Source organism: Panthera tigris, chromosome B2 (assembly GCF_018350195.1).
Source record: "Panthera tigris isolate Pti1 chromosome B2, P.tigris_Pti1_mat1.1, whole genome shotgun sequence".
In the NCBI taxonomy this organism is placed as follows: domain Eukaryota; kingdom Metazoa; phylum Chordata; class Mammalia; order Carnivora; family Felidae; genus Panthera; species Panthera tigris.
Window position 1 is genome coordinate 116,837,734 of NC_056664.1, and position 144,179 is coordinate 116,981,912.

Consider the following 144,179-nt stretch of genomic DNA (forward strand, 5'->3'; position numbering starts at 1 on the left):
AACCTCATGTCCTAAAGCAAAACCCTGAGTGGGATGCAGACACATAAAAAAAACACCCCCCAAAACACCACACACACACACACACGTACACAAATACACACACACAAACCACAAAAAAAAATCGACAGTAAGAATAGGGTATCCATGGTTTCTCTATTCTTATATTAGAGAATAATATTCTCCCAGAATTTCCTAGCATGCCTATCCATTTGAGTCACTGATTCCATTTTGATGTGTTTCAATTGTTTCAAAGAATGTAAAACATCATCACCATAATTGCCTCTGTATCTTCATAAATATTGCAGTATCAGTAGGATAAATGTCATCTTAGACAATCTTAGATTGTCTTTTGAGAATACTTCATTTCGCATCTAAAGTTTTAGAACGCTTCATGGGTAGAATTTATATTAATAGAAATACTTTGTGTATTTTATTTCTTCATTGACCAAAGAAATGAATTGCTTTCCAAGGTTAATTATCTCTGTCTTCTAAAAATACTTTTTGTTAATGAAAATACCTAAATTCCTTTTCTTTAAAAAGCAAGGCACAAGATACCATGTTATAACAAAATTTCAATACACTATGCATATATATAGCTCTGGTTATGAGCTAGGGAACACAATTTCCTTGAATGTTATAGTTTTTCTATTCTATTTTAATGCTATAATTTTTCCTGGCAATAAATAATGTACTTCTATTGAATTCAAAATTACAGTAAATGTGCTCTGTGCAGATAATTTAACACCTGTAAATTCCCAAGCCCTACGATTATAGATTGCATATCTTAGAGACTTAAGGCTCTGAATTATATTGCAAAAATAATGAGCTGAAGACTGATTGCAAATGTGTATCTATTAACATAGCCATGATTTTTTTTCTGCTGCATTGAATGGATAGATCCAAGTGTGAGGCATTCAATAACCACAGCAATATGCTGGATTTAGCAGATTTAGATCTTCAAAAAATTAACTAAAATCATAACTAATATTCTTCCCCTGGGGGTTGAGAAGGGAGAGTCCATCAGTGGTAAACCCAAAGCTCGGTATTAGCCAAGCATACCTTGGATATTTGACCCCAGGCTGAGCAGCTCTGGAGGAGTGAGTAATGACTGAAGTAGATCCAGGGAGCCCTGACAAAGAACCACAGTTCTGTGCATCATCTCACTTCTCCCACCAAATCATGTAGCTAACAGAGAGGAGCTCCATTTAAAAAGGAAAACTGATCTGGGGCACCTGGGTAGCTCAGTCGGTTAAGCATCTGACTTCAGCTTCATGGTCTTTCCATTTGTGAGTTTGAGACCCATATTGGGCTATGTGCTGACAGCCCAGAGCCTGGGGCCTGCTTCAAATTCTGTGTCTCCCTCTCTCTCCCTGCCCCTCTCCCACTTGTGCTCTCTCTGTCTCTCTCTCTCTCAAAAAAAAAAAAAAAAAAAAATGAATAAACACTTTTAAAAAATTTAAAAAACGATAAAAAGGAAACTGATCAAAGAAGCAAACAGGATTGACCTCCTACCCATTTTTGCATTTTCCATACTTTCAGAAGTGATGTTAGAATTATTTGACTTGAACCTTTTATTATAAATGAGGTTTTTCTACTGTGAATATCACCTTTATTCATCCAGCTACCAAAAATAGTGTTTTATTTATATGGCCAGAATTACAACATGTTAGGGCTGGAAGGTTGTTTAGAGATCATCTAAATTGTATTGAAGATGCATTTTAAGAGCGATGAGGGAACTGGGGCCCAGAGAAGTTACGTGCCCAGCCAAGGGCCAAGGCAAGAGCAGGCCCCACAGCCCTCTGTCCTGCCCAGGATGTTCCTGCAGCCACTCTCATGGTATTGTATGCCCACAGACCAGTATTTTGAGCCTTCCCAAAACAGAACAAAACAAAACACTGACAGGAGAGTCTTCCCCAAGCTGGTGATCCTACACTTTTTTTTTTAAGTTGGCTGAGATTTAGAGCAAGGGGAGTACTGAAGTATTGAAAATAAAATTTGTAAAGATGGCCATAGTACTACTGCTTTCTCTTAGCCTTTTTTTTTTTTTTCTGATTCATCTCTTACGTTCTGAATTGGAAATATCCCATTGAATGGGGTCAAATATTCATAAAAGGAAATGCTTCGCTGAATATAAATTTCTTATCCTAAGATCTGGATTTGGTCACGGATTGGCTGTGCTGATTCAGTTTTATGGGGCATCCAGCCTTAGGTCCTTTTTCTCTGCCCATCGTGACTGAGTTTTTATAAGAGGAAACTACTCAGTCTTTAGCCAAGGAAAATGGCGGAAGTTATGACCCAGAGTTGCAGGAGGGGATTATTTCATTTATTTTGGGGTGCTGGCTTACCATATACATCTTTGCTCGAGCTCCCCATTTTCTCCTATATGTATAATGGTATGAGTAGGTTTGTCCTGCATTCATTTTCAACCATCAATACAATAGATGTCAGACATCAGAATGACTGAGGCAAATCTTTATGTGCAGAACTATCCAAGGAAATACTTGAGAACTGATTCGACATTTTTAAACTTCTTTGCCACCTTAACATGTAAAAGAGTTGGGAGCAGGAAGAAAAAGGGGTATCTATAAGAAATTTTTAGAGGGATAGAGTTATTATACTGTGAGTCCCCATCCCTACCAAAACACACAGGGATGATGGGGGCTGACCTCTAACCCCACACTTACTGAGCAAGGGGACGGCTCAGAGAGCTCTGTTTGGTGTTGAATCAACCTGAGAAAGTTTAAGAAATCTGTGCAGCAGAATGGAGCTGACTGCTTTGAGGTAGTCCAGTGCACCTGAGTTTATCAGGACAAAGGATATGTAAGGGTTTTCTGTGGCCAGATGACAGCCATGTTGGAAAGGGACAGGGAAGAAGAGCCAAGGTGAGCCAGAAAAGCATAAAATCCTGTCCTTGAGGAACTTCCAAAGGCTGGGGCTTCTCTTTGGACAACTGGAGAACCAGGAACCAAGAGTAGTGTGGTAAGTGGAGGAACAGATTCTATCCCCATTAGGAGAGGGGCCTCTAATGAACGTGAGGAAGTACCCAAGGAGGAAGGAGCCTGCTTAAAACCTCCATCGAGCCCAGGGAATGTTCTTTCTCTTCATTCCTCCCCACTCCCCAGACTGAAGGACTAAAACCAGAGTTAGGATGGATGGCAGAAGCAGAGCCAGAAAGAGAGAAGCCATAACTAACACCACCAGTTACTAATGAGTGTCTGGGACCAACCCAGTCCTTAGATAGAAGAGAGCGAAGTAATGTTACTCTGTTCACTCTGGGACCCAGTGTCAAGTTATTCTTGATGCAGTTTGGGTCCTAATTTTGAGTCCTCTGCTCTGATTCTGTGCCTTGTTTTTGAAACCCACCTTATTTTGTCGGAGACATTAATTATAGGACTTCGGTATATGTATGTGCATGTGTACACATACACACACATGTATATCATTTGCTTGTTTTGATTTCTAATTTTCTTAATCACCTGGTGACTTATCTGGCTGTTGGTTCTTTTTTAAGAGTAAGGCACTAACAAGCTGATGGTACTCTCACGGGTGGGAACTGGGTTTACACGTGATGAGAATACTGAGGCTGTGACAAACTTCTGCCTTGGAGGATCAACAGCACTCAGCATCTCTAGGACTTTTCCCTTGGGTTGCAGTTTTCTTAGAATGGTAGTTCTCACACTACAGCTGCATCTGAATCACTTGGAAGCCTTAAAACAGAGAGCTGAGCCTCACCGCACCCCCCCCCCCAACTCCAAGTTTGTGATTCAGTAGGTCTGGAGAGAGACCTGGGAGAATTTGTATTTTTATCAGGTTTCCAGGTGACGCAGATGCCGTTGGTCTGGGGACCACACCTAAAATCAGTGCCTGAGCACACTTTCTCCGCCTTGGCACTCTTGACATTTTGTGCCAGATAATTCTTTGTTGTGTGGGGCTGCTCTGTGCGATTGTAGGATCCCTGGCTTCTACCCACTAGATGCCAGCACCAAACATGTCTCAAAACATTGCCAAACCACTGACTACCCTAAGGAATCCTTCTGTCTCTTGCCTGGAAAAATAAAAGCCCAGCTGTAAGCAATCTGGGAGGCAAATTAGGCCCTCGAGAGTCTGACCATTCAGCTGGGAGATTCTATTTAACTCTTTTATTTTCGGCATTGCCACTCACTGGTATGAACCCACTCTACGTTTTCACCTGTATATCTCTCTAAAGATAAATCTCTTCAACAGGGGAGAGGTGAGCCAGGTTTCTGGTGGCGGGGGAGGCGCCTGCAGGGGGAACCGACCCTCACATGGACTTTCAACCTATCCTGCCATTTGCAGCCTTACTCTGAAGCTCCGTTTTCAGAAATGTCTACTGTCCCTAAGAGTTGAGTCTTTCTGAGGTTTGGCAGACTAAGCAGCTGTCTCCCGCAAGCTCGCGGTTCGTTGTCTCTGATCTGCTGAATCGATTACTGTTCACCCATCTGCTTTCCTGAGTCCAAGGTTCTGTTGACATCTTTCGTCGGCTGTTATCTGTTCTCCCATTCTCTTTGTTCTTGGAGTTCTGGGCCCTTTTCTCTATCTATTTTCATTCTGGAGTGTTACAGAGGAGCAACAATAAACGTGTGTTTAATCTGCTGTGTATAACCAGAATTCCCAGCTGCTTCTTTGAAATTAGCCTTTGGTAAAAGGGAGAGTAGAAAGGGCATAACAGTATGTTAAGATTTTGGTTAAAAATGAAGAAATCGGAAGGTATAAAATACATTCTATTCATATTTCAAAAAAATATATATTTTTTTGCCTAAAGCCCCGATTGTTACACTTTGTTTTTACCTGTTCAATAAAAACAACATTTAAGGTGGAAAATATAGGCCTTAAGAGACTCTGAAATATTGAGCAAGACACTATTTATTAAGACCTTTTACAAATGCCAAGTATATACCACGTTAGGTTATGATTCCTCACTTAAAAATAACAAGATCGTAAGCCTTTATTTTACCCACAAAATCAAAGTAATATATGCTTACAGTAGACTTGCTCTCTATTTTGAAAATAACGTTGGCAATGAACCAAATAGCTTAGAAGATTTAAACCCCTTGAAGCATTTAGAGATTTTTTTTTTTGTTTATTGTTGTTATTAATATTCTAGTCAGAGGACCCGCTTGGCTGCTTCCCCAAATATTAACAATCTGAAATCGGAACGCAATCTGAAAGTGTGATTTAGGTAATAGTCAGACTTGCTCTTGTGTAACTTTTCTTATTGTTGAGAGAAAGCCCAGCTCGTGACTTTTGGGGATCAGGTGGGATTTAGCCATAAGTAACCAAAAAAGGATATTGAATTTAAATACAATAATTAAGAAAATGACAAGTGAAAATTCTTCACAAATAAATATTTGGCTCTGGGAAAATTACCAGATCCCTCAGGAGTAAATCTTTCTCAGTAGAGGAATTGTACAAACATCATAGCTGAAATGAACTACATGTCTAATGAGTCAAATTTTCATTTGGCATTTGACTTCTTTTTAGCTTTCTACAGGTATAGCCACATGTGACAAAATGCTCTCCAGTTACTTCTAGAAATGATCAGTGCTTTTTGGGTACTAGCACTTTGAAAAATTTTGGTCAGCACATGTTCCTTAAATATAAATTCATATTTCCATTGCGTTATGACTTATTTGAAGCCCAATATATGACAGACCACAAGATTTCTGCTAAAATTAGATAGTATATGGTGCTTTCAAGCTAACAAACATTGAGCAATAATATGGCGTTCTTGCCCTTGATTTTCACAACACCTGTTGGCTTATGATAGCGTATTGTGCAACCTGAATGTGCTAAGATGGAAAGTCAATGGAAGATGTGGGAGGAGGAAGAAAACGTCATAGATACATGATAGTATGCCAAAACTATATATCCAGATCTAGATGTAGATGTATTAGAATACATAGAACCTATATTTTCTATAAATATATATATTACAATAATGTAAAAATAATACACAAACCACACACACACACACACATATATGTATATGTATATATATATATATATATATATATATATATACACACATATATATATAAAGTAAAGTGCAAATGTAGTTTACAATGTCAATGAAAACTTAGAGATGAAGAAGATATACATGAGAATTATTGCCATAAGAACCAGTGAAATAGATTAGACATTTGGAGATCCAGTTATGTGACCTCAAATATAAATCATCTGGCTCTTCTGAAATCACTTCTGTAAAGTGAAAATAACATCTGTCTTAACTTTCAAGGGGCTTATGAGGATTTGTTGAGATAACATATGTGAAATCACTTTAAAAGTTGTATGTATCAGATGAATGTACGTTGTTAATAGAAGCAGAATCCTAGAAAAATAGAACTAGTAATGTCCACAAGAAGTTGATTGGTTCATTTACCTGCCTATGCCATACTGGGGAGTAACTTACCTGTATATGCTTTTTACTTATTTTGTGGTATTTCAATTCCTGCAAACACTTAAAAATTGTATTTATGAAAATAAGGCATAGTATTATTTTGTAGTATAAAATAGTTTGGAAAATAATTTTAAATTATTCGAAAGTAACAATCTATTATGCAAATGGATTCTCATTACACAGATGATATTACTTAATTCCACAGATGAGCTCTTTGGGAGCTCATCTGACGTCCCCTGATAGACTTTGGGGGCCTTTGTGGCTCCCCTGAAAGTGAGTGTGAAAGTGTGTGTATGTGTGCCAAGGGGCAGTTTTCTGGGAAGAATATACATTGCTGGGAAGAGAGTGCATTAGTTGTTTGTGTCCATCCAGAAAGACTTTTCCGGGACGGGGGAAGAAGTCAAAATTTAGAAGTAATAGCTTACCTTCACTGAGGGCTTAATACATCCAGGCACTATGAGAACATTCATTAACTACACCTACCAACTACAATGACTTCATGAGAGAGGAAAAGATCCATAGCACCTTTTAGGAAATGCTTGAGTCCAAGTATAGGTCCTATTAAAGTGTGTAAACTGGGGCCAGATTTTGGAATTCAGAATTTTTAAGTTTTTAGAAAGATAAGCTGATGCCTTTACCATACATTAAACAATACATCCAAGTGGTTCTTGGAGATGGCCTCATAATCCTAGAGGCATAAATAAAAGTTTTAAAAAGATTCATATTAGTTCATTCCATACAGATCAGATTCTGATGCAAAAAAAAAACAGCTAGGAAAAAGCATTTTATTTTCATAGTTTTTAGGGTTTTGGAATTGCAGCTTCCAATACAGGTTATAAACCTGTATTATTATCATCCTCAGTTAATAAATAAGAAAATGGCTTCAGGAAGTTAGTAGTAGCCCCGGTTTGCACAGCCAGCAGATGACCAAGCAGCCTACACATTTGAGTCTTCTGAGTCCTGGTCTGTGATATTTTAAGAATTCAATGCATAGGGGCGCCTGGGTGGCTCAGTCGGTTAAGCGTCCGACTTCAGCTCAGGTCACGATCTCGCGGTCCGTGAGTTCGAGCCCCGCGTCGGGCTCTGGGCTGATGGCTCAGAGCCTGGAGCCTGCTTCCGATTCTGTGTCTCCCTCTCTCTCTGCCCCTCCCCCATTCATGCTCTGTCTCTCTCTGTCTCAAAAATAAATAAAGGTTAAAAAAAAAAAAGAATTCAATGCATATGGACTAATGAAAAATCCTAAGAGACACTATTTGGTTTCAGTTCACAGCTACCACCAGCCATCCACCTTGCTGTTCTTGCTGTTTCTACGGGTTGTCATTTTCCCTAGCAACCATAAGCAACTAGGTGACAAGAAAGTGGGAGAAGGAAGACAGTGGCAGAGTCCAACCCTTTCCTAGAATCCTGAAATGCTGATGGGAAAGCTGACTGTCCAGAGTTAGATGCGTTGATGGCCAGTCCATGAGATCTCCCCAAGAAGAATTAGAAGGAGTCTACGGAACATTCTTAAAAGTATTTCTTGAAGACCTACTGTGTTTTAGGTACTATTCCAGGCACTGGCAATGCAATGAAGTATATGAAAGTTTCTACTGTGGTAATATATGAGTATATACTTAGAATACACGTGGCACCTTCATATAGAATTTGGAAAAAAGTTCCGACTGTAACATGGGTTCTCCTTAGCTTATGATAGTCTCATAGACATATATAAATCTCAATTCAAGGAGAGACGCTTTCACAGGAAACCAGAAGAATGAGAAATTCGTTAAGCTGCTGTGTTCCATTCTTCCTATGATCAGGCAACCAAGGTATTAATTCCTCATGCCCTTAAAATATTTGGAAAAGATAAATAAGTAGGGAAGAACACTTCTTCGGTCAAGAGGTGCCACAAGAGCAGGATAAGGATCACTGACAGGAACCCATCAACAAGGATTCAACTGAGTCATCAGCAAGGCAAAGCCAGAGAAGGGACCCAAGTGGGTCAGCAAGGGCAGAAGTGGTGGAGATACACAGAGGGCCACCCCAAGCTGGGGGCAGGGGACAGAGGCTGGGCCCTTCTGAAGGTTGAGTCACAGCTTCAGCAATCAGCAGCAGGCTAAGAAAAAGAGAATGACCTCCCATGAGGTTCCTTTTCTGCCTAAGGCCAGACTATACGTTGAGACAGCGTGGCTGGAGTGGAGGACTGGGCGCCAGGCATCTCCTCATGGATTTATCAGAACAGTAAAAGCAGAAAGAAGATGTAACATGATACAAGAAGATTCCATGAAACTGTGACTACAGATGGATCAACTCAACTGGAAAGTATTCAAAGTACATTATGGGATGACGGTTTTGTGAACAAGCTGGAAGCCTAACACCTACTCATAATATCATTTATATATTAAAATGAGTTGTGTATTCCAAGCAACCAATGTAAAAACAGAAATTTTAAAGAATTCTGGCCTGGAGATACGTAAATTACAAGTTCTGTCAATCGCAGAGGCTGCTGCTAAGAGCCACTAGGTGGCAGTGTGGTAGTGATTTGCTGATAAACAAAAACCGGAATAGAGTTGAATCTCAAGCTATTACTTTTTTCTGACATTTAAAAGTTCATAGTAGAAAATGTTCGTGGAATAACAGATGGAAAGTCAAACAATGACTACCATGTGAACAACCATTGTCATATAAAATAAAACTCTTTTACAAGTAGTTAACAGTGGAGCATTTTATAAAAAGTCAAAATAGAGTGTCGTCGGCTATGTTCTTAAATGATTCTTCTGATAGGTGGATGTTAGAGGTATCTAAAACATAGAAAGGTGATGGAATAAGACAATGGATACTTCTCTCCCAGCCCTTCCAAAAGTGAGACTCCCTAGCTGTACCTCGCAAGCTTCAAGGGCTTTTTGTCCCCAGGCCTCACTTCTCACCAATCCTCAGTCCCTGTTTCCTTTTGAGATGCTATTGGAGGGAGACCAATCCCTGACAAGACACTTCACATGACTATCTTCTGCCATTCTTTTCATTTGTATTTGCCCCAATAGTGTACAAAGACACACTAACATTTTGCGTTGTAAAATTTCCGTGTTCTTCTTTCTTGGACCATCACTTACTTGCTGTGTGATGTAGGACAAATTACTTAATCTCTCTGTGTTTCGTCTTTATCTGTAACATGGAATGACAATAGTATTAAGCTCTTAGGGTTACTGCAGTACTTAACACGAGTCCACTTAAGAAGTGCTCAGACTGATAGGTCACGTGGTAAACACCATGTCATAGTTGGCTCCCAACCAGAGTATAAGGCAAAAAGGAAGAAACTGCATTCTGTTTCCCTTTTATTAGCGTCTTTTAAGTGCTGGATATATAGCACATATGCTCAATAGATATTTAAATGAATGAATGAATGAATGAATGAATAAGTGAATGGCTAAAATATTATGGTGCACATGAGATGTGGGATGACTTAATAAATACAATGTGACTCAACATTTGGAACATTTTTTTTCTTAAAGGTTTTATTTTTAACTAATCTCTACACCCAATGTGGGGCTTGAACTCATAACCCCGAGATCAGGAGTCACATGCGTCACTGACTGAGCCAACCAGGCACCCCTGGGACATTTTTTTATGAACATAGTCTTGCATGATTAAAGACAGAACACTTCAACTATAAATGGATCTTTAAAATATTTCTTTATCCTTTAGATTGACCAAGCGTTATTAAATATCAGAATAATAGTTAAGGAAGATTAGTTGAATTCCAAAATATTGATTTACAATAGTAGACAGCTTCAGTTAGAAGTTACCTTTGAGATAAATAGGTTGACCCTCTTATTTTTAGATTAGAAACCAGGCCTTTATATTTAGTGTTTTGTTTTTAGTATTTTGCTTCCCCAATTTGGCAAAAGCCACTAGTATGAGTATGTTAAGTGTAGCTAATTTTGCTGTTAAAAATGTATGTGAGGAATACTCTTGACATTCTATATTTTTGTATGGCTGTATCCATTTATATAATATTTAAGAATAATTTTTGGAACTGGCTTCTTTACCATCAAAATATAAACATTTATTCTTAGATCTGTTCTTAGCCTTTTTCGAATTATGAAGCACTAACTTAACTGCACCAATTTATTGTGTGCTTTCTTCCCCTTTGATACCATCCCTCATTCCTTGAAGAAAGTAAGTTAAAACTCAACTAATCAGAAACATTAGGCTCAGAGTCGAACAAACGATCTTTGAAATATATCAAGTAAAATTTTAAACTCAAAAGATCTGAGCATTATTCTTGAAAATAGCTGGAACTAAAATGACATATATTACATTTTGGAGCAAATTTTTTGGAACAGGAAGATGTTAATTCATGCACAAAACGTGCCCAGATGCAAACTCACCTAGTGTTTCTGGGTGCAGCCTGCACACAAAAAACAAATTCTCTCCTTTTGCTACAGTGGGACCTTACCAGGTGAGTTTGCCAAGGAGTCAGGGGGTCCTGTTTGTTTGTTATTGTTTTAAATGATGATCTTGCCATTTTTTTAATTAAAAAACCCATTTTTAATGTTTAATGTTTAATAAACATGTTTAATGTTTATTTATTTTTGAGAGAGAAAGAGAGAGAGCGTGTGAGTGGGAGAGGGGCATAGTGAGAGGTAGACACAGAATCTGAAGCAGGCTCCAGGCTCCGAGCTGTCAGCACAGAGATTGATGTGGGGCTCGAACCCACGAACTGCGAGATTATGACAGGAGCTGAAGTCGGAAGCTTAATCTACGGAGCCGCCAGCCAGCCAATGATCTTGCCATTTTTAAGTTCAATATTAATTTTTTTATCGCCATAAATATCACTGTCACCTTAAATGAAATCACAGGTACCGTTCAGACACGAAAACTTGTATGCATTCACGAACAAGAGCGGTGCAAGCCTTTTAGTTTAGCAGAAATCTCATTGCTGTTCAATTTAGGATCTATGTATTTCTTTGCACTTTTGGCACAGTCCAGGACTGAGATTATGCTTTAAATATCATGGCGTGAGTGGGTTTGACAGCATGAGAACATGTCTGATCTTGGCATGAGTAGATTGAGTGGAGATTTGGAGCCAAGTATGCTGACAAGGAACTGGAGGATAAGAAAATGTAGGCTGTGAGGATGGACAGGTTTTTAGAAAGAAGTTTTGTGGGGGAGGGGAAGGAGAAATAGCTGAGGGGGACCTGAGGTCACGGGAGGCTGTTAGTGGTTGATTTAGGTGGGGAGAGGTACTACAGCATGGTTGCAAACTGAGATAGGGGAGAGATCTTGGTGTGCTGGAGGGGAAAGGCTTCAGATACAGAGAGACGCTACAATTTTCCAACTGAGGCAAAAGAGAGGGAAGGAAGTGAAGGTCAGACGCAAGCAGCTGGTAGATTTAGTGAACTGGAATATAATCGCTGTGTTTATTTTCTCAGTAAAGTCCAAGACAGCCACAGGTGATGTGTTAGGTTTATAACCTGGATCCTGCTAGAGGTTTTCAGCTTTTAAAAATATTTTAATGTATATTTGATACATTCCAAAGAGTGTTTGTCATGCATGTGTAAGTTATGAAGTTTGTATGGTAAAGGAAAGGCCTGTGCCCCTACCTCCCGCCCGAGAGCTAGACATTGGAACTTGACCACAACAGGGGTGCCTGGGTGGCTCATTCAGTTAAGCGTCCGACTCTTGACTTCAGCTCAGGTCGTGATCTCATGGTTCATGGGTTTGAGCCCCGTGTCTGGCTCTGCGCTGACAGTGTGGAGCCTGCTTGGGATTCTCTCTCTATCCCTCTCTCTCTGCTTCTCCCCTGCTCTCTCTCTCAACATAAATAAACTTTAAAAACAACAACAACAACTTGACCACAACCATCCACATGCCTGTGACATGTTCCTTCCCGATCTGGTTGTTCTGTCTCTTCTTCAGAAGCAACCGAGATGTTGAAATGTGCATAGAAAGACATAAGCATAAACTAACGATCTAGTGCATCCTAAAGCCTTCCTGCATGATTGTTTCATGAGTGACTACTAGCAGTTATATTGTTAAATAGACCTGGATCAGTTAGCAATTCTGGTGGATGCTGAGTATAATTTAATACAGAATTTTGAGTAGCTCAAATTTAATTCCTTTAAAATTACACCATGAAAAAGAGGACTTATGAAGGATTAGAAACAAAAGGAAGATGGGTTTGAATAAAGTTTGCATGCACACTTGACTCATGTCTGAGTCACAACCAATGCTGTAGAGCAGGTGTGATTCAGTCTATAAACTCTGCTGGCAGGAAATATCCCATTTGTTTATTATTTTAAATCCATAGAAAATCTGCTTTCAGCTCCTATACTGTCAGACAGGTGAGAAGCACAGCCTTAGTCATCAAGGCTGCAGAAGAATCCAGGAAGTGTATGTGGTGCCGACAAAGTGGAGGAAGGCTTCATCTCTAGTTCATCGTGGTCAGCTTATCCTCAAGCTTTAAGCCCATGTACCCTGTGCTTTAAGCCCTCGGTACATGTGTACCGAGCCACATGGAGGCTCGGAAGCCTGTGCTTGAGACCCAGCCTCAGTGGAACCAGAAAACAACCAGACCCCTGTACAGAACTACCATTTCTTTGGGGCCCTGCCCTGGCACCGTGCTCAGAATCCTGCACAGAGAACTCCATTCTCTTCCTTCTCTGTTGAAATCTTTCCACCTCCCTCTGTTGACTTCACAGGCACTGCTTCCTCTTTCCTCTGCCCCTGCTGCGCTTATCCTAATGACATCAAGGAGGTGAGGCTTTCACAAAAACGAGGAAAATTCTGTTATTTCAAGTGGCTTCTGCTTTTCATTCGGCCACAATTATCCTGTGAGTCGAAGGAGCACAGCCCTGAGCTCTGCTTAAAATTGGCAGTGGGAAGAGAGAGGAGGAGGGAGACACATTTAAACTCATTGCTATCTCAGTGAATAATCCTGCAACCTTTCTATATAGTATATGGACTTTTTATTAAAGAAAATGTTTCTAAAAAAAAAAAAGAAAGAGAAAAGGAAAGGCTGTGATCTCTGTGGCATTGGATTTTTCTTAGGTTTATTTATTTTTGAGAGATAGAGTGTGTGAGCAAGTGGGGAAGGGGCAGAGAGAGGGAGAGAGAGAATACCAAACAGTCTCTGCACTGTCAACACAGAGCCCGATGCAGGGCTCCAACCCATGAGTCATGAAATCCTGACCTGAGCCCAAGTCGAGAGTCAGATGTTTGAGCCATCCAGGTGCCCTTATGTGTCATTGGATCTTGATCTTGTGTGACTTTCTGTTGGGAAAATGTGGATGCCTACCACCTAATTCATGTCCTTTTTGGTGGATAAGATGACTGAGTTCCAGAGACAACACAGTAAAGTAGGCTTTGCAATTAGCAGCATTAAGAACCAAATCTGTTCCTATTCAGCTATATAGTCTCTCTGAGATTCAATTTCTTCATCTGTAAAAGGAAGATCATTACACCTACCTTACAGGGTTGTCAGGAGGTTTAAAGAGTTTACTTGCATGCATGGCATCTTACACAACGACTGGTACCTGGAAGGTGTTCAACAATGCTAGTCTCTTCCTCCTTGCTCAAAGCCACCTGGGCAGTATGTGCAGATCCAGAATGAAATCCCAGGTTCCCCTCCTTCCCGTGCAGTTCCTCTCAGATCGCACCATTAGTGTGGTCCTCTGAGAAAGGCAGTGGAAGATGGACGACCAAGCCCTATTAACAGTAGGCAAATGTGTTACCAGCGGACAGGTGGTCTGCATGCTCAGTGTGAAGAGGACATGGCATTTATCAATCAATCCTTTTCGTTTAAAAGATTCATAATATTTGCAAAAACACTTGGTAGCACCAATCGCCTTTGTCTCTGAGCTGCAGAGGATGGGCCAAGGCCTGACAGTAACAAAGGGTCGGGCTCCCAGCTGCCATTTTTCTCAAGCTGGCTTTCTGTTCCCAAAGATAAGCCAAGTGGTCAGCAGGCAGTTGACGAGCGGCATTTGTCATGCTCCAGGGTGAATGGAAATGAGGCCAAGGTTGTGAGTTCTCTCCCCTTATGGGTAGGTACGTTCCAGAGAGGGACAACAATGTGCCAAGACTGATGAGTCCAGTCCGGACCCTGACCGAGCAACTCTCTGATGTGTATGACCTGTCACCAGAACAAACACATCAGGGAATGTGATGGCTCAGCTCAAGCCAATCACCACCAAGGAGACAATTCCATTAGTGAATCTTCCCGACAGTGCACTGCTTGTATGCTGCTAAATGAAGAACAATGTACTCATTCTTACTACATGCCATAGACTTAAGCAAATCGGATACGTAATTATTAATTCATTTATTCACTTAACCAACATTATTAAATCTGGGGTTGTCTAAACTAACATAAACACATTCTCTGTCAGTAGATTTCTTTGCATTAGCTATTAAAATGAAAGTGAACATTTATTAATACAATGCATCAAGCACTTTATATGAGTTATCTCTTTAATTATCAAGAAAATACTTGTGAGAGATTTTCTAGTATCCTGCTTTACAGGTGAAGTTCAGATTGCTAGGGTCACACACAGCGGTAGAGCTGGGATTTGAATCCTGATTTGCCCGTATTTAATCACTTTATAATACTACATTCTAGAGTCCAACTTAGTGCATGCCAGTATGTCTAAAAGAGGAAGAAGGAATACTAATTACAGTTAGTAGAGGAAATACCAGGGAAGTGGAAGTAAAACTTTTGATAACTGATTCTGTTTGAGTATTTGCCATAGGTAAAATGGGCATCTCATAATGATTTTTATTCAGAAACATTCAGAGGAGAAATTCACCGTATTTTCACATGCTACGGGTAGTAGTCCTAAGCAAGTACTTATGATAATGTAGTCATTTCCTACCTGAAAATGTGGTAATCAATCTTGCTACAGTAGGTAGTGTTCTATAAATGCTTTAAAATGCACATATATTGACTCTTAAGCTGGAAAACTCATGTTCTAAAATGCTGGTCATAGCACATAAAAACTCAGCTACCCACACTAATATTGGGAGAGCACCTGCCATCACTTTTCCTCACATCTGTATATTGTGCCCAAACACCTGACAAATTCTTTGATGATTCTTTGGTTCTGTGTGCCAGAAGGGAAAGATAGTTGCTATAAAACTGTGACCCTTTGAGAGGGAGAAGCACATCCTTGTACTTATGTCAGAATCTGGATATGTAATATGCTCTTCTTTCAAATCTCAACCCCTCCATGCAAGATGGGGAATTTTCACCTTGCTGCACAATCCTGTGATGGACTTTGTACAGGACCGGTTTCCAGCCACTTCATAAGTGCACCTCGGGCAGTGTTTGTACTTACATGCGCTTGTGTAAAGTGTTGTTACTCAACTATACAGTCTTGAATGTAAGTTATAATCAGAGGTTTACTAGCCATGAGATGCTTACCAGCACCAGCAAAGAGTGGATGACCAGCCTGAAGAAAACCAGGAGTTGGGGAGTGGTGACTGTCAGTGCCACCACCATTCACCATCTGCCGCTTGCATTGAGTCCACGTGGACTTATAAATCCACAATCACACTTCCTCCTTTCCAAACTCCTCTTTGAGAAAATAGGACTTGTAAGAATTATTTCTCATTGTTAGCTTCTGAAACAGGTGGTTGGGTATAGAAGAAGGAATGTCAGTAGTCCAGACATTAGTTCTGATTCAACATAAGGTATTGGTCTTTCCAATTCAAATATTCTCTATAAATTTCTAACTCTATTTCTCTCAGTTTATATGATGAAGTTTATCCTCCTCAGGTAGCCCCTTCAAAGTCAGAGGATTCTTAATATTGTAAAAGTTTTCCCATGGAACTCACCCCATGATATGCAGAGGAGACATTTTGTATGTGTAATCTTACCTCCACAAAACTTATTGACAGACCATGACTTATGCCTCAATATGTACCCCATCTATAATGCAGAGGTGGTTACATACTATGCATTCAGTAACACTATGTTTGTTTTCTATTACTGCTCTATTAGTGGTTTAAACAATATAAATTTATTATCTTAGAATTCTGGAGGTCAGAAGTCCAAAGTGAGTCTCCCTGGGATGACATCAAGATGTCATCAGGGCAGTTCCTTCTGGATACTCTAGAGGAAATTCAGTTTCCTTGCCTTTTCCAACATGTCTTGACTTCGGAGCCCCTTTCCTCCATTTTAAAGCCAGTAACATAGCATCCTCAAATTTCTCCCTGACTCGGAGTCTCTTGCCTTTCTCTTTCACTTAAAAGAACTCTGGTGATCATATTAAGCCCACATGGATAATCCAGGATAATCTCCCCATGTCAAGGTCAGCTGATTAGCAACCTTAATTCCATCTACAATTTAATTCCTCATTGCTATGTAACACAATATATTCACCATTTCTGGGGGTTTGGGGCATGGACATCTTTGGGGAGCCATTATTCTGCCTACCACAAACGCTAATCAATTAAGTAAACACAAAAAGGATTGAAGTAAAATCAGGATGGATTCTCAAAATCTCATCTTTTAATTCCCTAAAAGTTTTTTGGAAACGCTTAAGGAAGAAATTATTAGATCTGATCCAATTTGATATTCTGATCATATTTATATTTATATCATTTTGAGACTTTCTTTTTTTGTTTTTTGTTTTTTTGTTTTTAGCAAATACCTTTGTGTAAGGTTTTCTGCTATTGAATTCAGCTGTCTGGCATCCTTTATGATAAAGTTCAAGGTTATACTGCTTCAAGTTGTGTGTCTTGTTGAACCTTTTTTTTTTTTTTCTTGATGTTTAATTTCCCTGATGGAGTCAGACCGCCAGACAAGGTGTGTCATCTTTGAGTGACATCTGTCTGGAAGCAAAATATGATGTCGGAAGCTTTAAAATGTTTCCAATACACTTGGGCCATATAAGATTTTAGGTGCCTCTAATGATTGAGCCTTATTGACATTAGGGTCCATAACCTCTCAGCGTTAATGTTTATTATTTGACAAATGATATCACTTGACATTTTCTGGAAAGAAAGAAAGAAAGAAAGAAAGAAAGAAAGAAAGAAAGAAGAAAGAAAGAAGAAAAAGAAAGGAGGGAAGGAAGGAAGGAAGGAAAGAAGGAAGGAAGGAAGGAAGGAAGATGCATGATAATAACCAATATGGTCTATTACTTTATCTTGCTTTTAACACAATACATGACATCAGAATTCTTTAGCTAATTGACAACTGAGACTATTCTATGGACAATGCAAAATGGTCAAACATGAATGACTTTTAAATAAAGACACAGTAGGAAGGCCCAGTTTTACTTATTGTTTTCAGTTCAGGTTTTAGTGGTTGGTTGGTTTGTTGTTTTCTCTCATTTAAGAACCTACAGAGATTTGTTGAATGAGAAATGGAGCATAATTAGGCTTAACTTGCCTCAAAATTAAATGAAGCCCACTCCGACTTAAACATCCCAATAACATTTAAATTATATACAAGTGAATGAGGATATTCCAGTGCAGTACGTTCCATTGCATAGGCGATAGAGTGATGTTTGTAGTGAATATACATTCTGTGTATATTTGTGACATTTGTCCATGAGCAAAGACCTGGAGGATGTCTTGGAATTGATGCAGTATGACATCAGGGCATCATGGCAGCCCTTGTGAGTGGGAAGTTTGTTGTTAAGGTAACAGGCTGTTAGGCACATTGAAACATGCTCTTTGAAAGCTTTCCAGAAAATAAATGGCCACAGGATGATATTTCACTATGTCTTCTCTACTTTCTCTAACCCTGCTAACTGGATGAAATAAATACTAAAAGGTGTAATTACGTGCTTTCTACACCCTGACACATTTGTAAATTTAGTTCAATAAGTTTCAGATATTCATAAATTGTTCCTGTTATTCTATCAGTAGACTAAACTTGGCAGGGAAATAAAGAGTTCCCACAAAGCAAAAGCACAGACATGTCTCTTGACCTTAACATGAAACATTGACCTGGTCTTTGGACAGGGATGCTTAACCTCAGGCTTATGAATAATTGGGTAGTCTGAAAGGATACCAGGCCAATAGTGAATTCTCTACAAGCACAGGAAAAAATTGTAGATGTGATGGCATTAGTATTTTTCTATAATTTTTTAATGTTTATTTTTGAGAGAGAGAGACAGAGCACAAGCAGGGGAGGAGCAGAGAGAGAGGGAGACCCAGAATCTGAAGCAGATTCCAGGCTCTCAGTTGTCAGCCCAGGACCCGATTCAGGGCTCAAACTCACAAGCTGTGAGGTCTTGACCTGAGCCAAAATTGGAAGCTTAACCAACTGAGCCACCCAGGCACCCTGGTGTTAGTCTTTTTTTTTGGGATGAGGAGCTATAGTTTTGTTTAGTTTTGTTTTGTTTTGTTTTGTTTTGTTTTTTACCAGATTCTCAAATGACCTGTGTCTAATAAATAACAACAAAGAAAATAAAATGGCTATGGACCAGAGATTTAGAGTCTTATTTTTCCCCACCAAGATGTTGCTTACAAACCGCAGAAAAAAATGTTTTGAGTTCATAATGAGCTGTTTTTTGGCTACCACGAATAAGCTGAGCAGTAGCTTTGGAAAATTAGTGTAAAAACATAGAAATGTAATTGCTAAACAACCTGTGCATTAAGCATCAGTTTCAATTAATTTTAGCTAAGAATTGGGCTATTAATTTTAATATCTTACAATCACATTTATAATTAAAGTTAATAGCTTTAAAACTCACTTCAGAGGCTCTGCAAACCATAGTGTGTTCTTGTTTATTCAAGGATTTCTCTTTTTTTTTTTTAAATATGAAACACCATATTGTCTTGATGGACTTCCAGAATATTGGAAATGTACACATTTTTTTTTCTTTAACGATAGCATAAAAAGTGAGATTCTATTGTTAAAAGAAACAAAGGAAAATTATTTAACCCAATATTCCATTGGATAGTAAGTTTCATATAGAACTCAATATTCTAATCGGTTTTTGACTGCTTTGGACCTACAATAAGAAGCTAAATAGCTTTCTTGAAAAGTAGCAGTAACAAATATCATTAAAATTTTATAAAATTATCAGAGGCTTTATCTATAATGTATAAAAGAAAATGTTGACTGTGTTTTGGTAAGCACATAGCTGGCGAATCTAGAAAATCCAGACCATACTGGGTGGCCTTGATTCAAAACTACTAGGAACAAAACATGACTCTTCTAGAATGGAGTCAAATCAGTAATTTTAAGAAACTTCTAGAAAATGGCTTAACTTTGTGGAGATGATGATAGAATTTAATTACTTCTGTGATTATTTTCATTGATTTTTTAATGTACTTTTGGGTTTTTGGCATAATTTTATATTGGATCTGGTATAGAATGCAATTTCAGGGATGCATTATCTTAGAATCGTTTTCAAATAGCCTTTTAACTTACAAAAGATTTCATTTCACTGAAAGCTCAGACCTTCTCCCTGAGGTCCCTCAGGTCAGCCCCAAATCTCCACAACTCAGGATCTTAAGTGAACTACCCATATTGTAAGTCATCGCCAAGAGAATGGAAAGGATGTTTTCCAGTCACACGGGACTTTTGTCTGAAGCTACTGGTCAGCATAAAAATAACACACAGATGTATGGGTGAAGAAATGATTAAATAATAAAAGGCATGTCTGTAATTCTGTAGCAAAGCTAAATGTATCGTACAGCCCCAGTTCTCCAGGATTGTCCAGATTCTTACACTGCTCCCATCTTCTCTCCTTGGGGTTAGACTATGAGTGCTTAGTCCCAAGGGCAAAGGATAGGGTGCACGGTGTGAGCTGGGTGGGCTAGAGGCTACAAATACTGACAAGTGGCTGTGAACAAGAAATGACAGAACAGAGGTGCCACTGGAGGAGAAATCACTGACACAGAGACAGGGGCACCTCTTTTACCCCAATAAGTCCCCTGAAAGAGGTTCCTGCTGGACCCCCCCCCCCCCCCCCCCCCGCCCAAGGCAGCAGGCAACCCTCAGCATGGAAAATATTTCTGGGTTTTGTTTCTTACTAACAATTTATTTTTCTCATTACAGAGTAACAAATGTTCACTGTACAAAACTTGGTAATACACAGGAAACAAGATTCCCCCCCTAACCACTCCAACCAGTAAGGACAATGGCTAACATTTGGTTATTTTCTTCCCAGCACCTTTCCTATACATATATCTCTATCCACCTGTCTCTTTGCACACCGCCCAAACCCTGGAATCTAATTATTTTTTTGTTATTTTTTACATTTATTTACCTATTTATTTTTGAGAGAGAAAAAGAAAGAGAGAGAGAAAAAGCAAGTATGAGTGAGGGAGGGGCAGAGAGAAAGGGAGAGAGAGAATCCCAAGCCTGTGCTGTCAGCACAGAGCCCAATGCGGGGCTTGAACCCATGAACCATGAGATCATGCCCTGAGTCGAGATCAAGAGTCAGATGCTTAACCAGTTGAGCCACCCAGGCACCCCTGGAATCTAATTTGTAATCTAACTTTATTCTCTTAATGTTTTATGCTTAAACATTTTTTCCAGAGACACTGGCTTCTAACTTCCCCTGGGCCTGATGGGCAATCCGTTCCTCCTGATGTCACCCCTTCCCCATTATACAGATTCTTCAAAGAACGAAGGAAGGAAGGAAGGAAGGAAGGAAGGAAGGAAGGAAAGAAGGAAGGAAGGAAGGAAGGAAGGAAGGAAGGAAGAAAGGAAGGAAGGAAGGAAAGAAGGAAGGAAGGAAGGAAGGAAGGAAGGAAGGAAGGAAGAAAGGAAGGAAGGAAAGAAAGAAAGATTTACTTTGGCCTGGGACATTTTCCTCTGCTATTTCAGGATACTGGCCCTCACTGTGCCTAACTCACCCCCTCTATCTCGCCTATCAAAATTTCAACACAACTTGTTTATACTGGAAGCACAGAATTGTATAAAAATGGAGGAAGAAAGGATGTTTCATTGACCTAAATCTGGGATGTGAATAGTTTTCCATACAATTAATCAGTTAATTTGCTCTAAACGTCTTAAGGTGGGGCAATGATCGAGTGGCCCAATAGTTATTAAGTACTTAATTAAAAAAATGCTGAATTGAATTGGATTTTGTTGTGTGTGTGTGGGGGGATTTGAAAGAAGTCTGAAGAGAACAGGGAGGCAATTAGCTGCCTGCATGGAGGTGGAGGCAGCGTGCCAGAGGGCTCCCCTCAAGGGAGAGAAGTGTTAGGAGAAGGGGCCTAGGCATGAAAAAGGAAGTATCAAAAACTTGTAATCTCTTTTTGTCTTCAATCAAGCAGATGCTTCCATCCAGCGAGGCATTTCCTGTCAGAGAGCTGTGGAAACAACTCCTCAGCTTCTCCTGTCCAGGAAGGTGTTCCTCATGCTAAGCTGAATGGTTTGGATAAAACAGGAAGAGTTGGGTTAGTCCAGATAGAACTGTATTGTGTTGGCAAATAAGAATTCCTTAGGCTAGGGCAGCCTTAGGCAAAACTATGGATGAGATTGGTCTGGGGGAGGTGGGGATAGAGAGAGCATCCACATCTCCTGAAGCCCCCTCAGAGACAGGGGCATTCAGAATGCTTGCGAGTCCTTCGTGCCTGACACGCAGCAGGCCCATGGCACATGTTTACTGAAGGGGGAAACATAGAAACTGACCTTCGAAGCCCCTCCTCACAGTGAGGAAGTGAAAATATGTCAGCTGTCCCCAAGTGGTACAAAAGAAGTCAGGCTGCCTGGTTTCATATATGAACATAGGGAGCTCAAGAAGGAAAAACAGAAAAACAGGTTCTCCTGTTTGGAACTAGAAAACTCTCAACGTCTATCAAGGGTCAAGGATTTTGTCCTACTCCCCAGTTGAATGTTAGGACATCCAGATAAAGCAGTTTCTATTCGTGCCACGAGAGGGGTTATAGATAAGTCTAGAGAGGTCAGAAACAAACCAGGCTGTTAAGACAAGCTGAATAGTTTGCATTTATCTTGTTGTGATGGGCAGCCATTGAAGTTTTTAGGCAAGAAAATTCCTTCATTAAAAATTAATATGGTGGTTTTATGAAAGAAAGAGGGGGTCATTTCAAGTCAAGGAGCTATTTTTTTTTAAGGAGCTATGTTAATGAATAAAGATATTAAGGCTTGATGAGTAAAAAGCCCATTAAAATGATTTCAGCTGACGGTTTTACTTATCATATCTTAAAACTCAAGTGTGACTCACAATTTAAATGGTTTTGAATTGAAACCTCTTCACTTTATGACTTTTCTTACTATAAATAAAATTTCACCTCTGCCACTAGGAACCACCAGTTCTCATATTTAGGATTGCAAATTACCTCCAATCAAAAGGGCTCTCAATACCAGTGCTAATGCCAACTCAAGAAAAGGACAGTCTAGCTACAGTTAGAGTGACGGTCGTTGCAGACTGAAATTTTGGGGGCACCTGGGTGGCTCCGTCAGTTAAGCACCCAACTTTGGCTCAGGTCATGATCTCGAGGTCCTTGAGTTCGGGCCCCGCATGGGGCTCTGCGCTGACAGCTCAGAGCCTGAAGCCTGCTTCTAATTCTGTCTCCCTCTCTCTCTGCCCCTCCCTGCTCACACTCTCTCTGTCTCTCAAAAATAAATAAATGTTAAAAAAAATTTTTTTTAAAGACTATGAAATTTTCTCTTTTTCAGAACTTATCATTCTGGTGTGTCTGAGGTCTTCATGCTTACTGAGCTAGAATTTAAACATTTTGAGGAGTTGATCTTTATGTTGAATGAAATCCACGGTTTCTGTAAGCAGTAGAGAAAGCATATGCTACTCTAGGGAGACTCGCCTGGAACAGACGTGTCTTTGTTCTGAAAGTCGTAGAGCATTTTTTTTTTTTTTTTTAATTAAGGAGCCTCAGCAAAAAGGATTATTATGATAAAGCTTAACTATTTTTGGTTTATAATTGTTTAAAAACTATGATGTTAGAGGAAGTCAAAACATCTTTCATTTTTCCCGTGTTTCTTTGCTGTTTGCTTTTTTTGAGGTATAACTGAATAATATAACATTGCATTAGTTTCAGGTGGACAACATAATGATTCGAATTGGTATCTCAGAATGATCACCACCGTAAATCTAAACACTCACCACCACACATACTTACAAGCTTTTCTTCTTGTGGTGAGAATTTTAAAGTTCTACTTTTAGTAACTTTCAAATACGTGATACGGTATTATTAACTACAGTCCCATGACTTATTTTCTCCATAACTGGGAGTTTGTACCTTTTGACCCCCTGTACCCATTTGTCCCAAACCCCATCCCCTGCTTCCACAACCACCAGTCTGTTCTCTATATCCATGAGGTTGTTTTTTTGTTTTTCCTAGCTTCCACATGTAAGTGTGATCACGTGTGTTCCCATCTCCTAGCATTTCTGTGGGCAAAAAGCCAAGAGGAAAGTGTTGGAGTACATACTTCTTGACTCTCTCCCGACTCCCTTTGGGATCTCTGTGTTAAAGAGATCTCTGGATCACCGGTCTACATCCCTTCATCTTTGAAATGTTTGACTCCTTCTCAGTTAAAAAGGCCAGTGCTGTGCTCTAGCTCAACTGCCTGACACAGAGGGCCCAGTGATGAAGAGAGAGGGAGTAGAATGACTCAGCCTATAGCAGTGTTTCCAATTCACCTTTCATTAGACAGCTCTTCATTTTGGAATTTGCTTAACGTATTTGCATAGCCATTGTAAAGCTGATACTGGGCTCCCTGCTTGGCTACCAGTTTTTTCTGTGTAGGTGCAATTGCTCAAACCGAGCGGAAGACAAGAACCCGCTAGAACCTAAGCACCTGCACGTGTGTTTTTGTTTTATTTATTAATTTTGGCATTTTAATAGTTTGAAATGGGTGTCCAGAAATAAAATTTCGATTTCTCTTTTTAATTATATATATATATATATATATATATATATATATATATATATTTATTTATTTATTTTTTAGTAGGCTCCACACCCAACATGGGACTTGAACTCATGACCCTGAGATCAAGAGTCACATGCTCCACTGACTGAGCCAGTCAAGAGCCCCTCAAGTCACAATTTCTATCGTTGTTCTTGTTATAGGAGATAAGGGTACAACTTTAAATGGTGTGATTTGCAGCTGAAGCTTGAGTCCTACAGAGCCCTGGACACTCAGTCCCAGACTCCTCTCCTCTCTCATCTGTCACCATTCACCCTCTCCCTCATCTGCCTGGCCATCCTGGCCTCTGGTTGGTCCCCAAACACACCCAAAATATTCCACCTCAGAGTTTTCCTGCATTTGCTGCCCCCTCAACCTGGTCTCCTCTGCTGCACATATTGTCAAGGCTCTGCCTTATCCCCTTTATATATTCCCCTCAAGTATCTGCTCCCAGAGAGGACTTCACTGACACCTCTACATAAAGCCACGGTCCTCCGCTGGATCACTCTCAGCCTCTTCCCCTGCTTTATGTTCTTTACAGCACTTACCATTTCCTGTTGCTATTCTTTGTCTGCAGTGACTTTCTGCCCCCTGTGGGATTCAAATCATTAATGGTACAGATGGTTGGCCCAGAACAAAGCCTGGCTCCTAGTAGTAGGAACTCATGAGAAATATATTGAATAAGAGAACAAACAGTTGTTATCACAAATTTATAGTTTCCGACCTTCCCATAGATGATATCAGAGGTCCTAACAGCCTTCTTGGTGTTCTTCTTTTTTTCCCGAAGGGTACAATTCATCAGAATGTGCTCTACTGTCAATCCTTTGCCCTTTCTGGATCTAGTAGGTTCCTTTGCCTGTGAAACTGTAGGGAAGAAATAAGAGGACAACCAGATACCTACTGGTTTTCGGTAATTAATTCATATTTCATATGTTCTCAAACCTGAGTGGCTCCTCCCAATATTGGTTAGCTTCTGAGAGAGAGAGAAAGAGAGAGAGTGCTAGAGGAGAGGGGCAGAGAGAGAATCCCGAGCAGGCTCCACACTGACCGGGCAGAACCTGACATGGAGCCCGATCTCACGAACTGTGAGGTCATTACCTGAGCTGAAATCAAAAGTCTGTGGCTTACCCACCTGAGCCACCCAGGAGCCCCTCAATGTTCTTAATTTTGCAAGGGATTCAGAAACAATTTCATCAAAATATTCCTTTTGCTGAGGAAAGTGGGTTTTTACCTTTGTATCTACTGTGCCACGAACTGGGGCATGAGTCAAATCATTAGGTGGGAGGTCAGAATTTCTTTGCTATATTGTATTTTGTCTTTAAAGTCCCTGCGATTTTTCACATTTTCCTACAGGCCATCTTTACATTTCAATAAAGCATCTTTCCTCAATCATCCAGTAACATCGCAGGTCCAGTAGGCTGGCCTTCATTAATCTCTTGATTTGCAAAAGTCCCTGGCAAAGCACCTGTATCCTCACTGTAACCATTTACCAGAAGAGAATATTTTTACATAGGAGGGTAGTGAGCAACAAGACAGGAGACCTGTCCTTGTCCTAGACCTAATAATATTTGTTGGGTCAGTTCCTGGGCAAGTTAAACTCTTTGAACTCCAACATTCCAAGTGTATCTTTTCTTTCAAGGGTAAAAAAGTAATTTCAAATCTTCTATTGGGTAACTGGTCAATCTGTGAAGGAAAATCTACTAGTACACTCTACACTTTATAAAACCTTGTAAAAGAGGTTCATGGGTATATTTGGGTAAACATTGTGAAAGCTTTGTTCTCAGATCTTTTGGTTGGCCCATGTCAACCTTTGTTTAAATAATTAATGAAGAAGCCCACAGGAAAACAAAAGAGCTGATTTGACATGCATTTGAGGAATGAGGATTTATTTTGTCAATAAGAAAAGAATGCTGAATTAAGCAGAAGTCCATTTAATAAGGTTAATTTCTCTACTAGCAATAACGTATCACTTTCTATTTTTAAAATCATTTAAGAGTTGCTCAGTGGGGGCCTTGGTTAAGATTCTCTCTCTCTCTCTCTCTCTTCATCTGCCCTTCTCCCCCACTAGTGCTTACGCATGCTCTCTCTCTCTCAAAAAATTGCACATCTCCAGTAAAGATTCGAAAAATTCTGTATTTTAGCTGACAAATTATAAGGTCAAATCTGGTATTTAAATCTAAATTTGCTGTGTGTATATGCCAAGTTTGAAGAAAAGTCTGAAAATATGAACGTGAACTTCCTAAGTCTGTAATTTATCAGTAAGATCCATCTGTTGCTAGGTCTATGGTTACAGAGAAAAGTCTTCAAGATTGTTATTGTTAGTTTTTAAATGTTACTATAAAAATTCATACAATGTCATTATTAAAAAAATAAACGAACGAAATTGTATAAAATAAAAATGTGCATCCCTTCTTGTCTTACACACACATACACACACACACACACACACACACACACACACACACTTTCACAAAGATGGGATCACACTATACAAGATGGTCTACACCTTCTTTTTTCATTTAACAGTATCTCTTTGAAATCTACCCATATCACTGGATATGGATCTTTTCTGTTTAGCGCTGCATGGTATTCCGTTGCGTGACCATATCATAATTTGACTGCTCCTACTGATGAGCCCAGAGGTGCTTTCCAGTTTTTATTGAAAAGCAGCTAACAGTTCTTGAGAGCTCAGATTCTGGCATCAGCTTGCATGGCTCATAAGCCCAGTGGCTCTGCTTACTAACTTGTGTAAATCACTTCACTTCCATCAGAATGCTTAGAATTATGCCTACTTCATAGTGAGTACTATATGAAGGTTCGCTATGGTATTGTTGCTATGGATAATAATGCAAACCATTGCTTTTATATATACCTGATTTTTTTTAATGTTTATATTTTTTGAGAGAGAGAGAGACAGAATGAGAGAAGGAGACACAGAATCTGAAGTAGGCTCCAGTCTCTGAACTGTCAGCATAGAGCCTGACGTGGGGCTCGAATTCACAAGCCGGGAGATCATGACCTGAGTTGAAGTCAGACACTTAACTGATGAGCCACCCAGGTGCTCCAATATATACCTGAATTTTAACTCTTTAGTGGATCAGATATTTTTGAGGACACAGAATTATACCATGGTGGAAACTGCCGATGAACCCTTAGTCTTCATTTCTTATTTAGCAGGAGAAGAATTAATAGAAAAGTATGCATTGCTCTGCTCATTGAATACCAGTGCTAGAGAGTGTAAATAAAAATATGTGTTTTCTGAATTTTTCCAATTCATCATTACTTCCAATGTCCTAATTCAGCCCATCATCTTCCCTCACCTGGGCTATTACAAAAATCTTCTAACATTTTTGCCTGTCTGCTTCTGAGTTTCTCACCCCTTACATGTAACCTCTGCCACTTCTGCCAAAGGAATATTCTAACGTTCCCTAATTTTTCCAGGATAAAATCTGAACTCCTTAACCTGGAATGCAAGGCCCTCTGTGAGCTGGTCCCTATCTCTCTCTCCAAATTACTTTCTATAGCTCTGGCTTATTTCCACACTCCTGCCATATTGGCTTTACCTACACTCCTCTGAATGTACCACACTGTTTTCTCCTCTGGAAATTGCACACACAGAAATTCTGTTTCTTTGAATTCTGTTTCCCCTGTCCACCTTTGAAGCTTCTTCCTCTTTTAAGACCAAGATCTGGCCTCCCCATGTCTTTGAAATCTCCTTTGAGCTATAGCTCTCCAAAGGATTTCTGACAACCCTACTTTATATCATTTTGTACCCCTATTAGGGCACTTTTCATATGGCAATTGTATTCGTATGAAAGTTCAAAAACACACCAGACCACAATAAATATGAGGGAAAGGGCTCTGACTCATTCATTTTTATATGGCTTTAAATGAATATAATGTCCAATACATTATGTGAATGCTTTCTGAATTAATGAATGAACAATCTGAAACTGAATTTCTATTCACATTTTATTATAAGCCTGTTTTCTTAGGTGTGGACATGTGGTAAAGCTGGGGAAATGCATTTACTTCCAGGGATATGCTAAAATCTTTCAAACAATCACTTTAAAGTTGACTTTAAGGCAGCCCAACATGAATCATGTTTTATGTGAGTGAATATTGAATAGACTCTGAAGTAGGAATAAAATGACCCAAGTTCTAGTCATGCCCTTACCACTCTCTAGTTATATGATCCTGAGACAGGCACTTGTGTTCATAAAGTAAAAAATGGAGCCAAAAGGAATGATATGTCAAGTATTTCAAAGCCTTTTCTTTCCAATAAGTTAAAGAAATGAAGATCATGCCTAAAAGAAGATTTGGCCTGCTCAAGTTCATTATAGCTCATTCCCTTATAGAAGAAACACCTTATAGGTGTTTTCAGATCAGCAGTGGCACAATGAGCAGTGATTCCAAGTGTCAAAACTCATTAAATGACTATTGTAACAGAACAGATTATCAGATTTGACATTTCTTTTGAAAAATGAATGTGTCAACATTTTCTCATGTTTTAAAATAAGTGTGTGAAAGGGTATTCCCAGGGATCCTAAATAGCACAATTTAAACTGCATTCCAGGGGCGCCTGGGTGGTTCAGTCAGTTGAGCGACCGACTTCAGCTCGTCATGATCTCACGGTTTGTGAGTTCGAGCCCTCTGTCAGACTCTGTGCTGACAGCCCAGAGTCTGGAGCCTGCTTTGGATTCTGTGTTTCCATCTCTCTCCGCCCCTCCCCCACTCGTGCTCTGTCTCTCTCTGTCTCAGAAATAAATAAACATTTAAAAAAGATCTTAGGGGCGCCTGGGTGGCTCGGTCGGTTAAGCGTCCGACTTGGCTCAGGTCATGATCTCGCAGTCCGTGAGTTTGAGCCCCGCGTCGGGCTCTGTGCTGACAGCTCAGAGCCTGGAGCCTGTTTCAGATTCTGTGTCTCTCTCTCTCTGACCCTCCCCCGTTCATGCTCTGTCTCTCTCTGTCTCTCTCTGTCTCAAAAACAAATAAACGTTAAAAAAAATTTTAAAAAAAAAGATCTTAAACTGCATTCCATTTTTTTAAACCAACATTGTGGCTTAATTAGAGACTATACATAAGTGTAAATGGTTACTGTTTACAATGTCAGCTGTACACGTGTATGGATTTTTGTTGGTAGTAGAATTAAGGCATCCAGATATTTATAAACATTTTTACAATTCAAAATAACAAGTCATCTTGCTTTAATTTAATAAGAACAGGCTCACATAATTGTCAAGAAAGAACATATCCTTCTTTCCTCTAGGTCATAATTATGGGTGGAGACACAGAATACCAAAAGAAGATTTGTTAGGTATTAAAATCGTACCTTATTAACTAATTTAATGTGGTTGTACTGTGATTTGATTGAGCAGAAATTAAAGATTAAATTGTTTTACAATAAATTTTCACCATGTCCAAGAGTGTGATACTGAGAGGGCACCCCTGTTTGGTAAAGGATGTAGAACTCACAAGGTGATTGAGAGACTTGTTGAACATTTGCTACCTGCCAGGCTAAGTGCTTTACAAATACTATTTTATTATCATTGAATTCTTAAAATGGCATTATAAGGACATACTATAATGGTTGACAGTTCATGAATGAGGACAATGAAGCTCAGAGTGGTCAGTACAAGTTGAGATTTTAACCTAGTTGCTTGATTCCAAAGCTATGATGTCTGTGTAATACCACACTCCCATCACCAAATAAAACATAGCTTAAAAGGCAGCATTTGGGCTGTGCCTCAGGAAGGGACTGAAATGAGGGGTGATATAAGCAAAGGACCAGGATAGTTACAAGATAATGTGAACTGTGTCCTAGTGCAGCACTTCTCAAATTTTCATAAGCCGATCGATCATTTAAGGATGTTGTTAATTGCAGAGTATGGTTCAGTAGGTTTGGACTGGAGCCCGAGATCCTGCTATTCTAACAACCTCCAGTGATGCCAATGTTCCCATCCTCAGACCACACTTTGAGTAGCCAGGCACTGAGGCCCAAATGGTTCAGTACCATGGACAGTGGAACAGGTAGGTTACCATTACCATCTTTTCCACTATTTCAGCAAAATCTACCATCTTCTGTGGGAAGATTCTTGTAACAAAACACACAGTCAGAAACTTTTTTGAGAAAGTGCTTCCTGGATTGCCAGCAGTCATAAAGTGATCCTTCCCCACATTTGGTACAAATCTGTACAAAGGAAAGAATTGGGACTTTAGAAGAAAGACATTTTGAATCTATATGCTGTTAGTGTTCCTCAGGGAAAAATAATCTAATCAGATTATCATCAGATAAGGGGCTTAATACAGAATTTATAAAATATTTAAGTAATAGTGTCTGCTGTAAAGTTATGAAACCTCTATTTGAGAGGAGTTAGTACTCTCACTTGCATGTTTAATGAAATTAGCAGCATCTTTCTCCTGCTAAATATGCTGAACTATCAGCCAATTGCCCATAATGAGAAAGAAAAATTAAAAAAATGTGCTAGAGTGGTATTCAAAATCATGGTGAAATAAAAATGACCTTAAAGATTTATTTGTAAATGTATTCCTGCTACCTTTTTCTTTCCCCTGTATTCCTTCTGCCTAATTCCAAATTTTAAAGATAAAATCAGATAGCTCATTTTCTTTAATTGACTTTGTCCTTTTTTTACCCCTTACTTTGAAACAGCAACTATGGCTTCCAGCAGAGATACCTTGGGGGCTTTGAGACTATCAATCTATTTCACAGCTGGAGTGAAATAATTCAGATGAGAATCTAGCAAACAATTGCATTTGTTTTCCATTGAAGATTTAAAAAAAAGTTTTTTTTGATTGAGGACCTCTTCTCAAGTCTGGAGATGCTATGGGTTACATTTACGGAAAAATAAAATGGGTATATCACACAAACTTTCCAACACTCCATTTCTTAGCCTTGTTACATGATCTACTTAAAATACTTACTCTTTTTATTCCAGTGTATATTTTCAAAATGAATTTACTAAAAATTTGTTGCCATCCATTGGACTTCCATTTATAGTATACCAGCAATGAAAATGTAGATCTTCATATTTCAAAAATTTTCTCAAGTTAATTCTTGATTCCAAAGGAAGAGTCTTCTTTTTTACTATGTTAAATAACATTAAAACAAGTTTGGGGTGTGTGTGTGTGTGTGTGTGTGTGTGTGTGTTTAAACATGTATTGAGAATCTATGTCACAGCTGTGAAGAGTCTTATATGTGTTGTTTCATTCAATTTGCACAAAAACTTTGTTCCTACTTAAGGAATGGGAGAAATGAGGTTCAAAATTCCTCTGTTAGTAGTGTTTGTAGGTAGTTGAACTTGAATTACAGAGATGAGTGCTCTCTTCCTGCTGCGCACTCTTTCTTATAAGATGGGCTTATTTTAGTGGAAATTTACGAATCTCATAAGGACAGGGCAAAAATATTATGTGTGAAGTGCAATGCAGCCTGATGGTGAGAAGTCCCATCCATTACTTCAAAGGCAGATATGGAGCTAAATTCAAAATCCATTATCAGCATGTTATACTTACTGGACTTTTTTTTTTTCCCCCCAGATGGAGAGACACTGGCCATTAGCAAAGATTAAATAATTTACCTGAGCTTGCCCTGAGCACTCAATGCCAGGAAAGGATTTATAACTATTATCTTGGGAGTTGCTTAGTCTACTGAATTGTAGATAACTATTTATAAAACATTTAATCTCAGTCTTATCTGAGACAGATAATAATTATTTTTAGAAGAAATGTAAATAATTCTTTTTTGGTGGTCTCATGTAGTCCATCTCTGCTTCTTCTTCTTTTTTGGCTGAATCACTGAAATCTAACTTCAGGAATGAGGGATCATCAATACCTGTGGCCATAAGAATGGGATTATTTTTTCTTTCATAGCCCTTATCACTTCCTCTTTGAGGAAGGAAGGCTCAGGTACCCAATGTGTAAAATGGTTAGATGACCATTTTAAATGTTTCACCACTTGTATTACACACAACGTCATGTTTGATGATTCTATAGACACTATGAACCTGATATTCATTCTCCAGAAAGCTAGTGAACATGACCAAGAGATGTCTACTCTCAAGAGCTCTATAGTAAAATGTGGTTTCATAAATATATAGAGACTACAACTAGAAGAAAGTCCCAGTGAAATCACACTCCTTTAGCGGGTGCCTTGAAAAATGTGTAAGAAAACCAAGAGAATCGAGCAAGGGGCTGTGGGCTAAAGACTACTAGTTGCAGGTGGGGTAAAAATGAAACCTGTGGAGGTGGTTTATTGGTGTGACTTATTTCTTCACCTCTCTGCCTACTCCTTCAGTTTTTGTTTTTGTTTTTTTAACATGTTGGTTGTGAAATTTTTACTAAAAGTGCCAAATCTCCAAACTCTTTAAGACAGGAAGATTGAACCACAAATCTCCAATTTCTATAGTTTCTCTCCTCATTGCTATGTCTGAATTCCGAAATTTGGAGTTGTTACACGGAATCCCTCTCCCCACTCCCCCTTTCCTCCCATGTCAAATACACAAATATACTTCCTGGGAACCCCATACTTGCTTTCTAGTCCGTCCCCTAAAACATATTCAGGATGCACACAGGCGTATCTCACTCCCAGTGCTGCAGCTGATGTGCTCAGCACATGCCAGTGTCATGGCTGGAATATCTAGTAACCCAGAGTTTTACATGAACCTTTATTTACTGAATTGACCTGCATATAATAAAATCACCACTCTGCCACTGCCAGATTGGAGGTAATTACCATATCGTTTTACTCTATGAATAGGGCAGTCTCCACTCACTGGACGTTTGGGAGCAAGGAGGAGTAACCTGTACCCCTCACTGACTTTGATGTTTGCAGTTCAACGTCAGCACCTTTCATCAAAGCTTTCAGCCATCTGGTTCGCCCTTATCAAGGCTTCCTGCCCATAACCCTCACCCCCTAGCCATCTCTCAGAGCCCTTTCGGAGGCCGACCTGCGACTGACCTGTTAGACGCCCTAGGGCGGTGTAGACAGAGGGGGCGTCCGCAGTGTCAGGTGGGAGCAGTTTGGCTCCGCTCGCGCAGCGCCCGAGCAGCCCGCCAGGGGGACCCCGACCCGCCCAGGCGGCGTCTGATAGGAAAGAGTCTGAGGGGCGTGGGGCCATAGTGCCTGCTCCAGGAAAACCGGGAATCCGCAAGGGCTCCCCTATTGCTCCAGAGGACTGGCGGGGCGCCGACCTCGGTTCTGGGACCCGGGGCTCCACCACAGCAAGAGGCGCGCCCCACTGGTGGGTGTGTCCGTTTCCACCTTCTGGCCTTCCAGCCCAGAAAAGAGCTCCTGAAAGCGGGTATTTTGCTCCCACAGATAGGTTTTGTCTGTGGTAATCCCGGCTCCAGAAGTGCAACTTTGCGGCCGGGTCACCCGTTGGGGGACTGGGGACCTGGGAGGGGGAAGAGCGGATCTTGTCTGCATCATCAAGGAGGAGGCGGGCTGCGAAAGCGGGGGCAGCAGGGCGGGGGGAGTTCCCACGGGTGGTGGGCGGCGGCGAGCTTGGCTCGGACCCGGGTCCGGATCGTGCTGTGACGCGCCTGGAAGCCAGCCCCGCCCCCCCGCCCCAGCCCCCAACCCCCAGCTCCCAGCCCCCAGCCCCCAGCCCCCAGCCCCCCAGCCCGCCTCTTCCGCGCTTGGAGCGTGAGGTTTGGTGGGGATCTGTCTGGAGCCGAGCAGAAAACTTTTCCCCTCCCAGCCCCCGGGTCCCTTTTGTCTTTCTTGGAGGCGGCGACGACGCCTGAGCCGCGAGTCGCGCGCCGCACCCGGTGACCTCCGAGGGCTGGAGCGCTCAGGCTCCTGCGCTCGATGGCGGCGGCCGGCGGCCCCGCGACCCGCGGCGGGCACAAGCAGCGGCACGTCCCCCGCCCCGAGGCCGCCGCCGCCCCCCCGGCTCGGGGGTAGGGGAGCCCCCCACCCTCCCCCGCCCGCCCCCTCGCCTGACTCAGCCGCACTCGGTGGCCGCGCCGCGTCCGCTGCCCGAGCCCCGCCGGGATGGGGAGGGAGCCCGAGGCTGCCCGCGGCTGCCGAGATTCCCGCTGACGCCCCCGAGCCCGCCGCCGCCTCCTTCGCTGGTTCCGGAGGCGCCCGACGTCCCAACTGCTCCTGCAGTGCGAGTCCCGAGAGGCGACTGGACCCCTGAGGCCCCGCGCTCAGGACAGGTGAGGGGGAAGGGAAGAGTGCTGCCGGGCGGCGGGGAGGTGGGTGGACAGCCACAGCAGCCTTAGCGGGGCGCTTCTTCACCCCCACGCCCCCTGCTTCAGCCACCAGAGTTAGGGTAAACACCGTCTCCCGAAGTTTGGGAAAGGAACCAAGTCCGCCATCAGTTTCGGACTCCCCAGCGCCGAGAGCGCAAGAGAAGCTTTGCGGGGCAGCAGCCTCCCGTAGCCCAGAGCCTTGGAGCGCCTGGCTAGGTTTCCCCGAGCTACACCCTCCTTTGTCTCCGTTCCAGAGAGTCAGCATTCTCTGTGAAGACGTCCACAGCGGCAATTTATAGTAGTCCTTGGCAGGAGCAAAGTGTAGTCAAGGTTTCCTAAAGCAGTATGTGGTAGTATCTACCTGGGCGAAATGGGGAGGCGAAGCAATTATTTGCCAAATTCAGCATTACTTTTCTCCCCATGCAGTCATTTGGTCTGCCCTCAGGAAAAAGAGCTTGGGGTTTGCAAGATTTGCTTCAGTAATCATTCTTTTGCTGTAATTAATTGTCCAAGCCAGCCTTTCACATTGTGTAGGTGCAAGCTCTCTGTGTCTATGTACTGTCCTTAGATTTTGATTGAGAAGTGTATGTGTGTGATAATTGGAAAAAAAAAAAAAAAAAGATTCATTATTCAGTACCAGGCACTGGTAATGCCAGGAAGTCACATGCTTCACATGTATGTAATTTACTAATTGGAGTCATCCCAGTCCACCTTAGCCTGGTGTATTTCAGAACTAAATGTTGCACTAAAGTGTCTCTTCACCTTGTTCTTTCTTCTGAAGACCTTCAGAAGTACTTGTGGACAACTGTATATAGAGAATACATGTAAGGAATCGACAACTATTCTTATTTGTCAGTAAGAATATTCAACTCTTCTGGATTTGCAGTGAAACCAACTTCTGAGGTACACTTTCTGAGGGGCATTATACGTAAATATTCCCAGGTCCTGTGAAAGCTACTCACTATGATGGTTTGTCATGACTTGCATTATAGAAATACTTACTATCAAATGACCTTCAGTTTGTTACTTGGCTACTGACTCTAGAATATATTACCATTTTGTGAAAAGTAGGCTCAGTTTTGAAACTTTTTAAACCTTTTTCTGCTGTTTATATAGAAGCAACTGCTTGTAGTTTCCTGCTTTTCAAACAGCATAAGTGAAGAAGAGGAGTCCTTCTAAACAAAATAATATTTAAGTGGAAACTATAGGGAAGTGTTTTAGCAATTTAATATTATGAGATTTTTTTTTTTACTCTTACAAATGTATACTGAAGTGTTAGGAATGATTTTTTCTAACCAAGTCCTAGTAGAGAGCTCATAATTACAGGATGATTTAGCTGTAATTTGTAACCCTGGTTATAATTAGCTTTGTATCCTAGGCTGGGAAAGCCTTCAGTGAAGGAGGGAGTTGTTGCCTGGGAAGTCTCTGTGTGTGATTTCCAGGCAGTTGGCACAGAAAGTCTTTACCTGTTGCTCCTGAGTCTGGTCCAGGTAAAGGTATGGGGTATCCCAAGGGCACCCATAATCAGAAGGGATTTTTCAGGAAAGATCACTGTTTGGAAGGATGACTGTACTTGTTATTTTAACTTGGAGGAATTTTTAGTGAAGCTTTTGAGTGCTCCAAGGGCTAGATTGCTATAGTCAGACTTGGGTGGTTTCAGCAATAGCTTATTGGCAGAAGAAGAGAACTACTCATACATAGGGGGGAGTGAGGCTGAACTGATTGTTTAAATCCATTCATTCTCGTAAAGATTCTCAGCGTAAAGGAAACAAAAATACATATTTAGCTTAGGAAAATAGATAAGAACAAAGATAAAAGCAGATGTCACCTTTTACATTTCTTGAGCAAAATTAGAAGATAAATTAATAAGTCCTCCTAATAATGCACTTTACTTACTAAACACAATGTAGAGTCTAAAAGGGAAGGCAGCTTTAAAATAAATTTTGTTGACTGTTAACTCTTCCTTGATAGGAGACAGCACAGAAAGTCTTCCTCAAGCAAAACACATTTGGGAAAAAACCAAACATGTAGAGACCAAAAAACAATTCTGCAGTGAGATGGACCCCTCATTTTATTAAGGAGTATATGATGTGTATCCATTCCATTTCACGACTTAAGACAGGTTTTGTCTGCTAAGGTCTGTTATGTGCGCAAACACTCAGAGAACACGGAGGGACAGCTGTTGTGTCCTGCTAGCCGATGGACTCCTCTGGGAGCCAAAGACGGGTGAGGAGAGGGCTGGAAAGCATGTCACAGATCCCTGAGCACCTGGGATGGTCCTTGAGCACTGGGGGTCTGGTGCATACTGGGAGCAGTGCGGTGGGTTGCAAAGAACCCTGGATGAGGAGTTGGAAAACCCAAGTTGTCCTGACCAGGCTGCTGAATACGTGGCCATGTATATGTTCCTTGGCCTTTCTGGGCTTCTGTGTGTGCCCTTGTCCCCACATTCCCTTATCCGCAGATCGAGGGCTTTGGACCATGATCTTCTGTCCTCTTTTTAAAATGTTGTATGATGGGTTCCGGTGGAAATGAGAGGGATAAATCAGAATGTAGTGTGCGAAGGGTGCAGTGAGTAGAGTTTGGGTCAGGGGAGGACAAGCTGGAGACCACGCTGGGCACAGGGAAGGGGAAATAATGATGCTAATACCAAGTAAAGGGGCACCTGGCATCTGGCCCATCATTGATTATCTTCGCTATTTATAATATGTAATAAAATAATAAATACCAACTTTTGCTTAGTTGGCTTAGTTGCTTAGATGGCTTTTCATGAGTTTTTGCAAATAATGGCAATTGATTTTTCACAACATCCCCAGGAGGTAATTAGAGCGTAAAGGTGCCGAGGCCAGGACTAATACTGCAAAGCATGCTTGCACCAGTGCACCTCATTGCCTTTCTGCAGAATTGTAGAGATGGGAGAAGTTAGAACGTGCTTTGGAAACCCTGTGTTAATGGGACAGAGTGATAAGGTTGGTGTCAGATTTTAGTGGAGGTGCAAATTTCTGAATAAAAATTTAGGTTGCCTTCTGGAAGATAAGTCTGCGATTATGGGATCTCGAGACCTCCTGAAATGTCTTGAATCTTATTGTTGATGTTTAGTCTGATTATTTCTGTATGCTTCCTCCCCACCTAACCTTCCCCAGCAGGAATTCTGGGGATTTGATTACAGGGTCATCGATAAGACTCTTCCAAGAGCTTTGAGTGCCGATGGGAAAAGGAAATTCTCATAGAAAGGTGGGGATTTGGGGACCATTGCACTGCTAATAGGATACGTTCTAGTAGCAAGTTGTGCTCTGGAAACTTTGTCACTGGGGGTAAAATTACATAGAGTCATAAGAATGTGAGCAAGGTGTGAAGATGTGAAGATGTGTGTCTATACATTCCCTCCTGCTGCACACTCATTTCTGCCCTAAGCATTAAGTGCACCGCCAAGGGTGAGCAAGTTCCCCCCAACCCCGCCCCATTCTGTGTTCCTGGTGAAGGGAGTTCATCAGGATTCATCTGATTATTTGTGTGAGGAGCCTATATTTCACTAGCTTAAGGAAAAAAGGATTTATTGGCTCATGTGACTGGAAAGTCCAAAGATGGACCTTGCTTCACTCATGGTGAGAACCCAAAGACTCACGCGGCTTTGTCAGGGTCCTTTCTCTCTCCCCCCATTTCTCAGCTCCGCTTGTCTCCGGATCAGCTCCATTCCAAGGCCCCTTTCTATGTACTAGAAAGCTGACTCTCAGTAGTTCCCAGCCTATATTCTTGGGCTTTTGAGACATAGAAAAGAGAGGTCTTATTTCTTAGAGGTCCCATTCATAGAAATTTCCTGGAAGAGCTCTGATTGGCCCTGCTTTGGTGGTCACTGAATCAGTCCACATCCACCAGAGAGTGCAATATGTTAGGTCATGTGCCCCATGCTGTGTATGTGGTGCTGGTGGTGGGGTGGAGGCTGATAAGGGCACCATGATGGACAGTTCCCCCATGATCACATACAGTTGTGCCTCTCTAAAGCTGATGATGCTGTTAATCAAAAAACAACATTATTGTGGAGAATTGCCCTCTCCTTTTGTGGGACAGACCCCCTAAACAATGATGTGAAGATTACATGTGGAGGCAACTCAGAGGTCCAGGACCATGCAAATTCCAGAAATGGGACCTTCCTCCCAGCCAAGACAAAATCCAGTGATGAACTAACACTCTCCATGTCCAGACTTTGCTGAAAGGTTGTGGTTGCCAGATGAGGAGCCTGCCATTTATCCATTTCTATATACTTTTAGTTAATATCCTTGTGCTTTATTTCCAGCCTGGTGATTTCATTATCAGAAGTCCCAGTCATCTAGAGATCATGGGATTGGAGACCCCCTACTTTGGTCACTATAAATCTAGCAAAAGTTTGAACAGGACAGTGAAGTGATGAACACAGAACTGTTGTTCATGGAAATTCACTGAGGTTGTGGGAGATGGGCCAAGGGGAGGCAGCAGGCATAGAATAGAGTTATCACTTAGGAGGCATAAAATTATATATTGGCATGTGTTAGTGACATTATGAGAGTATGGTAAGGGTGTATGTCAGGATAAAGGAGCATCTGTGTGGACAGAGCATTTGTGGGATGAAATGGATCAAGAGGGACCAGACCAGGATGATCAGCTGGGCCAGCAGGTGAAAAGGCTGAGTATTGTGGGTAGGTTCATGGCAACTGGACTATGTAGAAAAGAGGCCAATGGTCACTGTGAGTCCGGTGGTCGAAATCTTTACATGTGTAGCACTGACATTTATTGAGGACCTACCTGTATGCCAGATCCTGTGTTACATGCCTTAAAATCATTATATGATTTAAATCTCATAAAATCCCTCCATGGTGAGAAAACTGAAAGTTAGGGATGTAATAACTTGCTCAAGGTTATGTGGTCATTAAGTGGTAGCACTGGATTTTCAAACCCTGGCTGTCCAAAACAAATATCCGTGCTTTAATAAACCGTGTGATACTACCTCTCAAGCCCATGGTCAGAATCCTGTAGATGAGGTTAAATTGAAGGTCGAGTCTTCTAACAGGCAACCACAGTGACAGAAGTTCCAGAGGGGATGGAATAGAGGTTATCCAGGCGAAGGTGGGGAACATCCATGCTTAGCAGCAAAATGGACAGGAATCCCAAAGCAAGAGTAGGACATACATAGGTTCTTGGTTTGGGAATTGGGGTGTAGCAAGGGAAGTGGATGGGAGTGGTATCAGGAAGTTGAACAGGTGGGCAGATCAATACAACAACCGGAGTTTGAATGTTGATCTGAGAACAGGAACTCTGCCATCTGTTCTGCTTTAAATACCCTTCCTGATGTAAGGCAGTAAGAACATATATTGGGTGGGTCCTCAGAGGGAAACAGGATTCTATTAGTTGTCAGGGACCATTAGGAAAAAAAAAAAAAAAAAAGAGCTAACATTTGTAGAGTATTTGACATGTGTCTTAGATACATAATCTCACCAAATCTTCATTGTAGTCCTTGGCAGGTAAATATTATGGCTTTTTATTTTTTTTCTTTTGAGCCAGGAGCTAGAGCCTTAGAAAGGTTAAATGATCTGCCTGAGCTCCTGGAGCCACACTGGGGATGAGGTTGCTGTCATGGAAACCCAGTTCTGTCTGAATCTAGACCTGATTCTGGATCTTCAGGGAGTCATCCCCGCCCTGGCAGGCAAGGTCAATGTCAAGTCTGGGTGATAGAAATGGGGAAGTCAGCAAGGCTGACTTTGTGAAAGGTTGTGAAAGGAGATCAGGAGTGAACTTTGAGTCATCAGAATGTGAGCGGGGTACAGGTCATCTGAAGGGAGTTGTCCAGCAGGATTATATCCGGCTTTAGCAGAGAATTTAATAATCCAGTAGGTTTGTCCCCTTGGTGCAGGATCTCTATCCTTATGCAGGACAGATACGTCAGCAAGTCAGATGTTTGGAAGGCTTAATTTTAGTCACTGATTTCTGTTGAAGGGAAGGAACCTTTGCCAGCTGCCATGGCCTGAATTTACCTTTATATGTACAGGTACTTTGCCCTGAAATATGATACACACACACGCACACACACACACACACACACACGCAGAGATGGGGGGGCAAGAGAGAGAGCACTAGCACATACTGAATATAGTAAGTATGTGGAGCACATACCAGCTATACAGGTCTCTACTTGAAGATACTCTAAATGAAACTGCTTACTAATAGAATATGAGTGACATCATGTCATTTCCCAACAAATCCAAGATCAAACTTATAACTGCTTAAACACGTGACTGTAGATCTTAAGTGCAGTGGACTTTGTGTGTGTCTATCTATCTATCTATCTATCTGTCTATCTATCTATGATAACTGGAAAGGGAATGTGAAGGTATATAAAAATACATGTTTTAGGCCCATATGTGAGAACTGCAGAGGTAAAACAACCATGCATAAAACTTTTAAAGCAACACAATAGAATAATATGATTTTAGAGTTAGAAGGATTTTTTCAGAAAGCAATCAAGACCACAGTGTTAGCTAGTATTTTGAAATACAAACTTAATAGTAGCAGTTAAACACAAATGTTATGGAGACTAAAGGGAATGGAACCATCTAAAACCTAGAAGGCCAATCCAGGGAGGCGTCTGGGAGGAAGTGAGTTCTGATGACTATGTATGAACAGAGAGATGAGAGGAGAGTATTGCAGGTAAGATTAAGAATTTGTCAGTGCTCTCCAGCCAGAGGCCACCAGGAATTACCCGTGGTTGAACAGGTTGGGTTTGCAACTCGTTTCAGCAAGGGAGAAGGTATACCATAGGGAGATACGGGGCGTCTCAGTAAGAGGGTGTTAGAAATTAATTATAAGATTTTAAGATTTGAGTTTGTGTTATGTGATTTGGGAGAAGGTTTAAAGAAGCAGGGCTTTGCTCTGGATTGAAGTAGGGATAATCCTGTGACTTTGTATCTTAATAAATCTTATCTAGAAGGAGACAAGACGAGAGAGGCTAATACTATTATTGGCAAGGAAGTAGCAGTTACTGATTAGCCAGATTAGAGGGATATTGGTCATTTTGGGCAATATCCATGTTTTTGTTTGTGTTCAGATATGATTACAGAATGGCCTTGTTCCTGTCCTGCACCGTCATGGTCACAGACTGGCCTGTCTGGTGTTGACGTTCTGTGAAATTGTTTCTATCGACAGGAGCACATCGGGGCCTGGTTGTGAGCGCCAGGCCAGCTCCTGGATGTCGGGGGTGGCTCCGCTCTTTCATAAACTGGAAATTATATCCCAATGTGTTTCTGATTCCATACACCAACCAAGATTTCCCTTACAAGAGGGTCCTGTTAGGGAATGTTTCTCTTGGGGGTTATTGAGTGGACTTTCTTCCTATATTGTAATGGTTTGTTTAACAACATTGATTAAATGCCACTGTTTACTAGGGGCTCAGCTAGATTCTGTGGGTGTCAGGATGACAAGGGTCTCAAGAATTTCATAATCTAGTGGAGCCAGAAGTAAATGAGTGATTACAGGACATTGAAATAAAGCTGGCGGAGATACCAGAGTCAGTAAAGAATATTAGAGGCTCCTGCGATGAAGGGAATGCTGAGAAGGAGCAGGCTGTTTTGCAAATAGTAAGCTAATTACAGAGGTGCCGATAGGTTGGCAGCTGCTAAGGAATATTTTCCTTTTTGAGAATCAGCATCTTTGGGCTGAAGTGCAGGGTGAATCCAAGGAATCTCAGTGTTCTCTCTCTGAGATTTAGGTACAGGAGAGGCACAAATTTGGGCTCACTTGGCAAGTCACATATCGGATCCGCTGTGTGAACACACCTGTGCCAGTATTTGTAATACGGTCGAGTTACTTAGCATTTCTTAAGAGATGTTATTATTTCTAATCATAAAAGCAACAGATGCTCCCAACGAAAACTTTGGAAAATGCATTAAGTATAAAAAAATCAGGGAGAAAATTTGCCTATGACCCCAAAGCACCATCATATTTTGGCATTTTCTTCTTCATTTTTAATGAATTGTTTCCATAGTTAATAACATGTCACAACCTGCTCTCTTTGCTTAACCTTATGTCCAAGACATTTGCCGACTTCTAGGCAAGCTTAATTCATGTCTGCATAATATTTGATTGTGTGGACACACCACAATTTATTAACTGCTCTTAAAATTGGACCTTTAGGTGATTTCCAAATATCTGGCATTATAAATGGCATTTTGATGAAATCTTTGTTCACATTTCAGATTACTTCTCTAAGCGAGATCTGTGGAAGAGATTAATTCCTGGGTCAAAAGGTACGAATGTCTTAAGACTCCTGATACTAAATGCAAAACTGATTTTCAGAATAGGTGAGCTTGTGACTGACAGTGGATGGAAATACCACCTGTTCATGCCTGTACTAGGGTTCTATGTATTTATTTTTAAATAAGAAAAGCTACCATTTCGAAATGAGTAACAGTGTTTTTTTAACTGCAGACTTTGTTTCTTTGTTTTCAAAACCACTCTTGGATCATGTAACCTGTTAAACTATTGCGATCAACCATTCAAGTTTTAAAACTTTATTTACCCGTGTTCCTGATTATACAGATTGAGGCACAAGACAGAGAGAAGATTAGCCGGTGAATAATTTTTTAAAATCAGTAATATGCACACCCTGCGAGGGTGCTTTTCAGACCACACTGTTGAGAACATGCAATGCCAGAGCCCCACTTTGCAGAGTGAACCTGGTTGTCCTCTGCCTCCATAGTTCCGTGGCCAGGTCCTCATAGCCGGGGGGTGTTGTAACTATTATGTTCCCGGTCCCTACACTGTTCAGAGGGAGTGTAAGCCAAGTGAGGGCAAGCTTGTGCCTATTTTGTTTATGGCCGTGTTCCCAGCAGGTGACCCTGGACCGGGTTGAGCCAGTACGCAGTATGTGAAGTCCCAGCTAGAATATGAAAACGCTTGAGATATCCCCCCTGGAGAACATCTGCTCTGTTAAACACCGATTCCTCTCGAATAAGCCAAAGATCTTGAATTCGGAACCTTCTGACTTTGCTCCCTTTTCAAAAACAGAACAAAACAAAAACAAAAACCCAGCCCAATCATTGTATCTAGTTCTCGCAGTTGTGAACATTGACTCCGTCCGTAAGAAGGAGGAACTTGCATCCTCGTTAGACCTCGGTACAGGGTTTTGTTCAAAAACATTGCCTGAGACTGCAAGAGAACTGTTAAGCTTACTAGAGTAGTCAATTTGAGGTGGGTGTTGAGTACCATTTTCAACCTTTCCACAACTGCTATTTTTCTATGAAAATAATACACAATTAAAATAAAAGTAATTTTGGTTTTCTTCTAAAAGTCGAAGGAGAACATTATAGCATTATAACTCCATTTTCTTTGACGGATCTCAGTCAGTTATTTTGAACATAATTATTTTCATTCATTTACTCACCAAGCCATGATTTAGTGAGCTTCATTCAGGAGTTGCTGCTAAATTATACTTATGACCCATTTTGCCAAACGTGAGGCGCATCGTATACAATGATAATGTAAAAAACCACATGGGAAATCATGACCCATACTTTTATTGTTTGCTTCCTGATAAGACATGGATGGATAGGACAGTCAACTCAAGCTCTGTAATAATTAATTAATAATTAATAATTAATTCCATAAATACGTGCTGGCAGCTGGGGATAGGGGAGGGATCAAAACCAAGGATGTGGTGAGGGTACATTCTAGATGGGGGGAGACAAACAAGGCAGGTTCAGATGTGGAAAGTGCTATGGAGTCTGATGTAACAGAGTGCCTGGGTTTTGCAGATCAGATGATCAGGAAAGACACCTCTGTGAGGCTTTTGGGCTGAGACCCGCAAGATAATAAGAGCCAGCCTTGCATACTGCGGGGAGGGAAGGCTTTATCCTCAGGGTACTTGGAAGCTATTGGAAGGTTTTTCTTTTGGAGCATGATGTTTGAGATCGTTTATTAAAAGTAAGGGGTTGGGAGCAAAAACAACATTCATGTTAGAAACTCAAGATGTACCATACATCATTGCATGGCTGAAGACATTCCGTATATAGTATATCCACCTTCAAAGAGTGTTTAATATAAATAAAATATTAAGTACTAATATAAATATAGCTTTCTCGGTAGAACATAAACACCTTAGTCCACTGCACATTTTTTTTGTTATGTGAAACTTGTATTTTTTAACTGTGTGTGGCATAGTGACTTATATATTGTATGCATTCAGGAAATGTTGGCTGAGTTAATTATATTCCCTCTTCTCTGATGTCAGGGAGAAATATCACTGTGAGATATAAAATCACATTGAAGACACAGACTTTTTAGGAAAAGACTAAATCATTCCTTTGGAAATATTTAAAGTGCACGGGGCGTCTGGGTGGCTCAGTCGGATAAGCATCCTCTGTCTCCTCTGTCTGTTCCTCCCCTGCTCATGCTCTCTCTCTCAAAATAAATAAACTTAAAAAGAAAAGAAAATATGTAAAGTGTTAATTTTACTCTGAATATTGATAATATTTAAAAATTATATTCAGTGCTAAAATGCAATATTGAAAATAAAAATATAATACACAGATATAATTATCTTCTTTACATACTTTCCCGCCTGTGGTGTATATGCAGAAATTTCTGCAAAGTCCGCACGGTGGTCTTATCACACCTTACTTGACACGTGGCAATTCCTTATTTATTTTGTGAGTCTTCCAATTCTCAAACTAATCTCTGTCCACAACTAACTCTGTTCAATGCCTGCATAGTTGAATAGAAGACAATAATAGCATGTAATTAGTGATGTTTGTTAGTGTTTAGCTCAGTGTCTTTGGGGAGATCTAGTTCAAAATATACTTACTGAGTCATCTGACGTTTTTTGAGAGCAGGCTAAGTGCCAGTCACCATGGAGCACACGGGCTCTTCTGGAGGAGTTCACAGTCTAGAGGTTGCCAGTAAGGCTGAGTACTAGAGGGCGCGGAACAGCTTTGGAAGATAATATACGGGTCTCCCTGAGTCCAAGTTTGCGGGAAAGGGGTGATCGTGAGACTGTGCACTAATTCACAGATGCCTTAAATTCAGAATTTGGTTAAGTGATTTTTAAAAGACAAATTACAAAAAGATGACAAAGATAACACATGCCATCCATCTCTGGGTAACAAGGCCACCTGCAGGCTAACTCTCACTTCCACTGGTACTGCCCTGGGGATTGCTGTTCTCCTGCCACAGCTGTCAGAAGTTCATTGCTCATTTGGCAGGAGACCTGCTGACTGGCAGCCCCTGGGACTCACCTCCACCTGCCACCCCATGAACCAAGCTCTTTCTTCTTCAGTGGGGGGTGGGTAACAATTTGGGGGGAGGTGCCTATTGGCTCTCCTGCCTCAGGGTCCAGCAGCCTAAGCTCTTTCTCATCACACTGCTCCTTTCTGACCTTCACAGACCCCTGTAGCTGTAGATGGGAGACCTTCAGTCCCGCTGTCCTCTTGATTTCTTGTAGAGCGCCGCTCATTCATTCCTTTATTCATTCATTCAGTACCTATTTTCTGAGTGCGTACAATGTACTGTTTTAGGCCCTGGATATCTAACAGGAAACAAAGCTCCTCTCCTTAGGACTCCTACGTTCCAGTTGGAGGAGACAGACAATAACCTATAATTTATTGTAACAGATAATAAGAAAAATTAAGCAGGGCCCACAGACAGAGAGCAGTTGGGATGGGGACTCGTGTAGCATCGTCATGGAGAAGTCCTCTGGCATTTGAAGCAGACACCTGAATGAAGGAAGGAAAGTAGTCATTTGAATGTCTGGGGGAGGAGAGCGCCAGGCAGGGGAACGGGAAGCACAAGGCGATGCAGAGGCAGCCTCCCAAGTGGGAGCTGCTTTGGAGTGTTTGAATAGCAAGGAGGCCAGCACGAGGAAAACAAAGCAGAGGATACTGGAGGGCCGTGGGACCACAAAGAAACTTTGGATTTCAATCTGAGTGACTTGGGAAGCATCTGCCAGTCCTAACCTGCAGCGGGGGCTTTGCTGGGCCCAGCCCTCACCATCATTACTAGTCCCCAAAGGAAATATGCAGTGAGTGGAGGCCTAGGTGTCTGCGTTCACCATCTAGAGACCCTGCTTGATGGTTCTGAATTGTAATTCAAGGTCCTCAGAAATCATGGGATCAAAAGAAAGTGAGATTGATAAAGACCTTGAAGCAAGAATAACCAGAGGATTCTAAAGCCCATAGGAGATGTTTTATTTTGGATGTGTACAGAATTTTATTGTGGATTGAAAACACTGTGTATTCACAGATTGAGAGTGTGAGAGCTGTGAGGAGTTTTTTTCATACAACAGTGAGAAATCTGAGGTCTGGAAAAGCAGTTCACTTTTTTATAAGTCTGCCTACTAAGCACAGGTGCAGAGACCAGATTAAAATCCAGGTCTGTCTCCTCCTAATCTTGGCCCCTGGGTGACACATGCATGTTAAGGAGCAGAAAATCTGTGAAATTTGGACTGAAATTAGCCATCTAATATTTACTAGGGCTGTCAGGGTCGGAGAGTTGGGGCATACCCAGAAAACTTTCTTAAATATCAGCATTGTTTGGTCAACAGATACTCACAGAGCACCTACTATGTTCTAGCCACTGACTATATCTTGTGCGGGAGAAAATCTGGACAGGGAGCTTATCGTCATCTGGTAGTGGGGCACAAAAAATTACATCCTAAATAATGATGTGCTGATAAGTGTGAGTAGTGTCACAAAAACATACAGGGAGCTAGGAGGAGAGGGTCATGAGTCAGTGGGTTTCCTGGGAAACATTCACCTTGTAAGATGGGACTAGAGACAAGAGGAACTTGTCCAGAGAAGCCTTGCCAGAGAGAGAAACAGTGCATGAAGGTGGAGGAGAGAAAGAATTTGATGTTTTTAAGGAACAGAAAGAAAGCCCTGTTCCTGGACCACAGCAGGGGAGAGAAGGTGGAAGGAGAGGTTATAAGCTGGGCAAAAGCCATCATGAAGTGCTGTATGGAAAATGATAAGGGCTGGATACTTGGCTTCCAAAGAGCAGGCTTTGAAAGAAAGAGGAAATGCGTGAACTGCTTTATGTTTAGACACCATTTGGGCTGTTTTGTGGTGAAGGTGTTGGAGGAGGCAAGAATGTATGGAGGAAGAAACAACAAAGCCTTAGACTGGGTGGCGGAAGTGATGTTGGAGATTTCTGGACAGAGTGAGGACAGGTTCTGAAGATAGCATCAGCCAACACTGGTAACTGACAGGACGTGGGAAGTTGTGGTCCAGGAAATGTCAGGATTTTAGCATGACTGAGTAGATGGATGGTGGTATCGTTTCATAGGTGAGGAAGACTTTTCCTAACTTTGGTTCATGAGTTCAATTTTGGACTCATTACAGTTGAGACACCCATGAGGCATCCCAGGGAGAAGAGCAAGTGGACATTTGGACTGATGGGTCTGGAGCTCACATGTGAAATTTAGAATGGAAGCATAAATTTGAGAGTTAATGAGGATGTCATTGGTAATAAGTCATGGAGTGAATAGAGTCTGAGCTTCAAAGAAAGTGACTTAGGATCATGCTTTGGGGATTTCTACGTTTAGAGGTGGTTAGAGAACATACCAAGAAGTAGTGGCCCTAGAGGTAGAAGGAAAGCCAGGGCTGTGATATCAGTGATGAAAGGTACATTATATTAGCAGTAAAGCTTTGCTTGCAAATGTCCCTTAGTGAACACTTTCTGAAGATCTGGGTTCAATTTCTTTCTCCAATTTAATCTCCCAGATGTAGCATAGCCTTCAAACTTTTGGGTGAAATGGGATTAGAAATTACTGAGCGTTTTCCTTTTGAATTTCATGTCATAGTTGTTGGTATTGAATTAGAACAGAATAGATGCACGAGTTAATTTCTTCACAATAAAATAAGGATTGAGTAGCACATCTGAAGGTCAGTTTCATTATTGCGCTGACTACCAATCTATTCTCTTATCAACTCCACTGCTGCCTTCTATTTGACTAGGTCTTTATTCCTTTTAAAGCATTTGCATATACTTCTAAATTAATAAAGCATATATTTTAAAGCCTGTCATATATTAATTTTGCGATAGATGTTTTTGAAACCACAAATAGGAGCTTAAGCTATTTTATGTTCCAGGACACTATAAAAAATTATGTAATTCAAGATAGTTGCTTGAACATCTAGCTGAAGACTCAGGATTATGCTGGCTCTTATTACTAATGCATTTTTAGCTCATTAAAATGGAAGAGAAAAGACACCTGTTATTAGAGGTTACTTTTAGCCTCTCCATCTGGGAGCTTAGTTTAGTCCATTCAGTATCTGGTGGTGGACCCTGAGGGAGCATCACGTCCTTGTTCGTATTTTCCTAAAGGAAAAAACAGTGGAGAGTCACCAGCAGTATGTGACACTAATGTGCAGAAATCGAAAATCATCTTTGTCAAATTAGAGGTTGATTAACTACGTTTCCTTTACATTTTCTCAAGTCTTCTAATGCAGTCTTCTCATTTTTTATATTTGTCGTTATATGAAAATATCTAAGATTCAGGAATAGTCTTATGTATAAGATGAAGTTATCAGAGCACTTACTAATGCTTATTATGTCTCCAGTACTTTCTTAGGTTATAACTGAAAAGTATGAAACGACAACTCTCTGGACTTTGAGTCCTTTGGAAGCTAGCACCGTGCTGCTCAGCGTCTCTGGTGACAGCGAGAGCCTTTAGTATCTCCTTTGGTACTTTTCCACGTCTTATTTGAATGCTTAGAAGGGGGATGTTGGCAATGGTTTTATCCATTCCGGCCTAAGTGTCCATCGGTTATGTAAGACCTTCATCAATGACGCAGTGCCAGGTACCCCTTGCTGTGTTCGCTGATCCATCCATCTTCTTTCTTGCCCCTAACAAAAAAAAAAAAAAAAAAAAAGAAAAAAGATGGAAGAAAAGAATCTGCCTTTTAGTGAACGATCTCTGAAGATAACCTTTGAAGAGAGGAGCTGAGCTGTCTCCCATTTTCGGAGAGGACTTTTATGAGTATTGGTGGAAGTCGACCTGCCCTTGGACCAGTGTGGCTGGTCACTGAGGTTGCGTGAAGAACCGCTCTCTAACTTTTCCCCAGGCACAGTGCTCTCAGGATGTTAGCCGTCTTCCTGTGGTAACTGCTGCCCATTGAGTGGCAGTCACAAAGCTGCCAAACATCATCACGCGATATTACACCTAGATAACGGGAGGTAGCCTTTTCCTTCTGTTGAGGTGCGCACCTGAAAGGCAGCTTGTGGAAAGAGTCAGAGTGTCTTTGTAAAATTTAAGTAGGGGCCAGGAGGGTTTATTTGGTTTTTATTCTTTAGTTTTCTGTGGTTTACCTGATAGGATTTGGGGAATTGCTAACTAACGGTTATCGTTTGAAAGGCTGGCTAGCTGACCTGCCTGGAGTTTCTCTGGGTGGGATTCCCTCTCTGATCTGTGCTCTCTCTGAACATTCATTCTGGAAACCACTGGCGTCTGGCTCCCTGGCCCAAGTGACTCTGCTTCAGAGATATTTTTAAAATATATAGCCAGCTTTTGATTATCTGAGCTATTTATGATATAAGTGAGATTTGGGGGTGGGGGAAGAATCCCACTGCTAGGGATAACTTGAAAATCACTGGAAAATTTCAGCTTTACCACCTAAAAGCTATGTGACCTTGGTTAAATCGCTCAACCTTGCCGAGCCCCACATTGCTTATCTATAGCATGTGACATGATCTCCTTAGAAGGGTTATTTGGGTTGTAAAAGGTCATGTAAGTTAAAGATCCTGCAGAGTGTGTGACTCTAAGTGGACACTGCCCAGTGCGGTCTTTTCTCTCCTTTGACTTCCACCAGGATGACCTTGCTTTGTACACCAGCTCTGGGTGAGGCAACTGTTAGCTCTGCCTGAATGTGATATTCTTGTAGGGGCTGGGGGAGCGAGGAGGGAAGCACTCTTCATTCTTCTAATGCACCTCGAATGCACCTCTTCTGTGGACTCTTTCTGTGCCTCTCTCGGGAGAGTTGGATGCATTTTCCAGAACTTCCAAGGTGCTTTGCACATGCCAGCAGCTCGGGCCAGTGCCCTGAGAATGACTTGTCCCCCTTCTGTCTCTCCAAACCACAGGGGTGTAAGTAGTAAAAACGGATCTAATGTCTCTTTCAGGACAACAGAAAGAATCAAATGGAGATTGGAAGGGGATTTTTTTTTTTTCTATTAGTGGTGTTACCACTAGTGATGTCACCAAAAAACAGAGCCTACTTCAGTTGTATTGTTGGAGAGCTGTGCACTTGCCTTTGGGAGACCAGTGGATTGAAGAAAGGCTGTCTCCGCACAAGAAGTACCCCCGTCCCTGTGCCCAGGCAACGTCCCCCACCACTTGCCTGGGGCAGGGGCGAGGAGTATGCACCAAGCAGGAACGTTTCTGCTATTCAGGCTGCTGAGTTTGCGCTATCATATTTCTACTGTTAAGTTCTTCGTCCGTGGCCAGGCTCCTCAAGGCACTTGACCTCAGACAGGAAGCAGACCCTCTCACCTGATGAATTGTGTGCACCCCATAAGGCCAGGTGTGATGTCCTATTGTGTTTATGACTCCTCTCAGGAGATTGTGGAATTGTCAAATTAAGTTGAATTAGGACAGTAGTTTTGGGAGGGGGAGTGGTTTATTAGGTGCCTGAAGGTGCTCTTTGATCGGAGGGTCTTATCAAGCCGAAGGTATTAACTAATTCAGAGGAAGAGCCACTGTATACTTAGACATTTTCTTCTTTATGATTGCTAAGAAGTCAGCAGTGCCATCCTGAGGAGAGTGAGACACTGAGGCGGTGAGTCTGGGCATGCTGGCATTCTAAAACATAGCCAGATGGGAATATTGCATGACAATAGATAATCCAGTCTTTTCTTGGCCTTATTCATTTTGATGTTTTGAAACATCCATGAAGCCATCTTAATAAAATTGACAGCTGAACACTTGAACGCCTGGCAGTGGCTAATAATCTGGTCCCCGTAGCCATCAGAACTCATCAGAACTAGACAGTGTTTTCCGCGTCTCTCTGAGGATACTGATCGATAAATTCTGAGCTGTCGTGCTCGAAACTCACTAAGCGTCCTCAGTTTTATTTTTTAGCATTTTAGTAAATCACATTTGGTTGGGATAGAGATAAAAATGAATATCAAAAAGTGCTGAGTAATGTCTTTATTATGAGTACAAATGATTATTTTTCCCTTTTTAAATTTTTCTGAATAGTTCTGATAAATAGTAAAACTTTGCAAGAGCCAACGGACCCAAGGTAGTTTGATTCAAATAATCGAAAAAAAGAAGAAATCACTTCTTAAGTACTTTCTGAACATTATTAATTTTTTTAAATCAGTGCTTTATATAAAATAACTTTACCCTTTATGAATGTATTTCTTTTTGTTTATTAACATTTGCCATGTTACTAAAGATTTTGTTAACATACTTTTCAAAAAGCTGCATGATATTGTTACCTATGTTTTTATAGTTTTTAATTAATAAAAAAAGAAATAATAACTCTTGTGACATTTAGGGTTTTCCTTTGCAATTTTCTTGATTTAGGAAAGAAAAGCATGTCTCCCAGATGTATCTTCGGGTATTTTGGCATTTCCTATCAAGCTTAACACTTGAAGTGATGATCAAATCACACTGAAGTGAACTTGCCAGGGTGGGGGTGGGGCAGATAACTCTCCCCTGAAGTTTTCTGACGGAGTCTTTTTCTTTTCCCCTTGTTAGAAGCTTTAGTGTATCAGACAGTTCAGGATTATTTTTGCTTTTTCTCACATATCACAAATGCTTGTGTTTGGAGTACATTTACTTATTGTCTTTTTGCAAAGGGATTTCTATCGCAGCATCTCACCCACTGATGGAAACACGAGAAAACCATTCTGTCATTTTTAATACAATCTTTTGGATATAAATATAGAAGAAAGCAGTCAGAAAAAAAGCAGTCTTTTTTTATGGTTTTTAAAAATGTATTTATTTATTTTTGACAAAGGAAGAGCACAAGTGGGAAAGAGAGAGGGAAATACAGAATCCGAAGCAGGTTCTAGGCTCTGGGCTGTCAGCACAGAGCCTGATGCAGGGCTCAAACCCACAAAGCACAAGATCATGACCTGAGCCCAAGTTGGATGCTTAACCGACTGAGCCACCCAGGTGCCCCCGCAAAAAGCAATCTTTATCTAGAAAAGGGGTTTTGCATTGTTAACAGGGTGTTCCATGCATGTGCTTTGGGGGCATTGTAAGTTACAGAGATCATAACAATAGAACTTTAATTTCTTGGCTCCTGGAGCCACCCCAAGGACAGAGGAGGGCCAGGGCTCCCTGCTGGGACGCTTTGTCCTGGAGGTGAGTTGAGAAAACACACCCATTCCCCCCAAGACCCAGGGAGGACTCAGCAGCTTTTTATGGCCATTTTTATAATCTGTTTATTCTTCCAGTAATCTAACAGAGTTTGTTTACATTCTAAACAGAGTTTATTATTGGGGATTTGGCAGACCATTTCTTCTGTTAACCTTATTACATAAAACAGTTGTGTTATTTTGTCAAATCAAAGCTCCTCCAATAAATAATTGTAATGCAAAATAAAGCTAGGTCTCTACCCTGGCTAAACACTCACCATAAAAGTAAGTTTATAGATCATTTTGTAGAGGAGGCTGTTTAATAGGATTGCTTCCGATTCTTCCAGTTCTTTCAGCTCCACCAAAACCCTCCAAAGAAACGCCCTTAATTAGAAGCTCATTGTCAAAAAAAAAAAAAAAAAAAAAAAAAAAAAGGAAAGAAAAGAAAAGAAAAAAAAGTTAATTTCTTTGTACTTCTTTAATTTTAAAGTTATATTATGTTCCCCTTGGAGTAAAAGAAGGCTTACAGCCTTGCAACCAGTGATCATGCATGCCACTTTCTTTTTTGAAAACCTTTTCTAGGAGTCTAAGCATCAACCAACTCATAGCTATGTAATCTCCCATTATTATAAATAACTTTCAAGAAGGATTTTCAGGCATATTTTTAGGGGCCACCTTTTGCCCTTTGGCCATGCTTTGAAATGCAAAATGCTCGGTTGAGAGAATTATCCTTTAGTTGAGGAAGAAACTCCCCCTTTTTTCTGAAATCTTACTGATATCCTGGAGAAAAGTTGTGTATTTGTGAGGCGTTAGGTCTTAAACTTGAGTTATCCAGTTATCCTGTGTTCTTTATTTCACTTACATGTATGTGTCTGCGTTTACACAACTGACATGCAGTCGTCGGGTGAGGGGGGTGGGGAAGATCTGAAGTACTGAAAGAGCTTTGTGGTTTCCATTCTGTTGGCTCATCTCAACCCCATCCAGGAAAGGGAAATGGTCTCTAACAAAGTAAAACAGGAGCCCCATTAGGGACCAGTCCTGTGCACTCAAGCTGAGATGGACAGGGGAGAGATGTCCGTGTGGCCCGCATGTGAATGGTATGAAATCTCTGAGGAAAAGACTAGCCGCTCAGTTTGCCTGCAACAGAGCTAAGAGCTGTCCTGGACCGAGCTCCTGTTTGTCAGAGAGGCTAGAATTGCCCTAATGGTGCCCCTTGCACAGTTTCCTTTTAGAGTTACTAAAGGAGACCGTGTTATTGTCAGCCATAAAGACTGGCCCTGGGGAATCGATGGGCTTTTCAGACCAGTAGAGAGAATGTGGGGAGGTGATTAGTGAAGGCTTCTAAACTTCTAAACTCTTCACCTTGTGTGCCCCCCCCCCCCCCAGCCGCCTGGCCCACAGATGCAGCACTGCCCAATCTCTGTCCCTGCCGAGCACCAGCTTTCTGGTACAGAAAGGAAACCTTGGGTCTTTAAAAGCTACTGTAGGTGATGAGCACTGAAATATTTTTTTCAACAACAATAACCACCCCCCCCCCCCCGAAAGAAAGAAAGAAAGAAAGACTGGTAAAAATGTAATCTCAACAGATAATGACCTTAGAATGTTCTCCAATAAAACAGGTTTGCTTTGCATTACAATACCATTATTTTAGAACTGTGTCCGAAGGCAGTATTCCTTTTTCTTCACCTGCAGCATTGGAAAGCCAGGTCCTTTTATGGATAACCCTGCAGTAGCCCAGGCACTCCTTCTTGGAGAACCTATTTCTAAACCTGATCCCTTTGACTGTGGTGAGGCAGTCATACAACACAGCTCATTCGTCAGTAATCCTTTAATGCTATTAAAGTGAGTAGGTGGAAGAGGGCCCTTCTTTAATTATCAACTCTAAGAGGATTTGGCCCCTAGGATGCTCCGGAACGCTATCATTTTGTGGCAGTACGCCTTTCTTATACAGAGGTGTTAGGTAAAAGATGCTGGAATGCTTAAAAAGAAAGAATGAGGGATCACCTGTCTGTGACTGTCTCCTAATCCTCTTGTGTTTATAATAAAAGTAATATAGCCATACTAAAGGCCTTTGGGATAACTCCTATAATTCCTTAGTAGCAGAATGAATGTTATTGTTTGGATAGGGTTTTTAAAAGGATGGGAAACCTGTATCTTTTAAGTTTGAGTGCAGTCATGTAGACTTGACCACATGGCTTCCCAAAGTTTGTTTGCAGTTGGTGGAGTTATGGGGACTCAAATCTGTAGAGGGAATTCTAGATGAAAAATCATGACACAGTTTCCTTACCCATAAGTATCTTCCCCTGAAATTGTCATACATGAGCAACTGGACCTAAGGTTTACACGGACGAGGCTGGTGTAGAGCCCTGTCCCACTTCTGGTGTTTTTTTTTTTTTTTTTTTTTTTCTCTCTGGGAGGTCCTTTTTTATGTCCTTTTGTGACGGTAGGAAAGGACACAAAAATGGGAGGTGATCCAATATGTTAGAGCATTGAAAATTTGTAGTTAGTTTCTGCTTCACAGGCAAAAGTTTTCATAATCAATAGTATGAGAGTGGAAGAGAGAAAGGCAAGTTCCACTCAGGAAAGAGGAGAGTACAGTTTTAAAATTCAGTAACTTTATTATACTCTCCACTAGTGGAGATCCCTTGGGGAATATGTCCACTTCAGCAATCTACATATCGGGAGGGAAGTGAAGGAGTTGAAGTTTTAGGTGAGCATTAAGTCTTGATGAAGAAGTTGGAAAATGGGGAAGGATTCTGGAGATGAGAAGCCTTATTTATATTAATGGTTTTCAAATGTGTAAGAATCAGATATCTCCCTCTTTAGGGAAAAACCAATTAAAAAGGAAATGTGCTTAAACTACAACATTAGGAAATTATTTATCTGTAGATGCTTCCAAAGAAAGTTGATAAGCCCCAGAAAGAGTTATCAAGAAAGGTATTATATCTGTCCGTGGAGAAAATGGGACCTGTCCCCTGGGTGAGATGCCTCATTGCTTAGGTTTCTGTTGATGTGATATGTGTATTCTTGCTTAGTGTGTTTTCATTCATGTATAGTATTTTATAATAAAAATTCATGTATCTTTATCTTTTCTATTTCTGATTAAGATGATTGATTCTTTTACTGAGTGGCATAATTAGGTAATTATGCTTTCTCAATCTTGTCATCAGAAATGATGACTATTAATTTTTATGTCTGTAAGTAGATACTGGATTTTTAAAATAATCATAATACTTAAAAATACACGCATCATTCAGTTATAAACACTAAAATTACCAAGACTGAAAAAAGAAAGCATTTGAATGTCCTTACTGAAAAATATTTATTGCAGTTTATATGAATGACATCAATTGCTGCAGGTATAGGTGCCTTTATAAAACCATTTAACTCATGACATTCAGCGTATCACTAAATGGCAATCATTTTTTTAAAAGATTTTATTTTTAAGTAATCTCTGCACCCAATGTGGGGCTCAGACCTACAACTGCAAGATCAAGAGTCACATGCTCTACACCCTGAGCCAACCAGGCACCCCTACATGGCAATAATTTTAACACTAATCATTATGTTTAAGGAGAAGACAAGCAGAACTTATTTTTTTGAAAAAAACAATGCATGATTCATCTGATAAAGATGTATTGATATAAATATAAAATAAAACATGTTTTATATAAAAATAAAATAGATACAATATGAAAATACTAGTATATTCCAGTTCCATTCATTGCCTCTCAACAAATTATAACTTTAGAATAAATTTTAGATTGAAACTATAGATGGTTGGATTTGGGTAGTCCTCTGATTTTACAGATGAGGAAACAAAGATTTAGAATTGGGGCTCAATCATGCAGCAAGGCTTGGAGAAGCAGGAACCAGATTGGGGCGGGGGGCAGCTCCTTTTTCTGAGCCCAGGGCTTGTTCCCACTGTTGTGCCCTGTCCAGAATGCCAAGTGTGGATTTTGAGAAGGGCAGTCAAGATACACACTGGGAATAATGAGGAGGATAGCTATTTCGGTGTCTGTACCTTTAGGGGAAGACACAGGCATGAGCCTGCAGAAGAGAACTAGGACCAGGAACTGTAGGACACCAAGCCAACTCCCTTGCTTAGGACTCTTGTGAAAGGTAGGCTTTTCCAGTGTAAAGGACTGTGTGACATAGGTACTACTTTAGAACTTGAATTTCATCTTTCTGTGAAGGATATGCCTAAAGTTTGTTAGTGTGTACTCTGTGTACTTTGCTAGGTACTTTGTTCATGCCTTCTCATTTGATTCTCACTACACCCTGTGAGGCAACAATTCTCCATCTAAGAAGATTCTAGAAAAATGAAGGAACTTACCCTTGGTTGCTTTCCAGGTAAGGGGTTTGTCCCTAGAACTTTTGCTCTTTGACACTATGTTACCTCCCTCAGCCCACAACTCTATCATTATATAAGAAAAAAAAAATTGAGGGGCGCTTGAGTGGCTCAGTTGGTTGAGTGTCTGACTCTTGATTTTGGCTCGAGTCATGATCCCAGGGTCGTGGGATCTAGCCCTGCATTCAGCTCTGCACTGAGCATGGAGCCTGTTTGGAATTCTATCTCTCTGTGTCTCTCCCTTCCTCCCTCTCCCCCCTCCCCCACTCACACTCTCTCTCTCAAATAAAAAATAAAAAATAAATTGAGGGCAAAAGTTGTTATAAACTTGAAAGTAATATACAGTGTTAATATGGATCCCAGGGCTCTCCAACCAAAGATTTTTTTTTTTTAATTTTAACGTTCATTTATTTTTGAGACAGAGACAGAGCATGAACGGGGGATGGGCAGAGAGAGAGGGAGACACAGAATCGGAAGCAGGCTCCAGGCTCTGAGCCATCAGCCCAGAGCCCAACACGGGGCTCGAACTCACGGACCATGAGATCGTGACCTGAGCTGAAGTCGGACGCTCAACCGACTGAGCCACCCAGGCACCCCCAACCAAAAATTTTTTAACATGATAGGGGAAAACAATGCTATAGTTCTTCAGAGTTGTAAGAAACCATTAATTTTACACATAGAACCTCAACAAGCCAGATTTTAGTACCATCCGTTGATTCTGATGATTTACTGATTTTCAGATCTCAAAAATTTAAAAATTTATTTAAAAAAAATTTTTTTTAATGTTTACTTATTTTTGAGAGATGGAGAGACAGAGCATGAGGGGGGAGGGACAGAGAGAGAGAGAGAGAGAGAGAGAGACAGAATCTGAAGCAGGCTCCAGGCTCTGAGTTGTAGCACAGAGCCTGACACAGGGCTCGAACCCACAAACCACGAGATCATGACCTGAGCTGAAGTTGGACGCTTAACTGAGCCACCCAGGCGCCCCAAAATTTAAAAATTTCTGAGTAAAATTTCCAGGTCAGTTGTATTAAGTAAGGGACAAAAGTTCAATATTCCATGGGCTGGTTTCATTCCATGGGCTTCCATTGTTATAAGAAAGCCACAGGGTCTCCACTCAGTTCTTTGTTAATACCCATAACTTAAGGGTAAAAACTGCTTTATAAAAATGGCTCATATTGACACTTAAAGTTACTAATAAATAGTATTCTGCTTTCTAGTGCATTAAGCATTTGTCAAGAATGGCCAGAAATAAGTGTTTTGGTTTCTTGGATGTTCTAGTCAACCAAGAATTGCTCTAAATGCTTTATCAATTTTCAAAAAGTAGAACAAATGAAATGTGCAACAAGCCCCCAAACTACTTTTGACTATAAATCTTTCTTTGATGAAAGAAATCTCATGTCTTGGCACACCTGCGTGGTTCAGTCGGTTGAGCATCTGACTTTGGCTCAGGTCATGATCTCATGGCTGGTGAGTTCGAGCCCCACATCTGGCTCTCTCGCTCTCAAAAATAAATAAACATTAAAAAAAGTGTTTTTTTAAATCTCATGTCTTGATTGACACGATTATAAATCATACAGTTTTATTTATTTTATCTCAGTTGTTTAGGTCCTGGAGATTTTATTTTAACGCTCAGTCATCTAATTTTTTTAACTTTATTTTTTCACTTTAGAGAGAGAGAGAGGGGGGTGCCTGGGTGGCGCAGTCGGTTAAGCGTCCGACTTCAGCCAGGTCACGATCTCGCGGTCCGTGAGTTCGAGCCCCGCGTCAGGCTCTGGGCTGATGGCTCGGAGCCTGGAGCCTGTTTCCGATTCTGTGTCTCCCTCTCTCTCTGCCCCTCCCCCGTTCATGCTCTGTCTCTCTCTGTCCCAAAAATAAATAAAAAACGTTGAAAAAAAAATTTAGAGAGAGAGAGAGAGAGCATGTGTGCATGCACGTGCCACACAGGAGAGGGGCAGAGAGAGACAGAAAGAATCTCAGGCTGTCTCCGTGTTCAGCAAGGAGCACATGCGGGGATCGATCCTACGACCCTGGGATCATGACCTGAACTAAAATCAAGAGAGGGACCCTCAACTGACTGAGCCACCCAGGAGTCCGTCAGTCATCTAATTTTAACCAAGAAGCATTCTAAAGTTCTTAACGGTAGCTGGAAAGCAAATTTGAATATGTCACATTTTGGAAATGACCAGCACCATGTACCGTATCATGCAAAGATAGCACACATTATGTAGGGTGCTGTCATGCAGAGGCTAGGGGAGCATGAGTGAGGCATTCAGAGAAGTTCTGCCACTTTGTGGTCTGAAGAGTGTCATTTAATCTCAATAAACTGTTCCTGAATTTGCAAAGCAAGATTAGTACTAACTACTTCATAGGATTGCTGCAAGGTTTCAGTACAGAAGTATACGAGAAAGCTTGACAAGAATTAGTATTCTTTATACACTTAAAAGGACAAACTATCTTTCTCCTGAATATCTCTCCTCCATAGCAGGAGGGGGATGCATTGCGTATGGTAGGTGCTTAATAAATGCTGATAATGGACTAGCACTGTGAAAAGAAAAGACTGCTCAATAAGAAGCAGATGTCCACTAACACCAGATATTGCCTCATTGCTGGTAAATTCCTTCTGGATCAGCTCCCACGTTTGTGGGGTTGTTCTGATCCTCCAAGGCAACCTTGAGTGTTTGGTTTCCTCTGCCCTGGTCTTCGTGGGCTCTCCTTCATTACAGCAGGATTCCTCAACCTCCACACTAGTGATAATTAGGACCAGATAATACTTCACTGTGGGAGACCATCCTATGTGTTTTAAGATGTTTAGCCGCATCTGTAGCCTCTACTTACTAGATGTCAGTAATGTCCCACTCCAAGTTATAACAATAAAAATGTCTCCAGAGGCGCATGGTGTCTCAGTCAGTTGAGCATCTGTCTCTTGATTCCCACTCAGGTCGTGATCCCAGGATCATGGGATTGAGTCCAGTGTTGGGTTCCATGCTGAGTGTGGAGCCTGCTTGGGATTTTTTGTCTCTCTCTCCCTGCCCCTCTCCCCTGCTTGCACTCTTTCTCTTTATATAAAACAAAGAAAAAAAAATGTCTCCAGACATTTCCTCTTGTCCTCTGGGCACAGGTTGCCCCTGGTTGAACACTACTGTCGACAGCAGACCTACAGCATTCCATGCTTTGCAATGTGGTAATTGGTTTGTCTGTGCGCCTGCCCCCCGGACTGCCACCTCCAACGGGAAGTGCCGTGTCTTTCTCTGAGCCGTGGTTCCCATGCTGGTCAAAGAGCAATAAATACAGAAGGGGGAAAAAGAAAAGATGCCTAAAGAAGGAAACAGAGTAATCGCGTTGGCCCCTTACGTATAGAGGATTTTTGTTTCCTTTTAGACCAAAAGGGCAAGGACTCCCCATCACCTCAGGTCTCTTTTCCTGAAGCCATTAATGTCACCGCCTTCTTTTCAGATCTTCTTCCCCCTTCATGCCTTGATCATTGACAGAATTATGCAGTGTGTCCACTCAAAGTAGATGTTAATCTGGGATTGAATACTTGAGACTTTAGACTTCAAAGTCCAGGCAGGGATTAAAGGCACCTCTGTCTCTCTCTTAAACTCCTTCTACACCTGGAACTCCTACTCCTAGAACACCTTCTACACCTGGGCTCCAACCACCTGTTCCCTGAAGACCCCCCAATATGTGTCTTTAGCTGAGAACCTCCCTATTAATTCCAGAATCATGTTTTCTAACCCCTGGAGATCCTTTCTTGTGTATTTGACAGACTTCAAAACCAGAAACCTGGTGTGAATAAGACGGAACTCCTCATCTTGCTTCCTTGCTCCTTCTCAACTCCCTTCTGCATTTTTTATCCCAGGGAACAAAGCCATCCCAGCCCTGATGCAGGGATCTGGAGTCAGAATCTTTCTTTGCTGCTTGATGACTCAGTGACCTTCTGCAGATTATTTCTACTCTTGTTGCCTCATTTTCCTCATCTGTCAAGTGGATATTGATCTCCCAGGGCTGTTGTGAGGATTACAGGAGACAATGTATGCAAATTACTTAAATGAAATAATGTGTATAAATAACGTAGGGAAAAAAAAAATACCTGTTCTGCTTAATAAATGGCAGATGCTGTTATTGTCTAAAAACATGTTTTAACCAGCTACCTGAAAGCCGTCTCTTACTCTTTTCCTCACCATTTCCCTCTTAGTATCCAAAAGGTCCCTACCTTTCGTTAGTCCTGCCTCCCATTTAAATTCAGGTGGTCCATTCTTGCCCACTTCTGGTGCAGTGGCTTCACTGATCCTTGGTCCTTTTAACCGGTCTTTCTGCCTCTAGTTTCACCTTCGGCCTGTCTATTGTCTTGTTCCTGGACAGAGAGGTTCCTTAGTGTCTGCCATTGCCTTTATAATAAAGGTTAGCCTTGAACATGATGTAGATGGCCCTTTGTGACCTGCCTCCTGCTTCCCGAAGTTCAGTCTTACCATGGATAGTATCCTGACATGCTTTAGCAACTCTGATCCCATCATGCCAGCCCCTCATACTTCCGTGCATTTGTGCTGGCTGTTCCCCCTTCCTTGTTTTCTTTTCTCTTCTCTGTTGAACTAACATCTCTTTAAGACAAAGCACCATCATCTCTTCATCTCAGAAGCAATGCTTGATCACCCTCCACTGAGATGACTTTCCGCCATGTGCTTACTAGCACGCCAACGCTCTGTGCTGGTGTATCTTCTAGCACTTACCATGCATAACTTATGTTTCTTAATTGTGCCCCACACTAAATTGTGAAATTTTGATATCATGTTCATTTTGGTTTCCTGTTCATTTTGTTTTTCTGTGATGGGTAGCCCACTTCTTGACACATAGTAGGCGTTTAATGACAATTCATAGTCAAATGAAGCTAGGATTCCATAAGATTGAATCAGGCAATATAGACTTACAAACAATGTAGGAACGATCGAATCAGAATAAGTTGATGGAATTAACCAGCAACAATTAGAAATGAAGAAACCAGGCAGGTATCTTTATTGGGTAGAAGCAGGAGATCATAGATACAGAATCTAAAACAGAATCTTAAAGCTGAGATCAAGTTAGAAGTGCTAGCTGAGTAAGATAAGCTTACTAGTAACAGGTAGTAGAGGGAGAAATACGAAGGGGTCTGGGTATTAAGGTATGCCGCCTTCTTTTATTGCCCCAACTTCAAGGAACTAGATGTCATGAGGGAGAAACAAGAGAAGAAAAAAAATAAATCAATTCTTATAAGAGAGTGCTATTTAAAAAGGTACGTACCTAGTGTTATGGCAATAGAGACCAAATAATTTTTCAACAGCTGGAGTCATGACATTGCCTGGGGACCAGAAATGACCAGCTAAGATATCAGAGGCAGATGTGTGGTAGGCAGATATCTTACATCAGTTTCGAGCCTCCAGTGTCAATAACAGCTTCATGTAAAGGGCCTGATCAAGGATCATATTGAATCTGCCAGGCTGCCCCCAGATCACATGGTCTCAGCCGCAAAAGGTGCCAGTATTTTGTCATTTTCTGCCTAAGCATTTTTAAGCTAGTGTGCTGCTAAAAGCAACAGTCTCAAGAGCCCTTGTTTTTCAGCAAGATTATTTTCCAGGCCCATCATGTAAAGCAGGGAAACATGACACCCAGGTTTCTCAGCACGAAGATGACCAAAATCACTTAACATCACTAACCATTTTAACCCATGATTTCGTAAAGAACTGTGTTGATCTGATTGGACAAGGAACATGTTTGTACATTGCCCAAATATGTGCCTTCATAAATTAGATTTGAAAAATCTCTATCCGTGTTTTATCTTTTGAAATCTCACCTCACCTTTTGAGAAAGGATTTTGCTTCCATTTTTGATCTGAGTATCACACACTGCTCTTCAATTAGAATAATGAACGCGTTTCCGTTCCCATTATTTGTGCAGCGCTTTGTTGTTGAGGTGAAACAGCAATGAATCACATCCCTGGTTGTATTTAATGATTCAATAAACTATACTTGTGAGTCAGTTGTTCGGGTTTGAAGTCAATATTTGTCCGTTTCTCAAAACTTTATACCAACCCCGGAAGATTTGGCTCTTGACTCTTCTGTGTCGAAGGGAGCCAACCTCCTTTGGCTAAACCCAGCCTAGAATCTGTAAGATCCGAGACCACCTGAAGGGAAATACTGAGCTGATATGCAAGATGGAACCTTTATCGGGGCTTGAGATGATTTTTTGCCATTTCACAACTATCGTATTGAAATTCCCTTCCGTTCCTGCAGAAGGGAATAGTTTCTTCTGCCAGCGGGTTCCTGCCAGGAACTGGAACGAATCCCTGTAAATACTCAGAGTGCAGGGGTGGAGAGCTTTCTTCTCCCCCTACGCTGCTTCTGCTTCTGGCAAAGGTTTGGGTGTTGGCACGGGCGCCCCGCCTCTGCACAGTCTGCTCCAGGAGGTGGGGGATTCCTCTTCCAATTACCAGTTTCTTTACATGTGGGAGGACATTTTTTGGCACAGATTATCCTCATTTCTTCATGTCTGGCTGACAGTGCCCTTGCTAATTTATTTTTTGGCATCCTTTATGCATTTGTTAAGATGTCAAAAGGTATGTGCAAAGTATTGGAGTGAAGGCTGAATTTACATTCTGGAGCTTCCTGTGGATATGAGATATTAGAAATTCTCTCTTTGGAATAGAGGTTACAGGACTGGCCAAATAGAGGATAGTGAGCGTGAGTTGCTGGCCTTCTTGCAAAAGTCAGAGGACCCTTTTGTGAACATTGAATCACACAACCCTAAACTTGTAAGCAGGTAAGGATTCAGAAGTTAGTGTGATCTATTCCCAGATGAGGAAATTGAGGCAAGGAATACTTAAGTGATTTGCCCAAGCTCACCCAGCTGGCCTGTGCTAGATCCTATACTAGCATTCTGGTCTCCTCTCTTTGTTCTGAATCATTTTCACTACATTGCAATGTTTTTACAAGTAGTAGGCACTCAGTAGATTGTATTAGATATATCTAGTTATTTATCTGCATCGTTCTTTCTGCATATAGGGTGGAACAAAGTAAGAACCTCTCCCGGTTTCTCCTCCAAACAGTTCTGACTAGCTATGTAGCCATTCTGGATGGATTGGCTATAATTCCTGCAGCTAGATTGAGTTGCCTGGAAAAGGGGTCATTTCAGTAGTTTTCCCCTTTCCCAAGTGGTTGGAACCTTAGTTGAAATGCCAGCCAGCTGAAACATGTCAAAATCAATCTGTAATTTTGGAGACTTGGAAAAGCAGTTCCAATTGCCTGCCCTGGACAGTCTGTTCTATTATACTATCTGAAACATTAATAGCAGATTTGTGAAGGCATACTCAGGAAGAACGGATCTCCCAAATTGTTTCTTCACAGGGAATGATTATATAAACAACTAATCTGAGTAAAAGTAGCTCAGAATATTTCAGGTTCTGGTTGAGACTCTATTCAATTAAGTGATTAAAAAAAATTTTTTTTAACATTTATTTATTGTTGAGATACAGAGAGAGACAAAGCATGAGCAGGGAGGGGCAGGGAGAGAGGGAGACACAGAATCAGAAGGAGGCTCCACGCTCCGGGCTGTCAGCACAGAGCCCGTTGCGGGGCTCGAACTGACTGTGAGATCATGACCTGAGCCAAAGTCAGACACTTAACCGACTGAGCCACCCAGGCACCCCTCAATTAAGTGATTTTTAAAAAGCTGTTTATTAAACCTGATATTAGGAAGTGACTTTTTTTTTTTTTACATAAAAGGTTAATGAACTACATTTCTATTCATAATAATTGCTTCTAAGTTCTTGGTCAGAAGGAGAAGATTTTGCTGGTAATGATGATAGAACAGGCTTGCCACAAGAATGTAACTCAAGCTGGATCAAAGTTTGAATTTAAAGCAAATGCTGCATGTAATGGCAATTAAAATATAGAGGACATAATGGTGTGATTATTTAAGACAATGACCATTATTTATTTATTTGTTTATTTACTTATTTATTTTTCTGAGAGAGAGAGAGCAGGAGGTAGGGGCAGAGGGGAAGGGAGAGGGAGAGAGAGAATCTGAAGCTGGCTCCACGCCTTAGGCTGGCTCGATCCCATGACCATGAGATTATGACCTGAGCCTAAATCCAGAGTTGGACATTCAAGCGACTGAGCCACCCTGGTGCCCCAACCATAATCATTTTTTGATGGCTTTTCTAAAAAGGGCAGGGATATCAAGCTTGAAGTGTTTCCCTTATGTTAAGGGCTGGCACTTAACACTGTAACATCTACATCTTCCTCCCTGGAGTAAATATTTAAATAGTGAGAAGGGACGTTTGATGTCAGAATTATTTTCAACGAAAAGTATCAGACATACTTTAGTCTGAACTTGTGTGAAAAATCGTGATTTTTTTTTTTTTCTGGCTTAAAAATACCAACTGCAGCTTAAAAAAATTTCTCCACTTTCATACTTTTTATGTATTAATTTAGTCGTTTCTACATTTACGGACATGGGGCCAGCAGTGTCTTCCACATGGTGGGTGCCTTGCAGATATTAGCGGATACAGGAGATCAGAAAATTCAAGAAGAATCTTTTGCACCACTTTTTAATTTATGTATTTTTGTTTTCTTATATTTTTTAGAATTTTGAGAAATTCCTCAGACTTATTTTGGATTTTGGATTTTGACCAGTTTTTTTTTAAACTAAAATATTCCAAATTGGTGAGATAAAAGTTGTAAGGAATCAGATTCCTCAGGAGGAAATGAGGGAATTGGTTTTTGTGATTTTCATGGTCATTGGTTTTATCAAAATAATATTTCTAAAAAACAAATCAGATAAATTAGAAAAACTTAAAGAAGTAAATAAAAATTAACAATAAACTCTCTCTAGAGAAATTAGCTATCCATATTTTGGGCATAGCCTTCCTGATTTTAAAAAATTTATAAAAATATATGCACATTCAATATGTATATACATGTGCACATTTATATACTTAATGCATCGAACAAAATAAAATCATCATATACCGACTTCTAAATTTGTTAATGTTTTATGTTTAATAGTGAAATACCTCAAATATAGAAAAATATACAGAGTAGGAGGCACTTTATGTACCCTTCTTCAACTTAATTTATTTTAACAGTTTGCCATTAAAAAAAATTACTTTTTAAGAAATGCATGCTTTGGGTACCATTGACAGCCGTCTCCTACCAGATCCCGTGCTCCGCCCTCCCTCCTTGGAAGTAACTGGCACCTCATACAGCTTCCACCTCCCTTTTTTTTGTACTTCTGTTGTATATGTTTGTACCTCATCTATTTAGAGCATTGTCTTGTGTCTTTTAAAATTTACATAAATGTTTTCCTATCCCACATACCCAACTTTATGAAGGAATAAATGCCTAGAAAGGGAATCATTTCTTTGTGTATTAATAACCTTTTTCAATTTTTTATAAATTGCCTGTTTATGTCCTATTTTTCCCCCCAGTGGGGTGTTATTGTTGCTTTAGCCATTGATTTCTAGGAACTTTTTACATAGTAGGGAGGGTATTCCTTTGCCTGTCATATATGTTGCAACTTTTCTTTGTTTGCAGTTTCTTTTCTAAATTTAACTACAGTGATTTTGCCTTACAATAATTTTAAATTTTATATATTCATAGTTTCTCTTCAAAAAAACCCAAAAACCTTAATGGCTTTTGGCTTTCTTACTATGACTAAATTACTCAAAAGAAGGAATTTGTGAAGTGCTTTTATCAGAAAAAAAATTCTAACTTGCCATGAGTAATTCTAACTTGCCATAATAAATAAATGGAACATTATGTAAAAATAACATTTCTCAGAATATATAGGGGGCAAAGTTATATGTATACACTTAAAATAATAAAAATAATGAAACTTTAAAGTGTAACACAAGCAGTTTTCAAGGAATGAAAATTCAGGCACTCTGCATCCGGTAGAGATATTACAATACTGTTCATGGAAAATGGGACACAGTTCAGTAAAAAATGGGAAAAAAACGTTGAGACTAAGTAAATCTAAATGAAGGAAATAGAAAACCCACAGTCAGCCGTTCTGTGTACATATTACTTGGCGATTTATTATTAATTGGATAAGATCTACAAAGGAACTTTTTATTACACTTAGGAGCGTTACTTGGGCATCTGTTCAACTTTCAATAAACTTAATTTTTGCGTTTGTTATTCAGTAAACATGTTTCATTACCTGCTGTGTTCCAGAAAATAATTTGTAACTGATTTTGGCTTATTGATCCCGATGAAATTGCTGCACCTGACCTGTTTCTTCCTGACGGCTTCAGCAGTGTCATCTGTTTCAACCTCATACCAGCGCGGCTCATCCGGCTCTTCTCCCGTCTCCTTTCCACTTGACCCCCAGCTGCTAGACGGATCCAAGGCTCATTTAGCCACCTCAGGACTCCATAATTCCTTTTTCTCTTCCAGAAGTTGACTACATTCATTAAGCCTCTCTTTCTGTAGTTCCAGCATTTCCCCCTTTCCCTTTGGTTCTTGTCCTCTAACGTATCCCATAACCAAGATTTTTCAAAATGGATGTATTTTACTGTGAAATGCACTGCAGGAGCCAAAGAGAAAGCTATGCTGTGTGCAGCTTATACAACTCACAACCACCTCAAGGAATTTCTATAAATCCTAGGTTTACAATTTATTTCATTTTACAGAGATTTGTTACACAAAATGTATTAAAAAATACATAAAAACAGAGAGAGAGGCAAACCACGAGAGGCTCTTAAACACAAAGAACGGGCTGTGGGTCGCTGGAGGGGAGGTGGGTGGAGGGATGGGCTAAATGGGTGATGGGTATTAAGGAGGGCACTTGGGATGAGCACTGGGTGTCATACGTAAGAGATGAATCACTGGGTTCTACTCCTGAAACCAAGACTACACTGCATGTTAACTAACTTGAATTTAAAAACATAAATTTAAAAATTCACATTAATGCACAAGATTAAAAAAAATACATGTGTTAGATAAAGTGAAATACCCCTTTCTTCTTTTAGAAATTTATTTACATAATAACTTTTTAAGTTATTATGTAACTACATTGCATATTTAACTTACCTATTTGTATACAAGAGCGTTTCTTCACCTCTTTTCTCTGTCCTCCCGCGCACTTCTACCGTAGGTTTTACATCTTAGTCCCGTTTCCCACTCTCCATCCTTCAAATCTGCAGGGCTTCATTTTGTATCATTTCGGTCATGGGCAGCACAGCTTCTGCTTCTTTATCTAGGTGCAGCCACACCAGGTACAAACCACCTGGAAAAAGCACAGTCATGGAAAGTTCTGTCTTGGGCTCCTCACATTAATGGTCCCATCGCTTCTGAGGGGTATCTGACATACAACCGCCTTAGTGATCACTACTAACTTGAACGCTGTTGATAAATGTGACAAAAATTCACCGGAATGTTACAATTAATGACGGCAGCTCACAGATTTCCTTTCCAGTTGTTGGGATAGAACGAATGACCAAAGAAGACACCAGTTTCATACCAAGTAAATTCTAGATACTGTAAATTCTAGATACAAGTAAATTCTAGATGACGAACTCTTCCTTATTATTGTGATTACTTAATAACTTGTGTCCAGAAATAGTTCCCTCTTTTTAACATCAAGGGAATTTGTTTTCCTGCTAATTTACATTGATGATCATTTAGATAGTTATTGGAAAAGTACAGTATTTTGAATGAGGAAGACATAACCTTTGATAACTTGTATTTTTAAGTGAAAGGACATGGAGTGTTCATTTTACTGCTTTTTAAAAAAATTTTTTTTAATGTTTTTATTTATTTTTGACACAGAGAGATAGAGCATGAGTGGGTTAGGGGCGGAGAGAGAGGGAGACACAGAATCCGAAGCAGGCTCCAGGCTCTGAGCTGTCAGCACAGAGCCTAATGCGGGGCTCGAACTCACGGAATGTGAGATCATGACCTGAGCTGAAGTTGGACGCTCAACCGACTCAGCCACCCAGGCGCCCCCATTTTACTGCTTTTGCATGAAATCCTTATTTCTGAAACTTTTCAGGGCTGCTCTCAGTGCTGAAACGCACTACTGCAGCTGTTTTCGGATTTCTTCTTACAGTTCACTTGCCATTAGTTGACTTTGTGTCATGGCAGGAGAGTCATTCTAACTAAGAGTAAGAAATTACGTGCGTTCATGTCCGTGTGCCCAGCCCCTCACCTCTGACAACTCAGGTTGCTCAGGGCCACTGGAGAAAATGCCACAGCTTTGCTAGTTGGTGCCATTACGCCGTTGTGGTTTCCACCCCGGGTGCACTTTCCAGGCTACGCCACTGCCCTCTGGCGCATCTCGGGTCCTCTCCCTGTGCCTGCTCTCACCGCCCACGGCAGGCCTCCTCACTCACTTCTCCCTAGTGCAGATGACAGACCTGTGACGGTGAGCCCCTCAGTGGACCGTCGTCTGTCCACGTCTTGTATGGACCCATGTGAAATTACCAGCGTCTCACTGGTGTTGGCTCGCCAAGTCAGCAGCCGCATCTACTTCGAGCTAATCCGTGCTTGTCTTCATCCTTTTATCATTCTCCGACTTCCGGGAAGAGATGATCCTCTTCTCCAAGGTCAATTCATCCACCTCAGAAACCCATAAATTGCTTCCCTCTTGGGCTCTGCCGCCCTCAGTTATTCTTGTCTTGTCAAATCTTTTCATTTCTTACCTTGCACCTTGGCTCCTTTTTATTAGCAAATAACGTAGCCTGGTCTTTTGTGTCCTTGTATTTGATTTTTAAGACCATATACAGCATACCACACATAGAAAGGAGAAATACAAAATATATGAGCAGTTTAAAGAATACTCATATAACAAATGCAATCTTAAAACAAGACCCTTTCCAATATGTCTGAAGCTCTTGTGTGTTCTCCTCCTTCCTCCCCCGAGCACTATCTTGAATTTTGTATTTTATTCCTTGCTTTATAGTTTTGTCACATGCATGTATCTCTCCTAAAGGTCTTTTGTTTAGCCGCACATGTTTTTAACTGTAAATAGAATAAAAATGTATATAGTCTTCTGAAACCAGCTTTTTCACCCTCTGTTACGTTTGTGAGATTAATCTATGTTAACAGGTAGTTTTCTCTCATCTGATTCCCATTTGCCTGGTGCACCCTTGTGGACTCTGCACCTGATGCATAATGTCCTCAATTCCAAACAAAATAACCTTACTTCTCAGTTTTTATTCCCTGAAAATTGCTTACTCTGTTTCACTTGGTCAGCCTCGTTGCCAGAAACAACATTCTTCTGTCTTGAACAGAAAACCAGATCCCGCTCCTTAATTGTGTATCCATCTCAAACTTCGTCTCTGCCTTTCTCCTTTCCTTCAAGACTAAAAGTCTTAGAGTGAGTGGTTCATACTGTTTTTATGTCTTAGCCTCCCATTCAGGCTTCATTTGACCTCTTGATGGTTGACCTCTCTGTGTTTAAAAAAAAATTTTTTTTTAATGTTTTATTTGTTTTTGAGAGAGAGAGAAACAGAGTGTAAGCAGGGAGGGGCAAAGACAGAGGGAGACACAGAATCTGAAGCAGGCTCCAGGCTTAGCTCTCAGCACAGAACCTGATGTGGGGCTCAAACCCACAAACTGAGCCGAAGTTTGAGTGAGTCATGAGTGAGATCATGACCTGAGCCAAAGTCGGACGCTTAACTGAGTCACCCAGGCGCCCCTCTCTGTGATTTTTAAACTCTCTCCTTTGGTTTTCTTCATAAAGCTCATGGTAGGTTCTTTTTTTGCCTCTGCTAAAGGTTAGTGTGAGCCTCAAAGAGTTATAATCTGGTTTTCTTGGTTTTGAGCACACTGTACCTGGTTTTAATGTAGTGTTCCGTTCATTTCATATGGATAGGGTGAAGCCTCCCTCACAAAGTGTAAAAGGCTTCTGGAATTATAACTGTGCTCTGGAAGCTTTGTGGGGCCATATTAAGCCTGTGTAACTGAGGGGATGAAAGAAGATGGAGAAACTTGACCTTGCATCTGAAGATGCTTAAACATATTTTAAGTGCCTTCTGAATAACAGTGATGAGAAGCAAAATTAATTGGAAAAAATCTAAAAATGTTTCCTTTTATTCAGGGATTCAGTTCGCTTTGGAATGTGGCTCAGGAATCAAGATTGTGAAATATCAGACATACTGGGTGGCAGGATGAATACTTCTTATTTGGGCAAGACTCTCACCACAGAATTGTTGATATTTAGGAGCTATATTTTGTCTGCGTTTCCAAAGTTCAGCAAAGAGAATTAAAATAATGCGCTAGGTACGTTCAAAACTCAAATCTCTGTTGCCACAATTTTCTCTGTTCTAATAATTATCTCGGTAATTTACCATTAATTACCCACGTCCCTTTACACCTCTGTACATGAAGATATTCATTTGACCAATATCATAAATGCCTACTATGTTGAAAACACTGATCGATGCTGCAAGAAACCCAGAGATGAATGGGGGATATAGCCCTCAAGTTGCATCCAATCTCAAGGAGATAAAGCCAAAGTAGACAAATAAGTTATGCTGCAAATCAGATTACAAATTGCCTTTACGAAACAGAAAAGGTAAAAAGGTTCATATGAAGAGGGAGCTTGACTCTCCCAAACTTTGAAACATTCTTTTTTGAAGCAGGTTGAAGAGACTGTATATCAAACATGAAATCTCTATCCTCTGTCCTTCTAATTTTTATATAAACACTGTATGGATGCATTATTTACATACCACCTGTATCCTAACATTTGTGCTAAATGTAGTTCATTTATCCTACTCTATTGGGTACTTAATGGACATACAAAGATTGGTCAGACGTGGTTGAGACGTTCAGAGCAGTGAGGAGGCAGATATGGACACAATATTCCCAGTGTGGTACAAAAGTGCCCCATTTTGCACAATACTGTAGTGACCCGAAGGAGGGAGGTATGAACTCTGAATGTTCAGCTAAAGCAGATCGCACAGGTTTCAGGACCCAGTGGGGCTCTTGAAGGATGAATCAAAAGTTAACCAGAGGGACGCAACAGGAGTACATTCCAGGTTTCTACCCAGAGGGGGCGCCTTTCAAGGGTTTTTCTTTATACCTGAGGCTAGAGAAGGTCTATGACAGACCTCTTCCCACACCCTGTGATTAGTTCTGTCACTGCTTCTGTCTCCACTCTGCATCCCTGGAGGCTTCTATTTCTTACCTGTTTTCCATGATTCCTGTCTCTGAGCTTTGAATGTCTGCAGAACCCAGATTGGATTTAGCAGACACTGTGGCTTCAACAGGGCAGGGGAATCAGACACAGACAGAAAGAAAGGAGCATGTGAAAAATCAGGGATGCAAACATGGCGTGAGACAGGGGCACCTGGGTGGCTTAATTGGTTAAGCATCCGACTTCGGCTTAGGTCATGATCTCGCGGTTCGTGAGTTTGAGCCCTGTGTCCGCCTCTGTGATGACAGCTCAGAGCCTGGAGCCTGCTTCGGATTCTGTGTCTCCCTCTCTCTCTGTCCCTTCTTCACTCATGCTCTGTCTCTCTCTCTCAAAAACGAATTAACAATAAAAAAATTTTTTTTAATGGCATGAGGCATGTGGGGGCGTGAGCAAATATGTGTGGCTTGAGTACAGGTAGGGCGCTTTATGGAGAAGAGGTGGGAAATAGAGTTGACCAGAAAAGCAGTGTCCAGACCACGGAAGAACATGTGTGCTTTGTTGAGGGGGTTTGGATGTTATTATGTGGGAATGGGAAAAACCTGAAAGGCTTTCAAGTAGCACAGTACTCGAAAAGACAGGCATTGTATGCGTAGTGTTTCCTAATTTTATTGTTTCTCCTTTGAGGCTGTTGATGAGGTACACCGCTCCCATCCCCCTTCAAAGAACCTGCCCGTCTTGTTCGTTGGCCAATAGCCTGCAGGTGCCACATCTTCTGATCTGCCTCCCCTTCCTGGCTGCTCCCCAGTGATGACTGAGCAGGGCAGGTTGCTGGTGCCAGGCCAGGTCTGCCCAACGCAGGACTCTTCTAGTAGGCAGCCTTTGCTTGAGGTTGTGCTGGCAGAGACTGTCTTAGAGCCAGCCACATTAGATCCTCCTTCTTTCCCCCTTTCCTTTCACGGGTGCCAAGGGTTTATGGTGGCCTGAGGCTTTTTCTGCCTGTTCTGAACCCTCCCCATTCTCTCTGTCACGGGGGTTTCCCCCAGTAATCTCTTAACATTTCTAATTATGTCTTGACATCTGCTTCCCATAGGACGGGAACTGACACCTGATGCTTCAAAGTCTATTTTTAAATTTTAGTGTATGTCTTCACGTGGTTATTTATATGTTTTATCTTCTGAGCTAGCATGCTTTCCATTATATGAAATAAACTGCTGTAGGAAGTGAGAAGTAATCTCTAAATTATCTCAGGAGAGATTGGACTCCCGGGAGAGCCAGGCTTCTCAGCACAAGTTTATCATTACTGCTACCGGGGATCTGACGGGCTTCTGGCTGACCAGTGCTGAATTGCCAGCCTTGCTTCGTTGTACTTAGTAAGTAGTTCCCACATCCCATCATGGCAGAATTGGCTCAGGTTCAAAGAGCTCATGGACAGGAAATGCTTCAGACACGATTTTTTTCCTGCCTGTCATTCTTATAAGTATTTTGATATCTCATGACTGGCAGGTGGTTAGATAAAAGAGGGAGATAATTCAGCATCTTAAAAGCCTGTGACCTAGCATGTGGGGGGGGGGGGGTTGTGGGGGGCGGGGCGGCGGGGACAGGATTAATTATAGCAAACTACCGTGTGATTTTTTTGAGGCAGTTTTGACTCTGGAATATCATGCCTTATGCATTGAAAGATGCTTCTTCACTCATGTTTTAGTACAAATTCACTAAGTGAATCATCTTCTTAAAGTAAGCTATAATCTTCGAACATCAGACAAGTATGTAAGCTAATTTTTAGTTTTGAGAAGGTCTATCATATTTATTGCAGTTCATGTAATAAGGCTAACAGCAAAATTCTATACTACATTCATTGAAAATAAAGTGCTAGGTCAGCTGTGATGTTTTTCGAAACTAAAATGAATCTGTTTGAGTTAAGTTGTGGAACTGAGCTTTATCTCATCTCCCGGCCTGACTTGCAAGTGTTCCTGTGATCATAGCTCCTTTGTAAGTTCTCTGTGAATGAGAATTCTCTGGGTGGGCCAGGACTTAGGGAGGGACTGATGATCAACCTCGTCTGTTGGTTGCACTGCTTTGTTCTCAATGTACGCATTAGAAGCTCTTCAGTAAGAGACAGCTAAAACGCCAACAAAAATTCAGATGGATTCGAAATCTGTGGAGTGATAAGATGTTCAATGCCTTTAACATTAACTTTTCCATTAAAAACACACATTTTTTTTTTAAGTCCAAATGCTCTAATTATAACTGTGGGCATTATCTAGTAAATTTTCATTTGAAGAGAATACGTAATACGTTGTTTAAATGTGAAAAGAACCACGGAACGAAAAATCTCATATTTCTGTGATACTGGTTATTAGTGCTAGGAGTCTATTTGTTGAAAAGATTTCATGTGATATCATAACTTTGCGGTATTTAGAACCCATGCACGAATGAGACATTGCTCCTGTTCAGTGTGACAGATCTCTTGTTTAAACAAAGACAAATGATCATCAGCGAACATGACAAGAATGATTACTTTAAAAGCCCAAGTGAAATGTTAGTGAAGTTATGTCTTAATTCTGATAAGATTGAATTTGGGGGCTGTATGACCTTCTTATTTAATTAATAATGAGTTATCAGTGTGTTGTTGGAGCTGTAGGGAAACCACAGTGGAGTACAGAGCGGCTACTATACTTGTGTCAAATGGAAGTTTGGGAAAATCAATATGGCACCTCACTCACATTGGCATTCGAGATTTGTTTCAAACCAGTAATTGATTGTGTTTGATGGGGATGAGTGGACGGGGTGCTAAGGCAAATCAACGCCAGATTTCAAAGTGCTTATTTTTCTTAAACCTCATGCTTACGGAGATTTTGCAAATATAGTACAAAGAACTTTTTTCCCTAAACCACTTGAAAATAACCTCTTGGTACGCAAGTACCTTAGTGGGCATTTCTTGCAAAGACATTCTCTACATAGCTACAATATAACCATCAGATCCAAAACATTAATATTTATACATTACTACCATCTGATCCTCAGACCCCACTCAAGTTTTGCCAGTTGGCCCAGTAATGTCTTTTATAATGAGAGGATCCGGTCCAGAATCACGTGTTGGACTCGGTGGTCACATCTCTTTCTCTCCTTCAATCTGGAATGTTTCTTTGGTCTGTGCTAGGCTTCATGATCTTGAAAGGCCAGTTATTGAGGGATATCTTTCAGTAAAAGTTTGTCTGATGATGCTTCCTTGTTCTTAGATTCAGGTTTGGCAGGAGTATCAAGAAGTAGTTGTTGAGGAGGAAAAATAACTTTGTACCCTCTTCGGTTCAATGTATGGAGACCTGCAAATTAAACTGACAAAGATGGGTTAGTAAGAGGAAAGAAAACTAGATTTAGTTACAGATGTACAGGAGTTCGCAATATGACTCCAAGAAGTAGTAAAGATTTGAGACTTCTATCCCATTTTAATAAGGAATAGGGAAGGCCAGATAGGTACTTCCAAGAGAACTAATGGCTTTATAGAAGGGAAGTGCAGAGAAAGAACACATAGGGAAAAACAAATGACTCTGGACTGATAAATGGGCCCTTAGGAGAATAGATGGGAGATATGATGGTTAAGTGACAGTATCTGTTTGGGTGTGGTACCAACTTCTCTGTCTGAAAGAGAATATTGGAGTTGTTCCCAGAGATGGGATTTATGACAATGGGATTTTTTTTTTTAAGTTCCTTTGGGCCTCTGCTTTTAGGCAGATTAGGGATTTCAGGAATTCAAAATGCCTGTATCTTAAAATAATTTTTATGCCACTGTGGCTTCCTCCGGATCCTTTCATGGTTCTCTATTGTTATTGTGTCATTCAAGTGCATGAGTTCAGTTCATCTCATGATAATGATGTTCACTTTGATCTGGTGTCTGCCACCCTTCAATCAAAGTTTCACAGTGTTTTCCATTTATAATTAATGAGTATTTTGTGAGGGGGTACTTTGAATTTATGTGAATATCTTGTTCCTTTTTAAACTTCCAGTTTATGCATTTGTTGGTTTATAGTATCACAGTCTCATGGTTTCATAGGTCATAATCTGTTACTACCATTATTTATTTTGATGTTCAGTTGTTCCGGGTTTGGCCAGAGGGAGCTCGTTCAACCTGGCTTCTATGTCCTTTCGACATATAGCCATCATTGTGAGCATTTCCTTACTTTCGGGGGGCACATGTTACATACTTTCTCTACCCTAGTTCTGAAATTAGCCATTTCTCCCAGGAGCTCTTGTTCCTTTTAGTGGAGAATGGTATTTAGAAACGAAAATCTGGGTGATAGGTGTGTACATTGCTGTCAGGGTGTTCTACTGCTCACAGACCCTCTCAGTAGATAATAGTCATCACTGCTGTCCCCACCCCACCCTAGGGGGGCTCTCTCCTCACTGTTTGTGCTCTGATTCCCTGTGCTGGGCTACAGTGCAATAGCACTGCTCCTTTGTGCTACTCTGGTCTCAGCACCCACATCAGGACACCTTGCCCACTCCCACAGGGAGTCCTATCTCCCCTTGCTCAGGCTATGGCACCCTGCACTAAGCCACAGCCCCATGTGAAAATGCTCCTTGTTCTGTTTGGGCTCTGAAAATCTGTGCCTGGGTATCCCCCACCCCCTCCCTGTGGGGATATCTTCTTTGCTCAGATTTTGATGCCCAGGTTAGCCAAACATCCTCCTCATTCTAGCTAGGCTCTGACACCCCATTCTTGGTTACACCATGGCTTTCCTACTCCCATGTGGATTTCTGCCTTACTTAACCTCACCAAATGGCTTTAGGAGTGAATTGTTCATGAAGCAGAATGAGGCTCAATACCATTTTTAAATGTTGATGTAGAAGTAACCTAATAATTTGCTAAACTCAGAAGATATATGGTCATATTTTTTAAACCAAGATTCTGGAACATACCATTAAAGAGAAAAGATTTCTTAAGTATCCTCATGTCAGGGTCCCTGAATGGCTCAGTTGGTTAAGCGTCCAACTCTTGGTTTCGGCTCAGGTCATGATCTTGCAGTTCGTGAGTTCGAGCCCCCATCGAACTCACGTCAGGGCTCTGCACTGACGGTGGGCAGCTTGCTTGCGATTCTGTCTCCCTCTCTCTCTTCCCCTCCCCAGCTCACTCTCTGTCTCTCTCTCTCTCAAAATAAATAAATAAACATTTTTAAAAAATTAAAAGAAAAGTATCTTCATGTCAATTTATTTTTTTAAGATTTGTTTTTTGATACAAAGATACATATTTTAATACAGAAGAGCTTTGATGTTTAATTTATTCTGCATTCAATAAGAAATGAACACATATTTATAGCATATCATCTCCAAAATAGACATGTGCATTAACTACTTAGGAGTAAGTTGTCTTCAGAGGATTTTTATGTCCAAAGAAATCTATGATGAAAACTTCAGAATCGAGAAACAGCAGTTCCTCATTTACATTCCATCAGATCTGTGATCTTTGAAATTAGACAAAAGGCCTAAGGGAGTGCCCATTCTGCACATAGGATGTGTATCTGTGACCCCAAATTGATATTTGCAGCCCAGATCTTGACTGCCTTCAAACCTCTCTACTTTAGATTGTTCTTTTGTCTCAACTCAATTGTGTGAAAGCTTTGTCGTTGACATGCCTGTGGGATATCAAAATGGAGATGTCAAGTAAGCATTCCTTGGATTTTGTGTTTATTTTATGCCTCACAGGCATCTCAGACTCAGCATGTCCATACCTGAACTCTTGATTACCAATACCACCCTTCCCAGAACAAATCTTCTTCCCAGTATACCCTGTCCCATGGCACAACCATGACCCCAGCCAAAGATCTGGAAATGTTCTTGGATCATCTCCTGTATCCCTGTGTAGACTAGGTCAGTGCATCCTGTGGTCGGTTCTGTTCTTTTCAGTATTTCCTGACTAACTCTATTTGGCGTGGGAATGGGATAAAGCTGGGAATGAGATGCCAAACTTCATTTCAACCTGACCTTGAAGTGAGGACAGCTCCCTCTCAAAACCTTTGGCCCTGCCTACACACAAACACATCCTGCTTGGCACCATCAAATGCCTGAGGCCTCCCTTTGTCAATATAGTTCCCAAAGGCAAATTACAAGGGGTTCTGTGGCCCAACTGATGACAGAGTCACAAGGTTTCTGCCAGACTTCCCAGTTTAAAGCATAGGATACTGCTCTGAGACACTGGCTGTGAAGGGCCCCAAAGGAGGACCTACTTGGAAAAAAAGAGCAAAAACATAGAAATGGATATATAGAGGGCTAAAGTTCTTCATTCTAGATGAAAATGAGATAAAGTTGAAAATGAAGAGCCTAGTACAATCCTCCTGGAAAGCTGGGTGCCTCTGGAGTAAGAAACACCTGTGGGCTGGGGAAGAGAAAACTTCCATTGGCTGTACATGGAGCCCAGCGAGTGAGAGGCCTGCATTCTTCTTTCAAAAAAAGAAGGAAAGAAAAAAACAAAACAAACAAAACTCTCTTCCTTCATCTACTTCTCATCCTCATTCATTAGCCTTACAGCTGTCAGAGTGATATCTGCATACCAGATCATGTCACTGACCTGCTTAAACACACATAATGCTTAACAAACCCCATGATTCTTATGTACAACTGCGTAATCAGCCCCTTTCCCTCTCTCCACTTTTATCTTTCTCTGTTCACCCCCTCTACTCTCTATGCCCTGAGCACCTGGCCTTCTTTCTGTTCTTGGAACATATCAGATTTTTTTGCTACCTGAGAGTCTTGGAACATCCTCTGCCTAGAATATCATTAACTTCCCTATTCCAAATAGAACCTTTGAATCTTTACACCAGAGCCACCTGCTTACTGATGAGTGTGGTTTGGGGACTAGTTTCTGTTCTTCAGTATTATTTATTTTGTACTTGAAGGAGAATCTCAGTGGCAATTAGTATGAAACAGTTGTTAACCTTAATTTACTATTAAGAAAATAACAAGAAAAAGTCCGCATCCAACTGCTTCCAAAATAAAAGTCTTAATAAAAATCAGTGTAATTGTGACATTGAAAATGTACAAAGGAGAATAAGCCACAATGTCTATAACATATTCAGCATAGAAAACGCTTTGAAATCCTGGGGAGGGTGGGGAAGGAAATTCAAAGTATTATTGTTACCGAATTATCTCTAGTTCAGTTTTCACATGACTCACTTCAGGAAAGATGATGAATTTTTATTAATGGTGTTTGTAAGTACTATAATAATTTCTCCCATGTACATGGGATAGTCCAGTGTACAACGGGGTGGGCACACATTGTCTCTCTTGAATTTCCAACCTCATGAAATCAGAGAAGGGACCTGTGTAGCATCACTCGACCAAGTCCAATGCCCTGGGCTCCACCTTCATTCAGTAAATAATTGAGGAGCACACTCTGCATCAAGCCCTAGGCGAGAAATCTGTGAACAAAGTGTGCTCATGATCTACCAGAGGAGAAACATAATAAACAATTAAGCCAACAAATACATTGATGTGCCTGGAGGGATATTTTTCCTTGCTCATACACACTGTATTTCTGGAGCCAGGGACATACTGAACTTCCAAACCAACCTTTAGATATGAAATACAGAGGAAAGGAAGAGTCAGAGACTCTTTTGATATATTAACTCCTAGGAGATACTTATAAAGATTTTATCATTTTGTAGATGATGTATCCAGGAGAGCTGAGAGCTCATCCCCACCACCCCATCCAGAGTAGAATTCAATGGCATGCAAGGGCTTGAAAATCTAGCCTCTGAGGAAGCAGGAGGAAAGAGAAGAGAGAGGGGGTTAGAGACTGTGGAAGGTGGAGAGAACAAAGGTTTGGCCCAAACAGAAGGGTTTTCTTCTGCTCAGTGCCTGATGAGGTGCCAGGTCAGGGAGATGAGCAAAAGAGTAAGGAAACCTCCTTCACCTCCAAATCCCCATGCACGCTGTAGGGACTAACAGATAAAATTGGAACCCGGAGAGATGAACCATTTAGTACGTTCTCAATTCTGTGTGCCTGGCTTGCCGACAGCAAGCTTCATTATTAATGAATTACATCGTTCCTTGGTGAAGAAAGCAGCTGTTTATAATTTCAAGAGAACAATATGTCAGAAAAAAAGAGAACCAAAGACTCCATAACATGATAGAGGCCTAAGTTTTGATAGGACATGGAGACTCCCTTGAGCCTCACTGTCCTAGTTTACTAAGATTTTTTTTTTTTAATCTTTATTTATTTTTGAAAGAGAGAGACAGAGCGTGAGCAGGGACAGGCAGAGAGAGAGAGACACACATACAGAATCCAAAGCAGGCTCCAGGCTCCGAGCTGTCAGCACAGAGCCCGATGCAGGGCTCGAACTCACAAGCCATGAGCTCATGACCTGAGCCGAAGTTGGACGCCTAACTGGCTGAGCCACCCAGGCACCTGATAGTTTTCTAAATTAATGAGAGATCTGCCCACCCCTCTCTGCTCTAGAGATCTTCCTTCTACCTTAGTGTCTTCCCTCCTTCCCACAAGATCGTTCTTGGAGGGTGTCTGAGGTTGTGCTTTTATCTAAAAGAAAACTGCAATCTGATATGTAAATGAGTTGCTGTGCTAGGTATGTGTAAGGAATTATTACAGTATTTGTAAGCATCATTAGAGAAAAACCATCATCTTTAATGAAACAAGTCATTTGGATATTAGACTAGAGATAATTTGATAGCAATAATACTCTGAATTCCCATCTCTTCCAAGGTTTCAAAGTGTTTCATATACTGACTGTTTTATAGACATCCCTGCTTTTTCTTTTCCTTTTTGCATTTTAAATGTCATAATTACATTGATTTTTATTAAGACTTTTTTGGGGGGAGCAGGGTTTTTTTCTGTTTTTGTTTTTTGTTTTGGTTATTATTGCTGGTTTTTTTTTTTAATAGTAAATAAGTTTGACAATTTTTCCATACTAACTGCTGCTGGTATTCTTTCCAGGTCAAAAAATAAATAATGCTGTAGGAAAAACAGAAATCAGTTCCAAAATCAGGTCTATCATTTAGTCTTTGACTCTAGTGTAAAGATTCAGGGGGCCTATTTCATAAGGAAAAACAACATTATTATGATTCACAGTCATTAAACCTCATGCTTGTTTTATCAGTGAATTCAATTTTCAACTTTTGGGGCACTTGGATGGGCTCACTTGGTTGAGTGTCTGACTCTCAGTTCCAGTTCAGGTCATGATCCCAGTCATGGGATTGAGTTCTGGATTGGGTTTCACACTGAGCGTGGAGTCTGCTTGATTCTCTCTCTCCCTGTCTCTCTCTGCCCCTCTCTGCCCTGTGCATGTGTGCGTGTGTTCTCTCTCTCTCTCTCAAAATAAACTTAAAAAAATAAAAATAAATTTTCAACTTTTGATTATACGATTGCTCTGTGTGTGTGTGTGTGTGTGTGTGTGTGTATGTACATAAAATCAGTTAACAGGAAGTCTGCAGGAATATGAGACCAATAACATACTCAAAACTAAAATTTTCCCACAAACAGCTTCTTTTCATTTATTCCTTGTTTGTCTAAATGGTGTCTTCATCCATCCAGTTGCTCAAGCAAGCAAGTGGCCTTATCTTGACATCTTCCTTTCCCTTACCTCCCACATCTGCTTTAACACCAAGATCTCTTTATTCCTCTTTCTCAGTTCTGTCCATGGCCACCACCCTGCTTCAAGCCACCATCATCTGTTACCTAGATTGCTGTAGGGCTTCTTAACTGGTCTTCCTAGATCCCATTTTTGCCTCCTTTCCCTCTGGCAGCAGGAATCTTATAATCATGCAAATCTGATCCTGTTCTATCTCTTCTTAAAGCCCACTTATGTGTCTCCCAAGGTAGTTATGGCCCTTAATATGATCTATGAAATCTCATGTGATCTTGCCCCTACTACCTTTTCCCTCATCCCCTTGCCCAAGTCACATTGCTTTCTGCTCATTTCTTTGAGATGCGGTACTCTACCATTTCAGAGTCTTGGCACACGCTGTTCTTTCCTCCTTTCTCTACCCTATCTTAGAGTCACGTCCTCAGACTCCTTAAGACTAAGGTAGATCACCTTGATATTCACTTCCATGCTATCCTACATTTTCCCTTTTTAACACATGTAACACTTGTGACTATTTGTTCAGCGTCTGTCTTCCCCACTCAACAGTTAGATCCAAGGAGGGAGGATCAAGTCTGAATTTCATCATTTTATCCCTGACTCCTAGCAGAATGCTTGGCACATGATGAATGGTCAGTAAATATTTGTTGGGTGAGTGAAAATGAATAAATGAAATGAGTGAGTGAATGAATAACAGACTGATGTGAATATCACTCAGAAACTTACTTTGGTGTTGAATTATTATGACAATTCAAGTTAGAAAAAAAAAAACAGTGGGGTGCCTGGTGGCTCAGTGGGCTTAGCATCCGACTCTTGGTTTCGTCTCAGGTCATGATCGTCTCGGGTCATGATCTCGTGTCGAGCCCTGCACTGTGCAGAGCCTGCTTGGGATTCTCTGTCTCTCATTCTCTCTCAGACCCTCCCTGTGTGTGTGTTTTCTTTCACTCACTCAAAATAAATAAACTTCAAAAAAAAAAAAAAAGATTCTCAATAGTCTTGTGTCTCAGATTCAGATTGACTTGGTAGTGTGTGGGAATACAGAGCATCAGGTGAAGAAACTTAAATATGTTGGTAAGCCCTGAACAAGTGGAAAGCCTTCTTTATGAGAATGTATATAGAATGTAACATCTAGAAAATATCTTCTCGTACTTATACTACAACATATTTAAACAACTTTCTAACCTATAAAGGCTGATCCAACATAATAATTTTATGTTCTCTAGAAATTTGCAGACTTAATAAGAACACAGCAAAACTAGGAAGTAAGCACACCTTCAAAAGTCAAAAAACAAGGTAAATAGATGTCCTAAAGCCCAAAGCATATGTATACCCAAAGTCTTCACTCCAACTTTGTTTGCCTTCAATTTGCACATAAGATCAGTCAACTTATTTATTTGGCTCTCTCATTTCTAAGGACAAAGCCCCACATAAGAACTGGAGAGGGAAAAGCACTTGTAGTAACCAGATTCCCAATGGCAATGTCAGCCAACAGCACATTCATCATTTATCTCCCCCTCCCCCAGACTTCTGGGCAACTTTACTCGCGTGGCAACACTAACCACATTCACCTAGTGACACAGTTATGCTTTTAAAAAGTCTCTTTCCAGGGGCGCCTGGGTGGCTCAGTCTGTTGAGCGTCCGACTTCTGCTCAGGTCATGATCTCGCAGTTCACAAGTTCAAGCCCCGTGTCAGGCTCTGTGCTGACAGCTCACGGCCTGGAGCCTGCTTCAGATTCTGTGTCTCCCACTCTCTCTGCCCCTTCCCTGCTCATGCTATCTCTCTCTGTCTCTCAAAAACGAATAAATGTGAAAAAAATTTTTAAAAAAGTCTTTTCCCATTTTTGATCATAAACGTCTTAAGGCAAGACCTTGACTTTTCACAAAGCTTTCAGAATATCATACAAAACCATGTCATCGTTAATAGTCATATTCAAAACACAGCAAAACAACTCAGACATCAAGAGAAAATTAAATTATGTTTAATATTGTTTGAGGAACCTGGAATGAAGTGTTATATTTTAGAAATACTTTTATCCCTAATAATGAAAGTTAAAAAAGGTGAATACAAAGTTCTGTTTTTGTAGAACTTGTGAATACAAAGCCCAGAGAGTGTCCCAGGGCTGATGTTTTAGTGTTGATTTGTTCTGATTTTACAAGCCCTTTAAACCCAACCTAGCTCACGGCAACCTGTGAGGGATGGGAGGGTAAATATTCTCGCTTTACAAATAAAAACTTGAAGCCCTACCTTAAATTATTATCTCAAGATTACAGCTTATTAAGGACCAGAACTTTTAGTCTTTTCAAGATACATTTAGCCATAAAAGCAATGTAGCAGGGTGATAAAATCACAGGTTTTAGTGTCAGAAAGATTTAGGTTTGGGTCCTTCCTCTGGTCACATACCAGCTGAGTCACAGTGGGCAATATGCTTAATCTCTGTAGATGGGGGCAATCTTTGAACAATTATTAGTCATGTGATACTATCACATAAGTTTGGTGGAAAGTGAACTGGAACCACAAGACTGAATCTTTGAGGAATCAGCTAATGAATTTCCTTCAGCTCCGGAAGCTAGAGGGTCAAGCATTAAATGAAAAAATATTTACTTGGTGGCAATACCCTTCTGCATTTAAGTCAATTTTTAGCCTTTCTGGCTCCCAATTTGTTTTGTTTTGTTTTTTTTTTCAATGTTTATTTACTTTTGAGAGAGATAAAGAGTGAACGGGGGAGGGACAGAGAGAGAGGGAGACAGAATCCCAAGCAGGTTCTGCTCTGTCGGCACAGAGCCTGATGTGGGACTGGAACTTGCCAACCCTGGGATCATGAACTGAACCAAAACCAAGACTCTGATGCTCAACCAACTGAACCACACAGGCGCCCCTGGCTCCCTCTGTTTCTTTATAAAATGTTGGAATAATAGCAATACCTAGCTGTATCAGTCAGAGTAGGTTATGTGCAGTAACAACCAACACCCACATTTCAATGATTTAAAATAACGAAGATGTATTTCTTATTCATGCCCACTGTGGGTTGCCCGGCAGCTTCCACATCATCCTTACATGAGAACCTGAGATGATCGACTTTTACCGTCTGGAATGTTGTCAGTCATCCCGGCGAGGAGAAGGGATCATAGCAAATTAGCACTGGCTCTTAAAGGTTTTTGCCAGCAAGGAACACATGTCTCTTCACGCATATTTCAGTGACTAAGGCAAGCCACTTCTCTTGCCTAGATTCACGGGGTTGAGAAAATGCAATCCAATAATGGGTTTATGGGCCTGGGAAGAGAATTGGAATATTGGTGAACAGTCCAAATGACCACCACCCGGCCCTATTAGGATTGTCAGGAGGATTAAGTTAGTGAATGTAAGCCTAAGCGCCATGCTTGGGACCTTACAAGAACTAAGTAAATGTTAGGGATTGTTCTGACTTACATTGGTTACAAACTTTATTAACAGTGATTACTTGAAGCTTATTTCAGCTCATTGCATGTCGTGTCCCTTAAGAAAATGGAACTTCTGAAAGAAAGCCTGTGTCTAGGGAAAACGTAGGGCTGCATAACTTCATAACCTTGAATGACGGAAATACCTCGGTATACTACACAGACATAGCATAATGACTCAAATGACTTAGGTGTGACGGTGGTTAGTTATTCTTTTCTATCCAGATGGGAAATTTGTGGTTTATAAACTGCCAAGGACAAAGAGGATTGGAATTATACATTTCATGTTACAAAGCCAAGTACATTATTTTTGAGAGGGCAGCCCTGTTTCTGCACATTCCCTTGTGCTGTGTTAAGCAGCAAACACAGCCAATCTGCTTCTAGGTTGATAGTGAGCAGGTCAGGTCATAGAGCCGTTCAGACAAAAATAAGCCCTCAGTTTTTAGAGTCCTCGTTCTTCTCCTTTTGTCTTGGGTCCCTAACGCCCCAGCAGCATCTGGAACTTGGTTGGTTGTCACCAACTGAATGAAGAACAGAATGAATATGCAACAAAGATATTGTCCCCGTTTAAGAGAATCTCAGGCATAGAGAGAGCACAAGGGGGCATTTTCTCAGTGCACAGGATTTTGAACTTCTATGCTAATCGTCTTTCCCTTCCCCCTCATTTGTTCCATCCTTTGTGACTAGGCCATAACCACTGGGAGAGGAGCAAAGAGGAGTCCCCTGATCCTACAACACCACTGGACACTGTTGCCTTGAGCCTTACTTCTCTAGTAATAGCATTCCCTTACCCACCTCCTTCCACTGCTGAAAAAGAATCCTGTTTTAGAAGAAACACAGTGGTCCCTTCCCCAGTGTTCTGAGTAGAGGCTGGATCTCTTGAGGAAATTCTTCCATCTCTGTGGCTCAAACTTCATCAGGCATCAGAATCACCTGGAGAGTTTGTTCAGACAGATTGCTGGGCCCATCCCCAAGATTGCTGATGCAGTAGGTGGCAGTGGGCCCATGAACTTGCATTTCCAACCAACTCACAAGTTATAGCAATGTTGCTGTAGTTTGAACAGCGTTACTCTGAGCCCTGCCTGGGCTCCTTCCTCCGGATGCCTCCAGACTTCCTGGTGCTAGTTTCTTTTTAGGTACTGGTTTTGCTTAATTTTCTCATGTTGCTTTTGAACTGCTGGAATGATCCTAATTATTCCTCTTCTGATATTCTAAGAGAACTCGTGTTCTCTTTTATGTGTCTGTCCAAATATTGTTTTGATTGTTACGGATTATGAATTCCTAAGGATTGGAACCATTTCGTCCCAGAAGACCTTATAGAGAGAGGGGAGGCTGAGGGAGTTGCCTGCCCACCCAGCACTTAGGAAAGCTGTATTTGGTCAGAATAGTAAAGGGATGGCTTCCTTGTAGCAAAGACATTGGATCCCTTCATCAACTATTTAACAAATTTATGAGTGTTTTCATTATTCTCCTGGTATCAAGCTAGTTAGCCAGTTGGCCTTTTTTGAAATCATTGAAAAAAGTTACATCAGCTATATGGGTGGAATGTAAAATTAATGTGTCTGCAATTTTGCACAAGGAGTTTATCATTTGGTTGCCCGAGTCAAGTTGCAAATTCATAGCTGTAGCTCTTGAAACAATCTTGGTGTAACAACAAAGTAATTTGACTTTGACTTTTGAGAATAAAGACACACATGAGCCTGAAGGAATGAAAGTCTGGATTTTAAGTGATCTTCTATTTGGGATATTTGTTATTAGATGAGCAAACTAGGAATTGTATTTAGTTAGATGGTTAGAGTGAGCTCTTTTCCAAATGGCTTATCTGGGTATTTTCTCTGTGTGTCTCTAGTTACACAGAGGTGTTTGTGTGGCTCGATGGGCAGTCAGCTGTAGACACCCGTGTATCTGCTTTGCAGCCATGAATGTGTGTGTGTGTGTGTGTGTGTGTGTGTGAAATAGGTTTTCCAAATAAATTAGAGTGCTTATCACTTTGAGTTTTTTATATTCAGTTAACATATTTGTTGACCAGTTCTTCTTGTCATTAAATGTTTTTCTACATTTTTGAGAGGACTGCTAGTTATTTCTTTCTTTGAGAGTACCATAATTAGTTGGTCGAATCATGGTGTTAGTATAATTGTCAAATTACCCTCTAAAAAGAGAGAAAACGCTTTTATGTAAACATTGCTAACCAATAAAAAAAACTTTGCTGATATTTCCTTAGTTTATACATATGATACTTTAGAGGAAAAAATGAAATCTTTAACCTGATGGGATTTAAAATATTCTCAATCAGTTTAGGGTGATGGGGTCGTTTTTAAATAATCTTCTCTTAGTTTTGGTCACATCTGTAGCAGGGAAGAGATAAAATACCAATAAGTATGCCTCACAGTAATAAGATACATAAGAAACTAAATAGAAGAATGTTGCTTTTTGGAATATTTGATTTTTATGTTATCTATGCATTGAGCAATATAGTTTTGGTAGGTTTTTTTTATGTTTTGTGTTTTTTTGACGAACTCGATTATTTCTCACATACAACTCTGACGGTTTTTACAGAAATGAGTTCTTATAAAGGTTAGAAATGGAACTCATTTTTCATTACCAACAAATGCAAGTTATTGAGGGCATGGCATTGTGCTGTGCAGTTCAGAGATGCGTATGATTTCTTTCTCTAAATGACATTTTTTCTTTAATGACATACTTTGTGGTTTCTTTGAGTAACCTATTTTTCCCCACTGCATTCCAAATTCATGAGTGTAAATTTTTCCTTCTTCCCCTCATCTCCTTGTTTTCTCTGAACATTTCCAATCATGCCTCATCCTTCCCCTCATCCTAGTTCTGTTAAATGTGCAGTATGATTGAAGGAGAAATCACATGTTCTCGGAGCTAAACAGATCTGGATTTGAAGCCTCGCTCTCCTACTTCCTGGCTGTGTGACATTAAGCAAATTACTTACCCTCTCTGAGCTTCAGTGAAATGGTACAGTTTTTTCTCCCTCACAGATTTTTCTGAAGATTAAATATAATCATGCATATTAAGTTCCTAACAAAATATCACAGCTCAACAAGCACTAGTTTCTTTCTCATTTCTAATTTTTCAGTCTTCCTTCAGTTTTCATACTTTCCCCCAAAGTCTCCAGATAAATAATTTGTACTTCTTCACTGTTTTCTTGGAAAAGATTCAAAGTTTTTCTTTGTTTCTGGAATTCATCATTTTATTCATTTTTTTTTAAAATTTTAGATGTTTTTATTTTAGAGAGAGAGACAGAGCAAATGGGAGAGAGGCAGACACAGAATCTGAAGCAGCCTCCAGGCTCTGAGCAGTCAGCACAGAGCCCGACGCAGGGCTTGAACTCACCGCAAGATCATGACCTGAGCCAAAGTTGGGTGGTCAACTGACTGAGCCAGCCAGGCGCCCCGAGGAATTCATCATTTTTAAAAAAGTCACCATTTAACTCATATTTACTTTGATCTCAGTAAGGCTATAGAGCTTAGGTCAGTCAACGTTACTCCTTTTAAATCTAAACGAATCCTAAAATGACCTTTGAAGTTGTGCATAATCCTCAACTATTTCCTGAGGGCAGGCAGGGCTGGGTTGGGGAGCTATGGACGGTGACTGGCATCTCCATCAAGTAAGACTCGGGGATTTTACCACTGAATTCTGTCCTGTGCTTGGAGATTGCCGATAGGAAATTACGCTTCTTAGGTCTAAACCCCCAGCCCGCCTAAATTCCTGCACGTCCATTCATGTTGTACTAACGGCTCTCTCCTCCATTCTCTCTCCTGGGAATCCCTCTCTGTCTCTCTGCTTTTCTTCCTCCCTCCTTTGAAGACAGTGTGAAGGTCATCTTGTTTATGAAACCTCTCCTGCTCATTCCCTCCCTGTATCCCCACCCTGTACGGTCACTGTCTCCTTTTGGCCTTCTCTGTACCCCATGAATGCTTCTGTGACGTGCCTAGAATGTGTCTTACCACCTGCTTGTCCACCTGCTTCTAGGCTGTCAGCCTGATAAAACGCGCAGGCGATGTCAGATTCACTTCGGAGCTCTGGCACATAGTCGGTGTTCAACAGATACGTCCTGAGTGCCGAAATAAATGTTAGACATCACAGGCATGGATCCCTCAGATAAAAGAGCACAGAAGGTTGAAATTATTGTAAGTGGTGATCTGAATTAAAAGCAGTCCAAGCAGCGCTAAATAGAGATGAGTGAGATTCTCTGCTTTCCAAAGGGAACTAAAAATCTGAATAAATTACCAACATCATTCTGGAAGGATTAGGAATGTTATTTGATTTATTTAATTACTTGACTTCATTATCTTATATGGATTTAGGAGGAAGGAAGACTTCTCTTCATCATTCAAAAAGTAATTTAAAAAAAATAACGCAGACGCCCTATAAATAAATGCTTTAAAACAAAGGATTTTGAAGCCTGAACCAGCTCAGCAGTTACTTCAATCCTCTACATAATTTTCCTTCTGAGGATCCGCCAGTTTGGAAGGAATGAAGAGGCTACAGGAGTTGTATAGTCAGAACTCGAGTTGGCAGACCTGTAAAACCGTTATTTCTATGTAACGTGTGTATCTTCTTGGACTCTGAGCTCATCGGTAGGAGGGGATGTTGATAATTACTTTTCGGAGTTGTGAGGATTCAATGAGCCAGCATATGAATAAACCAACACATTTTTGATTCATCTCCAAAAGGCTACAGGTAAAATCTGTGGGTTAGCGTGGAACCACAGCAAATCTAAAAAATACTTAGAATATTAAAGCAGTTATTATGTTTGTGGGTTGGATATCATTGAGGATCAAAAATGTAAACAAATGCTAAGTATGTGTTTAGAAAGCACACACATCAGAAACGCATCGCTGTAACCCTATTAGTATTTGACTTTGGTGAAAAAACATCAGGACTGAAGGCATGTTTTAAAACTCAGATTTCAGTCATGTGAATTTATAGGACGGCTCAACCTTGGCATGAACTCATCTTAAATAAGCCCCAGGGATGTTAATGCCTGAAGAAAAGGTCCACATAAATATGCCTGCTTGATGTTCAGATGAAGCAGGGAAAAGGCGTGCACGGGGTAACCCTTGAGTGCAAGAAACCATCTCCTTCCCACGACCCCGCCCCACTCCTCACTCCTGCCACAAGGCCCGGCTGGAACAGGGACGACGAGGACGATACTGGGTCTCTGTAGACACAGGGCTGTGCTGCACGTAAAGCGATGAAACAGGGCCAGTGGAGGGGGCCGCACAGATCTAATTTCAGGGCCTGAAAATTAAATAAATTTCAGTCTTGCTCCATCATCTGTGTGAGGAGACGAATGTAAATCAGGTTAAGTGGAAGAACCCTTTCCGGAGCCCCAGCCCCGGTTCCCCTCGTAAGGAAGGCTGAAGAACTCTGTCCAGCCTCTGTGGCTGCATGCGTTATGAGAATAATAATTCTGAAGTCGCAGGCTAATCTCAGACAGAAGCCCACTTCCACAAGTGAATCAAAGTCATCGGGTTAGAATAACTGAAGATCGTCAGTGAGGACTGAGCTTTGGGGAAAGAATAATGCCATAGCCCCTCTGACCAGCAGGGAGCCATGTGAGTAAGTCAGGATGACCCAGGCACAGGGGAGCCAGTCACCCAGATAAAGGATTTGCTTGACAATGCAGCGCGTTGTTCTTGAGCATATCCTAGACTGTAAGTTTCTTAAAGACAGATGCAAGTTCTTAATTCATCTTTGCACCCCATAAATGTAGATGTTGCGCTTTGTTTTCTCGGCATGTAGCACGAGTAAATCTTTTATTCCTGAATTTCTGATTCAGCCTCGTTAGTGATTTTAGCCATTTTCTGTTTTCTCTAGTTTTGCGTTTTTGCCTCAAAGGCAAAATTACACCTTCTTTAAATGTTTGTTTATTTTTGAGAGAGAGAGAGAGAGAGAGAGAGAGAGAGAACATGAATGGGGGAGGGGCAGAGACAAAGGGGGACGGGGGATTCTGAAGCGGGCTCTGCGCTGACAGCAGCGAGCCTGACACAGGTTCAGACTCATGAACTGTGAGATCATGACTTGAGCCGAAATCGGATGCTCAACGGACTGAGCCACCCAGATGCCCCTACACCTGTTTTTAAATGAGCAAGCCGCCACATTACCCAAATGTGTACTAGGTTGCTCTGCCTTCTATTCTTATTTTTTAAGCTGTAGCGTCCTTTTGTTGTTGTTGTTCTGTAATTAGAGTTCCAAAATGGAGATGAAATAAAAGCAATACATGCTTCTTGCAAAAGAGTGAATAATTTGGTTATACATAAAGTGAGCGTTCCCACTTGTTACGCATAAGAACTGTGAACAGTCCTGTTGCCTTCCGCGTCCCTTCAGTGCATATCCAAACACACGTTCTCTATGTTTGACATAAACTCGATCTTAGTCTCTATTTCCTTTCTAAAAATCTCAAAAATCTGATGTAGATATTTTTCCTTACTGGCACATACTCATTATTCTAAATATCTGTGTACTATTCTGTCATACAGATGCAGCCTAGCTGACTTAGCCAATCTTCTCCCGATGAACTTTTAAGTTTTTTCCAGGTTGTTGCCATGACTATCACTCTGGATGCACATGTCGTGGATATTTGTACAAGTCTTTCTAAAGGATGCAGTCATAGAAGTGAAATGGTGCAGGGAGGCGAGGGCAAGGGGAATGGACACTTAAACTTTCGAAAGTCACTCCCAAACTAAGCACAGAAAAGGACCCATTTGTCCTCTCAGTGACAGCTCATTAGGGTTTATTTTCTTACACCTCACCAGTGATGGGCATAATCAATCCCTCTGTTTATTTTTTGTCAATTAGTAAATGAAGTTCTGTCTTTGCTTTTGAAATTGCTTTAGTCTGCATTTCTCTCTTTGCCGTAGAGCTGCTCTTTTCCTTTGCTAACCGGGCATTTGTACTTTTTCTTCTGTGACTTGACTATGAATGTCTTTTGTCCATTTTTTTCCTGGATTGCTATCTCTCGCAGGAAATCACCAGTGAAGCAAACCATTATAACAGATATTTGAAGCTAAAAATATCTCAGGGATGATCCCCAAATACCCTACCCTTCTAGAAAGTGGTGGTGTGCATGTATGGTGCTTTTAGAAACATGGTTTCATCTTTTGTTGTTGTTAGGTTAAGCCTCCTCTGAAATCATTTTTACTGCTCAGCACTCTTTCCAGTTTCTTTTTTTCTATTCCTGAAATCGTATGCAGTTTATCCTTCTCCTCAAGTCTCCCCTCTCAGCTAATATATTTAGTCAGGATTTGTAGATGATTCAATAATCCCAGGAATCCTAGAAAGACAATTCCTGACCTTATAATAATTATTTTTTAACAGAAGAGATGGACAGAAGTAAGGATTTTTAAGAAAATATATAGAACTGACTCATGGTTTCAGATAGTTAACACTGCATTAATAATCCAGAATTTTCTGCCCCAGGACATGTTTCTCCTCTTCCTCCACTGCATCCACCTTTCCTTCTTCCTTCTTTTCTACCCTTCCCCCTTCCCCTCCTCTTTCCTTTGACTTCCTCCATGCCCCTATCCAGAAGCAGTTCTGACACAATTAATTTTGTCACTGGAATGCTAGGTAGAAACTCTAAACAAAACCATCACTGACTGGTACTTCTTCAGTGGTGAACAGTAGGCGTTCCCATTAAATCCAGGGGCCAGGCAAGGATGGCCACACCTCTCTGTTGTTTACTTGTTTGCCTTTGCTCTAGAGACAGTACAGATAGTAGTAGACGGTACAGTTATAAAAGAGCAATTTTAGGGGCATCTGGATGGCTCAGTTGGTTAAGCATCTGACTCTTGATTTTGGCTCAGGTCATGATCTCAGGGTCATGGGATTGAGCCGCATATTGGGTTTCTTGACGAACATGGAGCCTGCTTAAGATTCCCTCTCTCTTTCCCTCTGCCCTTCCCTTCCACATGCACATGTGCTCGCACTCTCTCTCTCCCCCTCAAATAAAAAACAGATAACCAAAGAAAATAGCAATCATAGGTTTCAAATTGGGAAAGAGGAGGGGCGCCTGGGTGGCTCAGTTGGTTAAGCGTCCGACTTCAGCTCAGGTCATGATCTCACACTCCATGAGTTCGAGCCCTGCGTCAGGCTCTGTGCTGACACCTCGGAGCCTGGAGCCTGCTTCGGATTCTGTGTCTCCCTCTCACTCTGCCTCTCCCCTGCTCATGCTCTGTCTCTCTCTCAAAAATAAATAAAAACATTACAAAAAATAAAAATAAATAAAATTGGGAAAAAGGAGGCAAAAATATGTTATCTGGATGATGTAATTGTCCTTCTAAGGCACCTAAGAGAATGAACTAAAATATATATATATATATATATATATATATATATATATATATATATATTTTTTTAATCAGTGAACAAGTTCAGCAGGGCAGCTTAGTAAATTAATGCACAAAAATTAGTAGACTTCCTACATCCAAACGGCAACCACTTGAAGATAGAAATAATAGTGACAGAAAACATACCGATATACAACAGAAACCCAGTGACAAAATACCCAAGACACAAAAAGTAACAAGAAATGAGAAAGATGTATGTTTTTAAAAAAAAACTATGACATAAAAGAAAACATTTAAATAAAATGCTGCTGTGGTATAATAGTGTCAGTTCTCCCTGTATTTATTTAGAGATCTAGCACGCTCTCAATAAAAGTGCCAGATTTTTAAAAATCAAATTCTGAAGTTCATAGGAACGTAAAATGTGTAAGAATAGACAAGGAACTTGAATGAGAATAAGATAATCTTATCAGGTATCCAAATATGTATTACAACGTGAATAGTAATCAAATCAATTTGGATAAGGCAGATCAATAGAGTAATGAAACAGGATGGTCAGTCTTAATATTGATCCAAATGCATATGGGATTTGGTTTTTGTACAACTATAAGAAATTAGTATGCAATGAAAGTAGCATTTCAAAGCAAGGGAGGGAAGATTTATTACCTGTAAACAAGTTAGATCCCTACCTGTATTCTTACACACACACACACACACACACAAATCCAGATTCGGGAGGAAATTAAAATGTAAGAGAATTAGAACATAAAAGAACATAAAAGAAGAAAACATGGGAGATTTTTTGTAATGTTTATTTATTTATTGTGAGAAAGAGAGAAAGCACACACGAGCACAAGTTGGGGGGGCGGCGGACAGAGAGCTAGGGAGAGAGAGAATCTCAAGAAGGCTCCACGCTGTCAGGGCAGAACCCGGTGTGGGGCTTGAACTCACAGACCTCAAGATTAGGACCCGAGCTGAGATCAAGAGTCAGCTGCCTAACCGACTGAGCCACCCAGGTGCCCCTAAAACATGGGAGAATTTTTAACATGATCTTCCATTGAAGATCTTTCTAATGATTCTATGAAGCCATCAATCAACATGCTGATAAGGCTGACAACATACAATTGAGTATTCTGTTTGATAAAAGATACAATAAAAAAAAATAAAAATATAAGCTAAATGTGTTTGCCAGGCATATCACTACCAGAGAGCTGATTTCTTCAATATATAAAGAGTTCATATAAATCAATTCTAGGAAACCAAATGAGAAAACATTCTTCCTACTTCTCCAACAGTCTGCTGACCTCTGGGAAGGGGAAACTAGGGAAGCCAGAGACTTCCTCTTCATTTTGCACTGCTGGGTTTTTACCTTAAGTACAAGTAACTACCAAATAGAGGGAGAGGTGGGGGAAGAGGACAGACTGACTAACAAATGCTTTCTTTAAATTGGAAGTCTAATACATTCATTCTTTGTGACTGGTGAGGAGTTTGGTCTTGCCCTGCCTCATGAGGCTGCCTTTCACACCTCTTCCTACCTTGCCTAAAGGGCAGTCCTCCTCAGGTTTCACTTACAGGCAAAAAGAAATTCTCTAGTGGGAATGATGTGGTTTGAATTATTTCCTAATATTTTTCTAGGGTTTTAAAAATACTTCGCGGCGGCCTTGAGCTACCATGTGATGACACAGCTCTGTTTCGCTCTGGTGAGAAATGGTTGCTAATATGCAGTAGAGAAGAAAGTAAGAAGTTTGGCATCCTTAACAGTTCTGGCCCAGCTGTGTTACATAGAAAACTGGTGGACTTACATGAGATATTGTTAGAAAGCCAAACAAGTAGAATTGAAACTTACTACCATGCTCCAGCTTTCCTTCCTATAGGAATGTCAACAGTGTGTTTGGGACTTTCCAGGCATTTAAAATCGCTGGAAAGGTTATTAATACTTGCTGGAGTCTCACTTTCCAATGTTGTCTCTAAACACATGGCCACCGTACCTCTAAGTGAAGTTACCATGTATGTTCTTCTGCAGAAGAGAAATCTGTATACACAGTCCAACTTAAATGTTGGTTTTAAATGTTTTTCGCTCTCGATCCACAAATATCTCAACTAATTTCCTGCATTTTAGTAAATCTGTGGCTCATTTAACAATAGCTCCTGGACATCAGTTTCAAGTCGACTTCCTACTCGGAACTGCAGTGAACAGGGAGTGTGACAGTCATTGGAAGAGCTTGTCCAGGTTTGAAGAATTAGGGTACAAGGCGGGAAGCATATTTCTACTTTGGGGGAAATGGGCTTCTAGTTTCTTCTCTTCCTGTGGAAAATATGTCCCACTGGGTCTCAGCAGGGTTTTTTCTAAAAGTTCATTATGGATCTGTTATTTGGCCTCCTGAAGACTTTTGTGTTCTGTGAGCTTCATGGCTTTTAGTCCTCGCAGAGCAGTTGTTCCATGTCATTATCACACGGTTCATAAGAGATCTGGACCCATAGTTTACAGTTTATCAGGCTGGCGGGTTCTGAAGGCATCAGTAACAAAGAACACGTATAGATTTCCAAGCGCATTCTCTGTTCCTAGCATTTTCTGCCTGTGTAGGATGTACTTGACCATAAAATGGTATTTTGTATTGAATGACTTGGGTATCATTCTGCTAGTTATAAAAAATTCTGTATTTCCCTTTAGTTCTAGCATTCATGATGATGTAGAACCATACTGAATGTTAAGAAACCCTTCTCTCCAAGGCAGACCGGCAAAGGTCTTCATAGTGTACAAAATCATAGCTTATACCTCTTGCCACAAAATTAATATTTTGCAATTTTCACTTTATATCCCCCTAATGGCAAATTCTCTAGTCCCTGTATCCCCAAGCCCCAAATTTCTCTTCATTTTCAGGCCGTTTTATGCCCAAGGGTCCCAATGGAAACAGAATGGTGGTTGCAGAATTGATCCGATACTCATGCATTTGGTTCAACAGCATCATTAAGATAAGTGAAACCATCAGATGAACTGGTTTGGGCTTTCCTACTTTATTTTTTATTATTGCTGGGGTTTTTTGTGGTTTTTTTTTTTTTTGGTCCCAAGACAGGTCTCCAAATCTGAAGAAATAGAGTGACAAAGAAAGGCATGCTTTATATTCTTCTATAACCCCCACCTGCCTCTCTCTCCTAGAAATGCAGCTCTTCTTTACAACTGCCAAATTATTAATGCTTCTGCCACTAAAATACGGTCTGCATTCCGATAGGTTTAGACTCCACGACCCAGTACAAACTTGCAGCCATAATTTTCTCTCCGTGTACAGTAAGCCATCATTAATTATTTAACTTAATGTATTAAAGTATATTTTGGTTTGCCTAGTGGAGCGATGAAAGTGGTAATAGTACTGAGAATAAAGAGTTAATAACAACAGCTGTTGTTTATTCAGAATTTACTATAATCAACGCTACAGGAAATATTTTATAGATATTGCTTCATTTTATCCTTAAAATGACCTTATAGTGGACACAGCTAATGTCACTAACATGGACCCTCGTTCCCAGACACTGAGCTGTGCACCACATTCATTATTGTCTTTGTTCTGCAACAACCAGTGTTATCCTCATTTTACAGGTGAGGAAACTGAGGCTCCAGGACGTTGAGTCAGTTGCTCACTTGTAGCCATTAAGTGGTGTGGAGGAATTCAAGCCCTTCCCATCAGGTTTTCTGCCTCCAGTGCACCATATGCTATGTATTAAAGAAGGTTTTTGCCATTTTACAGTTAGTGGAACTGAGATAAGAATTTAAAACAACTCGGGGCGCTTGGGTGGCTTAGCTGGTTAAGCGTCCAACTTCATCTCAATTCTTGATCTCGTGGTCCTTGAGTTCGAGCCCCATGTCAGGTGGGCTCTGTGCTGAGAGCTTGGAGCCTGGAGCCTGCTTCGGATTCTGTGTCTCTTTCTCTCTCTCTTTGCCCTCTCCTGCTCGTACTCTGTCTCTCTCTCTCTCTCAAAAATAAATAAACATAAAAGAAAAAAATTTTTAAAAAGAAGAATTTAAGACAACTTGTCTAAGGTTGCATGGCTATCAGGTTTCTGTGATTCCAGTGTCCATGTGCAAAACCATTGTGCTACACATTAAAAAGTGATTTCTACTCTATTCTTATTTTTTAAACTTTAATATAATTGAACTATTAGTCACCCACAGGCATTGTCTCTTCCAACTCTGGTAAAGATATAGATTAAAAATCCTACTCTGAAAGTTTAAAATGTCTCTATTGGGAAGAAAGTCCTAAAACCGTTCTAGCTGAACAGAAAATATTTCCATCTGTCACATTTGTGGATGCCACGTGGGATTTTTATATAATGTTTTTGTTTGGTCCTGAAGGCACAGATTAATTTTTGCTTTCTTTTGGCAGATAGCCTCAGATTCTGGTGAATTTTTAAACCTTGAGCTAAGAATAAAAATTCAAATATATAAGTAAGACAGTAGCAAATACATATGGGATGATAAGCACACTTCGGCTGAGCGGATGAAGAAAAACCATAGTGCACAGACTTTGTGAGGAACAAAAATGAATTAGAATCCGTGTGCGTGGCAAACCTACCGATACACTAAGCCTCCATTCTGTTGCTTCTTGGGACCCTCCCCTGATCCCTCCAGCGAGTGGGAAAGAGCATTCCTCAGTATAACACCATCGTAACAATTAGTTCATTTCATTTTAGTTTTTTAAGCTTATTTATTTATTTTGAGAGAGAGAGGGAGGGAGAGAGAGAGAATGAAAGGGGAGGGGCAGAGAGAGGGAGACAGAGAACCCCAAGCAGGCTCCACACTGTCAGTGCCGAGCCCAGTGCAGGGCTCAAACTCAAGAACCGTGAGATTATGACTTGAGCCAAAATCAAGAGTTGGACACTTAACCGACTGAGCCACCCAGGTGCCCCTAGTTCAGTTCCTTTAAAATTATTATTATTATTTTTTAATGTTTATTTATTTTTGAGACAGAGAGAGACAGAGCATGAACGGGGGAGGGTCAGAGAGAGAGGGAGACACAGAATCTGAAACAGGCTCCAGGCTCTGAGCGGTCAGCACAGAGCCCGACGCGGGGCTCGAACTCACGGACCGCGAGATCATGACCTGAGCTGAAGTCAGACACTTAACCGACTGAGCCACCCAGGCGCCCCTAAAATTATTTTTTAATGTTTTATTTATTATTGAGAGACAGAGTGTGAGCAGAGGAGAGGCAGAGAGAGAGACATTAAGAATCCAAAGCAGGCCCCAGGGTCTGAGCTGTCAGCACACAGCCTGATACAAGGCTCGAACTCACAAGCCCTGAGATCATGACCTGAGCCAAAGTTGGACGCTCAACCAACTGAGCCACCCAGGCGCCCCACATTTCCTTTTAAATACATATTTGATGGCTCTCCGATTTCACTCCATACTCATTGAAATCAGGGACCAAATGTTACTGACTTGGTGTTCCTGGTCTCTGGCACATTTCAGTAATATGCAGACATTAATCAAGTGAGTTCATAGTCAACAGAGAAACTTGCTGAGCGTTTATCACATTCCCGACACTCTGTGAGGCACTGGGATAGCATGACATCAAAAGAAAGCGGAATATTTAACCAAGAATGGACATTGGACTGGGAGTCGGAGACCTTGAATTCCAATCCTATTCTTTTTTGCTAATTCATTGTTAGACTTTAGACAGCGTTCCTGAAAGGACATCTGATTCAAAGACCTGTAAGGGGCACTTGGCTGGCTTAGTCAGTAGAGCATTTGACTCTTGAGTCTCAGGGTTGTGAGTTCAAGCCTGGGTGTGGACACTAGTTAAAATAAAATTAAATATTAAAAAAAAAACCCAAAACATCTAAAGGTCTTTCCAACTCTGCAAGAATACTTACTTATCATTGTCTCAGATGTAAGTGTGTGCGTGCATCGGGAGCCATATCTTGGGTGTGGGAGGCTCACAGTGTGGTCGGATCAGTCGGTCCGTGTGGTCAGAAGAGGACATAAGAGTAGAGGAAAATGCTTCCGTGAGGGTGTGAATCCTAAATGTGGATGAATGCCGTGGAGAGCGAATTCTACAATGTGCATAAGCTTGCGAAAGGGCACAGGACCGCAACAACAAGGCTTTTAAAGTGATTATCAGAGCAAGAATAGGAGAGCTTAAGCCTGATGACGATGAGAAATGATGGTGTGGTGTTGATAGATGATGTGCAAAGTGGGAATCTGCTCAGTGAAGGAGAAAGAGCTTTTGGCTGAGGGGGTAGAATAAACATGGTCCAAAGGAAAGGTGAGCCCCAGGCAGGCAAGTAGACGAGAACAGAGTGCATGAGTGAGTGCCAGAGTCTACGTCTGCAGTGAGAAAGGTAGCCACTGAGACTGAATTCCTACTGTTTGATTTCTGAGACCCACAATGATTGGGTAAGGCCCAGAGACAGCCTAGCAGGAACCTGGTTTGCACAGTGAGGAAGAAGGTGCGTTGTGCAAGTTACAGGCTGATAATAGCTATTTCTACCAACATTGTGGCTGATTTTCTGGATGCTGGGAACGGAAAACAGGCTGATTAATATGGAGCTAAAAGTTAACTTCAACTATTTCTTTTAATGTTTGGTTGTCCACAGATGATTATATTTATATCTGTCTTTCAGTTTGACTTCTGACAAAATCATGATGTCTTTTTGGAGAATACGGAAAGTGAGTGTGGCTGACCCTCTAGTTTGGTTTATTTATAACTAGTCAAAAGGCCTTCTCAAAAAGATAGTTGCTGATTATTATATTCTTCAGGCCTGAACATATAGCAGGTATCAGTGTTTACTAATTACTGAGTGAATATCTACACAGACTGACAGTGCCCCTCCTGGGAGGAGGACGCTATTGGAATACCACAGGGCTTTCTCCAAGTTCCAAAAGTTAGGTAAAGCTGTGGATCCAGACAGACTGGGAGGCACAAACTCTGTGCCCAAGTGATCAGAATGAAATACAGTGTCGTAGTGAAATTTTTCACTTGAATCTTTGAGGAAGTAAGTCCCCGCCCTGGCCTGGGATGGTAGAGAACACATGCACAGTGGTCAAAGTGTGGGGTGGAGGGATGTGTGTGGCTTTTCAAAATAAATTAGAAAATAGATTTCAGCTGCTTTCGCCCACACTGAACACTGTAAACCAAGTTGACATCGCAGTTTGGGGGTATGGAGGCCTGTGTGTTTTTCCCTCTAGGTTTACAGGTCCAAAGGCTTCTTTTTGCAAAATTGCCATTAGCATCATTATGCTGTTACCAGTATCCATCCCTCAGTACTGCTTCTGCCTGGAGACTAATTTTCCTAAGATTGTAACAACAGTGTTTGTGTCTTACTCCAGTCCTGTTGCCTATGAATGTAATATTGAAGCACTTGGGAATGACATTTGCTGCCTTCCAAGACCTGGCCTTCCCCTTCCTCGCGAGCCTTACCTGGTTTCCTCCTTCAGTGGTGAGCTGTGTGCTTGGCACAAGCCTGGGCTCTGTTCTCCAGCCTTGTTTTCTCTTGATCTTACTTGAAATGCTGTTCATGTGACTTTTCACCGTAAAGAAAGTTAGCACGCTGTCACCTGCAGGAAGCCGCAGTAATGGTCCTCCGTGATAGAAATGTTCATTCTAGGGGTGTTATTTCTGTTTTATGGGGATAGACTAGCTCCTTCACTGGGATTTGAGCTCTTTGAAGCAGTGGCTATGTTTAAGCACCTCTGCTTTCCTGTTGGGTCACTTTGGGGCTCAGTTATCACAGAAGCTGGCTAACAGAGTGCATCGGCACCCAACCTGAACTTCAGATCCTTGAAAGTCATGGCGCCCTTGTCTGTGCCTGGCCAGGGCAGCCTGGCTGAAGAAGCTGTGGGATCCTTTCATTTCCCCCCACCCTGTTCTTTATTTCTAAACTCCTCCCCGACCCTTTTCTCCTTCCATTTGCTGTAAGTTTTCACATGTAAACTGTGCTTGCTTTTTATTCCTGTCTAGTCTGACCTGCTTGCTTTCTCACAAAGCCCACTCACTGTCGCTCTTTTCTCCCTTCCTGTCCTCATCGATCTTTCTCAAATATGATTTTCTCTTCCAGCCTCCTCTCCTCTGTCAGCCTCAGGAATGGAGAGTGGCAATGCTCGCAGGCGTGTTTTAACAAATGGAGGTGGACGCTGACTCTGTATGGAACGGTCATTCGCGGTGGTGGCTTTCAAACCAGATGAAAGTCTTTGCCCTTGTTTTCATTCTCTTTAGAAGGATTTCCAACTAAATCCTTATCCTGCCACCTGGAAATAACTGAGTTAGATGGCTGCTATCTAATCAAAGTATTTTATTCAAACATTTGAAGCTGTTTGGGGATTAAGAAAACACAGGTTGACACTAAAGCTCCATGGTAGCCAGGGTTTGGGAGAAGTTCTGAACTGCAGTATGTATACTGTGATGAATTTCATAGACTTGCGCGATGGGTTACAGTATAGTCTGTTCTTTCAACATTGAACTATTTTAATCCTGGTTATAATTCCATTGAAGGCTGGCTTCCCTCACCAGCTTGTTCAGCTAGCTAAAAGTGTAGATATCATCCACAACCCTGGTTATTTAAACACAATTCAGACATCATAAATAGCAATTCCAAAGGGGAGCTTGGTTTCACAAGATGAGATTTGATGCGGTGAAGAAACTCTCTCAGAAATTTGCCAGAGACCTTGTGAGTCCTAAAATATCCTCTGTTTCCTACCAGATCTGGCAGCTTGGGAACTATTCTTACAAATAATGACAAATATTTCACCAACTCACAACATGTTGCTTTTTGTTTCGGTATTAATTTTGTTTGTTCATATTTTTAACTAGGAAAGTTAGTAGAGTAGTGTGATGGCCAGCCAGCAAATCTCAGGAAAAGAATTACTCTCTTATTGAAAATTTAAGCAAATGTTTCTTGAACACTGTCCATGTGCAAGTCATATTGACTGTTTTTGGTAATAGAATATGAATCGAACAGGATGTTTGACCACAAGTGAAAGAAGAGGGGCATTATAATACAGCAGTTGCTATAGAATACTTGCTAAAATGCTCTGAGAAATGGCTCGGGCGGGATTTGATGAGTCAGTCAGAGAGGGCTTCCTAAAGGAAGTGGGATGTGAACTTTGATGACTAGCCAGATTTAATACATGAAATGTGGCATGGAGGGTAAGGGGGACTCTAGATGAATGAAACATTATTCACAAAGTCTCAGAAATAGTATACTATCGATTACGGAGAATATTGTTCGTTTTTAGCTTTATGTAAATGAAAGGGGGCAGTTAGAGGTAAAGTTAAGTCCCGTAGGTCTGAAGTCCCAGATTTAACTGGTAGGTGATGGGGAATGTTGTATCCATTATTTCACTCTTTAAACAACTTCAGAGCTGTGTTTGAGAATAATTAATCGGATAATTAACCTGTCCTCAGCATATAAGTTTGACTGTGGAGGAAGAGAAATTGGGAGTTTGGAAGGCCAGTGGGGAAGTTATGATAATGGTCTACTGAGAGTAACTTAGAGCTGACATGGGCTGGGAAGGGTAGGATTAAGTTGGAGGATAGAATTGAGAGACAGCAGGTTGTGAATATTTCTAGGATTTAGAACCCGATTGGAAGATGAGAGGAAGAAGGAAGGGAGGAGTTAAAGATGCTTATGAAGAGTAAAACCTGAGAAGTGACCCCATTAAGGAAGTCAGACAAGTCAAGCAACACTGGTGGAAGGGGAGTTAAGCTTCGCTAGCGATGCATGAATGTACGTGAGTTCCCCAGTGGAGAGTCAGAGATGTGAAATGGGAACTCAGGCTACAGTCTGAAATACAGGCTTGGGATTCATTAGCACAGAGGTAATGGTGGCAGATGTAGGAGTGGATATGAATGCCATGGGAGGGTATAAAGAGAAGATGGCCAGAGATATGCTTCTCAGGGGAAGGTGGTCTACTTGTAGGTGAGGGAAGATGGCCAAATTGAAATAGTGAGCGAGGTCAGGGAAGAGCCAGACTTAGGATCATAAAAGACTGGATAAGAGAGAGTTTCAAGGAAGGAGGGGTCAGCAGTGTCTATGGAAACAGAGAAATAAGGAAGTTGAGAATGGAGAGGGAGAAATTAAATGTGGTAGTTAAGAGTTCATTGGTGACTTTCACAAGAGGAGATTTTAAACCGTGAGTTGCTGGAATGTATTTTCTTTGTGAGTCTAGGGTTTGATGGTTTGGGGCCTGTTAAGTGTTCTGAATTTTTCCATTTGTTTAAAATAACACAGATAATGAAAGATGGTGTGTGTGTGTGTGTGTGTGTGTGTGTGTGTGTATGAGAGAGAGAGAGAGAGAGAGAGAGAGAGAGAGAGAGAGTACTTTGTGACCAGGGGACTGTTTTATATAATAAGTGATAAAATTATCAAAGTAAAATATACTTTGAGCTCACATTTCATTAATAATAGAAACACTAATTCAGCCATAAAAGGAAATCTCCAGAATTTTACATTATCCAGTAAACAAAACTTCTCCCCAAACGATGTCAATTCAAAAGATGGCCCCTTTTCATCATGAAACAACAGCACAAATATCTAAACAATTGTTGAACTGACGAGCATGCCCCAGAACTATTGGATTATCATCTTTTTTCCTTCTTTTCAGAACAGACTGAGCTATGATAGCAACCGGTGGAGTGATAACTGGCCTGGCCGCCTTGAAAAGGCAAGACTCTGCCAGATCACAGCATCACGTCAACCTCAGCCCATCACCTACTGCCCAAGAGAAGAAACCAGTCAGGCGTCGGCCACAAGCCGATGTCGTAGTCGTTCGAGGCAAAATCCGGCTTTATTCCCCATCTGGTTTTTTTCTCATTCTGGGAGTGCTTATCTCCATTGTGGGAATTGCAATGGCGGTCCTCGGCTATTGGCCCCAGAAAGAACATTTTATTGATGCTGAGACGACACTGTCGACTAATGAAACTCAGGTCATTCGGAACCAAGGCGGCGTGGTGGTTCGCTTCTTTGAGCAACATTTGCATTCTGACAAAATGAAAATGCTCGGCCCTTTCACAATGGGGATTGGCATCTTCATTTTCATTTGTGCAAATGCCATTCTTCATGAGAACCGTGACAAAGAAACCAAAATCATACACATGAGGGATATCTACTCCACAGTCATCGACATCCACACGCTAAGAATCAAGGAGCAAAAGCATATGAATGGCATCTACACCGGTTTGATGGGAGAAACAGAAGTAAAACAGAATGGGAGCTCCTGTGCCTCGAGGCTGGCAGCAAATACCATTGCCCCTTTCTCAGGTTTTAGGAGCAGTTTTCGCATGGACAGCTCTGTCGAGGAGGATGAGCTGGTGCTAAACGAAAATAAGAGTTTGGGGCATCTTATGCCACCTTTGCTTGCTGACAGCTCTCTGTCTGTCTTTGGCCTCTACCCACCTCCTTCCAAAACCACTGATGATAAGACCAGCGGCCCTAAGAAATGTGAAACCAAATCAATTGTGTCATCGTCCATCAGCGCTTTTACATTGCCTGTGATCAAACTGAATAACTGTGTTATTGATGAGCCCAGTATAGATAACATCACCGAGGATGCTGAGAACCTCAAAAGTAGGTCAAGGAATTTGTCGATGGATTCCCTTGTGGTCCCTTTGCCCAACGCCAACGAGTCCTTCCAGCCAGTCAGCATGGTGCTCCCCAGGAATCATTCCATCGGGGAGTCTCTGTCGAGCCAGTACAAGTCCTCTGTGGCCCTTGGGCCTGGGGCTGGACAGCTCTTATCTCCTGGGGCTGCTAGAAGACAATTTGGGTCCAACACATCTTTACATTTGCTCTCGTCACATTCAAAATCCTTAGACTTAGACCGGGGTCCCTCCACCCTAACTGTCCAGGCAGAACAACGAAAACACCCAAGTTGGCCTCGGTTGGATCGGAGCAACAGCAAAGGATATATGAAACTAGAGAATAAAGAGGACCCGATGGAGAGGCTGCTTGTACCCCAAGCTGCAATCAAAAAAGACTTTACCAATAAGGAGAAGCTTCTTATGATTTCAAGGTCTCACAATAATTTGAGTTTTGAACATGATGAGTTTTTGAGTAACAACCTAAAGCGGGGAACTTCTGAAACGAGATTTTAATGTTCAGAAATATATCATTTTACAAGGCTACATATTTTAAAACAATTTTCACCAGTGTTTCCTTGTTAAAGTATTGGTTAAAAGCTCTTGTAATCAAATGATGTGTAGTGTTAGACCTGGCTGTTTATACTGGAGATGGTTATATGTTTGGGTTACATATGATTGCAGCACTTTATATTATCACAAATGATTTTACATTTTCCATTCCTTCGAAAAGATTATCTCTTTTATTAATATGAATACAGAACACTTCCATCTGAATTAAAGCTCGCATTCTTTACTTTCAAGTTCTTTCATTGATGGTCATATACATAGAATGAAGTGTCCAGTTTGGAAGAGGTAAGGTACCAAAGTGTGGACTAGAAGTACCAAATTTAGGGCCAAGATTCAATATATACTTCTAAATGAGCATGAGTGCAAATCTTAGATGTGATTTTCTAAATCATTGCTTTTTTACAAAATTGGTTAAATTATCTAACAGGAAAAAGATCTGGTTTCTGGGCGAGCTAAATAATGTGAATTCGTGACACTGGTTTAGTTCTACTTGAGCTAATTGATAGGAATTGTTTAAGTTGGTTGTGATCAGTACCCTGAGCTCTAGGTAGGTAGTATTTTTTTTTTCAGCATTAGTTCTATTTTAGTGATATTTTATCAAGAAACCATGTATTCAAGCACCATGGCTGAGAATGCCAGGGATTTGTAGGGGTAAATATCAAAATGCTAATAGCTATAACTTTAGATATTCAGAATCAAAATTTCTTTGCAACTAACTTGGAAAAGGAATGAACCAATTAGTTTGTAGACATGCTATCTTGAAATAATTATATACATGAAGAAAATGTTGACTAATCAACAAAAATACACTATGGGTTAGTTAATGCTAACTAGTCTCAGTACCTTTCCTAGCCATCTCTTTTATTATCCAACATCCACTCATCCCCAAATCCTCACTTCCCCTCAATATTTTTTAGATCCTGTTATCTGGAAAATAATCAGCTAACCCTGACATTTCTTTTTTATCTTTGCCTCTCACTCGCTTGGTGATTCAAGAAACTTTAGTCCTTGACAAATTGCTTTGAAATTTACCTTGTGCAGGAAAGCCTTATGATGACCCCAAAGATTTTCTTATGATGTAAGGCCTTTTGGGGATTTTGGTTCTCAGTTACTGAAGATAATAAATATTAAAATGGATGTTTCCATTAGAAAATGTTTATGTTTTCCATTAAGGTAACATGTGACTTTAAGAACTGTTTAATGGAATACTCAGGAAATTTTACAGGTTTTTCCCAATGCCTAAATGTTTCTGAGCATCAGTATTGCAGCTGTTGTGGAAGCGGAGAAAGAGTATACATTTCTGTTCGTAGCTCCCCGTGATTCCAGCTTGTGTTGGCGTCACGGGCTTCCCTGATTTGAGTCCGTGTTAATTGTTAGAACACCAAGCCTGTGTATTGTAATAGAGTGGGCTCAATATTTTACTATCAAGCATTTAATAAATTTCTGTTCTTAATAGAAATTTGTGTTCTTCCTACATTTGCTATTGCTTTTTAAATAAAATGTACAATTCTGTTTAAAATACTGTTTTTTGAACTTTCAAAATATCTTCCACTGAAGGCACCTGATACTTTAGTATATGTATCGGGCTCTGTGGCTTTCTTATTTTGCGTCCATTAGATTAAAGTGCTAGTCTATCCACCTATTGAATTAGGCCATTTTCATATTTATTCTCTTCATGTGATGATTGATGTTTTGAGTCAACTTGACTATACTGAGGGATGCCCAGATTTCTAGGTGCGTTTGTGAGGGTATTTTCAGGAATTCTCATTTCAATCAGTCAACTGAGGAAAGACCACCAGTGCAGGTGGACATTACCTACTCTGTTGAGGAATTGAATAAAACAAAAAGAGATAGAGCAAATATGTTCTCTGGGCTTGAGCTGGGACATCTGTCTTCTCCTGACCTCAGACATTGGCACTCCTGCTCCTTGGACCTTGGGACTTAGACGGAGGTTTATACTGTTGTCTCCTCTGGTTCTTAGGCCTTCAGTTTGGACTGGAACTACACCATCAGATCTCCTGGGCCTCTGTAGTTTGAAGATGGCAGATTGCGGGATTTCTTGGCCTCCACAATTATGTGAGCTTATGCTTCATAATAAACCTCCCTATATATATCTCTATCATCTATCTATCTATCTATCTATCAATCATCTATCTCCTATTGGTTCAGTTTCTCTGGAGAACCCTGACTAATATACTTGGGATCATTTTCACTTAAAATTTCAGGAAAATAACCAGAAATATAGCACCTAGCATATGTCAGTGATACTTCCAGGTTTGAAAACTGGCTCTAAACACCCCTGAGGTGACAAATGACTAAAGCCATGTAATTTGCTCAGTTCCCCCCTGAAAGAGCTGTAGCAATTAGAAGAAGATTAAACGGCATGGGTCTTGGAGAATCCAAATAAAGGAATTGGGGCTCAAAGCAATGATTCCTGCTCAAACCTTCTCTCCATCAAACACCCTGAGTAGTTTATTTCCCAAACAAATCAACTTTATTAAATGATTAACTTTACCTTAAATTAATCAGACACATGTTGCTACTTAAAGCCTCGGATGAATATGAGACCGTGGATGTGACCATATTGACTTGATACAATTCTACCCAAAAGCACTTGGAATTTTAGTTAGAGTGCATTTTATACATTTCCTTTAGGCTTTTGTAAATATTGAAAATTACTTAGGAACTCCCATTTCTTCCTCTGGGAAACTTCAGGTATCTGGCTCTGGGCTAACTGCCTCTAGCCCAAAGAGTTTCTAAGAACTGTGGCCTATCTGAGATGCATTGGTTTGCTCAGGCTGCCATCACAGAGTACCACAAATTGGATGACTTAAACAATAGAAATTTATTTTCTATTGGAGGCTAGATCTGGAGGCTACAAGTCCAAGATCAAGCAAGGTGTTTGGTTTCTCTTGAGGCCTATCTCCTTGGTTTATAGGAGGCCATCTTTTCACTATGGCCTCCCATGACCTTTCCTTTGCATGCACATCTCTGTGTCTCTTTTCTTATAAGCATCAGTCATATTGGAATAGGGCTTTATACTATGGGCCTTATTTTCACTTCAATGACCTTTTTGAAGGTTCTACCTATCTCCAAATATGATTCCATTCTGAAGTACGAGGGGTTAGGATTTCAACGTATGAATTTGGAGGGGAACACAAATGCCAAAGGGTGTCCCTTTGAGAAGTAGGGGAGCTGAGTGAATATTCTTACCCTAGAGTAGGTTAGGAAAACACAGTATGCCCCCAATGGCTTTACCACCCCAGCTGTGTAGTGTTGAGTAAATCAATCTCTCAATTTCGCTGAATTCAATTTTAATTAACTTCTTATTTCAAGCCTTATTCCCCAACTACGAAGTGAGATGAGTAAGAACATAAGCAATAAAGCTCTAACTCTAAAGGCTCAGGGTTCTTGATGCCCTGGGATGGAGACCCACTGCCTGTTACTGTCTCTGCAGCAGTTTGCTTCTTAAATAATCAGGGGCAGGCACCGCAGTAGAGCAGAGTGGTTAGATTCTTGGATGTTGGACCCAGAGTACCAGGATTTGCACCTGGCTGCCACTTTCTGGCTTCTGTCAGCGCTGAGGCAAGACCACTGGTGAGTACCAACTGAGTGCCAGCCCCACTCTCTGACTAGTATAGATTAAATCGAATGATGTTCATAGAGGTTCCAGGATGTTACGTAGGTGGGCACATAGTGAGCATGTAGCATTACTATTACTGTCTGAAAGTGTTACCTAAGAGCTTTCCCATCTTCTTCACCCCATACACATCCCACGCCCAAGTATATTCCTGGTGCCAGGGTGAATAAAGCCCTCCTAAAAATGTTGATGTCCCATTCCCCAGAACCTGTATTACCTTATATGACAAAATGGATTTGTAACTCTAACTACATTAAGGATCTTGAGATGGGGGTGATTATCCTGGATCATTCAGCTGGGTCCAATGTGATCACAAGAATCCTCATGAGAAGGAGGAAGAGAAAGATTTGACCACAGAGAAAATGATGTGACCAAACCAGAAAGAAAATAGAGGATGCTAAGACCCTGTCTTTGAAGATGGAGGGAGGTGCCACAAGCCAAGAAATGGAAGGGACAAAACTCTAGATACTGGAGAAAGCAGAGAAATGGATTCTCCCCTTAGGCCCTCTGGAGGAACCAGTCCTGCTGACACATTTATTTTAGCCCAGTGAAACTGATTTTGGACTTCTGGCCTCCAGAGCTGTCAGTGAATATATATGCGTTACTTTAATCCACTAGGTTTGTATATTTTGTTACAGCAGCCATAGGAAATTAATACATTCTCCAAAACCAAAGGAGCTTTTTCAAAGAAGTGAACCAGTTGTCAGCAGACTAATAAGCAGGATGAAAGCATGCAATGCAGGTGATAGCAGGTGACCCAAACCAGGATGTATGATCAATTTTAAATTTACTTTAACTGACAATGTAAGTATAACAATTTAGACAAAAGAGATAGAGCTTCTTTGAAGCAGGAAATATTGACTTTGATAGATAATTTAAAAAAATAGGTGGCCAACAGACACATGAAAAGATGCTCAACATCACTAATTGTCAGGGAAATGCAAATCAAAACCACAATGAGATATCACATTACATCTGTCAGATTGGCTAGTATCAAAAAGACAAGGAATAACAAATGCTGGTGAGGAAGTGGAGAAAAGAGAACCCTTGTGCACTGTTCATGGGAATATAAATTTGTGCAACCACCATAGAAAACAATATGGATTCCTCAAAAGGCTGAAAATGGAAGTTCCATACAATCTCGTAATTCCACTTCCGGGTCTTTACCTGGGGAAAATGAAAACGCTAATTCAAAAAGATATATGCACCCCTATGTTTATTGCAACATTATTCACAATAGCCAAGATACAGAAGCAACTTAAGTGTCCATCAGTAGATGAATGGATAAAGAAGATGTGGCTATAGACCCAATGGAATATGGTTTAGCCATAAAAGAGAATGAAATCTTGCCATTTGTGACATCATGGATGGACCTAGAGGGTATTATGCTAGGAGAAATAAGTTGGACAGAAAAAGACAAATACCGTATGATTTCACTTATATGTGGAATCTAAAAAACAACACCAATGAACAAACAAGCAAGCAAACAAACAAAACCAGAAACCGATCATAAATAATGGGAACAAACTGGTGGTTGCTAGAGGGGAGGGGATTAAGAGGTACAAACTTCCAGAAAAAAAAAAAAAAAAAAAATATATATATATATATATATATATTTTCCCATATTTGGATAAAAGCATATCTTAAGCTCTTGGCTTAAGAGCAGCAATCAATTGGAAAAGTTTTCAGGGTCAGATGAGTGTTTCTGTTTATATAATTTTAGAAGAAACAGTGGTAATATCAGGAAAAAGGAAGCATTGTTTTAGCACAGCTTTGTATCAAAATGGATCTTGTACTAGCAATTAACAATCTCCTAAAGATAAATTTTTAATTACATGTCTTAGCAGTTCAAATTTAACCCTTTTTAATTTATGGAAACATGCCATGAATGACTAAAAAAGTAAAATAAATTTTAAAAAGATCCATCTGTTTACCAAAACTTTACCTATAGTAATGATATACATGCATCCAACTGCTATGGTATTCAGATTGTTCAAAGATCTTAATCACCATTTTCTGAACTAGAGTGGCCATACATGGATTATTTTCACTTACTGCCAAAGAATTGCCCTTTTACCCTTCCCCTATGCTGTATCTAATCCCATGTTAGACCTAATATTAATAATAATAATCGCCTTGATATTGGATCAGATCCCCATTTAATGATCTAAGTCTTTTGTGATCTGAATTCAAACTGAAGTAATTCAGTTGGTTTCTTTCTATATTTCTTTCTATATGCAGTTTCTTTCAGGATGATGGCACAAAAGGGGAAAAAGGCCAACTTCACTGAAGTGCCTTTTACTCATTGATGCCATCTTGAGATAGAATTTAAAAAGCTGGTCTGTCCAAGAACAGCGTTCATAAAAGTGACAGAATTAGATCACTCAGCCGTTAAATGTTGGCAAGTCAATTCCTATTCTTAAAACTGATAAACTGGTAAATTGGTAAACTGATTTCCATGTATATTTTTCCTTTTGTTGACTGTAAGAAAAGAGAAAATAAGTAATAAAAAGGATACGAGAAACTCTAGACATGCCTTGTCATTCTCAGGCATCAAGTCAGTTTTCACCATAATCTTAAATTTTGAGTATTTGTATTGCTTCCCTTTACAACTGGCTGGTTCAATAGTTACTTTATTACAGAAATGATTGAGAAATCTACTTTTATTTTTGCTCCTCCCTTTTAATTCACCACTGACTCCTTTGAGACTTCTAACACTTTTCTAGTTATTTCTCATCGCCAAATAGTAAAAATTGTGTCTCCAGGAGTATGTGTTCACACATAGTATAGAGCACACGTACTATAAATTAAATTTGGAGATTTTGTTTGCATTGCAATTACTCACAATCTAGACAATAAGGCCATGATATTTGTGGTACAAAAGACTGAATACTTGCTAATGGAAACATAAAAGCCTGGAATTTAGGAGCATTAAGACCATTGGAGCTGACACCCAGGGGGACATACAAGTTAGTGGCAGAACCAGGATCTGAATCTGGGACTATTGATTCCCAGTGTCCACATTAATTAAAAAATCAAGCCAGGTTTTTGTTTTTGTTTTTGTTTTTGTTTTAAAGTTTTTAAGAAAAAATGTTCAAAATCTGGTGAATAGATTTTGAGTTTATTAGGACTGGTAAGGGGAAAAGTATCTAAAATTTGAGGCAGAAAATATAGTATTGAAACTTTCATCACATCTTAGAAGGATGTGCAGGGGGTACAGGGGGTGATATGCTTGGGGCAGACATTAGACAAGGCACAGTTTGGAATGGGAATTTTTAGCATTGATTTTACACATTGATTTCCTGTGTTTTAAGATATTAATTATGTAACTCTGCCATGAAAAGTATGCCATTATGCCTGTCTGAGCCATTATATTGTCTTTGAACAAGATTTATGAAACTAAAATGAGTCATTTGCATCCATATTCAATAAACCACATGTACAAGAAGCAAGGCAGGAAGACAAGGAGGAGGGAAGGAAGGAGTGGGGGAGATTTGAGGGATAAAGAGGAGAGAATACCATATGTTTTTAATGCTTATTGAAAACCCATGCACAGCAAAAGGCATTTCATTTACACTTTATTTTGGAATAAAACCAAGCTTATAATTTTTAATCATTGAAGCAGTGAGAAAACATCCTTAGTTGACTTAAACATACATTTTAATAGATATTATCAGTGGTTATTTCCCAGCTCATTTTTGTCAGTAACCATAAGGGTTTGTGAATTAATCTCTAATTTGAAGTCATCAAATATTGAGCCATCAATAGCTCAAAGCTGTTCATAGATTATTATTTTAAAAAGTGAAGTCACTTTCTTTCTACACTCAGATGACTTCCGTGTTCATTCGGTAAACTTTCTCTAAAGGGCTTCCAATTCCAAATGGGGTTTATCATTTACAATGTTAATAGGCTGCAAAGTCAAATGAGCTTCCCAGTCAGTTAATTGAAGAGTTAAGGAAATATCTTGCAAAGGCTCTTGCATTTTGTGTTTGTTATTCTAGTCTATTGCTGTCTCAGGACCTTAAGAGGGTCAAATAAAATATAGATGAGCAAGAATCAAAGGGCATTTAGAACCTGGATCATATCTAGTATAAATGATAATTAATACCCCTTACAGTACAGCATGCTCATTACCAACTCACGGGAAAAAAATTCTCTGATGAACCAATCTAAATGAAGTACACTCTGGTGTGTAAACGCCGCCTTGTGTTTTATGCTGGCTCGCGAGATATTTAGCACCTTAACAAAGCAAATTTAATAGAAGCCATTCTTTTCTCACGCTTGACTTCTGGCAATGATATACGCTAAGAAATTCTGATACAAAATTATTGTATGTCTACAAACTCATACCAAAAATATCTAGTCCTAAAAGTGCAGCTGGCTATCAAATATTTACATGTTTAGTATTTCATCTGTGGATGCTTCAAGTTCTTCTCTTTCAAATTCTTTTTTTACTTGTATATGCCATTATTTACTTTGTTAACACAATTTTATGGCTATGTTCTCTGCTTGATAGGCTAAAGGAGACCTAAAATTGAGTATTGACCATCTGCAACATGGTGGTAACGCTGCCACAGGCTCGCAATGGAAGAAAAGGGAGAATATCTGAGAAGGTGCGATGTGGGTATTTCTAAGTATATACTTTTTATGTGCTATTTCTGTTGACTGCTCCCACAGTCAACCAAGGGTTGACTTTTGTGCAGAATGGAGATTATTGTCAATTTTGGTGTTTTACACAATATGAATAATTTGGGCACCAAAAAGTCCAGGAAATCCAAGAATTGATTTAAACATGTTTGTTGTAGACTCTCTGCTCGATATTCCTATTCTTCCAGATGTAAAATTTACTTATCAAGATGCCTCAGAGTCTTGCACAATGTTGGAACATATTGAACTCCTAATGGATATTGGTAGAATTTACTTTTTAGTTCATGATGAAAAATATAGGCGGTATTTCATTGTCCTACACTTATGGGTCAGTTTGCAAAAATCTCTGTGGTAAGAAGGGGAAAACATATGTGGCTGGTTATAAAAGTTGAAGGCATAGACTGGTCTATAAACCAATTGCAGGAAGGTAAAGGTGGAATTAATCCAGTGGTACTCTTGATCCTAGAATGAATAAGAAAGTAATTTCAAAAGCTGTATATATCTTTTTAAAAGCAAAGAACACAGAAAAGCTACTTCTGAACTGCAAAAGGAATTCGGGACTTACGGAGTTGGTCAGTGACCTTTTTGAAACATTAACTTTGTATCATCTTTCTGTCCCTTACATTTGCTTTTAATCTTTAAGGCCCATCGCCTATCTGAAATTTATTTCATCAATGAAACAGTTACCCATGTGTACATAATCTTACAATTTCATGAATCTGTGAGTCGAAATGATTACCTTCAGTTAGCGTTTCTTTAGATTTGCAAAGTACATTTCATTACCAAGGTCTTGTGACTGGTATAGCACATCTTCCCATGCGCACGTCTCCCAGGAATCCCAACATTACCTGAGCATGCAAATTACCTTCATTTCCTAGATGGAAACCTGAAATAGAAACTTGCTCTTAATGAAATTTTATACCTGTGCACTAACAGCAGATAACCAACAGAGTAGGAAAATAGAAATTTAAGATGCAAATATCCACTCTTCCAAGTTAAGTGAGAAAATAAAATCCTGCCATTATTTATTTTATTAACTAAGGTAAAGAAATAGATTCTTTAAAAGATTGTTAAGCATCTCGTGCACGCCCATGTGACTTCTGTCTGTGGCGCTGGGAACCCTCTGTGACACCTGGACCATCCTTGACACACTGAAAACACATCAAAAAGGAAGTAATGCTCTCTAAAGTGAAACAACTTGAACTAGATCTTGAAGGGTTGGTGTGAATCAGGGAAATATTTCAGGAACAGTCTCTTAGAGAGAAATTGCAGCTCAGGTTAAGACGTAGAATCAGGCAGGGGCTCCTGGGCGGCTCAGTCGGTTAAGGTCAGGTCATGATCTCACGGTTCGTGGGTTCAAGACCCACAGCAGGCTCTGTGTGGACAGCTAGGAGCCTGGAGCCTGCTTTGGATTCTGTGTCTGCCTCTTTCTCTGCCCCTCCTCCGCTAGCACTCTCTCTCTCAAGAATGAACATTAAAAAAATGAATAAAAAATAAAAAAGACCTAGAATCATGGAGAAGTAAAGCCTGCTGTACACAAGCCCTTCCTAGAGTACTGAGTTTGAATTGGAGACGAACAGGAGATAAATGGAAAGGAACATGGGGTTCAGATTAGCAGGAATTTTTTAAAAAGGCAGGCCAAGGAGCTAGGTCTCAGGGCATTGGTGAGGACCCTAAGCATAAGAGAAATACACTGAGAAAGGTTTATGGTCACCCTCTTCCACACTCTGTCCCTCCCGCAGCTCCCCAAGGGATAGCTTGAACCTTCACCTGTGTCTTGCCTCTTCTGGACAATGGATGCTGGCTCTTCCTAGACTCTGTCTTTCCCATCTTCCTCTCTTGCTCTCCCTGCCATTAACTGTCCCCTGTCTATTTAACCTCTCAACCATGTCTCGTTTTTTCCTTTTGATTTGACACCCCAAGCTATTGCTTCTCTCTGCTTTCAGGACTTTCTTCAGTGATATTATTTCATGATTATTAGTGGTAATGGAAATAATGTGCGGTCACTATTTGAAAACCAAACACATGTCAACAAAATGGAACTGCATAATTTAGAAAATGAAAGGTCCCCCATGATCCCACCCATTCATGGCCAATGTAACACTCATTTTTCGAAAGCTCATTGTGTACCAGGCATTGTCTAAGTGCCATGAAAACAAAACCCAATAAGACATTGTTTGTCCTTTGAGGAGTTGATAAAGTTCAAACAGCTAAATCCCCCTTCACAATGTGGGCATAGCCACTGTGCTATCACTGTTAGCTTGCACCTTGTTCTGGGCACTAACCATCTACTCTGACCAGTCACCTTCCTGCCTCCCTGGACTGCCCAAGCCCTGCGCATCCTTGCTGACAGTATGAGGGAAGGGATGAGGAAGGAGAATGCTTGCACTAAGAATGAAGAGGTTGAATGAGGCCAGGAAGAGTAAAGCAAACATTTTTAAAAGACAGTTTCTCAGATGATACAGAAACTCAAAAATTATTAAGTCATTTCACCTATCATTTTTTTTTTTATTAGAGAGAGTGAAAGCATGAGCAGGGGAGAAGTGCAGAGGGAGGGAGGGGAAGAGAGAGAGAGAGAGAAAGAGAGAGAGAATCTCAAGCAGACTCCATGCCCAGCGTAAAGCCCAACATGTGGCTCGACCCCACAACTCTGGGATCATGACTCAAGCTGAAATCAATAGTCAGATGCTCAACTGACTGAGCCACCCAGGCTCCCCCATTTCACCTATCATTGAATGGATTTGCATATATTCTAAGCTTCTTGCTTTCTCAATGACAGATCTTCCAAGAATTAAAACTTTTTTTATTATTAAAAAAAGAAGAAGAAAGTCCCCCAGGCTAAAATGAAGTCTTCTCAAACCTTGAGAAACAGATTGGCAGCTACACCTAAAAAAGCACCCAGGCAGGAGGTGTACTGGACCCAGCCCACAGGAGACCCTAGGAAATTTTTAATATACACCTATTAGCAATTCAGCCTTTATACTGTCCTCTTCCTATCTCTACACATGGCTTTTTGGGAGCAACTTCCTCCCTCCCCTGAGCTCCCAACAAGAAAGATCTCAAATGATCATTCATGCTTGTTAATCAAGTAATTGATTACACTTTGATTTTTGCCTTTTATCTCTAACTGTGGAGTGAGTATCTTTGTTCCCCAATCATCCCAGTCTTTGCAAGTAGGTGGGGCAGGGAGAAAGTATACCTCTCAGGCTCTACTCTGCCTCTGGAAACTCCTTTCTCCAGAAGAGAAAACCAGAGCTGGCTTGGCTGCCAGAGAGATATTACAGGAACTGCTGGGAATGGAAGAGCCTAAGACCCATATCACGTGCTAGAACCTCTACACCTAAAACCTCTACATTCCCTCTGTAACGGCCCCTTCCTCCAACTTCCCAATCACCTACTCCAAGTCTCCCGAGCACATGCTTTATGGTTTTCATTACTGGTACAAATCGACTAAGTCAATGGGGGCACAAATAACCATTAAGTTCTTTTGATGGATTATAATACTCACCAATAGTTACAGATCGGTGCAGCTAGTCTCTTAACTTGCTGCTAGGCTATAATGAAGGCAAGTCTCGTAACAATAGAGACTTTTATTAGCAAGTGGGAGTAAAATAGTTTGTTCTGCAAGCTGGATAAAGTCCTAATTCTCCAAAAATGTATATGCTTCTATTACACTGAAGAGGAGGAAAAAAAATTTTCCTTGACCTTCTTAGAGTTTCTGGTGGGGTCTAAAAACGAAACTGACAAAGAAAGATTGACAGGAGAAAGAATACAAATTTTATTAAAATCTTACATGTGCATGGGAGCCTTCACAAGAGAAGGGCTGAAGAAGTGAGCAAAGCAGGAAATTTTATACCTTTTAGCCAAAGAAACAATAAATTTGTGAAGAATTGACAAGACAAAGGGTTTTGGGCTACAGGTAGTAAATGGAGAAGTAACAAGATTTGTTTATATAGCTTTCCTGGCCCTAAATCCCCTTCTCTGGTGATAAGAATGTCTTCCTCCTGATACAGGGAGATTTATCTCCTGCTTTCAGGAAAGAAAAGCAAATGTGGAGGGGAAATCATCGTGGCTTTCCTGCTTCTGCTGTCTTCTCAGACTCGTTCAGCTTAAAATATTCAATATGCCAAGGTGCCATATTTTGGAGTAATATGTCCTGAACCCCATCAACACCCTGAATGACAGTTTTACTCAGAACACACATGATAACAATCTAAAGTAGGGGTTCTCAAACTTTTGGGGGCTCAGGAACTCTTCACACTCTTAAACTTTATTGAAGACTCCAAAGAGATTTTGTTTTTGTATTTTCTATCTATAGGTATTTATTGTATTGGAAAATAAAACTGAGAACTTTAAAAAATTAAACCACATTCCATTAGCTTTCAGAGCAATGATATTTTCACATATCATGTGGTTCTGGAAAACACTGTACACTTTTAAGGGAACCAGAGTGAGAAAATCCACCTTTCTAACCTTATTCTTAGAAAAATGATTTGAGAGGGGCATCTGGGTGGCTCAGTCAGTTGAGTGTCCGACTTCAGCTCAGGTCATGATCTCATGGTTTGAGTTCAAGCCCTGCGTCGGGCTCTGTGCTGACAGCTCAGGGCCTGGAGCCTGCTTTGGATTCTGTGTCTCCCTCTCTCTCTGCTCCTCCCCTGCTCACACTCTGTCTCTCTCTGAAAAATAAATAAAGGTTAGAAAAAAAAAAAGATTTGAGCTTGAAACCTGTTTCAGGTCTTGGGGGCTCCTGGAGGTCCTGACAACATACTTTCAGAATCACTGATCTGGAGTCAGGATTCAGTTGTTATAAATAGATGCATCTAGAACCCTCTGAACCAACGTCTGGATGTAGAACGATTTAGGAATAAAATCTCAGGCCCCATCCTTGAGGGTGAAAGATGAATAAGGAAATGAAAGGGATCCCAGGACTTTTAAATTAAATCTGTTCATACACGTGTAGAGATAACTCCAAACCACTGAACCCAATCCTCTTGTCTTAAACACTATGGATGTCACAAGTGACAGCCCATCTCTCACCCATTTTGCTTTTAGAAAGCCACTGATATTAACAATGGAAGGGGTCCTGGGTGGCTCAGTCAGTTAAGCAGCTGACTTCAGCTCAGGTCTTGATCTGGCGGTTTGTGGGTTCTAGCCCTGCATCAGGCTCTGTGCTGATGGCTCAGAGCCTGGAGCCTGCTTCTGGTTCTGTGTCTCCCTCTCTCTCTGCCCCTCCCCCGCCCATGCTCTGTCTCTCTCTCTTTCTCCCTGTTAACAATAAATTAAAAAAAAAAAATTTAAATTTTTAAAAATAAATAAATAAACAAACAATGGAAGATCCTTTCTAATATCATTATACTAATTAGCAAAATCTCTGTTGTTTCTGAGAGTTTAAAAAAGCAAAAAGGTGAAGGTCACACTTCTACTGCCTATCACTTCCCACTGAATTATTTTGGAGCAGATCCCAGACATACCATTTCATCTGTAAATGTTTCAGCATTTACCCCTAAAAGAGTCTTTTTTTATCTTAATTTAATTTCAATGCTATCATCACAGCAAAAAAAAAAAATAATAACATGAATTTCTCTTTTTTTTTTTTAATGTTTATTTATTTTTGAGAAGGAGAGAATGTGCGCATGAGCAGGAAGGGGGCAGAGAGACAGGGAGACAGAGTATTGGAAGCAGGCTGCACACTGACAGCACAGAGCCTAGCATAGGACTCGAACCCACGAACCGTGAGATCATGACCTGAGCCGAAGTTGGACCCAGGTACCGCTAACATTAATTTCTTAACGTTATCAAATACTCAGTTGGTGTTAAAACTTTCCTAGTCATTTCATTTTTTTCATATTAGGATCCAAATAAGGTCCACACATTACAATTGGTTAATATCTCTTAAGTCACTTTTAATCTTTAAATTCCTCTCCCTCCCTGCCCCCCGATCCTTGTGATTTCTTTATTGAAAAGAAACGGACCATTTGTCTCTATTATTCTCCATATTCTGGATTTAGCGGATTGCATCCCTCTGGTGTTATTTGACAAGGTTTTCTGCCTCATATGTCCTGTGTATGGATCATTTGATTAGTGAGGTTTTTTGGCAAGAACATTTGATAGATGGTATTGTGTACTTCTCATTGGATCCTGTCAGGAGGCACATGAGCTCTGTAGCCCTTTTTTGTGATAAGCGGGCTGTTAAGTTTGCATTGAGAAATAATACTTATTGAATTAAACCTCTGCGATTGCTGGAATTTTCTGCTACAGAAGTCATGTTACTCATCATTATTAATACGTCTATAATAAAACCACTTTGTCCAGGAGGAAATATTATAAATTAATTACAGGCATGAAGACAATCATTTTTGACATGATCAATTTTCAATAATATTTTTATAATGTAACCCCTTTACCTGAAAAAAAAAAACCCCACAATTACTTCTACTACTATTTTTTTCTCTGATACTAAAATTTCTGAGAGAACTATGTGACTGGAACAGGCTCTGTTGAACAGTCAGATCACCAACCAACCATGCGAGGTAACAAAAATTTGTTTCTTGTCTCTACATTCCATTAAGAACTCTTTTGTTTAAACAATAGCAATTACTCCCTGTTCAATAATAGACTGTCTTGATAACATCATCAGGTATTGATGGTTTGACAAAGCTCTCTTAAGCAAAGCAAACTTTGTAAAAGCCACAATCAAAACCTCAAAGATTATGATCATCTAGAGTCCCCAGATTCTCAAAAGATGAAGATTCACAGCAAAAGGAAAAAAAATGGAAAAAAAAATTGCTGAAGAGCGTTCCTTTACAAGGTGGACCTTCCTCGTTATACCTTCATTCCTTCACTATCGAGAAGTCATTCAACAACCCTACAGCTGAGCTAGTAAAAAGCTGGTCAGTAAATGAAAATGTAACTATTTACTAGGAGACTTCCTTCTGCACAGAGAACAAAACTAGATAATGTTCTTAAATGGTCTAGAGAAGAGGATTTGGGCTCATATGCCTTTATAAAAGTGTTTGCTGCTCTTTGATCATGATTAATTTGGCCAGAAATGGTGTGATGGCAACCTCTGCTGTTAGCTCTGCTGGTATTAATCATCTCCAAGGTGATTCAGTTTCTATGGCAACTATAATATTTATTTTTACGCCACAGCCCTGGCTGGTCTCTAATGGTTGGGAGGGCTGAATAATCCTGAAATGTTAAGTTTCAGTCATAAATTTCTCATTGCTGATGTTAGGAAACTGGTTCAATACTTCCAGGCGTTAATATGAATCCGTATTCAGACAGTTGAATTAGAAAGGTGTTCGGAGCCAATCCTGTCCTTTGGTTCCAGGTTACCAGGCTTTAAGGTCCAAATGGCTTTTGCTGACTAAAGGAGCTCCTGGTATTTGCATCCAAATTTTCATAATAATTTTAAACATATATAATGTATTACTACCATATTTATGTGGAAATAGACTGAGGCGGTCTAGCTATAATTCCTTCAAGGAAAAAGAAAATAAATATTAAATATGACTTTATGTATTCTCCAAACCAGAGATATCAATCAAGACCAAGTGACAATGAATTAAAGTTTCTGAATTTCTCCAAAATTAACAATATTCAAGGGTGAATTGTAAATGAGAAGTCTCCAACCTTTCCTGTCCTCATCAGAAGTAATAAGTATTGTACCAGGTATAAGATTTTCCTACAAAGTCTCCTGAACGATAAAAATGAGCAGGCTGTCTTACACCTTAGTAGATTTAAATGTGGAAGAAAGCCTTTTCTGAAATATGGCCTGAGGCAAAACTACAGGTTCTCCGTCCTTTGGATTAATAGTGTTTGTATTCCTGTCACATTTCTTCAAGTTCTTTCCATCCTGCATGTCTTCTAAAATATCCAACTGACCTATTAGGTTAATAAATTTATGCTAGCTCTCCTAGACTTAAAAAAATGCCATGTAGGCATCTTCCATCATCACGATGCACAAAATTGGCCGCATCTTTTTCCATTGCCAAGGGTTAGAATGGTACCACAGAATACAACATTGTCCTCTTAAAAACCCGCTTTTAGCATCCCTGGGACAGGAGCAGGGAAAGACGAGAGCAGGGATAGAGCCGAGAAAGTGTGAGGACAGAGAGCGAAGTCACCATTTGCAGCTTGGCCATTTAGAAGGGCCACACAGCTGTGGGCACTGGGGACTCCTACCCTGCTCTCTGATGACAGCTGCCCCACAAAGTTTGCAAGTGTTGACATCTGATGCCTGCTGGTTGCAGAGACAAACTTTAGGGAAGCCGGGCACCCAGGAGGGGAACGTCGCCCTCCATGTGCTGAGGACACACTGCAAGAGGAGGGAAGGAGAAACCTTATTTCTAGTCAAAGGGCTGGTTTAAACAAAGAATAATCTCAGGATGCACCTATCCAAACTTTTGAACCTTTTCTACTTTATTCCTTAATTCAGAGACAGTGAGTATCTCCAGATGTGACAATAACTAATCACCCAGACTGAATCCCCATCCTGACTCTTCCTCCAAAATTTGAAAGTCAGCAATTAAGTCTTCTATGTATTTCTCTCAATTCTTCCAATATAAAGCGGTTGAGGGGCAAGGACATAAAAACACTACCAGCATTGGGACACAGTAATTAGGTATGCTTCTCTGTCACATTTTTGTGCTCATAATGAGGAAAATCCCCATCGAATCTCAGACTGGTTTCAAAGTCCACTGTCATCATGATAAAAGGAATCATTTGAACTAGACATCAGTATAATTAGCTCAGTTCTCTTAAGGGGAGCACTTTATCTTTGAGGTGGCTATTCAGAGAGTGGACACTCCCCCAGGGGAAGACATTAAAATAAATAATGTCTAAATTATTCATAATTTATAATAAATTTATTTATAATAGTGTATTTTATTTAAAATAAAATTTATTTAAACTTGTTCATTTATAATACATTGATGTGATTCTTTAAGACCAAATTATTTTCTGAAAGCAAGCTATAGAGTCTGGGTTCCTGATGGTGACTGCTCTCCACTGAGTGAATGGAAATCTGGGTTTCCTGACAGCTCTCTCTCTTTCTCTCTTTCTTGGTGGAGAGCGAGTCATTTCCTGCGGTTCCTTTATTTCCAAGTTCCATTTCCTTTATCCCCCTTCAAGCTTTTTTCTCATTGTGTAACAGCTATTTAGTTCTCTGTCCCCACAACAGGGGCACGAAGACACTTCTTGGTTGTTGGTGTGGAGCGCTTACAAGGTACAGGATGCAACAGTCTTGGAATGAAAGCCTCACCCTCTCCACTGACTTGCCCCCTGCACAGGAAAAAGAGGTGGTAAGTGACCCAGTTAGAGTCAGGTTCTCCCCCGGAATGAATATAAGTGCACCAGCCTGAAGCAGCGAGGCCCTGAAGTAAGTACAAGAAAAGCTCTCGATCACAGCATCTTCGGTTTGCAGGTGGCTTACAAGATGACCTTGAGCAGAAAGAAAGAAAAGGTGGCTCTGTTCTCCAGTAGCTCTGTCTGTGGCCAAGCCTCAGGCCAAGTGCCCGCTCTCTTGAGGGCATGTCCTACTGTAGGGGCATGATATGCTTTGAGGACAAAGACAGCTCAATTTTACGTTCTGAAAGACATTTTCTACGTGACTTCAGGAACTTGAATTTGGGAGGGAGGGGCGCAAATAGGATACCAGGTAATACAGTGCCCTGGTAACTGTAAAGGTCACATTGTCATTGCCTGAGGTCCTGCCTCCAGAGGCATCATGTTTTTGAGACCAAATGAGAAGGGAGAGCAAAAACAAAGTCGTTAAAAGGCATCATGGGGCGCCTGGGTGGCTCAGTCCGTTGGGTGTCTGACTTCGGCTCAGGTCATGATCTCGTGGTTCACGAGTTTGAGCCCCGCGTCGGGCTCTGTGCTGACGGCTCGGAGCCTGGAGCCTGCTTCTGATTCTGTGTCTCTCTCTCTCTCTCTGACCCTCCCCCCATTCATGCTCTGTCTCTCTCTGTCTCAAAAATAAATAAACGTTAAAAAAAAAAAAAGGCATCAAAGAGGACAGCATCACGGAAACACAGAGTAGGACAATACAAGTAAATTCTAATCTGAATATCCTTGATTGGACATTAAAATTCTATGGTTGGAACAGAATACCATGTGTTTTCTCTTTGTTTCCTGCTTTGAATAAAGCAAGCTTGCTGCTGCTTCTCTTAGCACATTCAGCTCTGACAGCTACCTTCCTTTCGACCCTGACCTTCTCTGTCCCCCACAGTGTCCAACAGCCTCCTCTAGGGGCTCTGCAGATTTCTAGAGCCTCGTCTTCCCTATGGGGCTGCAGAGATGGGAAACATCTTTTGGAATCATCCTCCTTGCCTCCCTTTTATTCTTTATTTTTTTTAATTATTTATTTTTGAGAGAGAGAGAGAGAGAGAGAGACTGAGTGTGAGCAGGGATGGAACAGAGAGAGAGGGAGACACAGAATCCGAAGCAGGCTCCAGGCTCTGAGCTGTCAGCACAGAGTCTAATGTGGGGCTCGAACTCAAGAACTGCAAGATCATGACCTGACCCGAAGTCAGATGCTTAATCAACTGACTGAGCCACCCAGGCACCCTGTCTCCCTTATATTCTTAAGTGAATTAAGTCAGATGGAAGAGAAGGTCTTAGGAAGAGTATGCAGCAGAAGGGCAGAGTGCAGGAAAAGAAATTGAAGGACTCTGGCTTGCTTAAAGGGCTCCAGTTCACATCTGCACCAGCTGGGAGAACTGCCTGCTTGCCCACAGTCTCTCGGATCCTGGGCCCTCCCAACCTACCATTGGGGGGTGGGGGTGGTGGAGAGGCAGCCCAGATGACTATATTGCATTCCTCCAAGATCTTCCTTCACCCTTGGGACAGCTCTGCAGATATGACACTGATATAACAGAAGCCCACATCGTGGAACTCAAAGCCATGTTCATAGCGTAGATTAACTGCCAGATCACAGAAGACTGTGAACCTTCGTCCCTAGAGGGTGTTTTCCAAGTCAAATTGTCAGGAACCTACTCAGCCCATCATGTGGAGGTAGGAGCATGGGTTAGAGAAGAGACATCTGTGTTCTGGCCACGGGTCTTTCTCTAAACTTCAGTTTTCTCATCTGCAATAAAGAGTAGGAGGAGTACCTTCCTCCTAGGGCTGTTGAGAAGATTAAATGAGATAATGACCATTAGACATGCAGTGAGTGCATCGCACACATTAGCTGTTGTTACTGGCAGTCGGCCTTAAGAAAAATTGTAAAGCAGCCTCTGTTAATTTTTAGTCTTCCAGTTCTTTCAGTTCTTCCACATCTTATTGGGCAGCTTTAACCTTCTGGCGTCCAGAGGAACGTCCCAAAGGGATCACATTCCCTGTAACTACCACACCCAGGACTCTGGTGACGTAAGCCTCTCTTCCAAATTAACCAGGCATATAGCATCCAGCACCCCCCCCCCCAACCAAATCCAAGAATGTTGAGACTGAAGCTGCTTCCACAAGCAGCATCTTAAGAAATTGTCCAGTTCAAACAAAAACAAAACAAAATTTACTTTATATTCAAAACTCAGGAAACATCTTCTCCCTCATGTAAATGGAAATGTCTGTTTCCCATTCCTCCATGCAGCATGCTGGGACTAACCTTAAAACTAAGTGGTACCAAGTGGGTTTTTTTTTAATTATTTTTATTTTTTAAATGTTTTTATTTATTTTTGAGAGAGACCAAGGGAGAGAGCACAAACGGGGAGGGGCAAAAAGGGAAGGGGACAGAGTTCCCAAAGTGGGCCCTGCAGTGACAGCAGAGACCCCAGTGTGGGGCTTGAACTCACAAACCAAGATCATGACCTGAGTTGAAGTCGGACGCTTAACCAACTGAGCCACCCAGGTGCCCTGAGTGGTTCCAAGTTTTAAAGAGTTTCCTCTACCAAGTAATATGTTTGCATAATAACAGGAACTTTCTCTGCCTCAGCCCACAGGGACATCCAGTGGTGGGACTCACAGGCCATTGGGCCAAATAGAGCAGAAGGGACATCACTTAGTGCAGTAAGGAATGTCAATGCCAGGTAGATGGCTATACTTTATTTGGGAAAATTTATGTTAATGAACTAAGCAAGAGTTGGTTATGATAGCAACAGGTCCTATCCTTCAGAACATGGAAATGCTTTCTCAAACAAAATCTTGCATTTGAAGGAAATTCATTAAAATAGTTTTACTTACAGGCCACACATTATTGGATTATTTGTAAAGATCCTTACTTCAAGTATTAGTGAAGACCATGACTGCAAGCTTCATGTATATAAGAATTTCTCAGGACAGGGGCACCTGGGTGGCTCAGTCGGTTAAGCGTCCGACTTCGGCACAGGTCATGATCTTACGGTCCGTGAGTTCGAGCCCCGCGTCAGGCTCTGTGCTGACAGCTCAGAGCCTGGAGCCTGCTTCAGATTCTGTGTCTCCCTCTTTCTCTGACCCTCTCCCATTCATGCTCTGTCTCTCTCTGTCTCAAAAATAAATAAAACATTAAAAAAATTTTTTTAAAAAAATAAAAAAAAAGAATTTCTCAGGACATTCATCAAACACTCAGATGTTATCATCCCAGTAAATATGTAATGGCCTCTAGGACAGTGTAGTTTAATGAACATACTAGGTGTTTCTGCTACAGGGTTAGAATAATATTTTGAGAGAAACTGCGGCAGACACATTCTCTATTGGAGGTGAATTTGCCCCCAGAGACAATGCCTGAAGGTGTTTTTAATTGTCACAATTTGGTGGTGGTCGTGGGGGGTGCTCCCGGCATCTAATGGGCAGAGGTCAAAGATGCCACTGGATGTGCTACAATGCACAGGACTGCCCCCCACCCCCCGCCCCAATGAGAGAGAATCTCCTGATTCCAAATGACAATGGTGTTAAGGTTGACAAAACCTTCCCTATAGTCATAACTGACCTCTTCAGATGTGGGTCCAAAACTAAGAACATTCTGCCTTTAGGTTTATTTTTGAGAGACAGGCGGGGGAAGGATGAGATGGAGGGGACAGAGGATCCCAAGCAGGCTCCACACTGTCAGTGCAGAGGCCCATGTGGGGCTCAAACCCACGAACTGTGAGATGGTGACCTGAGCCAAAGTTGGACACTCAACCGACTGAGCCGTCCAGGCGCCCTTCTGCCTTTAGATTGCAGTCAAGCCTGTGCATGGCCCCTGCTCGCCACTCACCCCAACCTGCAGCCACTCTGTCTCAAGAGTTTACTATGGAGCATTTTGACAACCTGGGTACAAAGATGCAGGATGGAAAATGCTGGCTCACAGCTGACCCTTTGGAGGCAATTTGTTCACAGGCTTGAAGGCCGACTGGCTGCCACGTGGCCACTCCTGAGTCACCACTGCATTTGGCAGCCACACTGGTGCTGGAGAGATTTCTCTGTGGATTTCAATTCCACTTGCAGTTCAGAAACAGTAGAGTTGGAATCAAAGTAGATGATAGAAAAGCACGGTTAAACTAGAAAGCTGTGGAGGCTCTGCTGACCAATTATGTATGTCTCATTCCAACTCAACAATTCAACAAATGGTTCTGTGCCAGGCAAAGTGTAAGACACAGGGAAGGAGTCAAAATTGGATGAAACATTCTCTTCCACAAGGAGCCACAGCCTCAGCTGTCTCCACCTTCCTTCTCTCTGCTGTGTACGTACTTCCTCCTCGCCCGCCTACAAGCCCTTCCTTATGAGCGACTTCTATTTATTGGCTGCTTAGGACCTGCAAAGCTAAAAGGCCCCAAAGAGACTAACCTAGAAGTCCCAGAAGTGGCAACAGAACAATATCCCTCTGTATAGGAAGATTCTGTTAATTTATCACTTACAAGGTAACAGCCTTCAACGGGGCTATTAGGTACTGCATTTCTGTATACAAGAACGGTGTCAGTTAATGCCTATAATTTGTAGAAAGCATCTCTCCACAGATGAGGTTACTCTGCTCTTTCAGATATAATAACCATAGGACTGGAGTTTGCCTAGAGAGAAAATGCAAAAGACATTGGAGTAACATACTGGAGTCAGAGTAGCCAGGTGGCCTCTGAAGAGCCAAGAAGCCAGGTCATGGTCAGAGTACACAGAAACTCAGTGGGGTGTTTACCTGAGAAAGAAAAATTACTCAATGAACCCCATCCACTCTCCTTTTACTCCTATCAGTTAATCTCCTTTGCAAACTTAAAAGCAACTTCATGTTTCTGTACTCTAAGTACAGGATGGAAGTTATCTTTCCAGAAGAGCGGAAATTTCCATCAACTGATGAATGGATTAAGATGTGGTGTATACACACACACACACACACACACACACACACACACCCCATGGAATACTACTATGTAATGAAAAAGAATGAAATCTTGCCATTTGCCAACACAGTGGATGGAATTGGAGGGTATTATGCTAAGTGAAATGAGTCAGTCACAGAAAAACAGATATCATATGTAGACTTTGAGAAACTCAACAGATAAACATAGGGGAAGGAAAGGAAAAATGAGATAAAAACAGAGAAGGAAGAAAACCATAAGAGACTCTTAAATACAGAGAACAAACTGAGGGTTGCTGGAGGGGAGGTGGGTGGGGGGTGGGTTAAATGGGTGATGGGTATCAAGGAGGGCACTTTTTGGGATGAGCACCTGGTGTCATATGCAAGAGATGAATTACTGGGTTCTATTCTGAAGCCAAGACTACACTGTATGTTAACTAACATGAATATAAATTTTTAAAAATGCAGATTCTAACAGTAAAAAAATAAAATAAAAAGAGGTAAGAATAAAGGAAAAAAAGAAGTTCCCTTCCCAGGGCAAGAGAGGTGGTCTGGAACTGGCACCCAGGAAGTTTAAACAGTGGGCAATATTCTTTTTCTTAAGCTGGGTGGTGGGTATATGATGCATTATCATGATCAACTTTTAAAGAAATGTTATTTGCATTCCTTGGGATATCTAAAATATTTCAGTATAACGAAAAACAAAAGTCCCCATAAGTAATTCTTATGATCAACCACATGTGCATTTAGTTTTGTTTCCCAGGCTTTCGTTGTTCTTCGTGCTTCCTCCAAACTCGTGTCCTTCCTATTACCTCCTATTCCCCTTCTCCCGAACTCCTCTCTCCCACTTTCTCGATCCCGTATCTCCACCTGCTACTTCCTCCCACGGCCTTCCCTTCCCTTCTGGCTCTGTGTCCCATTTCTGCAGAACCTCCCACTCTTCCCTCCCACAGCCCGGGCATCTGTGAGGAGGGTGGGGTGCTGGTGTGAGCAGGCAGTCAGGTTAATTCTAGACCAAAGCTTCGCTTTAAGATTGTCCACGTGGTCCCTAAATCCTCAGTGTTTTCATGGTCATACTTCTTTCAAAGTGTTCCTTCCCTAATTTTCTGCACCAAGGATCTGAGACTATTTCCAAAGATGCACAGAATATAGAAAAATTGAATAAATAGGGCAAGAGAATCAGAACAAACATCCCACCCCTTTGTTGGGCTGTGTTTGTATTAAATTGTTCTACTACCAACTGACTTATGCTGCAGCTATGCTTCCTACAATCTCATCCTTGAGCGGTTCCTGGTTGGAATTGGCTGGACGAGAACCTTGGGCAAGATCTGGAAGGCAGAATGAGGCAGCAACTCCCTCTCCACAGATCGTGGGGCCAGATGTGCCAGCAGGGGCCAGTTTTCAGCCATTCCTCCCGACTTCTCACCCCGCGGACCCTGCAGTCCCAAGCCGTAAACCCAGACACAGAGCTATGGACCCATACACTTCTCCGGTAGGCTTCTCCACCAGCTCCCCCTTGGTGACCCCTTCTGTGCCTGCATGAGTTTTCCTTCTCAAAGGGCCTGGTCAGGCACCTCATGGATCTTCTACCTCCCCTGTGAGGCCATCAGTTCCTCAGGGCATTCCCCCACCCACCCCAAACTGTGAAGGGTCTAATTCCTGTAATAAAGCTATTGGCGCATAATTCTTGGAGGCTCCTGAACTGATACAGTGAGAACAGCGTTCAAAACCAAAGTATGCAAATCAGACGTTCTCTTTGGTACTTCTCTTCGGTACTGTGAGTATCACCGAGGTAATCTAGTCCACCAACCTCATTTACAGATGCGGAAACTAAAGCCCAGAGACATTAAGTCAAGATCACCATCGAAGCCACACAGCTGCATTGGCAGACATGGGAATAGGTCCCAGCTTATTCACTTGGTCGATTTTTTATTTTAACAATGACTAGAACCGTATTTTAAATTATTGACTTTAAATCAGTTTGCTTTAGGAAAAAAAAAAGTGAAGGATGGGGGGACCTGAGTGGCTCAGTAGGTTAAGCATCCAGCTCTTGATTTCGGCTCATGTCATGATCATACAGTTTGTGAGATCGGGCCCTGTGTGGGGCTCTACACTGACAGCACAGAGCCTGCTTGGGATTCTCTCTCTCCCTCTCTCTCTGCCCCTCCCCCACTCACTCTCTCACTCTCTGTTTCTCAAATAAACTTTTTTTAAAAAGGATATGTCAAAGCAGTGATTAGTACTTTGACACTACTTGGAGCATTATTTTAATAAAATAGAGAACAGTTATGATTATTTAGTTTAATATCCCACAGAAAGCTAGATGGCATATCACATAGGTACTGAATTTCACTTTCCTTAAAAAAAAATCAATAGAAAAGTGTTTTAGAATAAAAAATTTATGAGTGTATGACAACCTCAAAGTTGATCCAGAATCTAAAGTTACTATGGCAACATTACTTAGCAAAATTATGTGTATTAATTTTGTGGTTCACTGCAGACATTAGCATCTTTGGCATTTAAAAATAAACATTCATCTCAAGATGTTCCTATTTATATATTTAACAAGTGGTCCATGGAGTATATTCTAGCCGTCATTAAGACAGACACACAGACTCTGGAATTTCCTCACTTCCAGATTAGAAATGTTCCCCCTTAAAATCAAATTTGCATTTATAAAAAGTATAAATAGAATGTGTGTTGATCGAAACAGCAGTGGCGGCATAGAATTATTTTCTGGGGATGAAAGGAAAGCCTGAGATTGTGCAGCTCCCTGGGCAGGGCCCCTGGGGAAGGGCGCAGCTCTCTATGCTTCCCACCTGCTGTCTCGTGGGGCTGACCATCCAGCAGCTCGGGGTAGGAGAAGGTGCTCTGGACACCAGCGCCTCTGTGACAATGGCTGACTGGGTAACCCTGAGAACATCACGTCACCACTACCCACCTGCGAAAAAAGAGAGTAAATCTGGATAAAATCTGAAGCGTTTTTAGTAACCAACTGAAGCACTTGGTAAATCCCATTTTTTATAGTGCAAGATATATAATAATGGTATAAATACAATTTAATTAGGGATAGTGCACTGGTATAGATAGACTCTACTTTTTCTTAGATTACAGAATTGTAATTCTGACAGATTTTGAGATACTGTGGCAATCTTTATAAAAAATTAACTTTTGGGAGGCATCCACGATGCAGGCAGAGTAGCCTTCGGCATGAGACAAACTTAGCTCCGTCTCAGATAATAAAGATTTCTTTCGGTTCAAGAACCCAGAGTTCCCTCTAAGGCACTTCTGGAGCATGCTGGTGCAGATGCTGTGGGTTATCCCCACATCTGTTCACAACCCCCGCCTTCCTTCTTTTCCTCCACTACGAGAATCCAGAAAGCTACCACACTCACCTTCCCAGGCTTTTTTTTTTTTTAATGTTTACTATTTATCTCTTTGGGGGGAGGGGGCAGAGAGAGGGAGAGACACAAAACCCGAAGCAGGCTCCAGGCTCTGAGCTGTCAATGCATAGCCTGTCACGTGGCTTGAACTCACTAACTGTGAGATCATGACCTGAGCTGAAGTTGGTTGCTTAATCGACTGAGCCCCCCAGGAGCCCCCTGCACCCCCAGGCTTTTTGGTATCTGGGCTGACAACATGACCCAGTCTGGCCAGTGATATTGAGGCAGGAGTCCCTGAGAAGAGCACTGGGAACACATTATAGAAAAGGCACGCAGGCTGAAACCTCGTCTGTCCTTTGGCTCACCTCCTTCCCCTTGCAACATGGACTCAACACTGAGAGGTGCAGTGGCCCTCTTGCCACCATGAGGCCAAGGCCACCTGCTAAGGAAGGGGAAGTAGCGAGTAGGAATCTGGGCCTCAATGGCATCTCTCTGAGCTATTGGCCAGCTTAACAAGCACCAGACTCCTCGTTGGGGAGGACAGATTCCTGATTGGTTTAAGCTTTGGGTGTCCTATTGCTTGTAGCCAAATAGTCTAACTCATACACACGAAGTCTGTGAACAGTGTTAAAACAGGGCTCTTACTTGCACGGCTTAAAGTGGAAAAGGGGACAAGTAAGTTTAGATCACGATGCCTCAGCGCCATGATTCAAGCAGCAGATTTTATATACCTAGAGTGAGAGCAAGAACAGTCACAAACAGAACTGCAGAGTGAATGCGGCTGCTTTGTAGCAAAAGCAAGGTAAAGCCACAAAGCCATGGAGGGTGGTGGGGCAAAACAAGGACATGGCTCCTCCTGGGAGTGGTGGGCACGTCCTTCCCTCCTCTTCCTTCCCTTCCTTGCACACAACACGGAAAAACAGCAGAACAATTGGAGGAACATGTGTTTTTAAAGTTGTTGGTTAAAGGGCTTCTGGGTGGCTCAACTGATTAAGTGTCTGATTTCAGCTCAGGTCATGATCTCACAGTTTGTGAGTTCGAGCCCCATGTCAGGCTCTGTGCTGACAGCTCAGAGCCTGGAGCCTTCTTCAGATTCTGTGTCTCCCTCTCTCTCTGCCCCTCTCCTGCTCACTTTCTCTCTCTCTCTCTCTCTCTCAAAATAAACGTTAAAAGAAATAAAAAATAAAATAAAATTTTTGGTTAAAAGCAAGTACAAGTTTTGAAATGTTTGATAATAATTGCTCCCCTCTATTCATCACTTCTTGTTAGTGTGTGGGACAATTCTTAACTCTGCACATGCTCAACAGCACACATGACTTTCAGTCTTTGTGACTTTTGCTGGTCAGACAGGAGATTGGATTTATAGCACTTTGGATTTTTACTGACTACAGTATGCTGAATAATGGCACCCCAAAGATGTCTACACCCTAATTCTCAGAACCTATGAACATGTTACCTTACTTGGTAAAGGAAACTTTGCAGATGTGATTAAATATCTTGGATGAAGGGTCTTGGGATGGATTACTTCCTAGGTAGGTTATCTGCATGAGCCCAATGTAGTAAGGGTCTTTATAATAAAGAGACAAGAGGGTCAAAGCCACATGACAACAGACATAAGGAAAGAGATTGGAAGATGCCTATGCTTCTGGCTTTAAAGAGGAAGAATGGGGTCATGAGCCAAGGAGTACAGACGTCCTCAAGAAGCTAGAAAAGGCATGCAAATGTATTCTGTCCCCTGGAGCCCCCAGAAGAAATAGAAATATGACAGCACCTTGATTTTAAGACCTCTTACCTTCAGAACTATAAGATGATAAATTTGTGTTGTTTGAAGCCACTGAGTTTGTGGGAATTTCTTACAGTAATGGTAGGAAACAAATACACAAAACTTTTTCCCTTCTGAAAACTTAATCTGAATGATGCAGATCTGAAAGCTGGCAATTCCAAGCAATGTCTGGGGTTGACCTTAGAGAGTTTTATTTTTTTATTTTTTAGATTAGGAAATATTTCATGTAAAGCTTTTTGGAATTTTGTTTTCTAGCTTTACTGAGACATTATTCACATATAACATAAGTAAGTTTAGGGCATACATTGTGATGAATAAATACAAGTATACACTGCAATATGATTATCACAATAAAGTTAGTTAATACCTCTATCCCCTCACATAATTACAATTTGTGGTGTGTGTGTGTGTGTGTGTGTGTGTGTGTGTGTGTGGTGATAACATTTATGATCTACTCTCTTAACCTTCAAGTATAGAATGCCACATTGATTGTAATTACCACGCTGTGCATTAGACACCTAGATTTTATTTATCTTATAGCTGGGAGTTTGCACCTTTGACCAACATCTGCACGTTTCCCCACCCCACCCCCAACCCCCAGCCTCCACAATTCTATTGTCTATTTCTAGGAGTTCCGCTTTTTTTAGATTCAACACATAAGTGAGAACATACAGTATTTATTTTTTTCTGTCTGACTTATTTCACTTAGCATAACACCCTCATTGTCCATCCTTGTTGTTGCCAAAGGCAGGATTTCCTTCTTTTTTATGGCTGAAAAATACTCCATTGTATATGTACACACCACATTTTCTTTACCCATTCATCCATCAATGGACACTTTGGAGGTTTCAAGTAAGACCCAGGCAGGTTTGTTTCGGAGGACTTCTTGTCCCTGTACCCGACTCTCCTCCACAGATGCCCCAGGCCACCCTGCCCTGTCTCTCTCTCTCTCCTTGTCCTGGGCCTCTCCTGCTCCCCTCTTGACACATGTTCTCTGTCCTATTTCCTCAGGAACATGGGCTACTTCTCATGCACCTTAGTTCATAAATGAACTTGTCAATATAAAGTAAGGTTTAGGAGGCCCGGCCTTGGAGTAGGGCTGTAGGATTTGGCTACTTACTGTTCATGTGGTCTTATACAAACTCAGCTGGGCAGAGTAATAACTTTCTGCATTTACAGAATAGGAGTAAGAGCAAATGTCCCCTTGGGACAGGGTCGGGATCTGAATATTTGTGGAGTGGTTAGCATGGACACACAGTAACAATGACAAACTTTAATAATGAATGCTGATGACTTGACATTATTTTATTCAAGTCATTTGGAGTTTAGAGAGCTTTTTCAAAATACCACCTTAACACAAGTCATTTCATCTCTTATTACAGAACGTCCCTCAAATGACAGATTACTTTGTGCGGTACTGGGGAATACGAAGACCTTCCCTGGTCCATCATACCAGTCAGTCAATCTATAACTATTCATTAGGCATTTCAATGTGCTTGGTGATGTGGTAAACCCTAGGGCAGGATGTGTGTGCGTGCGTGTGTGTGTGTGTTGAGGGCACACAGATGAAAAGGACAGTTTCTTTCCCCTGTGAGTTTGCTATGTCACAGGCTGTCTGGGCTTCACTGTCCTGGGCATCCTACTACCTGCACAGATCACCTGATGCACCAGGTGGGATTGAGCCCATGCCAGGGTGGTGGGGATGGGGTATATCGGTAGCTTGGGCTGCAGAGAGGCTGTTGGAGAAGTAACCTGCTGCATTTGGAGATTAGGGGACAGGAATGGAACTGGCTTCATTTTGTGCAAGTCAACGGCATCATCTCTCTGCAGGGGGCCATAAAAGGACACCTCAGATGCTCCTGAGTAGACACTTCCTAGAAAAAGAGATGGTTTTCTGAAGTCCATAGCATAATTACTTATGTTCTTAGCCTGTGACAATCTCTTTCTTTCCACTATTAAGGTGATTTTCCAATACTAAATGTTCTAAGTTTTAGTTCAACCAATTTAACTGGCCATAGGGGGTAGATTGGAGGTGGAAAGAGGGACTGTGAATCAAAAGTAAGACCATTTCCACCAACATCAAACAAAAGTGACAAACAGGTCATTAAGGCTAGCATGTTTCTAATTAAAACTCTAATTGCACCAACCTTTTCTGACCCAAATAGCAAGCCACAAGTCTTACTGCTTAATGAAAGCAGAATTCTTACCAATCGATGCTCCAGACTAATGCTCATTCATTTATATAAAGGTCAATTGCCACATAATATCCACCGCTGATTGCCACCCACAGAAAAAGTGGTGGGAGGGAAAAAAATTCATGGGACGTTGTTCCTCTTGCCTACTTCCCCACCTTTTAAAAATACCTGTGTCTGTGTGATGACTACACCAGGAGGGCCTTGATTGCAGCCCATTTTTATATAACAGGTTAGAAGCGACTGTGCTTTCTAGCTGTTATAATAGAATATTGGCTTGTACCTACAGGACCGCAAGTTCTTTTGTTTATCGTCGTTATCACAGTTAGTCATACAGAGGAGAGTACGTAAGTGCATCCAGCTCGGTTTCTTAAAATGCCTCCATTGCTTATTTGAAAAGCATTGTCAGACACGAATCATGTTCCCACCTGTCAAATTGCAATCCTATTTTCAAACACTTATGGAGCCAGATAACATACCATAACCAAACCCTAAAAAGATCTGATCTTAAAAGAGCTGGCAGCCCCTTTGTGAAGCAAAACGCTCCCCTCCAGATGCTTGCTTAATCTTCATGCTGGAAAATTCTAGCGAATGAACTGACCGTGAATGGAAGGCAACATCCCACAATTCAGCAGAGGATGGGCAAATCTAGAGCAAAATGTAGGGAGCTACCTTTTTTTTATCAGAGGAAAACAAAGTTGTTAGTGAGTCTAATTTGTAATAAGGGGCATACTTGTGTTTTTGAAGCCATTTCCAAACATCAAGACAATGTACTCGACAGTGCTGTTCTGAAAAGCAGAAGGGAAGCATGCTTCCCACTGAGTTTATTTGTCCCAACAAACAAAAGATGAGGTAACACCGTAGAATGGAGTGAGATAATTCAGTTTCTCTAAGACATTCACAGTCCCTGATGAATCAGTCACATGGAGCCATGCCATCCTGTACAGTTGACAGATTGCACATCACACTTTTTACCTTGTTCTTAGGGACTCTGGTTTCCTTTCCTCTCTAGGGTGCATTGTCAAGGCTATCCGGCTCTTACTCTGGATACCTGCACACTCTTGTCCCCTCTCCTACCTGTACATGGTCTCACAATGTGGAACGCCTTAGACGTTTCTTCACCTGAAACTTACCCCTTCTATTTTTTTCAACCCCTCCTCTTATTCTGCTAACCTCAGTGAATCAATTTTGCCTGAAGTGTTAATGGCCTGCAATGGTTTCACTGGGTTGTTATACTTCGCCTTCCAACCTCTGTAACACCGGATACTCAACTTGCAGTTAGTTAGGAGCTTTCTCAAAATAACATCTTAGTTTCATCATATCTTAATGAAACGGGGGTATAGATTGTGCTACCAGTAAGCACTTTTCCTCAGAGCCCCGCAGCAATCTCAGATGGGGTGCTGGAGTTACTACGAATACCCCCACACGACGTATCCTGAGCAAGTTGGTCATGCCAATCACGGCTAACGTCTTTTAGCTGCAGGTGGACTTGAGGAGCACTAAGCTGTGGCCTGACTGGAGATTTCAAATCCCTGCGGAGACATGGCCTCTGGTGGTGCCATGTTGTATACGTACAAATGAGTTCATTTTTCTTTCATGTCCCTTTACATACTGGAAAGAATTTTTAAACTGGTATTGGTGCTCTTTGTAAAAGGCCAAAATGATCTTTCAAAAATGCAAATATGCTCACGTCTCTGTGTATCTTTAAACATTTCAATACCTTTATGCGCTCTTTTAACAGAAACCAAAATCTTTAATGTGGCCTAGGGGTCCCTGCCTGATCTGTCCTGTCTGCCTCTCCCAACTCCCTTACCCTCTGCTTCTTCCCCCTGCTGGGAATGATTAAAGAAGGCAATTTAGGTGATGTTAACACTTCATATTAATGGGTGGTCTCTGTTCCCAATGGTCCAGAGAACTGCAAAATGGGGTGGAAGGCAGGAAGTTTTTATAGGATAAAGAGTAAGGAACAAGGGATAGAAAAAATAGAAAATGAATAAGAAACCGGGAAATAAGTATAGAGCCCAGAGTTGGCTTGGCATTTGGGCATCGGCTGACCAGATACACTGCATTTCTCATCAAGCAGATAGATGCAAAAGGACAAGCAGGGACACAAGAGTTATCTAAGTTTCAGCTTGCTGACGTGGCACCCTCGGCAGGAACAGTTCCATCTGGGGCCTAGAAATTTATTTCATCACGCCCTCATTCTCGTCTCCCCCGACACCTTGCTCTCTACTCCTGTTAAAGAAAACAGTGATCTGAGACTTGTTAAAATGGTAAGGAAGGCGTAGTTCAGGACTATTGCAATAGGAGAGAAAGAGCTGGCCCCACTCTCAATACAACAAGGACAGCGGGAGTGTATAGGCAGTGAGCAGCATGAAGAGGTCAGTGATGGAAAATTTCTAAGAGGAGACGTCAAGGCGGAGTGGTTCTGCTAAACTGACTTCACAGGATTCTTGCTGAAGGTAGACCAGGGTGATCAGATATCAAAAAAAAGTGAGAGATTCTTTCTCAGCTGACTTAGCAGTATTTTTGTTAAAACCGGGCTAGGCAGGCCAATGATGGGGACAGAGGGCAGGGGGCAAGGTCAAGAAGAGGGCTCAGAGGAGCCTGACCAAAGTTTGGTCAAGGAGAGTCTTTGTCACTCCCGGCCTCCCAACCAGCTTCCTTTCAGGCTCTTCTGCTCCTTGCTCTTGCTCCTCAGTGGGAACATTCTTCGCTGCCTCCCCTTCCCCAGCCCTATTCATTACTGAGATCTCAGCTCACAGGTCTCCTCCCTTTGGAAGCCTTCCTTGATTTTGCACTCCAGACTAGGTTTCCCTACTTGAAGTTCACCCAGAGACCTTGTGATGGTCTATCACCAGAGCATAGGAGGAAGGCTCTTGTTATGAACTCAGCCTGTTGTCACAAAGGCATCAGCCACTGCTGGAGGCTGTGCCAACAGAGCATGAATACAGGCAATACATTGCAACGTTCCTGGGTGCTTACTTAGATATTTGCTTAAAAGCCTCCATCAAGTTAATGAAAATTATTTGTTGTACTATTTTGTAGTTTATTTATTTATTTATTTTTAACTTTTTTTTTTAACGTTTATGTATTTTTGAGACAGAGAGAGACAGAGCATGAACGGGGGAGGGGCAGAGAGAGGGAGACACAGAATCTGAAACAGGCTCCAGGCTCTGAACTGTCAGCACAGAGCCCGACGTGGGGCTTGAACTCACGGACCGCGAGATCATGACCTGAGCCGAAGTCGGATGCTTAACCGACTGAGCCACCCAGGTGCCCCTATTTTGTAGTTTAAAGATAAGGGAGTAATAAATGATGTAGAGGACTCAGTTTTTTGTTTTTGTTTTTTTTTTAAAGACTCAAAACCAAGTATATGTGTTGCTTTGAACTCCTAGTTCTTTTAAGTTTATTTATTTTGTGCGTGTGAGAGAGATCATGTGTGAATGACCGTGGGGGAGGGGAACAGAGAGAAGGAGGTAAAGAATCCCAAGCAGGCTCCATACTGTCAGCGCAGAGCCCTACGTGGGGCTTGATCCCACAAACTGTGAGATCATGACCTGAGCCAAAACTAAGAGTCAGATGTTTAACGGACTGAGCCACCCAGGCACCCCTAAACTCCTAGTTCTTTATCCAGCTCCCCAATCATGCCAGTGTCTGCAGTGATGTAAAGGGTACGCTTAGATGGTTTGCCTCATTTGTTATAGAATGTAGTTTGTGTTTTTAGTAACAAATAATAAAATTAATGTTAAGGGACAATGAAATGTTTCCTGGAATGTTTGTGGTGTTTTCATCAGCATTTAATGACATACTGGGGTGTGACCATGCTTTTCTGGATTATATCCTTCTAAGTCATCTGACAAGAAAAGGCTTGTAGCTTTTTTTGTTTTTCTTAACAGAGGTGATTGAGTTCAATTTTCAACTTTATCTTTTGATGTTGGCTCAATTTCTAAGCCTTCTTTTCTAATAATTATAACTGAAAACTTTAGAAGAGTCCTGTTTGGGTGATTCTAGGCTCATAAATACTTAACCATACATGATTTTTTACTAAGTTGAAATGGATGTTTGACATTATTAATTTGTGCTTTTGTTATACAACCCCCATTTAAGATCACTGAATCAGAAACATTGAAATGTTTTCTCTTGTGTAGATTCAAGAAGTTACTTGAATCATGTGACATATGTCCTATCCAAGCTCTGAGATGACACATTGACAATTATGGTAGAACAACTTAAAGTTCTGAAATAGGTATTTGTCTGATTTGCTGAACTATCAATCAGAGTATCTTGTATATTTCTTTCAGTGTGAAAACAATCTGATTCTGAACTCACAGTGATGTCTAGAAATGCCCAGAGTCAACTTCTCAGTACTTTGCCACCCACAGTGCATAACATACATTGTCTCCCTTTGGCCACTGTTCCATTTACTCTTTAAGCCCATTAGCCGTGTCATAAAAAATGTGGAGAAGATTGTTACTACTGATTGTCATTGTTGAGAACTCATGATCTTAAATGTGCCATGAAGTAAAAATCATACCATTTAATGGACCAGCCAGTTGTGAATGTTGCAACCAACAGTTGACAATCCTGTTCTCAAGGAGCTCATTACAATCATAAAAATAGCTATTTTATGCACTGTCTTACTATTGTGCACTTATCAGGATATACACACTGTACTTAGTTTTTATATACATTTCCAGTATAATCAATGGACTTGTAATTATCAACTGATGAAGACATTCTGTTGGGGCCATTACAGTTTTAAATAGCATAGTCAATACTATAACTATAGTATAATACTATAATATTTTGATTTCTTTATTGGTCATGATAATTCATTTATTTTGAAATCCCAAAAATACTAAAATGAGGTATTGGGGTTTTTCCCCCCAAAGGGAACACAGATTAAAGAAATTGAGACAGATTATTTTGGAAGAAAAAAATAACTATAATATAAAGCAGAAGAAGATAAATGCCATGAAAGATGCATGAACAGTTCTCTAGCTCAAGAAGGGGAAGCAAATGGTTAGAAAAAAATCTTAATGAAAAAGGACAGAATTGAGAGAGGCTTTGCATGACTGGCCCTTTTTTTTTTTTTTTTTTTTTTTGACAAAAAATGGCATATGGGGCACCTGGGTAGCTCAGTCGGTTAAGCATCTGACTTCAGCTCAGGTCATGATCTCACAGTTTGTGGGTTCAAGCCCCACATTGGGCACCGTGCTGACAGCTCAGAGCCTGGAGCCTGCTTCTAATTGTGTCTCCTTCTCTCTCTGCCCCTCCCCTGCTAGCGCTCTGTCTCTCTCTCTCTCAAAAATAAATAAACATTAAAAAAAATTTTTTTAAATGGCATAAACATGTTCATATGTCAATTGTTGTGGAAGAAATAGCCCAGTTAAGGAGGCAATAAAGGAGCGGGGGTTCAATGAAGAGGAAGAAGATAGAGTCTAGTTGACAGTTGCAGGAAAGGTGAAGGAGGAGAAATGAGAAGGCCGGAAGCAGAAGGGGGAAAGTGCTCTAAAGGGCCTTTCAATAGCCACAGAGGAGCTTGGGTTTAGCCTGATCCGCACCGAGGCGGTGGTGGGGGGAAGGGGGGGACATTAAAGCTTCTGAGCAGAGCTGTGACATAATCAGCACAGCAATTAAAGACAATGAATCTCGCAAGGATATTTCGAAAGCAGAGGTTCAGGAGGGGACTGATTTAGAGGAAACCAGTAGAAGGCTATTAGACAGCCCAGGTGAGAGCTAATGAGGGCTGAAGCCAGGGTGGTGGCAGTGCTAATGAGGAGCTGGTAAAGAATGAGCCCACACATGGCTGAGGACCCTCATCTCTGCACGTGATCAGCCCTACAATTACCGGGCAAACGACACAAACTGTTCTCACAAGCTGTGAAAACACTTCATGATTTTATGTTTAATTCAGCCAATCACTCCCCACTTTTGGTCCAGGGCAAAGCTCTTCCTTGTTGGTTACTTGTAATGGAAATGAATTTTTTCCAAGAGTCATTCAAAAAGAAGAATTCAGATGAGAAAAAGTACAAAGAAGTGTTGAGTTTACTTCTCCAAGGATGAAGAGAATGAGCCACGTGTGAAGTTCGAGGTTAACTGGAGACGGTGGACACAAAGGCCTTTGATAGGGTTCATGTGGGTGATGGTGTGTGCCATATATTACTGAGAGTTGTGCTATATTTAACTTTCTGAAAAATATATACTTAAGACGAGACAATCCTTACAAGATTAGTCCTTTGTCAAAATGGCCCAATTGATTCTGGGCTATCAAAATGCACAAAATTGCATTTTTTAGGATGCACATGCAGGAAAATTGAAGTTTCTGACCATGCCTGTAACTTTCCATGCAGGAAAGTCCAGGACCTGCAACACGATTAATTCATATTACAATTATATTTTTAATGAAATTACTTTTACTTTCTATTATAATTCCTAAAAATATATTAAACAAGTCATGCTTTATAGACTCAGTTTTATCAACATGGGTAACCGCTGGTTTGGAGAAGGTTAAGTTTGACCACTGCCATTAACTTTTTGCTTCAGCAAAATCTCTCATGGGTAATGGCAGCAAGGTTTTACAGCCACTTTTTAATTTTCTAGTTCTCCTACCAGGGACTCAAGATGTGTAGCTTGTGTCTAAATTTCCTTGCCAAGTTTCTGTGTTTCTTTACATGTAACACCCTTGAAGCCAGAAAAGAAAAAAATGTGAGTCCTGAAGCTGGGGTGGATGTGGCAAATTGAGAGGAACGGCCCATTTCTTTAGCTACTGAGTAACTCTTCTTCTCCCCTTTAACTTCCATTGCCTGTATATTTAAGTTGTGAGCAGCTACTCATTCTCCAAGAATGTCAGAAAGCAGAACAGACCTGAACACAGTTTGATATTGTAGTCGGATGAAATTTGCATCACCAAATCTCTGAAACCCACTAATTGATCGAGCATTGACAGTCACAAAGGGTCAGTCAATAATCTGTATGAGATTTGTACAACCTAATTTTAGGAGGGATTGTCTTTTTTTTTTTTTTTTGGTCTGGTTATTTCCAAGTGACTATAGTTTTGAGTGCTACAATGAATCTGCTCCCTTGTTCTTTGCTGTTACCCTATAGCCATGTAAAACAACAACAACAACAACAACAACAAAAAACCCAAAATCTCCACAGGCACACATGCACAGATTTGTATTTCTCTCATAAATCTCAAGTACAGTAGATCCCAAATGGAAGCTCTCATTCCCTTCCCATACCCTCTAAGACCTGTTTGCTTCCTTATATTTCATGTCTCAGTACCACCACTATGCCTCTTCCACACAGAAGCTTAGAAGTTATCTGAGAGCACTCCCTATCCTTAATCCTTACCCTCAGCATCCAAATTCCTAGCAATTTTACTTTCTAGATACTTCTGGAATGCATTACCCTTTGTTAATTTCCATTATCACCCTCATAGTTCTGGCTCATCTTTACTCTTGACCTTTAACAACTATCTCCAGCCTTCTCTTTTGCAACCTGAAATTCAACTAAAACAAAACCCTGAACTCCCTACTAAAATCCATTCAATTATTTGCAGATTAAGGGCTCTATGCTGCAGCGGAGCATGTGAGTCTGTCTATGACTCGTCTTGGTCTTCTTCCTTAGTCTTTGTTTTGTTCTTTAAGCTCAAAGATTATGATCAAATATGACTGCACATTATGGTGGGTGAATTACAAATATATCCCCCCAAGATTCCCATTACTTAGTTATTCAATCATACACTATTCTACATACTACTATGAAGGGGTTCTGTACATATAATTAAGGTTCCTAATCAGCTGACCTTAAGATAAAAAGAGGGTCCTGGATTATCCAGGTGAGCCCAGTATAATCACATGTGCCCTGTTAAGCACAAAACTTTCTCCAGTTGGAGGCAGGGAAGATGAAGTAGAAGACTGGAAGCATGAGAAGGAGTCAACATAAGGTTGCTGGCTTTGAAAATGCAAGGGCCATGAACATAGGCTGACAACAATCCCCAGTCTATAGCCAACAAAGAAACAGGGACCTCAGACAGAACTGAATTCTGCCAACAACCTGAATGAGGCTGGAAGCAAGTTTTCTTCCGTAGCCTCCAGATAACATCTCAGGCTGGCTATACCTTGGTTTCAGCCTTATAAAAACTCAGCCAAGCCCACCAGACTTCTGACCTACAGAACTGTGAGATAGTAAACTTGTATTTTTTAAATGTTTATTTATTTTAGAGAGAGAGAGAGACAGAGTGCAAATGGGGGAGGAGAGACAGAGAGGGAGACACAGTGTCTGAAGCAGGCTCCAGGCTCTGAGCTGTCAGCACAGAGCCCAACACAGAACTCGAACTCATGAACCATGAGATCATGACCTCAGCTGAAGTCAGAGGCTCAACTGACTGAGCCACCCACGTGCTCCCAAACTTGTATTGTTTAAAAATGTTATGTATGTTCATACCATCTTTTCAATTCTATTCAATTTGCTGTTTGAGTTCAACATACGTGTTTTGAGTGCCTTTTGCCAAGTGTTATGCTAGATGCTGATGGTTTTATTTATGTGT

At 41.0% G+C, this 144,179-nt stretch overlaps 1 protein-coding gene across 2 annotated transcripts; it reads left to right on the forward strand.

Moving 5' to 3' along the window:
- Nucleotides 1-34,314: 34,314 nt before the first annotated feature.
- TMEM200A (transmembrane protein 200A) lies at nucleotides 34,315-107,175 on the forward strand. 2 transcript variants are annotated; one of them, XM_015535988.2, is made up of 3 exons: nucleotides 34,315-34,433; nucleotides 37,393-37,395; nucleotides 104,193-107,175. In XM_015535988.2, exon 3 carries the CDS (start codon nucleotides 104,206-104,208, stop codon nucleotides 105,679-105,681), a length of 1,476 nt encoding a protein of 491 aa, XP_015391474.1. In that variant the 5' UTR covers nucleotides 34,315-34,433; nucleotides 37,393-37,395; nucleotides 104,193-104,205; the 3' UTR covers nucleotides 105,682-107,175. The 2 variants fall into 2 exon arrangements, 1 of the variants encoding a protein (XP_015391474.1); XR_001509893.2 differs by lacking the exons at nucleotides 37,393-37,395; nucleotides 104,193-107,175 and adding an exon at nucleotides 49,046-49,230 and having other exon boundaries at nucleotides 34,420-34,433.
- Nucleotides 107,176-144,179: the final 37,004 nt, after the last annotated feature.

What these genes read in the sequence shown, in the direction of transcription:
- TMEM200A (XM_015535988.2), top strand. Translation starts at nt 104,206, where the DNA reads ATGATAGCAACCGGTGGAGTGATAACTGGCCTGGCCGCCTTGAAAAGG.